We start from the raw sequence: 123371 nt of genomic DNA on the forward strand, positions 1-123371 counted from the left end.
TCTGGACGACATGTTTCTGTCCTGGTCGACAGGTTGGCGGTGTTGTGCCCTGGAAAAGAGACATGTCAATAAAGAGGCTCAGACGAGAAGCTTCCTCTCTGGCAGCTTCATTGAGAATGTATTTAGATAAGTCCAAGGGACTTTACGTTGCATGCGATGCAAGTCATTTTAGACCCATCTCCAGGCTGCCATAAGATTTTAGAAAAAAATGGTGTCCACTCAACTGATTTCTGTTAATGAAGTTAATGTATTAACTTCGGTTTGAAAGCAGGACCAGGCCTAAAACCACACCTACATTCACCTCCTTCTCTCATGTCTCTGTCCAACTCTAGGTACAGTCTGGGCCGAAACTGCTTGGGTAGATTATGCTGTGCTAATCAGCCGTGTGTTATGCTTGGAGATTCCTCATTCTCCTGTGCTCCTCTCACTTGTGGGGTCCCCCAGGGGTCTATTTTGGGTCCCCTCTTGTGCACTGTCTACATGCTACCCCTGGTTTCAAATAGCATCAGATGTTGTCACTTCCCTTTATTCTCACTTCTCACAGCTTGTCGTTCCTCCTGCCGCGATGAACCCCCCGACTTCCCCTTCACGGATCAATATCTTTAGCTTCAACTTTTGTTCCCCTACTGTGTACGGCTTGTGGATTTTTGATGGAGATATTTTATTTAGTTATATCAAAGCCAAATTATCGTATAGATGACATAGACACTTAGATTTCTATCAAACAGCTGTTCTACTGTTTCTGACAGGAGTTACTGATGTCAGCTGCTTCCTTTTAATCTTGAGTGATTTTTTTTGGCCTCTTTAACTTCTTACAACATATTTTCTCTTAACTGTCGATGCCAGGCAATGAGGAAGGAGTTATGAGGACCTAAAGAAAAGAGGAAGGATCGACAGGAGAGTGCGGGCGAGGGCTTTCAGATAACATTCAACAGACATTTAGGAAACACAACCCTTGAGCTCAGTCGGCTCAGAACAGATCAGAACATCCAAAACCACCACGATGAAGACGTTTGTCCTGCTCCTCCTCGCACTGATGACAGGTAAAACGTATCCCGATGACCTGCTTTGAGCTCATTGATTAGTGTTAATGTGTTTCACTTCAGCCTTTAAGAGAATATCAAGTACTGCAGCACTTCAGTGAACGGCTTCAGAAACTGCAGCAAAAATCAAACACTTGAATAAAAGTAAATCCACTTGAACAGACATGTTGTGCTGTTCGATTGTGAACACATGAGTAACGGACAGACAAAGGGAACACGTTTACTACTGTCTGTGATCATGTTTAACAGAGTTCCTTCACATTTTCCATTTTTAAAACTCAAACTTCTTCATAGACCATTCACATCTGACATCATTATCATATAAATAGATGATATTTAAATCCAATAGTTAAAATATTTTCACTGTCTGCTTTTATGCCGCCATGTTTTTTATCTCTAGTTGTGAGTCCTGTCGATACTCTGATACTTCCACTGTCAGACATCTCTGCCCAAACAGGAAGTGAATAAACCACTGCTGTCTGTATTAGCAGTTATTTTACTGCATAGATTAAATAAACAGAATTTTTATTCTACAATATTTTACACAAACAGCTCCGGAAAAGAAACCACTACAAAAATGTTTTTCTCTGGTTCTTCTATTTAAAGGTTTGTGTTTGTGTCAAATGAACTTTTCTTTTATTGTAACATTTCTTAAACCTCCAAATCAGATATTCTCGTTGAGGTTTTTTATCTGCAGAAAATGTCGGCTTGTTGAGAAAACCAAAAGATGCCAAGAAAACAAGTTCATGTTTAAACAACAGAATACGTAAGTTTGAACTCAGGACGAGTTCACAGATCTCTATCTGGTGGAATAATCTGGTTTTTAATCACAGCGTTCATGCATGCTCTCCACCTGTCTGTCACTGTGCTGCTGGGTGACGTTAGCAGCTCTCAATCTCTGATCTCATCATCCACACTCTGACGATGACAAAGCCTCTGGGGATGACGTCGAACACGCCGGGCGTGTAGTCGGCGGTTAGCGATAAACTACGACCGGTAAAGACTTCCTTTTCCGCGTGCTGCATGTTTACAGAAACAGAAACAGATTTTCTTGTGATCGACTTTAATTAACGGCTCTTCAGTTTGCTGAAAGAACAACATCATGATGCAGGTTAGGAACAACATGAAGCTTTGTCAGGTCTGTCCTCAAGAGGAGAAGGAGACTACTTTAACATGAGACGGAGGGCGGAGCCATCATTTAGGATGCATTCAGGGAAGTCAGGAAATCTAAACGCTGAACGGCTTTCGTGACACAGTGTCAGGAAATTTATTTGAAGTTGAATTTTAGATCCTGAACAGATTTTCGGCTGTTATCGCGCAGATTTCTGTTTAAAGAGATCAAGAAGAAGCTAAATCACTGATGGGAGTCGTCTGCTTGTGCTCTCCACATGGACTGTTTTTCCTGCATACGCCGCAGCCTGCCGATTGGTCAATATTACTCGAACTACAAACTGTAGTTCAAACGGAAATCAGAACACTTGCCTTCCTGGAAATCCACATCCCTGTCTACAGATTCTACATTTCTATGTAGAATCTGTGAATAGAGATTGGGCCGCTCTTGGAGCAGCTCGGCTTTGTTGGATGGCTTGTGACCGTCCATCTTCCATTTGATCACAGTCAGGAGGTTTTCAATGGGGGTCACATCTGGATTGGGCTGGCCATGACATGCAGAGAGAGATGCTGATTTAAGGAACATTTGGATTTGGATTTCTTTCTGATTTTGATTTTCTTTTCTATAATTTTCCATACTGTGTAGATTTAAAAAAAACTCTTAAGGTTTGTTGCAAAGTCACATTTTTTCCTGTTTTCATTCAGAATCTTGAATCGAAGACGATGACGATGGGGGTGATGATGACGCTTTCTTGTCACACTAACTGAGATTTTAGACAATCAGTGATTAATCCTGAGTTTGTTTCTTGAATGATCCAGATGGTATCCATGGTCTGATGGGTTGATTGAATCTGATATGAACTATCTCTCTGATCTACAGGCTGCGAAGCTTCATCTGAAGAGTCTGAAGTGAAGGGATGCATTGATGGATGGGTCGACTTCACCTGCAGATATCCAAAACCCACTAAAACATATAAAGCTGTTGAAGTAAAACTAAAGCCTAAACAAATAACCCTAGGAAGCAATGTCAAGAACAGTTGGGAAAATGATGGGAGATTTTCTCTGTACCATAATACCTCAAATAAAAATGTCAGAGTCATCATCAGACAACTTGAACATGAAGACTCTGGGGAGTACAAGTGTAAATTTTATCAAAACTCTGATGATAAAGATAAACTGAAGGGGGACTTGAAAGTTGGTAAGAAATGTTGTTTCTTTTTTATTACTGTCCCTCAATGTTTTTTGTTAAATTTGTAACTGTGCCAATCAGGCTTGCTAATGCTAATATCAGCTACAGTACAGTGTACGGTGTGTGAGAGGCACACAGAGCCAGTGATCTTTGTTACCAATATGTCCCTACGTGTCAGCCATATTGGAACACTCAAGATCTGCTAGTAAAAAACAAAGACTGTACGATCAGCCATAACATTATGACTACAACAGGTGAAGAGAATAACATTGCATATCTCGCCTGATATGTTAGGCAAGAAGTGAACATTTTATCCTCGATCGTGACGTGTTGAAAGCAGGAAAAATGTTTAAGGATGTGAGCGACTTTGACAAGGACCACACTATGACGGCCAGAGGACTGGGTCAGAGCATCTCCAAACCTGCAGCTCTTGCGGGGTGTTCACGGTCTGCTGCGGTCAGTACCTTCCAAAGTGTACCAAGGAAGGAAAACATGTGAACCAGCGACAGGGTCATGGGCGCCAAGGCTCATTGATGCTCGTGGGGAGTGAAGGCTGGCCCGTGTGGTCCGATCCAACAGAAGAGCTGCTGAAGCTCAAACTGCTGAAAGAGTTAAAGCTGGTTCTGATAGAAAGGTGTCAGAACACACAGAGCATCACAGTTTGTTGTGTATGAGGCTGTGTAGCTGCAGACCGCTCAGGGTGCTGGTGTGGGTGTGGGATGTGCTGGACAAACAAGTCCGATCCATGGAGGCCCCACCTCGCAGCTTACAGGACTTAAAGGATCTGCTGCTCACGTCTTGGTGCCAGATACCTCAGCACACCTTCAGAGGTCTGGTAGAGTCCATGCGACGGGTCAGGGCTGTTTTGGTGGCTAAAGGGGAGCTACACAATATTAGGCAGGTGGTCATAATGTTATGGCTGATCAGTGTATAAGAAGGGGACGTTTATGGACGACCCTCTGAAGCCTCGGGTTTGGCATTTTGGCCAGCACCACCTGGTTCTTTTGGAACCAGAAGTGACCGTATTTAACGACAGGGTGGATACGCATTGCTACTTTTCTATCAGGATTGAAAGGCAGCCGTTCAGTCACGCCTTAGTTTGAAGCTTTTCAAACTGAATCGAGAAACTGAACATCATGCTGTATTGAAGACGACTTGAAACTAGAGATTGAGACCATAAACGCATTAGGAAAATGTGTAATACATGCCATAACAAGTAAACAATATGGACAGGTTTCATGTTGAGCGTTTCTTTTTGTTTACAGATGATGAGTGCCAGAAATTTAACCAAACTGCGTACAAAACAGCTAAAACCACCATCGCATGTAAATACCCAGAGAACAGTTATGAGTCCAATGTCAAGTTCTTCTGCAAAGAGAGCGGTTCCATCTGTGAGGACATTTTATCAACACAATCGTCTCCACTGACAAACGGGACGTTCACTCTCACAGAAAGCTACAGAGGCTTCAACGTGTCCATCAGTAAAGTGTCCTCGCAGCATGAAGGTGTCTACTGGTGTGGACTGAAATCTACAGACGGAAGTTCCCGAGCTGGACTCAGACAAATACGGCTGACGGTTGAAGGTGAGTAAAAAAAAAAAATCTATTTGCTTACAGATTTAATGATGATGTATCAGAAAACATTTTAAACCCAAATCCATAAAAGCTATCTATGCGAGTTATAGTCTCATCAACATAATAGTAAACATCTAAGGGCCCTATTTGAACCATCTATAGCACATGGACTAAAGTGCATGGAGCAAAGGGGTTGAGGGCGTGTCTGAGCCCCCTTACGCTCGCCAAGAGGTGCACAAGTGGTGCACGGAGGTGCACGGTGGTGCAGTGATAAGCACTTTCACCTCACAGCTTGAAAGTTCCTGATCTCTCTGTGCAGACTTTTCATGTTCTCCTCGTGCATTCATGGCTTCCCTCCAGGTACTCCGGCGTCCTCCCACAGTCCAAAGACATGCTCGTTAGGTTCATCGGTGACTTAAGTTCAACAAAATAACGAAAAATTTAATTGTTAAAAACATTTTCGTTAACTGAAATAAAAATAAAAACGAGGCTTTACAAAACCAACTATAACGAAAATGTCTTCATCTTTGCCTATTCATTTTATACATATGCCCGTGATCTGCATGGATCACCCCCCAAGTTTAACATCACGGTGTAAAATACAGTTCTAACTAGGGCTGTCAAAGTTAACGCGTTTGTAACGTTAAAATAATAATTATTTTAACGCGCGATTAACGCACACGCATTCTATTATTATGACCCTCCGCCCGCCCCGTAGTTTGAGAAATCGGGAAGCGATGCAGTCGCAATGTTGCAGATAGCATGCAGAAACAAACCTCCGTCAGCAGAAATGGAAAAAGGAAAGGGTCTTTTAAATGAGCCTCAAAGCCCTGCTGGATGGTTCTCTGGACAAGACAAAAGTTATTTGTTTTTACTGTCGATGTCGATGAGTTACCACCAGCAGTGTTTCCGCTACAGACATTTTGCCGGTCGTTCGCCCGCTCTCCTTGATGAGGAAGAGTGCTGACACAGTGACAGGAGTCACAGGACATCAGGACGCTCTCTGTCCGCACACCATGCAGCTCTGTAACGCAATGTAAACATTCCTACTGTGTATCTCCATATGTCCCTGTTGTAAATGCATTGATTGTCGCTGTTTATAAAGCTTATAAAAGGTGCAGATGTCATTCGATAACGATCGATCGTTTCGATCGCTACGTCATTAATAACGTCCCTCGTGCACACGCGGCTCGCGTGCTGTGAGAACTGAATTGAGAGAGAAAATATTTAACTTTTGTGACTTAATGAAACAGACAGCTGATGAAGACAGTGAAACAGACAGAGACAGACAGAGAGAGGGGGCGGGGCCAGCAGCTGTGCAGAGAGCAGAGGTGCAGGTGTGTTGGGGGACTGAAGCAAAGTGATCAGATTAAAGTAGTTTGTGAATTAAAACATGAATTAAGGTGAAGCAGAGAGAACAATTAAACTGTGGAAGGAAGAAATGAGCATCTAGAAAGAGATGAATGCAGACTGAGGCAGTCTACATGTGACGGGCTTCTCACACAAATCATTGATATACGCGATGATTGCCATGCTCTGCTTTCAGCGTATGTTTTGAGCGTGCAGAAGCTTTGAGGTTATTCTGTAGAATATTCTGGACAGTATTTGTCATTGTTTTGGAATGTTGCAGTAATAATAAACATACATTTGCAGAAAGGAAGCATATTTGTCAGAGGTTTGTAAGAGGATTAAAAACTTTTAAAAAATATCTCTTTAAGGTTCATTTACAACAGGTAAAAAATGTGCGATTAATTTGAAATTAATCACGAGTTAACTAATATCGATTAAATATTTGAATCGATTGACAGCCCTAGTTCTAACCCTAACCCAGCGAGGAGAGGGACTGCTCGAAGCGTATCAGTCCATAGAGATCCAATCTGTGACTGTAAAACACGCCGGTCAAACACGAGGTGAGCATATTTCACTGCACATCGGCTCCTTCACATCGAACGGAGCTTCTTCTTTCAGTCTGACCGTGTTGGCCTTTGTTTTGAAACAAGCGATGACGATCGGTCGCTTTACGTTCTGACTGACGTTGCAGGCTGTGAATGTTAACTCATAATCCCAAAACAAAAGCTCGCCGCTCTTTAATAATATGGGAGTTCAACTCTACTTGATAACTGAAACAGTAGCAATGTGAAGTGATAAGACTATTGAGGATCGATTACACTGAGATGTACAGAGATACACCCTGAACTGTTGTGTAGTTAAGATTTACAGTGACGGGCTGGATGGCAGGCTGAAGAGGGAAAACGTTAATATAAATATTAACAATGATTGATGATGTTTTGAGTTCTTACTTCACAATACTTCTCCTGAACCTTTTGGGTCCTGCCCCTGACAAGTTTTCCTTTTTACCCAAAAACAAAAAAAACTAAACTAACAACCCAGAATGGAAAACTAATTAAAACTAAACTACAATTTGAAAACATAAAGTCAAAACGAAATAAAAATTCGACACTATTATAACTTTGCTCAAGTCGCCCAAAAGTGCAGAATAAAATGTATAATTCTCACCTCTCCACTTTCTACACGCAGTCCCTGCTCACCTGTTGAGGCGGCTGCTGTAACTGATGAGTTACAGACACAATAAATGATTTCCACAAATAAAAAAATGTAAATACTTTCCAGGTTTAGATTTCTCATACTTGTCCACTCTGTAACAGGAAAGCCAGTGAGAGAGGGAGAAGAACAGGAAGATCACCAACACTGTTTATATGTGTAGCTAGCTAGCGAGCTAAATATGAGGAAAGCGAGGAGCAAATTAAAGATGGTGTTGTTCTTAGTTCCCTGCACAATAAACATCAGTGAATTTTGTCACACTCTGTTTTTGAAAGAAATATCTAATGTCTTCCATCCTCTGAAATTTGGGGGGTTTGGACATTGCTAACGTTTCCGATACCATCGACCGGCAGAACCAGAGAGCCCCCCCAAGCCACCATTAGACGTACACATGCACGAGCCTCCTGCAGACTCACCCGCCGGCTGCTGTTTGAATCGGTTTGAATGAGAGCGAGGAGAAGGGAGGGGGAGCTGGAAGGGGGACTGGGAGCTAGAGCGGGCGCTGTTTCCGCGCGGTCCTAGCGCTGCAGTTTCTCCTGTTTTTCTATCGTTAGTTTTCAGACTGTAAAAAGTGGAGGGGTCCAATTCATGTGGCCCCTGCGTAAATTACGTTCCAGCCCTGCGTGAAAGGTTGTTTGCGCCCGCAAACTCACTCCCTTGATGTTTGAAATATTGATCCCCTGAGGTCTGCGATGTTATATAAACATCGGAGGACATTGTTTACTATTTCTTGAATATCTTTAAAACGCGACAGCAGTGCCGTTCTAGCGAGGCTTGGGTGTGATCGTCTCTCTTTCATGAGCTGCCTTTTATGGCCTCCTTCTAAAGGGTCTTTAAGGAGATTCTATAAGGTGACAAAATAATAACACTCGAGGTCTTCTTGGGATCATTTACTACGAGCCATGTCTTGTAGCCTTGATGTCTTGTGTTGAGACTCTTGACCAATCAGACCAAACTTTCCACCAACCAGAGGCTCTGTTGTGAATCTGTGCTGATCTCAAAGAGTTATTGTACTGAGAGAAAGTAACCCCCCCATCTCTTATGAATGCTTTAATACTGCTGCAGCACCTGAAATAAAGAGTAGAGCAGCCTAAATGTAATAAATATCACATGCAGTGAGAAATGATCACTTTTTACTTTAGTTTTATACAAATTTTATTTTGCATCAGAAATTGACCTGAACGTGATGTCAGAAGACAAACACAGGTAGTTTTATGAGAGGGTTTGTCCCGTCACTCACAGTGGTGATTTACACAGGAATAAAAAGCCAAAGAACATTGCAACTTGCACTGCAACGTTTTCAAAAAGCTGTGATGAAATCAGGCATTTTAGGTCACAACAATGGAAAAACAGCCCACAAAAACCCTGGACTCTTCAAGGGCACACAGTTGGGCTCCAGTACAATTGCTACTTAGACAAGATAGGCGCTGGGCATGAAAATGACACTGCATTGGTTGGAAATGAGCAATGACAATGCTTTGCCTACTTTGGTGAGACAGGCTAAAATTTTGTTTCCATTTCTGTAAGTCTTTCTGATATTATGGTTAAGCTCTGATATTTATTGAGTAAATTATACGTTATATAGATTTATAGAAATAATATGTATAGTCACACAGCAGTAATAAGGTTGTCCCAGCATAGCGTGTGTCGTATCGTTTTGTCTCGTTGTTTTGTGTCCTATCATTTTGTGTCGTATGGTTTTGTCTTATTGTTTTGTGTCGTATCGTTTTGTCTTATTGTTTTGTGTCGTATCATTTTGTCTTATTGTTTTGTGTCGTATCATTTTGTGTCGTACGGTTTTGTGTCGTATCATTTTGTGTCGTACGGTTTTGTGTCGTATGGTTTTGTCTCGTTGTTTTGTGTCGTATGGTTTTGTCTCATTGTTTTGTGTCGTATCGTTTTGTCTTATTGTTTTGTGTCGTATCATTTTGTGTCGTACGGTTTTGTGTCGTATCATTTTGTGTCGTACGGTTTTGTGTCGTATGGTTTTGTCTCGTTGTTTTGTGTCGCATCATTTTGTGTCATATGGTTTTGTCTCATTGTTTTGTGTCGTATGGTTTTGTCTCGTTGTTTTGTGTCGTATCATTTTGTGTCGTATGGTTTTGTCTCATTGTTTTGTGTCGTATGGTTTTGTCTTATTGTTTTGTGTCGTATCATTTTGTGTCGTATGGTTTTGTCTCATTGTTTTGTGTCGTATCGTTTTGTCTCATTGTTTTGTGTCGTATCATTTTGTGTCGTATCATTTTGTCTCATTGTTTTGTGTCGTATGGTTTTGTGTCGTATCATTTTGTGTCGTATCATTTTGTCTCATTGTGTTGTGTCGTATCGTTTTGTCTCATTGTTTTGTGTCGTATCGTTTTGTCTTATTGTTTTGTGTCGTATCATTTTGTCTCATTGTTTTGTGTCGTATGGTTTTGTCTCATTGTGTTGTGTCGTATCGTTTTGTCTCATTGTTTTGTGTCGCATCATTTTGTGTCGTATCATTTTGTCTCATTGTTTTGTGTCGTCTCGTTTTGTTTTATTGTTTGGTGTCGTATCATTTTGTGTCGTATGGTTTTGTCTCATTGTGTTGTGTCGTATCGTTTTGTCTCATTGTTTTGTGTCGCATCATTTTGTGTCATATGGTTTTGTCTCATTGTTTTGTGTCGTATCGTTTTGTCTTATTGTTTTGTGTCGCATCATTTTGTGTCATATGGTTTTGTCTCATTGTTTTGTGTCGTATCGTTTTGTCTTATTGTTTGGTGTCGTATCATTTTGTGTCGTATGGTTTTGTCTCATTGTGTTGTGTCGTATCGTTTTGTCTTATTGTTTTGTTTTGTAACATAATATAGCAGCAGGGGTGGATGCTCCCATCACTACAAAACATACTCTAAGTTGTTGACGAAGTTTAGTTTTGCAACGGCTCTGCACGGCGCTGCCGTGTGCCCATGAATAATTGTATCGCAATCCTTTAATTGACCCTAGCTGACCATCGGCGCGCTCATGCTTCTGTTATTTTGCTTGCGCAGGGCTCTAGTGCGTCAACAATCTGACACGAGTTTACACTTTCACTGGTCGCAACGGTGCGCCTCACGTGGTTAAAAACAGAGCTCTGTGAGAAAAGTGAACTAGTTGTTGGCACACAGCTTCCTCTGCTTAGTGCTGCTTAGTCCTTTGGACAGTCACACAGCCACACGGGGGCTGCAAGACGGGCGACTGACGCTACATTAGCAGTCCACACTGGATAATAAGTACTTGCTTGCTACAGCAGCTAACTATTTAGTTTCCATGTTGTGGAGACGCATTTCCAATTCACTTAGCCTTGCCATCACTGCATCTAAACTACAGTATTAACCTGTACCACTGTCACTACAGGAGACAGAGGAGAAGCTAAACACCTGAGACAACTAGCAGGAGGCAGCAGAGGCTGTCGCTAACAGCTGAGCTGTACGATCACTAGCACAACGGAGGAGCTTGTAAATGACTGTCGGATGAGCGAGGAAGGAGAGCTATGAGTGCTTGATCAGACCTACTGCAAGTTTCATTGTGCAGTGGATTAATGAGCTGCACTAATGAAAAGTTTTTTTTGTTGCAGTGATGAAATAAGTACTCAAGAAAAAGATTAATATCAGAGTGTACTAATACTCCATTACAAGCAAAAGCCCTGCAGTAGAAACTTCAGCAAGAGTTAAAATGAGTAGAATCAAAATATTCTGATATGACTTAAGGTAGCGCACTGTGCAGGAGGCCTATTTCAGAATGTTTAATATCAGTGGATTATTCTTAAAGCATTCCTGCATACACTACTTTTGTGGCCACAGGTGTTGAATGTTGACCACGTTTGTATGTTTTCAGCTGGAGGAGTTTAATGTGAACCGTTGATGATCTATTTTCAGTGGTGGGTGTTTCATGTCGCCAGGAGTTTAGTTCTGTAATGATGTGTCACTAACTGATGAAAACTCATAGGGGCATCCCAGCTAAGAGTTCAAACTCTAAAACTCGAATAAGTTTTTACTCAGATTCCTGTGGATGCTTATTGAGACTCGTTGACATCACATGTTCACTATTACTATTTGAAACAAAATGACCAGAGTCTTTAAATACGGTCAATGTTGTCTGTCTTTCTGTCTGTAGATATTACAACCTTCACAAGGTCTCCAACTGCTGGACATAATTTTACCTACTGGTGTGAGAATCCAAATGGTGCTTCGTATAAGAAGTTCATCTGCAAGGGAGACGATCCTTCTTTATGTCAACCTCTTATAAACACGCAATCGCCCAAAAACAACTCTGGAAAGTTTTCCATGAGGGAGAATGTAGTGGAGAGAAATATCACCATTACAGTGCGAAAACTAACACTCGACGACTCTGGGACATACTGGTGTGGAGCACAAAGCAGCTTCAAAACACGCAGCAACCAATTCTTCCTCAGATTTGTGATGACTGTAGGTGAGTATTTTTACTGTGTGCATTCTGTCAGCATGGTTTAGATAGTTGTCTCTTTTAAAAGATCTTCATGTAAATAAATGTCTGTTGAGTCTCTATCTATCGCTAAATGAGGTAACACAATGGTGACTGAGCCTATGGCCCACTGATGAAAGCCTTTGCATTTGCACTATATAGTATTATTACAGACTGGGTGTCTGTGGCTACTTTGAAGGAAAACATCACAAGCGGCGCCCAGTTAGTGACGCGTTATCCATCAGTCAGCAGGGGGCGATAGAGAGGGTTTGGCTTCACTTGAGGGGAACTGTCATGTCGGCCATCTTTTTATACAGTTGTTGAGGCATGTGAGACACTGTATCAAAACAAACAACTTCTGCTCCTCTTTAAAAATGTTTGCTGACTTCAAAATAAAAGCTCAAATAACTGATTACTCATCAGCTTTAATTACAACTTATGCATTCATTTTGAAGTTCCCTTTAAGTTTTTTAATCCCATATGTCTTCACTTTGATGTCACATAGATCCTAGTATCTATTAATAATCATTTTGTAAGTATTCTAAACGATATTTTGGAGTTTGTCACATAAGAAACTTTATTGATCCCTCATTGGGAGAGATTCTCTTGTTGCAGCAGCTCGAGGACAAAGATAAAAATAAAATCACACACATCCTAATAGAGTTAATAATGTTGTGTGTTGTTTATCTCAGATGCAGGCTGATACTATGTAGCCAGTGCATCCATTTAGAACACTTAACAGACTTCCAACTTCCAGCTAGATATATCAGGATGTAATGGACACCCTGCAGCCAATCAGAATCGAGTATCTCCCCTGATCATTGTATGAATCACCAGAAAGCCAGGATGTGTTTTGCACTGTACATTAGGACTCAGTTAGACTGCATGCATGGTCTCAGTGTCCTGTAATTTGTTTTCTGTATTTTCAGTGCCTCAAACTACATCGACACCCTCTTCTATCTCATCAACATCTACACCCTCTGTTTCCTCAACCCCGTCTGCTTCTACACCTGCTCAGAGAGAAGGTGAGAAAGAACCCTTTTGTGTCCTGGAGCCGAAGCACGAGGAAGATGAGGATGTTTGAATGATTGCTGAACATTTACGTGACATTTTAGCTCACGTCAGTCCCACAAAGTCCTGGATGAGCTTCATGTGTTAAAGGTTGTTTCGTCTCCTGCAGGTCCATCCATGTCCGCTGTGATCATTCCTGTGGTCATCTGTGTAGCCTTGCTGGTGCTTGTGCTCATTTTGGTTCTTGTCTACAAACGTAAGTTTTCGTCACCAGTTTGCACAACATGAAGACATTCACACACACACTCATGCGGGCACATTTCTTTCGAAGATTGTCTGGAAACTGGTGGTGGCATTATTTGATGAGTCAACTTTCCAGATTAGGAAAGTTGGATGAGATCGTTCTTTTACTCATTTAGGGATAAAACTATGATGAATACAAACGTGACGTACAGCAGATCCTGTGTGTGACTGAGTCTGATTTGTGTGCTGAATTTACACACCTCCTTCTCTCCTCCCTTTGTGACACTTCCTCTCCTTCTCTCTGTCAGGATTTGAGTGTTCAAAACTCAGGACAAATGGAGAAACACAGACACACAAAGAGGTAAGTGCATATATTTGTGTGGGGGGGGGATGGGGGATGTCCATGTTGCCAAATGTAATGGACAACAATGGACAGATAGAGGCCGCAGTATTTGGCTAACAGTGCTATTTGCATCCTGATATGTAACATGGCTCATTTACTGTTTTCCATGATTCCTGGGAACATTTAGAGGACAAAATAAAAACGCCTCTCAGTCGAGTTCGAGGGTCTGCGTTCCACAGCGTCCAGCACAATGGCAGAGGTCCTTACAGACAGTTTGACATCATCATAGTCTCTGTGTAATGTGATGGATCACACATATCCCTGTGTGCAGTTTGTCTGCTATGAAATTAGTCAACGAGTTGAGCTGCATGTCCTATAAAATATTCACATCCAGTTTGGGTTCATTTATCTTTGAGCTTTGAGCTTAACAGTTACCGACTGATTAACCAGGACTCGATGCTGTGGCATTCAGAGCTAACTAACGCTAGCAGGGCAACATGCTAACATTCAAATAAAGCTCTTGATCTTCTTCTTACTTCTGACAGCAAAGTGTCTCTTTCATGAATGAACAAAACCACTGCGGCTCTCTGCTTCAAACTACGACTTCATTAGGTACCCTTCTGCACAGCTTTGTTTTGAGCTAAATGCTAATGTAAGCATGCTAACGCGTCCGTTGTGGTATGCTGATAGCAGGTATAGTATTAACAAAACAAAGTACTGGACAAATTAAAAATGTCTGACCTGATGATGATGACAGAAGGAAGTCAGGATCACCAGTCATTAGGAAACACTATGTGGAAAACAAGAACACCTCTGTCCACTATTTGTGCCACTTTGTAGTGTAAACTGATGGTCGCGCTAGATGAATTTATATGTGGTCATCACCGCCGTAAAGTATACCCCCGCAGCCCCCGCAAGAAAAATAAGGTCTATCTATTGGGGCTATATCTATTGACCAATCACGTATCAGCAGGCTGAGGCAGGCAAAAGCAGGCGGAACGTAATGCCTCGTAACAACATCCCGGCTCCCATCGGCATCATCTGACGATGATTTAGCTTCTAATTAATCTCTATAAACAGACATCTGCATGCTAACAGCTAACAGCTAACAATCTGTTCTAGATCTAAAATTCAACTTAAATTCCCTGATGCAGTGTCACAAAAGCCGTTCAGCGTTTAGATTTCCCAGCTTCCTCAAATGCATCAGATCGATCCGACCTCCGTTCAACAAACTTCTCATTTTAAAAGTTTTCTTCTCCTCTTGAGGACAGACCTGACAACGCTTCATGTTGACTTGTTACAGATCTGCATCATGATGTTCCGGCGAAGGTAAGACCCGTTAATTAAAGCCAATCACAAGAGAAACGGTTTATTTATCTGTAAACAATGCAGCACGTGGAAAAGGAAGTCTTGACTGGAAGTCGTTCATCCCGCTCCAATGCTTTAAAATGTACTCGATACAGTTGACTCCATAATATGTCCAATGTTATAAAGTGGTCTGTGAAATATCGTTGGCACTTTGAAATGAGAAGTATCCTCACTATGAACGATGTCAAAATTCGCCTGCTGTGTGCTGCAGTAAATGGGCCCACTCAGGATCAGCTGCGGGGGGCCTCACGTGTTTGCGTTACAGTGCTGGTGGTCACCTAAGTCTTTACAGCTCATCCTGAGGAAGACATGAGCGTCTGTCCAAAACGTCCATGCAATATTAGACATGCCACTAAAAACCCCTCGAGGAAAAGTAGTGGGATTTATCCTCTGCAGACCAGGAATGTGCACACAAATGTCATGTCATTCCATTCAACAGATGTTTGATATTTTAGTCTGGACAAAGTGGGGGACTAAGCATCCACCGGCCTTGTTAGAAACGCAGCAACAGAAGTAGAAAACATCTTTGTGGATCACTGCATGCTGTCTGTAAGAACTGCTGTCATTAGCACAGTCAGTGCTTGTTTTAAGTATTGCATACAAACTTCTGATCCTGTGTTTCATTCTGCTCTGGAAGGATCGAGCCTATGCGGAGATCCAGGAGCGCCCCCAGAAGCCAGACTCAGGAACTGCTCTTCAAACTATTTATGTCACTGCCAACCTTCCCACGGACACCCCCGCCTCTCAGAGTTACTCCAACATCACCTTTAAAAAGTCTGCTGAAGCCAGTGATGACATATATTCTACTGTGATGGACAATGACCAATGTCCCGCCTACTCAACTGTCAATCATCCATCCAGATTGTCTGACGACCCTTTTTATTCGACTCTGAGTCCCCCTCAGCAGCAGTGAGGAGCATTTTTCAGTTCATTCATTTCTATGTTCACTTGGTTTGATTGAAGGTTTTCGTCTCACAGCTTCTGCACTGATTTAGACTGAGAGGCTAATTCACAAAAGGAATGCACGACTGTCACCGACATTTAATCTGTGCAAATGACACAGAAAGACTCCAATGATGCCTCATGCTCCAAGCACACGCGGAGGGTGAAATGCACCCCAAGCAGCGCTGCAGAGCAAACAGCGTCTCTGTGCTCCGGTGCTGTTTGCATTGAAATGAGTCATTATGCAAGATGGCTGCTGCTTGCAACAAAAGAGGAAGTCAACAAACCTTTTCACCTTTCAAAACATTTATGTGGCCAACACAGCAAAGTAACCCAACCAGAACAAACATGTAATGTCTGTATTATAGTGTGTAATGAGTGTATGGTTGAGTGAATCATGATGTGTGTGCAAAATAAGAGTAAACCTGAAAGTTCATTAGGTGAGCTGAAGTGTTCCTGGCTGTCACACGGTGAAGAATGAGAGCGGGAGCACAGTCTGCAGCCTTTCTTAATACAGGTGTGTTGAATCCGCCACCTGCAGTCAACCTGGACACAACACAGGATCAGAAACAACCACACCCACATTAGGAAGAAATGTTGCCCCTCTTTTATGCAAATGAGCCTCGTGGCAAAAAGTGTCTAATTCACAAACAGCAGCGCTGCGAGCACGGCGCGGTTAGAGAGAAGACGTCACCGCCTGCAGAGAGCTGGAGGGACCTGCAGCGCACTGTTTATAATGTTCCAGTTATCATGAAGACATTCCACGTTTGTGACTTAGAAAATAAAGAGTGTGTAAATACAGTCTATTAATATAACGTTTACACATCAGCCTCAGACTGATGATGTCATTTATTAACAGTGCCTGTGCAACATTTTATTTTACATACTGTGTTTATTTTGTCACTTTATTCCTTTTAAATAAAACAAAAAAAATTATATTATTTTATTTGCAGTGACAATAAAAGGTTTGACCTTTGCATGGAGTGTTTGTCATCAACTTAGCTTGTTATTACTTCCATTAAGTGTTTTATTTCACAAAACAATACTTATTAAAGAGCCGCTCCAGTCATGTTTTAACACGTACAAAATGCCCTGCCTGAAATCATAAATTGTGTCTGATATGTTTTTTTCTGTAAAACATGTTTAATTATCTTGTAACGATCCTCCCAAGGAATCTCCTCCTTCTCCCTCATTAAAAATGCCCGAATCTGCACAGGCCCCGCCCACTATGAAAACTAAACCCGTCCCTGCCATCGTTGAGTGGCGACTTGTTGAAACGTAGCTAGCTTGAAATGTAGTAATTAGCAGTAGTAACATTAACGTTAGCAGTCAGTAGTGAGTTTGCAAAAATGACAGTTACAGCTGGCTCACGCATCGCCAAAGTGGTTGCCATAGGTTACACATAATGATATGCATAGCGTCACCCTGTCCTTTAACGGGATTGGCTCCTTAAGTTTGTGACGTCTCAAACCTGCCAATGTGAAAACGTGTTGTTCAGCCTGTCCTTGGTACACTGCAGGTTAACAGCAGACAGGCCCAGCCATGGAGATGATGCTCATGTTGTCCCTGATTTGTCTCATAGCACATGAAGAACACCACATGGAGATGTTCACAAGGTTAAACTCTGGATTTTAAGCTGACGTTGTTGTTCTTCACACAGAGACAATAACACATTTTTAGTGTCACTTCCTGTTAGACAGAATAAGACATAGCAAAAAGCGAAGTGAACAACACCTGGTAATAACCACGGGGAACTTTCTTCATGATGCTCAGAGGTGATGAAATATAAAAAATGACAATGAGAACACGTTTTTTTATTTAAACAGTGCACGGTTCCACTGGAACTAAAAGGGTTAAAACTGTGTTACAGAAACTCCTTTGCAGTGAAGGAAGGTGGAGGAAGAGGATAAGCAGCAGCAACTTTCATGCCACCTAAAATATGACATCAGGAAACACGGCGCTGCAGACACACCAAGAAAGAAAAGAGGAACTAACAAGTGAAGCTGAATAATTCTACAGAGGATTCAACATGAGAAGCTTCCTCCTGCTCGTGCTCTCCCTGATGACAGGTAAGAAGCTTAAAACTGACCAAGACTTTAAATCAGAGTATAATTCAGAACATCCACTGGTCTGTTTCTAGAGCTACTTTTGTATTTGTACTCAAACACAGCAGCAGACTCACTTTACTACTGCTCCACTGAACTGCACTCTTTTCTGTATTTCTGGACTTTTCGTTTCACGTTTGATTATCAATTTTTAAAATCACCTAATTTTAATTCATCTTAACTGTTATTCTTTTTATATTGTGTTTAAAATATTCTAATGAAAGTCTTTGATGTCTCTAATGAGCGTCCTCTGTGCAGGAAATGTGATCTTTAAAGTTGCTTTTGCCAAAACCAATTCTGTCTGCTGCTATTCTGTCTTTTATGTCGTCTTTTTATTTTTATTCATTTATTTATTTATTTATTTATTAAAACCTTTTATGGTCTTTCATTGCTTTTATTTTCATTTAATTTTTTCATTTATTTTTCTCTTAATTTGCATTGCTTATTGCTCGAAATGCCTCTCTTCCTGTTTTCTCACTTTTCTTCTTTTGAATATCCTCGTTTTGGCCTCATCGTTGAAAGTTCCTTAAATCTGTTTTGTGTTCCGTGATCCTCCTGAGTCCCTGCCTTTGCTCTGTCTGTCAAAGCACTTTGTAAACATCCTGTTTTTAAAGGTGCTACATAAATAAAGTTATTATTATTATTATTATTATTATATAATCTGCTACATCCAATACTATTTAAATACATTTATTTTACAGTAGGTAGTTCATCAAACAGTGCCACCGCTTATTATACAGCAATCAGCCATAACATTATGGCCACTGCCTGGTATAGTGTAGGACGTGAGCAGCAGATCCTTTAAGCCCTGTAAGCTGCGAGGTGGGGCCTCCATGGATCAGACTTGTCCAGCACATCCCACAGATGCTCCATTGGATTGAGATCTGGGGAATCTGGAGGCCAAGTCAACACCTTGAACTCGTCGTCGTGTTCCTCAAACCATTCCTGAACCATGTCTGCAGTGTGTCAGGGCGCATTATCCTGCTGAGAGAGGCCACTGCCATTAGCTGGTGCTCACGTGCCCATTGTAGGAACTTTCTGTGGTGGACAGAGGTCAGCATGGGCTCCCTGACCGGTCTGCGGCTACTCTCACGGGCAGGCGGTCAAGCCTTCACTCCCCACGCGCATCAATGAGCGTTGGCCACCCATGACCCTGTCACCAGTCCACTGGTTTTCCTTCCTTGGACCTCTTTTGGTAGCTACTGACTACTGCAGACCGGGAACACCCCACAAGAGCTGCAGGTTTGGAGATGCTCTGACCCAGTCGTCCAGTCATCACAGTTTGGTCCTTGTCAAAGTCGCTCACATCCTCACGCAAACACTTGCTGTTTTTCCTGCTTCTAACACGCTTCGATTACAAAATGTTCACTTGCTGCCAAACATATCCCACCCACTGACAGGGGCCACTGTCACTGCCACTGGTCATAATGTTATGGCTGATGCCTGTTAATTAAAGCTTACTGCACAAGGAGCTGTCAGAACACATGTTTCTGCAGCCTGCTAACAAAAACATCCCTTTGAACGCAGGCCGCGATGCTTTTGAATACATTTGGGATACTTTTAAAATAATGAAATACCATTGAAACATGGGTAATGCTGAACAAAGATGCAATAATTATTGTGGTGTCTCGTCTAAAGTCTAGAAAAGAAGAAGTGAAAAGTCACGTTTTATTCAGGAAGGAAAAAGGCCCGTCATTTCAAAAAGGGGTCGAACAGGTGCCAAACCTGTTAGATTATTCAAACTGCCTCGAGGAGCCGGAAATGTAAAGTTCTGTTTGTTAATAAGAGATTCATGTGTCAGTATGATCCACATAAAAAGTGAATAAACAGCACCAGGTGTTTGTTGTGCTCGTGTGTGTGAAGCTGTCAGACCTGTGTAGTAAATTATGGTCTTGTCTGTCATGTGTTCTCAACATTTCCTGAGTGACATCCTGATGAACATCACATGAACAGACCGCACAGACCCACTGAAGTCTCGCACTATGCAGCTTAACAGACGACCTAAAGGCTTGTTTCCACACAGTGTTTCTTCCTGAGTGTCGGCGTCTTTTGTAAAATTGTTTCCAAAAGAGGAAAAGTGCAGCAGACAGCGTGCTGTTGAGTCTGAGGGCCACAACCTTTTCGTGCGGCTGCTGCAGGTTCCTGTAATTAAAAAATCTCGACGTGTTCCAGAAAGGTTTTGGTGTCGTCACCGCCGCTCTTTTTAAAACAACCATAGGGAGCAGGTCTTATCAGCCTAACCAAGAAAATGGAGGAGCGATGTTTGTCTGTCCCAACGCGTCCAACATATCAGACAAAATTCATCTAACAACAGCTCTTATGCTGCGTTCCAGACAACTGGGAACGCGAGAACTTCCCAGTAGGAATTTCCAACTTCCGAACTCAAAGTGCTTCAGGTGCACAACGCCAAACATAAATAAAAAACATAGCCGACCGTGACAAACTGACGTTTCTTTAGCAAGTCGTTAGACAATTTCACTTGTTTCTTTGCATTTTCAAAGTTTGTCATAGTTTTCGATAAAATGCAGGCAAATATAAATTATGTTGCAAGTCAGTTGATAGTTTGCGTTAACGATGTGCCTCTCCGTGGGTGCGGCCATTGTTGTGTGACATCAGAAATCTGATTCTCGTGAAGTCGGGTTGATGAAGCTGCCCCGAGTTAGAAAGTAGGATGTCCGACTTTGAATGGCGTTCCAGAGCAATTTTTCTAGTCGAAGGTCGGAAGAACTCGACTTCCGAGTTGTCTGGAACGCCCCATTAGACGAGGCGATGACAATCACCGTTTCGTTGTCCCCTACAGATTGTGTCATGCACACACATCCTTGACACACTACAACTAGTGAGCGCTAAGAAGCCACATCCTCCAGTACACACTCGTAGTGAAAATAAAAGCTTTTATTTCCACACTCAAGTGCTCGTTCCCAGCACTTAGACAGACCTAACACTGTGGAGACACAGGCCCTACATTCTAATCTAGATACAATATCAACATTTGGTTACTTTCCAGTCTCTTGACATTTTGCACAGGAACAGGGCTTTTATCCAGGCTTTGTTATAGCTGCTGCTAACAACGGCACTAAAAGCAGTGATTTAGCAAAGCAGTAAATTTGAGACGACAAGAGACTTTGACAAACATGTACTCACACACACACACACACACACACACAGGGAATTTGTTTTTTATTGCTCACAATGTACTTCTGTACACTTCTTCACGCTGTAGAGAAACAAGTGTAAATCTACGCTTGCGTACGTATTTAATGTATTTAAAGCACCACTGACCAACAACTAGAAAGAAAGTCTCCAGATAGTCGACTGCTGTAATGTCAGATATAGAGAGTGTAAAAAGTGCAAAGACACAGTATCTACAGCAGGACTTGTATAAACAGTGACGGTGCGTGATAACACTGTATGAACACGTAGAACACACAGGATGCATTTAAATATTTAAAGAGACACAAGCAGAAGTTCTGGGACTGTTTCAGTGTCTGACATGATGTGAACTGTTGTCTTTGTCTGATCTACAGGAGGTGAGGCCTCAGCTCAAGTGGAGGGATGTGCGGACGGATGGGTTGACTTCACCTGCCCATATCCAAAAAACAAAGATGGACAATATGAAAGTTTGTCTGTAGTGAATCCAACGAAAAAATCCCTTAAAATCACTAAAAAGGACGAGGATGAAATCCGTGACAGAGTTCACGTGGCCCGTGATACCGATAATAAAAAAGTGAGGGTGATCATCAAACAGCTCAGACAGGAGGACATTGACGAGTGGAAGTGTGAATTTGGTTCTTCTACTAACCAACACAAGGGCCTACAGGAACTGGAAACTGGTAAGAGAAAACTTTTCTTGTAATCTGATTGAAATAAACTCACATTTAAAACTAACTCTCACTTCTTCACATGAAAACAAGAACAGAATAAAAGATAACGTGAGATTTAGCAACAATACATAAACCACACATTCTACTGTGTAAAGGTAGGATGATATGCACATCCATACATGGCATCATATTAATTATGACATTATGACATTACGATGTAACATTTACTTTTCATTGTGGGCGACGGAAGTTAGAACGTAAGGTACGTTTGTGGTTTGCTCTGTTGCATACAGAGTGGAACGTACGACGTCTGTAGTTAGCCTGAAGCCTCGTGTTTATCACGGCGGCTCCCTCACCTCGCTCTGTAGGTCCTGGTGCACGTTCTACCTTCCTGGTCGAAGTACCTGCGCTTGCAGTTCTTCTTTCTCTTCTTTTTGAGGTTTTCCGGCCATTTAGGTTGTTACATTACTGTAACATTACATTACTGGCACATGGGCATTACGGCAGTGAAACATCTTCAGTTTTATACATGAATGTTTGATATTATATATATTTTGTATGAAACATTAACTGTATTGAACTTACGTCTTGGCTTAGACCACTGCAAAATGGTACAAAAAAACTTGTAGAAATGACATCACAATGATTAATTGTGTGAAAATGACAAAAAAAAAAACGACGCTCAGATGAAGCAAAGTCTAAAAAGACCGTCAGCCAGGAAAATCAAGAGTTACAACCGGTTATCTGGGAAGTGTGCTCCCTCAATTACTGTTCATTGCAAAGGTGCTGCCAAAGAGAACAAAACTGACATCTTCAGGATTAGATCTTTGACATGAACTCGAACAAATCATCACAACTAGTAAAAAAAATCCTGTTTTGTGACACGTTGATGTTCTGACCTCGTTTTAGACGATTGAAAAATGGGTCTAAGATGTTTTAGACCAGTGTTTCCCAAAGTGTGGGTCACAGCCCACTGGTGGGCCTCGAAGGTACTGCAGCAGAGGCCGGTTCCACATTTAAGAGTTTTTATTTGCCACAGGCCAACTTGTACATGATTTTTGATTGGGCCCTCCTGATCTGTTTGTGTTTGATTTCTCTGTGTTTGCAGACTCCCTGTTATCTTGCTGTACTTTGAGTGTTCTTGTTTCTGCATGTTAGTGAAGCACCTTCTCATTCCAGTTTTTAGATGTGTTTTAGAAAGTCTACTTACTGACACTTTACATGTTTTATTTCTGTTTTGTTTACAGATGAAGATGAGTGCCAGAAACCATTTCACCAAGCTGCGTACAAAACAGCTAAAACCACCATCGCATGTGAATACCCAGAGAACAGTTATGAGTCCAATGTCAAGTTCTTCTGCAAAGAGAGCGGTTCCATCTGTAAGGACATTTTAGCAACACAATCGTCTCCACTGAAAAACAGGATGTTCACTCTCACAGAAAGCTACAGAGGCTTCAACGTGTCCATCAGTAAAGTGTCCTCGCAGCATAAAGGTGTCTACTGGTGTGGAGTGAAATCTAAAGACGGAAGTTACCAAGCTGGACTCAGACAAATACGACTGACGGTTGAAGGTGAGTCACACACAGCTGACACTGTTTGATTCACTAACACCTTTAATGAAGGTTTCTTTTCAATATGTTGTCAAATACACTCAATGCTGTTTGTCTGTCTGTCTACAGATATTCAAGCTGACTTCAAAAGGTCTCCAACTGTTGGACATAATCTTACATACTGGTGTAAATACCAAGAAGAATCACACATTTTCATTTGTAAGGGAGAAGATCCTTCTATTTGTCCACCTCTACTAAACAACAGCGAGCAGACGAGCAATGAGAGGTTTTCCATGGAGGAGGATAAAACAAAGAAAAATATCACCATTACAGTGAGACATGTAACAATGCAAGACAATGGGACATACTGGTGTGGAGCAAGAAGCACTGACAACACTCGCAGCAACACATTCTTCCACAGATTGTCATTGATCGTAGGTGAGTGAGCTGATATTTTGTTTTGTTGATTTTAAGGAGTGTTACTGATGGATAGAAACCAGGATCAAAATGCTTCATAAATGTTTGATTATTGTTGGACTGTTATTTTGATAAATGTGTTTTTGGTCTGTAGAGTTTAGGGGCCGTTTTTAAGAAAGAATAATGAAAGATTCCATCCACTCCAAAATATGTATTCTCCGTGTCTGTTTGCTAAAATGTTTCCTGAAATGTTTCCTAAGAGATTTAGTGTTGCATCGTATCACAGATGCCATTTTACAACAACTTTTAAAGGATGTGGCCTTGGCCTGGGGAAGAGGTCATCCATCGGCTCTGGTCTGACGTTTCTGGGAGCAATAGCAAACTTTTTACTTAAAGTGGTAATCTTGAAGATCTGTTTCATTCTCTTTAACGGCACCTATGGCGATAAACAGTAATTGCAGGAGCACACTTCCCAGATATCCAGACAGTGCTGCATGTGTGACGTCCACGGTCGGCTCCGGTTGTAACTCTTGATTTTCCTGGCTGACGGTCGCTTTCCTTTTCAGACTGTTTGCTTCATCTGAGCGTCGAGTTTGTTTCTTCTTTGGATTTTCACTTCTTGTTGAAGTTGTATCTGTAGTCATCCATCTTTTCTTTGTTTGTTCAGCCATAGTAGATTACTGTTTACTCGCAACACTCGCAGAGAGCGGACAAGCAGCAGCTTAGCTCCGCCTACCCTCTCTGGCAGACCAACCACTGCTGGCTGATGGAAAACGCGTCACTAACTGGGCGCCGCTTGGGATTTTTTCCGTGAATGTCGCCACAGACACCCATAACAAAATGAACTGCTGAGATGATGACGCTTCAGAGCTGCACATGTTTTGACATAGTTTTTATGATTTTATAAATATATCCAGATATATCTTTGATTTGGAAAAGCCAATCACTTTCTAACACAACAACAACAACAACAAAAATGTCCTGAGCGCAGACGAGAGGGGACTTGTCAGTACAGAGAGAAAGATAGTGAGTGTTTCAGAGACAACATGTATGAGTGTTCACAGTTTGGATGTAAAGCAGGCCCTGGAACTTCCTCCACTATCTACCAAAACCACAACCCAACACTGTAACATTGTTGCAGATATTACTCATGTGTCATTAGCATACACTGTGACACGGCATTAGCAAAGATGCTAATAATAATGTGTCCAGGGGAGAACTTTAACCACCTCTGACCTGACTGACTCTCAAGTGGCAAACAGTTTTTTTATGTTCCGGACCAGGTGATTAGGGTGAGCTCAGTCACCTCTGATCATGTGAATCTTTACACCAGTCAAAGTTTTTTAAGACATATGGACTCAACAGCTTCTTGTCACTATATTGAAGCTGGTAGTAGGATGTGAAATGTTATTGAAATTGACCAAGAATACAGAGTCAGAGTTACAGTATGTTGTTTTCACAGTGACTGACTAAGAGTTAAAGTCGTCTCTGTCACATGCACAGAGTTTTCTGTAAAGTTCCTCCAAGATGTCTGCTGAAGTTAGAAGAAACAAAACCTTTCAAATGTGAAGAAGCAAATCGGTTTCGCAACTACAGGACGTGGTTTAGTATTGAAAGTGAGGCTGGATAAGACAAAAAGGTGTGAAGTGATTACACGAAACACAATCAACCCAAATACTTGGGGTGAAGTTACCAAACAAATGATGCATGAGCTTCGTGATTTTTCTCCCCAAACTTTTACTTTCTCCTGAGCCAAAGATCGTGATGTAAACATTTAGTAATTATGTCCAGAACGTATTTAAAACTTTATTCTAACAATGTCCACAGATGATGGGATGACATTTAACCTCCAGTGTAGGTTTCATAAGACTTTCTGACAGTGCTGAGGTTTGGATCTAGTTGTTGCATTCTCCCTGGGTTGCTTTTTAACACCTTGTTCGTGAGTTATAATCACCTTCATCATGTTGTCATCTTGTTCAGTTACTTTCACTTCCTGCCCGTGTTTCCTGCAGGTGTGATGGCCTGAAACACCCTGATTGCAAATACAGATTAAACGCAGATTAGTTTTTTTTAAGTCCTGATGGCAATTTTTTCTCAAATCAGATCAAAGCCAGATTTGGAGGTGATTTGAAATCTGATTTCTGCAGATACATCTTAGTTCAGACGCTATGGTCACTCAAAAGTCAAAGTCCTTTTTGAGTCGTCTGAAATCCAACACACAACGATGATGTCAAATCCAGTGCAATAGAAGTGCATCGAGCAGCCAGGAAGAACATGTAACGTGCCCAGTGCTCAAGTGTTTTCCAGTGTTTATATGTTGGGTGTTTTGATCACCTGCCTTCTTCCTAAAGTACTTTTTTGTCTTCTCTTGTTTCGTCCTTTGCCTGCCTCGCCATGTCAGAAGCCTTTTTTTGATCTTCCTTTTGAATTAAACTTTGCCTCTGTAGTCGGCACTCAGGTCCTAAATCCTGTATTCCTGTTTCATGCTTGCAGAACTGTACTTGCAAGTGTTTCACCGTTAGGGATGGGTATCAAGAACTGGTATTTTTTGGTTCCGGTATGCGATTGGTCAGTACTGAAAGAACTGATAAGCTCATGGACAAACAGTGTTCCTATTGTTACTTAACATGAACAGTCCCTCATGTTTGTTTGCTGTTTCATTCTGATGCAGCTGGCATCAGTGATGACCCCTAGTGATGACGAAGCTGCCCGGCGTCAGGCGGTGATGTTGCACTGTAGTGGTCTCATGCTGGAGGAAGTCTAGTAGGTCTATATGGTGGACAGAGCAAAGTGTTCAGTGTTCAGGGCTCAGATTACCAAATTTAACTCTGGTGCATCTTCCTGCCATTTATGTAAAAAGGTAAGGGGGGTAACACCAGCAAACTCACCAAACACTTGCAAGTTCATTCCATAAGTCTGAAGCAGTGCAGCGAGTTTGACTGCTTTAGCAAAGCGGCTAATGCTAACACTGTTGCTAGCGTTACTGCTAGTACATCTGAGTGCAGCCTCTGAGTCCAGGTGGCTCTGATAAGGTTAGCCAAACTCAAAATGCAGTTAAAACACATGGCTCTTATAAATGAGCCTGTCGTTGTTCAGTCACTTCTTATTTATGTTCCAAATGAATCCATAGACAGCGTCAGTCAAGCAGCAGCCCCAGCTTCATCTGCTGGGGGTAATGTTAGAAGTCAGACACCCAAGACACCTGTCGCCATGGTTACTGTAAAATTAACTTCAGAGTTGCCATGACAGCCAAAAACTGTTTGTATTGCTTGTGATTGAAACTGTTACTACATGTACCGTCAATGTTAACTGTTGTTACTGCAGGGAGACGACCACAGCCCTGAACCCCACTTACACCCCCCCTCCAGAGGCACATTGTCTTTATGTTTTGCGTCAATTAACCAGTAGACCAACCAGTAGTCTCAATAAAAGTATCGATAACCGTCGGTATCATTGAGCAGTAACGGTATCCATATGTATCGGTATTGGTACTGACTGTATTGGTAAAGTCCCAACGATACCCGTCCCTATTCATGACGATTTGTTAGTCTCAGTGTTGTGTGGAATCTAACCTCTGGCTTTGTTCTCACAGTTTGTTTCTTTATTTCTCTCAAAATAATCAATTCATCAATGATTTTGCATTTAGCAGGTTTTGCATTTTCCATTTATAATTTGATTTCACGTTTGCTCACTTTCAGTACCATTATCCACAACTGCTGTTTCTACAACCCAGTCGACTCCTGTAGCCTCTGGTGGTTCTGGTAAGAGAGCAGGTAAATGACTTCAACCTCCTGCAGGAGAGCAAGAGGAGTCAGAGGAGGACCATGTTCTACATGTTTTTAAATCATTTATGCAGTCACGTGTTGACGGATTTTTTTTTTTTTTTAAACTCTTTTTATTGGTTTTTCATTTTTATAAGCACAAACATTAGAAAAGAAACAAACCAGACAACAAAACACGTAACAAAACAAAAAAGTCCCAAACTAACGGTGAGCGCTGCGCTATATATTTCTACATATGCATAAAATAAATAAGTAAATAAAAAGACGACAGGAGACAGGTAAATGAAGAGCATATACATGAAATAAATGAAAAGGCAGACAGACCTCATCTTCCAGGGACAGATGATGAGTTACAGCTTCTGTAAAAAGGAATGCAATGTTTCCCAGATCCTCCAAAACTTGTCCGATTTGTGATTAAGGTCATGAGTCAACTTCTCGAGAGGAATAAGAGCAGAAATCTGTGATATCCACATGTCGACTGTAGGGATCCGAGGAGTTGACCACCGTAGCAAGATACATTTTGTAGCCAAAAACAAAAGAAGGGTCTACAGAGATTTGGTGTCCGTGTCCGAGAAATTGTCTGGAGCATGGTTAAGTAGGCAGAAAGAAGGAGTCAACAAAAACTGTTTGTATTGCTTGTGATTGAAACTGTTACTACATGTACCGTCAATGTTAACTGTTGTTACTGCAGGGAGACGACCACAGCCCTGAACCCCACTTACACCCCCCCTCCAGAGGCACATTGTCTTTATGTTTTGCGTCAATTAACCAGTAGACCAACCAGTAGTCTCAATAAAAGTATCGATAACCGTCGGTATCATTGAGCAGTATCGGTATCCAGATGTATCGGTATTGGTACTGACTGTATTGGTAAAGTCCCAACGATACCCGTCCCTATTCATGACGATTTGTTAGTCTCAGTGTTGTGTGGAATCTAACCTCTGGCTTTGTTCTCACAGTTTGTTTCTTTATTTCTCTCAAAATAATCAATTCATCAATGATTTTGCATTTAGCAGGTTTTGCATTTTCCATTTATAATTTGATTTCACGTTTGCTCACTTTCAGTACCATTATCCACAACTGCTGTTTCTACAACCCAGTCGACTCCTGTAGCCTCTGGTGGTTCTGGTAAGAGAGCAGGTAAATGACTTCAACCTCCTGCAGGAGAGCAAGAGGAGTCAGAGGAGGACCATGTTCTACATGTTTTTAAATCATTTATGCAGTCACGTGTTGACAGATTTTTTTTTTTTTTTAAACTCTTTTTATTGGTTTTTCATTTTTATAAGCACAAACATTAGAAAAGAAACAAACCAGACAACAAAACACGTAACAAAACAAAAAAGTCCCAAACTAACGGTGAGCGCTGCGCTATATATTTCTACATATGCATAAAATAAATAAGTAAATAAAAAGACGACAGGAGACAGGTAAATGAAGAGCATATACATGAAATAAATGAAAAGGCAGACAGACCTCATCTTCCAGGGACAGATGATGAGTTACAGCTTCTGTAAAAAGGAATGCAATGTTTCCCAGATCCTCCAAAACTTGTCCGATTTGTGATTAAGGTCATGAGTCAACTTCTCGAGAGGAATAAGAGCAGAAATCTGTGATATCCACATGTCGACTGTAGGGATCTGAGGAGTTGACCACCGTAGCAAGATACATTTGCAATACAATTGTCTGGAGCATGGTTAAGTAGGCAGAAAGAAGGAGTCAACAAAAACTGTTTACCAGTGGCCTCCTGGATTACAGAGTGAACCCCCTTCCAGAAAGTCTGGATGCGGTCACATGACCAAAACAAGTGAATGAATGTACCTTTGTGTATTTTACATTAGTGTTGACGGATTAAAACAATACTGCATATTTTCTTGCAGATGGCTTGGGGTTCATCATTGCTCTGATCATCTGTGCGGTTGTGCTGCTGCTGCTCTTCCTGCTAATTTTGATCCTTATCTCCAAACGTAAGAGAGTCATCACCAGTTTGCAGAACATGAAACACGTACATATTTCACAAACCACACTGACGACACCTCCTACCTGTGATGTTTATATGAGGTCAAAGCAGGCAGACTGACTACATGTGATATTAATCATGTCAGAAGGTTCCTCTGTCTTTCATCTTTTTCATCTCCAGTGATACACATTTGTAGATAAGTGCTAAAAGTTAAGTTAAGTGAAATACAAAATCACAAACAAGTGAAACTCTACAAGTGCAACAGTATTTGTAAATGAGGTGCATACTGAGGCAAACTCGCCAGATTTGCTTCAAGTGTTGAAATCAATTTACATCACAGAATTTACAGAATGCTGTCTTCCAGGTTTCTCACATTCGAGAAGGACAAGAAATGGAGCAGCAGCAGCACCGAACATCAAAGAGGTAAATGCATTAAATGTGAATGAATAATAATAGAGTTAGCAGTGGATTACTCATAACCATCTGTGCCAAACATTGAAGTATTTGTGTTGCAAATACAACAAAGAACTCGATGAGAATAAATGTTTCCAAATAATACCTTATTCATACTGCTCATTGTTAGGTGGAAACAAACTGTTTTGTCTTGGCAGGATTACATCTACACGGAGATTCAGGAGCGCGTCAGGAATCCAGACTCAGGAGATGCAATGAAAACGATTTATGCCACGGTCGACTTTCCCACAAACCCCTCTGCCTCGCTGCATTACTCTGTCGTCAACTTCCGAAAAAGCTCTGATAAAGCTGGTGGTGAGGCAGTGATCCTCAAACCCAGCTCCTCTGCCTGTGAATATTCTTCTGTCAAAAACAGCCAAAGTCAAGCCGACGGTGCTGTCAATCATCCGTCCACACCTTCAGAGGATCCTCTCTACTCAACGGTCAACAAGAAGCAGAAGCAGTGAGGAGACCGACTCTGTCAGGAGTCAGTGAAATGAAATTCATGTCCTCCACCGAGAGGATTATTTTAGTCTGTTTAAGATTTGTATCTAAATTGTTGGAATGCTGTAGTATGTATAGATGGCACGGTGGTTAGAATTGTCGTCTCACACTGTGTTCTAACTGAATGCGAGGCGAGCGAGCGTCACCGACAAAATCAGTTTAAATACATCGTTTTCTGTTGGAGTGTCCTGACTGGCCGCGAGCAGCTCGCCGTTTTGATCCCGACGCCCTGTTTCTATTTTATTCCTGTCGCTCGTGTGGACAAGGACGAGGAACTTTAAAAAGTTCAAACGAGCCGTTACCTGTATGACACCTTCTCATTCCACTTCAAAAATCTAAATAAGGTGGCAGCTGGCTGGAGGGAGATGGCCAAGGAGCTGAGGGCGTCCAGTAAGAAAATGTTTACTGATATTCTTTTACTTTTCTTGCTCAACAGAGCTCGTCAGCTTTCTTTACCAGGAGAAGCATCTCACATGACATTGCTGTCATCTAACATTTTCCTCAACAGTCCTGGCTTACCCTCTAATCTTGCTTCGTTGTAAACCCCTCCAGTCTCCAGTGCCAGCTAAGAGCAATGTGGTTTGTTTACGTGACGTAATGGAAGTTTGTACGGGGCCTTCTCGTGTGGAGTCTGCATGTTCTCCTCGTGCATGCGTGGGTTCCCTCCGGGTACTCCGGCTTCCTCCCACCGTCCATGACATGCTCGTTAGTTTCACTGGTGACTCTAAAGTTGCCCGTAGGTGTGAATGTGAGCATGAAAGGTCGTCTGTCTCAGTGTGTCAGCCCTGTGATTGACTGGTGACCTGTTCAGGTGTAACCCCGCCTCTCACCCAATGACAGCTGGGATAGGCTCCTGATCCGAGCCGCGAACAAGCAGTAATATTTGATCTAACTCATGGCCAACTAAAAAAAGTCTTCCTGTTATCATCCAGTGTTTTTGATAACAAGCTGCCATGTTAATGATGATATATAGTATTATATATAGCATAATCCATCCATCCATCCATCATCTATACCGCTTATCCTGTTCAGGGTCGGGGGGGGGCTGGAGCCTATCCCAGCTGTCATTGGGTAAGGCAGGGTACACCCTGGACAGACAACCTTTCGCACTCACACCCACACCTAAGGGCAATTTAGAGTCATATAGTATAATATTTGTACATAATTTTTAAGTGTGTTCTGCTTTTCATAAATGCATTATGTAAATGTATGAAAAATATTTCCAATTTAAAGGTACATAACAAAATGTACAGCTGAGCCTGTCATGCTTCAGAGCTGCACAGCCATATTTTGACATCATTTTATATAATTTTGTAAATATATGCAGATAAAGCTTTGATTCGTGTATTTGTGCCTCCTCCTGTGGCCACGAAGATTTTACCCAAAAGGGCAGCTTTCACCGGTGCACCGTTACTGTATCGCAGTATTTCCTCTGAACTCGTGGAGCAGTTGTGAACTCTCTCTTACAAAACAGACATAAAATCTTCTGCCGTTGTTGTGGTAACAAGCGAGTCACAGTAGGTCTCTCCCGGCTACCTTTGCTGGTATAAGCTCCAGAAATTGCACACTGGCTCAAATAATTTACATTCAAATACAAAAACAGCATTTGTACCTGTTAACAGCCGAAGCATAGGTCTGTCACAGGACCCATTTAAGCTCCAGAAATGGCTAAAACAAAGAAATAATTCAGCTCACTGTTGGTTAGTAAACTACACCAAGGAGATTAACGATGAAGCTACAATCAAGCTAGCAAAGCCTAATGACGTTGTTAGCTTAAATTCCTCTTTAATAAAACAGCATCCTCACAAAAGTGTTTGACATTTGATCCGGGGGTTCTCTTTAACACTCCACATGTACAAACAGCACAGAGGAAAACAAACTTCTTAAGGTGTTTTAGAAAAGCTTTAAATCGACCTACCACGGGGACAGCATGAGGAAGAGCAGCACAGTATACGGGGCTCCCCACTCAAGTCTGCAGGGGCCCATTACAGGGTGTCATGTTACACACAACAGTCAAGTGGTGTCATCAACTCCGCTGCACTAGCATAAATGTAGATTGTTGCTCTGGATCTTAAACTGCTGAAGCAACAAGAGCAGGTGTAACAGAAACAGGTGTTCAGTTACTTGAGTTGCTTTGGTGCTTCAAGAAGTGAAAACAAACAGAGTCATGTGCGCCACATTAACCTGCCCGGATTGGAGGAATTTATCAAATGTTTGCATTTTAAACATCGTTTTTTTGTTTATAATTTTAAGAATAATAATTATGTAACGTCTGCCGGGCACATCATCACATGAAGTTAAAATTAAAACCAATGTAATGTTTGTAAGGTTTTATTTGGAGCCAAAACTCAGGCACAGCTGGGGGCGAGTGTGAGAGAATGTAAGCACGAACCATATGTTAATAAATAATTATAAAAACACATTATTAGTCTGTGGATGTTTTTTGTTGTGGCTGTGTGCAGTTGTGTTAACGTGGTGTTAATGTGTTTAACATAACTTCACATTTGGCCACGAGGATGTACTCTGGCCACCAAATTAAGGGCTTTGGTGTCGCCACACATTTAATTATTCCATCCCTGAACACAATTCACTCATTCATCCATAGTGTTTGAGAAACACTGATTTTGTGACTGGACTTCATTCAAGGGATGGTTAGGTGATCTGTCACTTAAAGCTGCAGTAGGTAAGATGGAGAAGAGAGCGGACTTTCCCCCTCTCTCTCCGTGGTGCTCAGTCCTGCCTCCAAATCCCTCCCCGCAGAGGAGGATCATGCGCGCGCAGGCTAGTAACCACGGCAACTGAAGGAGCCAGATATACACTACACTATGTAAAAACGTGAAATGACTACCACCGCGGCCGTTGTAAAACACCACCAACACTATCGGAGCAGATACACATCAAACCAGCGGAGATCAGTTTTTTTGCTGTGAATGGTAATCTACAGCTAATTCTATTAATCAAAACCACCAGCACTTAGTTTGCTAACAGAGACTGTGGAAAAAACAGAGCCAACTAAGCAGTAACACACTGATGTTGTGAACATTTAGCCGTGAGAGCACAGGCACACAGAACTATCAGGAGACAGTCTGAAACGGTTACACTGCTTGGACAATTCACAAACATATTTTCAGCCAATCCGCCACGAAACAACACTGAACAGCAGCCGCAGCGGGAACAAGCTAACGTTAGCCTGACTGCAACACCAGCGTAACACAACGTCACAGTAACCGCAGACATCTTAGCAATGTGAAACAAATAGAGCAGAAATGAAGCTGGGGTAATTACCTGTCGAGCAGAACTGTCTAACTCACATCGCTTTTTAATCCTTTCAGGTCCGGTAGCTCTCTCCACCTCGGAAATGCTGCTCCAATGTTTACTCTCATTTCGTTTCTGTCTCGGTCCAACTCTTTCTTTTTAGCTTGCTTCTCCTCATTTCTCTTCTTCGGTTAAACGGTCCTGTAGTGTAAGCCGTAGCTGGCAGTGGAGGGACGGGCGCTTTGTTCATTCCTGGTGGTTGTTTTTCAGCCTTTGTGGACACAAACTGGCTGACGCTGCGCAAACTGAAGAAATTGAGCCTGACCGTGTGAGCATGCGCGGAGGAGTGGTGCTGCGCAGCGTGTGATTGACAGCAGCCTGAGAGACTGCTCGGCTCTGATTGGTTGTTGTGTTTCGGGGGCGTTGGATTCCATTAGGAGCAGTAGGAGGAGCCAGAGGAACAGGATTTTTTCACAGATTATGGCTCTAATGTACGACTGCATGTTTAAAGTGACAGTTTGAGCAAATATGACAAGATGAAAATGATAAACTCACTTCTTCTTTTCTTCAGTTTCCTGTGGTTTAGCGACGTCTGCGTTTATGAAGCTGCAATAACACAGCTGAAGAAAACAAGAAAGGGGGTGGGGTGATTTTGTAGTGACGTCAAATATGAACCCAAAAAATCATTAGAGATTATAATCTGAGGATGTTTCAGATTAGACTGATGACTGTGAGAGACTCACCTGTTCAATCGTAAGTAAATGTGTTCACACTGCCGGAACAGAAGTTTAAATACAAGTAAAACTGTATCGAACATTTCGACCTAAAAGTGCTTTCCAAAAATAATAAAACACACATAAAACAACACAACAGCAGTGGGCCTAATAAACAACTTTATAGCAAACAGCATACATTAATGTATATTAAAGATAAACACATTTTGTGTGTATAAAAAATGTCATCAAGTCTTGTTTCAACAGGCAGCAGGTCTGAATTACATTACACTCATTTTGTGTAACAATGTTAACATGCAAGGATGTGAGCGACTTTGACAAGGGGCAAACTATGATGGTTAGCCAACTGGGTCAGAGCATCTTCAAACCTGCAGCTCTTGTGGGATGTTCCCGGTCTGCAGTGGTCAGGACCTACCAAAAGGTCCAAGGACGGAAAACTGGTGAATCAGTGACAGGGTCATGGACAGCCAAGGCTCATTGATGCTCGTGGGGAGTGAAGGCTGGCCCGTGTGGTCCGATCCAACAGAAGAGCTACTGAAGCTCAAACTGCTGAAAGAGTTAAAGCTGGTTCTGATAGAAAGGTGTCAGAACACACAGAGCATCACAGTTTGTTGTGTATGAGGCTGTGTAGCTGCAGACCGCTCAGGGTGCCCATGCTGACCCCTGTCCACCACTGAAAGCTCCTACAATGGACACGTGAGCATCAGAACTGGACCACGGAGCGATGGAAGAAGGCGGCCTGGTCTGATGAATCACGTTACCTTTCACATCATGTGGGTGCGTGTGCGTCTCTTACCTGGGGAAGACATGGCACCAGGATGCACTATGGGAAGAAGGCGAGCCGGCGGAGGCAGTGTGATGCTTTGAGCAATGTTCTGCTGGGAAACCTTGGGTCCTGATTCATGTGGATGTTACTTTGACACGTACCACCTACCTGAACATTGATGCAGACCAAGTCCACCCCTTCATGGAAACAATATTCCCTAATGGCAGTGGCCTCTGTCAGCAGGATGATGCGCCCTGCCACACTGCAGACATGGTTCAGGAATGATTTGAGGAACACGACGAGTTCAAGGTGTTGACTCGGCCTCCAGATTCCCCAGATCTCAATCCAGTCGAGCGTCTGTGGGATGTGCTGGACAAACAAGTCCGATCCATGGAGGCCCCACCTCGAAACTTACAGGACTTAAAGGATCTGCTGCTCACGTCTTGGTGCCAGATACCTCAGCACACCTTCAGAGGTCTGGTGGAGTCCATGCCTCTACGGCTCAGGGCTGTTTTGGTGGCTTAAGGGAAGCTACACAATATCAGGCAGGTGGTCATGATGTTATGGCTGATGGGTGTACAACAGCCCACAGTACAAGTCTTCTAAGATTACAAATGTTTTGTCTAATTCTTCTTATATTAAGTCAATGAGAATTTGGTCATTACTATTATCACTACTGTTATAACATGAACATATTTCTGAGGAAAGCTTTCTAGATGAATAACTACCAACTGAATCATTAAAAGTAAAGCAAAGATCAATTTCAAATATTGTGATAAAGCAAACATGAAAACAAATTAAACACGATGACCTAGTTACTAATATAATAAGAGCTTTGTTTCCCCAGTAGCAGCAGTTTGTGGTTTTGAGCTGTGGGTGGAAACATGAACAGCCGTGTGGTTCACATCCTGTGGGTTTGAAAGTTCTTTTCTGGGTAAAGCTGAGGACAGTAACGCGGTGAAATAGAGCATTGACTAGAGAATAGACGATTGTGATTGGAAACTGTAATACAAAGCAGCTGTGATGAATGTTTTTAGAATGACTAATTATAAAATGTCAACGTAAAAAGGATGAACGTGAAGATCTGCATTGACGGGAGCATTTGCAGCTCCCGTCAGCTTTAACACATTCTATTTATTTATGTGCTTCTGTTTTGAAGTCTTGAGTTGGGCTTTTTAATTTCGCAAGCTGCAACCTGCAGAGATGAAAAATGAAGCCAATGCAGAAGTGCCAAAAGCTGCAGTTCCTCTGGTGTCCACTTGAGGCTGTCTCCAGCAGTGAGTCAGTCTCCATAGAGTTTTCTTCTCTTCTGTGTCATTGTTTTACTGTAAAGCTTTACGTCATGTCTGCTGTGGATCATGTTTCAATTCTTATTTGTATTGTATGTCAGCCTTAATATAAAACTAAATATAAACATATATCGTGTATGGCAGTTATTCTGTAACCACCCACGCGTTATATTGTCATTTATTACTAAGTGCATTTTTTCAAAAATCCCCAAAAACAAAAACTATAATTTGAGCACCTGGATTAAAGGTAGGAAGCTCATTTTCAACATTTTCTGTGATAAAAACGTCACAGCTCAAACTAAGAGGCCTCTTTTAAAAATATGCCTAACTTCATTTCCTTTTTTTTTACTTCACATTTGTATAAAAGCCACAAAATGATGTTCAAGTGGAAAACCTGTAAACATAACTGACCCTTTTAATGCTGTTGAGATCAGTTCAGATCAATGATTCACAACGAGACCGGACGCAGCTGCCAAAAGAATCCCTCGACATGTGATCGTTCTCGAACTGGGCCGTGCACATCAAAGCAACACAACGCACACTGACACAGCTGACTGTCTCCATAGCAACGACGCACACTGACATACCCCACTACTTCTGCGTTAATATTATATAACATTAGTATTAGGCCCAGGTTACATGAATTAACTAGCTGGATTTCTGTTATCCTTCTAAAAAGAAGTGGATGACAGCGACATGCTCACAATGTTACTGTAACACTGATTAATAAACGTTGAGGACGGAGAGTTAGCAAAGAAAGGATCTGGAGCCGTCTTTGGCTACTGCAGCGCCAGAGACAGGCTGCCTACGCCAATTTATGCTGTTTCCTGATTGGCTGAATGAATTGCGAATCATTGATCTGAACTGGGCCTTAAACACCTCTAACGAACTCTTCCTTTGGTATTCTGTCCTTCTGACAGGACGTTTAACCTCACCACCCACATTTCCTGTTTGTCGGTACCATTTAAATATGGTAAACATGCATATAGGTCACGACGTTTGAGGCACAATCCATGAAGCCCAAACTGCACTGTGGTTTTCAAAGTGTTGCTTCCACTTTATTTCATGATAACTAAATGAAAAACAAATGTTTCTGGGAAAAACACAAAAATGAATTCAGTGAAATTCACCAAATCATGAAATTTATTTTTGCCAGGGAGGAAATTTATTCTAAAAAACCCAGTTTACAAAACACAGCTGTGATGGTGCGACACATGTGGACATCCCTTTATAACATGTCATCTCCTGTTTTTTTACCCTGTGTCTTTAAAAAAAGATCAAAGTCAAACACGTCTTCCATCACCAGCGTCTAGCTCATGTCCATGCTCTCTGTGGGTGCTAAGCCCCCTCCCTCCCCGCCCTGGACGCTCTGGTAGATGGACGCCATGTCCGCGTTGGTTCTGATCTGGTTGGCGAAGTCGGCCATGCTGGGGCTCCTCTCCACCTCGGGGACGGCCAGCAGGGCGGCGACGGCACGCATGGCCGAGCGCCGCAGCTCCTCCTGCTTCTCAAACTCCTGCTTCACTGACCCCGCCTTCACCTGTGGGCGGGGGGAGAGGAGGGGGGGTCATTTCAGTGTCATCACAATGCACTTTCAAAACTACCTGCATTAAACACATCAAAATAAAAACACACAGTCCCGGTCTTCACTCTTATTACTTTATTTTTCCACATCACCCACCTTGTCGCTGCTTTGATCAAAGATCCTCTATAACAAAGATGACATATTACACAACAATGTTAAGAAATGCTGTACACGTTCTCTCTCCTTAATGGGTGTGGTCTTTTTTTTCCTCCCTCCAAAGAAAACTGTAAAATATGAACAAAATAAAAGCTTTTTTTGAAAAAGATGATTTTTCTGGCCTTTGTTTTTTTTATAGGACAGCTGAAGAGAGACAGGACATCTTGAGAGGAGAGGTGGTGTTACAGCCCTGACCGTAGTTCTGTAGTTTTTGGGGAGACTGTGTTTGTGTGCGAGTGTGTGCTCTGTTGTTTTGTGGATCTGTGTTTGTCCGTCACAGGTGGAGCGGTGAGGAGGGGAGAGCCTTTCAGCAAGTCTGGTTTTCTCACAGACGCTGGGCGATCCACTGGCAGCAGCAGAGCGCTCGGTCCTCAGCCTCCCAAACATTATTGACTTGTGAATTAATCACTTGGAATTGATTGTTCGGATTAGTTTTAGTTATATTTATTATTTATATATATTTAGAATCTATTCTTTTCCTGTTTTTGTTTAAGGTAGCGAGTTCGGTTTATCGAATGTAAATTGGTTTCATTTGTTTCATTTAGAATTAGAACGTAGACACTTTCTTTAGTTTTTGGGCCTTATGTTCACCCTAAGCTTTTTGCTGACGTTAGTGTTATTGCTTTGTGTTTTGTGACTTATAATAAATTGTTTGTATATATAGGAAATCCGTTGGTTTGGGGACCGGGGAGGGAACATTTCATGTACCTTAATGCTGCACATCTACTCCCCTAGACAGGAGCGTGACAGGTGGGGGTGACATGCAGCAGCATATAAATGCCATTTTAAATGTGTTTTTGTGGTTGGAGATGTCGGCAGCACAGCTACAGTTCAGAGCAAACAAAAGCCCCTGACAGTCGTGAGGATGTGGCTGTTGAGGCCCCTTCTCTGTCAGAGCTTCCTTTGCTGTCACACAGTGAGGTCGTGCAGGAGCAACGCAGCGATTCCTCTCTGAAGGAAGTGTCTGAACGTGTTGAATCTGCTTCTGAGGTTAGCGGTGCTGTGACTGCTTACTTTTTGCAAAATGCATTGCTGTTCAGAAAATGGGTCCCTGTGGGGGAGGATTGTGTGAAAGGGGATGTTCTGCAGAAGGTGGTACGAGTGAAGTTTCATCCTCCTGATGAGAGTGGACACGTTGGTGTTTGGAAAAGTACCTGAACATTGAAGCTTGATTCAAAAGGCAGCTGGACTTCTTCAGTTCTACACTGACTGATGGGCGGAGCTACAAATATAAGCCTCTTCAATCGATCCAAGATGGCTACTGTTAAAAAGCTCTTTAACAGCAGTGCTCCTACTGTCAGAAAAAACAGTATTTACAAACAAAACAAGACAAAACAATGCGCACTAAAACACAGAGGCAGCCGTCCAGTCAGTTAGAACTGAAGAAGCCTTTCAGATGAGAGGTGAAACATCTTCAACCAAGTCCAGCTGCCTTTTGGATTAAGCTTCCCTTACCACGACCATGACTGAGAACCTTCACAGACACAAACCTGAACATCCTTTAAGTTGTAATATCGAAGATCTCAGGTTCGTTCTCTTTGGCGGCACCTGTGGCGATAAACTGTAACTGCAGGAGCACACTTCCCAGATATCCAGACAGTGCTGCATGTGTGACGTCCACGGTCGGCTCCGGTTGCAACAGACCAACCACTGCTGGCTGGTGGAAAACGCGTCACTAACTGGGCGCCGCTACTGATTTGTTCTGTGAAAGTCGCACCAGACACCCAGTCCATAATAATACTATATACTGCAAATGCAAAGGCCTTCATCAGTGGGCCATAGGCTCAGTCACCATTGTGTTACCTCATTCAGTGATAGATAGTGACTTAACAGACATTTATTTACATGAAAATCTTTGAGATTATTAAAACATTTAAACATTTAAAAAATATGTCTCTGCGTATATTAAAACGTCACGTGTGCCAGCTAACTGGAAAACCTCATCAGACTATCAAACCTGAACCACTGCAGCCCAATCCAGCCGAGTGAGTCGAGAAAAGAGACAAAATATAACTTGAAAATTGTACTTCAGAAAAAAAGGCAAATTTGCGCGTTGAATTTTTTGGACTTAAACGTGACATTTGTGTGACGGCGTGCTTTGAGGTGCTGCTGGTGTCCTCAGGTTGCAGCAGAGATGGTAGATCCAAACTCCATCCAAAATAACGAGCGTTAGATAAGTTATCTTGTCTCGTGTGGCAGACACACGTGAGAGCGTTCTTTCTGCTTTTTACAAATCTGCATCATGATGTCGTTATTTCAGCTTCATCTTAACTTGTTTATTGTCATTACATCTCTGCAAACTCTGGGTCCATAGCGCTGCTCTAAGCCACATCTCAGCCGGCGTGTGACTTTGCAGGCCAAAAATGTGCGTGTCGTGTTCATCCATGGCCAATGGACAAAAATGATCCTGCGTTTAAACTTGTAGGAGTAAAGTAAACGTGTGAATTTGCTCCCCTCACCTTGGTGGTGCAGGTGGCCCTCAGTGGTTCTATCAGTCGGTCCAGTCTTTGGAGAACAGCAGCTGGACTCAAAGACGCCAGTCTGGCTAACATCAGGAACGTCAGCATCTAGAGCACACAGACACACAGACACACATGAAAAGAGTCAGAAGGTAGAAGAGACAGTTTGGAGTGTTTCAGAGGCCTTAAAGATAAAGAGGAGGAGAAAGGAGAGAACAGCTGAACATGAATCTGACTGGATCTTCTATCAGAGTATTTTCTCTGTGTTTTCCACCCACCCTGATGTCATAGTGATCTTTGAGTCCTTCCTCCACGTGATCCAGGAACTGCAGGACGTCCAGCCCGTCCAGGCAGCTGTCCAGCAGCGTGTACATACACTCGAACGCAGCTTTACGCACATCCAGACCGTCGTCCACCGTGTGTTTGAACGGACCCATCTCCACCTGCAGACACACACGCAGAGTCACACGTCTGCACGGAGGTTAAACATCCCGACAGGCTAACCCACCTCTCTGATGAGGTCCTTCCTGATCTGGGTCTCCTTGTAGAGGTGAGGCAGCACTGACGCGAGCAGACCACGGATCAGAGACGGCTTGTTGTGAGCTGCAGAGTTAAACATCACCAGAGCGACGCGGCGCACGTTGATGTCCCCGTCCTGCAGCGTCTTCAGGAAGTCACCTGCCGGACGGAGAGGTCATCACTGAAAACACAGACTTTTGTGTGTTCGTGTGTGCAAGTTAGAGGTTTTTTTCTTATGAGATTATGTTTTTTTCAGCCTTTTGTCTTTATGATAGGACAGTGGATTGAGTCAGAAATATGGGGCGAGAGAGCGGGGATGACATGCAGCAAAAGGCCCAGGGTCGGAGTCGAACGCGGGGCTGCTGCGTTGAGGACTTTGCCTCTGTACATGGGGCTCGCGTCTCCCCTGAGCTGAAGCGGTGAGCCTTAAATCTTCTGAAAGGTGGGGCGCTGGTTTCAACACGGGACAAGGTTTAGCTAGGTGAGCTAAAGTGAGGAGTTCAGGGCCGTTAGCCTGTTTATCCAGATTTATGACGGACAGTGAGGGCGACCACGCCAAGAAAAAGCAGAACACACACCATCTCCACGGGGGGGCGGGAACGTTTTTATTCACGAATGTGAAGGAGTGAAGTGTGTGTGCCTCATCTGTGGTACCAACGTTTCAGTGGACAAAAGAACCAACACGGGGCGCCACCAGCAGGTACAGCGAGGTGACGCAAGCAGCTCTTGGTCCCTTTCTTTTTTTCAAAGCAGCTCTCAGGTGAAAACATTTGGAGACCTCTGGCTTGAAAGCAGCACCAACCTGTGTGTGTGCCCTCTGATGAACTGACACGTGTTTACAAAGTTTGTTTCCGTTTCTTTTCTCTCTAAGGCGACCGCGGATACATTTCAGTGTACAGGGGATCTCTCCGGTCAGAATGGAAGCCCTCTGCTCATGCTGTACTGAAGCTACAGATAATAATAATTCACTTTATTTAAATGGCACTGCTCGTACAACAAACGCAGCTCAAATGTTTTACAATAAGGAAAGTAATGCACGTGAAAAGACCGACAGGATGGACTGCAAAACAAGAATAAAGACATAAAAAGGTGGAAATTAAACAATAAGATTAAAAAACAAATGAAAAAAGATAAAAACCGAGATGTAAACAAAGACCAAGATCAAAGAGATGGAATATATCACATAAAGAAAGCTGAAGTTTAAATGAAATAATAAATTAAAACACAACATTTAAAGTGCAGCAGTGCAAAGTTAATCAAAGCCTGTACGGGGACGGACGTTGTAGTGACAGACTTTATAAAACTAGTGATCAACCTGGCTCCCTGATATTTACAGGAAGTGTTCATAGCTTTGGGCCGTATTTGAGAGTATTGCAGTGTTGTTAGATAAGCTGGATCCTCGCTCATTAAAGGCTCTGTTCATGAGGAGGACCTTATAATAATCTTTAAATGTACACATGTCATAAACATACTGAATGAATGGTTCTGTTTTACAGTTTTAAAAGAGATGTGAGAGACGCTCTAACGTTTCCTTCAGTGAGACTTGAACAGTCTTAACAAAAGGAAACTGTCCTGTCTTCACTCAAACAGCCGCGTGTTTTCGCGCCTGTGTGTCTCACCGATGCTGTTTCTCAGCAGGGCGTCTATGGGAGCCGGCTGGTCAACGATAGTGAACTTGACGGCCGTCACCACCGTGCTGCGAGCCAGAGGAGAACCTGCGAGGAGGAGGAGTCGTGTTTAATAAGGTGTCGTCTCATGAATGAATCCTTAACAGTTACTCTAACACAACAACACAGAGTGACATGACGGGAAAGCAGCGCTGAGTCTCGTCACATCACAGCTTCGGCTTTACGACAAAAAGAAAACATGACAAAGATTCTTTTTTGCTTCATTAATAATTTAAGTGTTGCTGGTTGAACGTAACTGTCTGCATTTACTCAAGTGCTGTCTGTACTTTAGTACTTTTATTCATCATCACTTCCAGAAGAGTTCAGAGTTCACCTGTTTAACAGATCTCATTATTTTACACATCAAGATTTGACAAAGAAAACATATGAAGAACTTTTAAACATCTTTAAATGATTCATATAAAAATTGAGATAGGTCAACTCATAAATCTGTTAATAATATTAGCTTCTAATGTTTTTACTGACAATCAGAGAGGTAATAATTCTACTTCCTGTTTATTATAGACGTCAGAGTGGGAGGGGCTGTTGTACTAGAGAGCTTTTATTTTTAAAGGTATGTCTGATCCAGCGCATTGGATGGATGAGCAAACAAACAGACCAACCTGCCGCTCAGATCTCCGTCATCACATCATCACACACAGCAGCACCATCAAACACACACACACACACACACACACACACACACACACACACACACACACGCACACACACACAGACACACACACACACACTTCCCCCTCCTCGCACATCGCACCAGTTTTAAGCTGCTGTTTCAGTCGAGGTAACAGTTGGTCAGCGTTGACGAGCGTCAGTTTTCCCAGACATTCAGCCACCAGGTTCCTGGTCCCCTCCTCCTGACACTCACAGTTCTGAAACAGCAGGGACCAGATGGACTCGACGTGGGGCGAGAGACTGGAGGCTGGACAGGCGCTGAGCAGAGAGAGAGAGAGAGAGAGAGAGACAGAGAGAGAGGGAGAGGAGGAGAAACCAAACTTTAAAGAGAATCTGGTGAACGCTACAAAGAGTGTGATGATCAAAATACGTCTGTTCAACCAGCTTCAAGAAAAAGCTTTAAATTCAACTTTCTTTTTTTACATCTATCCTCTGATTGGCTCAAAAACCCGACTGGGCGCTGCACACTACGCAACAGAAATGTTTATGACTTGATTTCTGCATGATTTCTTTCTACAAAGTTTATACATTTTCTGTCACTGCCACTCGAGGGCGCCAAACTGACTTTCTCCTGTGCAGCACTGTCAGTGAATACATTCAGAAAGATACGAGGAGAACAAAAGCTCAGGTAGCGCTGACACAGAAACAGAACTCACCTGATGACCTCTTTGAGCGAGTGCAGCAGCAGGTATTGTCTGCGCGGCTGAGAGGAGATCTCCTTCAGCAGGAAGGGCAGGTAGTCGTTCAGGCTGCCGACCGCCATGCTGCCCAACGCGCAGGACGCCGCCGTCTTCACCTGGCGTCACAAAAACCCCGGACACGATTAATATTTAAAAAGAGGCAAATGTGTGAAGCTGTGTGCGATCATTTGAAACACCTTTATTCATTCTGTTGGGTGTTCTCACAGTGTTTGTCTCTGGGACATTTGGAAAGAGCGCCCCCTTCATATATCTCAACTTTTTGTCAACACGTCCCAATAAGGAAACTTTTCTCTGACGTTCAACAGATATTTTTGTAAGAAGAACCTACACATTGCACCATCCACAGAGATGACTGACTGCTGGGGTGCCGGTTTATCAGAATCCCCAGAAACACTTTATTTATCAACGTATCCATCCATCCATTATCCTGTTCAGGGTCGCGGGGGGGCTGGAGCCTATCCCAGCTGTCATGGAAAGGCGGGGTACACCCTGGACTGGTCGCCAGTCAATCACAGACATAGAGACAGACAAACTTTCGCACCCACACCCACACTCACACCTACAGGCAATTTTAGAGTCACCAATGAACCTAACGAGCATGTCTTTGAACGGTGGGAGGAAGCACAGAGAACCCACGCATGCACGGGGAGAACATGCAGACTCCACACAGAAAGAACCTGACCTTCTAGCTGTGAGGCAACAGCACTAACCACTGCACCACCGTGCAGCCCAAGGAAACACATGTTTGAAAAAATCACTCTAAACTGAGTTTAATCCAGAAGATTAAATTAAATGTTTCAAAGCTCAAAATGTCTTTTTTCTGGTTGATTTGAACTCTCACTTGTAGTTAATTGGAAAGTAGGATCCATTAACACTTCAGGGTGAGCTGCACATGTGGAGGTTGTGTTTGACTTCAGGGGTCTAAAACTAAAACACTGTAACGTATATTATCGTGATTGTTCTGTTCTGTGTAGAACAAGTTCATTTTGAACTGTGGAGTTAAGTCTTGTTTTCATGCTGCCCCCTCCTGGTCATTTTGAAGCACCAGCTTTGAGGAGAGGATTTCACTGAGGACCAGTTCAGAGCGGTAGAGGACGGGCTGCTTCTGCTGCTGCTGCTGCAGTTTGAGTTCTCCACTGTTGGCTTGGACACTATTTGTCTGTAAGTACGATGGTGTCGATTTCTTTGATGTAAATAAGATTCTTTGAGTTGGTTATCGTGAACGTAGTCATTTAGTAGCAGGCAGAGCTGTTAGCTAGCAGTGTGACTCAGCATGTCTAGCTCTAAAGATTTGTGGCCTTACATTGGGCCTTACTGATTGCAATCTTTACTTTTATTAATCAAGCTCTTTGTGTTTTGTTGCAGTTTTACAAAGTGTGAATTCTTCATTAAAATATGAAGAAAAGTTGCTTTGTGCTTGTTGGAGGACTCACAGCTGCTCGCCAACTGTCTCGCTTTGAACACCAGCACCTCAAACACGAGGACAGTTTAGTGACTTGTAACGAAGTATTTGGAACGCAGTAAAAGAAACATTTATTAAAAAAGTAAGTTTCAGTTATTCGCAGCCTTTGAAGCATGCTTGTCTCACCTCCTCATTGGTGGAGGAGATGGCCTCCAGGATGACCCCCTGCACCTCCTTACTTCCTCCCAGGCTGCCGCTCCTCCCCACCTCCCCCAAACACAACAGAGCCAGGACCCGAGCAGACTCCGGAGACCCGGGATTCTTCACCTGCGGAGAGGAGACGGGAGGAGTTACAGAAACACACAGGAAGAAATAATGAATATAACGAACGCTCGCTGACCTCCTGCAGGAGGCCGGACACGGTGCCTGGAGTCTCTTTGGGGCAGGAGGAGCACAGAGCGGCCACACAGCGAGCCACAGACAGGAAGGACTGTCTGTGGGGGGCGGAGCCGTCCACCGAGCACTGAGAGCTCCGAAAGGGATCCATGAGGGCCTTCAGCAGCTGACTGAGAGGAGGAGAGGGGAGAAGAAGAAGAAGGATAAAGCGGGTTGGATATGGAGAGAGGAGGAGAGAGAGGAGAGGAAAACAGAGAGTTAATGAGAGGCCATGAGAAAGGAGAGGATGGAGAAGAGTGGAGAGATGAGAGGAAGGATGGAGCAGGTTGGATAGGAGAGGGAGGAAAGCGTAGAGGGGAGGAGGAGAGCTGAGAGGAAGGATGGAGCAGGTTGGACGGGAGAGGGAGGAAAGCGTAGAGGGGAGGAGAAGAGACGAGATGAGGAGAGGGAAAGGGAGAGGTGGAAGACAGGTTCAAAGCAGTGTTGTTTCCATGACGAAGACGAGACGTTGACGAGCTAAAAACAGATTGTTGATCATAAAAACTGAACTGAACTCATGAGATGGGACGGACTGAAATGTCGTGGTGGCCGTCGGATGTTCAAAATCCATATTTCCCCGACCGTGCGTCTAATCTGTCAAAGCACTTTATCCCTGTAACTGGTTGATTGGTTGAGGGCCGTGCAGATCCCTGACATACAGGTGAGGATGTCCCAGCGCAGCAACATGACAACAACATGACGGCATCCACGCAAAGAACAGATGGACACACTTTATTTATTTAATGCCCTGTAGTAACGGGAGACGGAGAGACGCCCTGTGGCCTCGTAGGTGGAAGAATCAGTGGAAGAGTTGAAGCTAGTTTATTTGAGGTAAAGATTCAGGATATTACACAAGTACGAGCGTTCAGACAGTGAAATGTTGCCTCACAGATTCAAACACTTGGTACAACCTGTCACCTCTGATTCCTGTGTCAGGCTCATGAACTTAGTTTCAAGAGAGAAAACGTGTTGACTCAAAGTATGATAAAGGATCTGTGTCCTCTTGTGGTGTGTTTTGTTCTGCCGGTGCCCACAACCTCCATTTCTGAGCACTCCTCACCGGCGCTTACTGTTGCTAGGTGACGAAAGTTATGGCACTTCCGCTTCCCTCTGTAGTGAGAATAAAGTCTTAAATCGCTCTGTGCGCTTAATATTTGCTTTTGTTCGAGGACATTTTACAAAAAAACATGAAAACAACATAAAAAACATGAAAACAACATAAAAAACATGAAAACAACATAAATGAATCGTGTCCCGGCGTCTACACCTGGAAATGTACCCTCAGAAAAACAAAAGGATGAGCTTCTCCTCCGCCGTTGTTGTTGACTAAGTTGATATCTGAAGTCCCGCCCCTTCTTGATTTTGACTGGTCGGTGAGAGAGACTTGACATTGGGGACTTAAACAGCAGCGACAGTTGTTCAAAGTTCCACTTCCAGCTGTCTACTACGGGAGAAAGACAGGTTTGCTGTAGTCAGTACAACGTCAGAGTGAAAGCAGGTATGATATGTTTTTTATCGTGTTTGACAGTCATTTCGTTTATATTCGACTCTGCCTTTAGTAGTTTTATGGATTATTGGTATATTTGTTAAACACACCGGCTAATTCGACCATTTTTCCTGTTATTTCTGCGAGACACTCATCGTCCTCCATGTCTCCCAGATTCAAAGGTCAACAATTTAAAACGTTCTAAACCTTTGTGTCATAAATTAACGTAGCTGAAATAGTCGTAAGAGTTACAAAGTTACAAATCGTTGCTTAGTGACGTTAGATTTCTATCACTATGGCAACCCGTTGTTGAAATGTTTCACGGGCGCTGTAGCCGTCCTTCAGCCGTCGCTGCTTAAAGTCCCTGATGACGAGCGCGGCGGTGTTCCAAAGGCTGAACTATTTTCAACTGAGAGACAAACAGCTGACGCTGGGTGCGTTTTCATGCGGAGGTTGGAAAACACTAAACTGCAGTGGAGGTTGTTAGTGGACACAGCCCCAAAATGTGATGACCTTTTAGTGACTAAAACTGGACTCAAATGTTTTGAGATGTCGTCGACTAAAAAAGGGTAAAAACAACTAAACTATGACTAAAACTAATAAACGTTTCTGTCTAAAGACTGAGTCTAAAGAAGCTGCCAAAAACAACACTGGAAGAAAGAAGGGAGGACAGGAGAGGTAAAGAAGGGAGGACAGGAGAGTGAAAGGAGGGAGGACAGGAAAGGTAAAGGAGGGAGGACAGGAGAGTGAAAGGAGGGAGGACAGGAAAGGTAAAGGAGGGAGGACAGGAGAGGTAAAGAAGGGAGGACAGGAGAGTGAAAGGAGGGAGGACAGGATAGTGAAAGGAGGGAGGACAGGAGAGGTAAAGGAGGGAGGACAGGAGAGTGAAAGGAGGGAGGGCAGGAGAGGTGAAAGGAGGGAGGACAGGAGAGGTAAAGGAGGGAGGACAGGAGAGGTAAAGGAGGGAGGACAGGAGAGTGAAAGGAGGGAGGACAGGAGAGGTAAAGGAGGGAGAACAGGAAAGGTAAAGGAGGGAGGACAGGAGAGTGAAAGGAGGGAGGGCAGGAGAGGTGAAAGGAGGGAGGACAGGAGAGTGAAAGGAGGGAGAACAGGAAAGGTAAAGGAGGGAGGGCAGGAGAGGTGAAAGGAGGGAGGACAGGAGAGTGAAAGGAGGGAGAACAGGAAAGGTAAAGGAGGGAGGACAGGAGAGGTAAAGGAGGGAGGACAGGAGAGTGAAAGGAGGGAGGGCAGGAGAGGTGAAAGGAGGGAGGACAGGAGAGTGAAAGGAGGGAGGACAGGAGAGGTAAAGGAGGGAGGACAGGAGAGTGAAAGGAGGGAGGACAGGAGAGGTAAAGGAGGGAGGACAGGAGAGTGAAAGGAGGGAGGGCAGGAGAGGTGAAAGGAGGGAGGACAGGAGAGTGAAAGGAGGGAGGACAGGAGAGGTAAAGGAGGGAGGACAGGAGAGTGAAAGGAGGGAGGACAGGAGAGGTGAAAGGAGGGAGGACAGGAAAGGTAAAGGAGGGAGGACAGGAGAGGTAAAGGAGGGAGGACAGGAGAGTGAAAGGAGGGAGGACAGGAGAGTGAAAGGAGGGAGGGCAGGAGAGGTGAAAGGAGGGAGGACAGGAGAGTGAAAGGAGGGAGGACAGGAGAGGTAAAGGAGGGAGGACAGGAGAGGTAAAGGAGGGAGGACAGGAGAGTGAAAGGAGGGAGAACAGGAAAGGTAAAGGAGGGAGGACAGGAGAGGTAAAGGAGGGAGGACAGGAGAGTGAAAGGAGGGAGGGCAGGAGAGGTGAAAGGAGGGAGGACAGGAGAGTGAAAGGAGGGAGGACAGGAGAGGTAAAGGAGGGAGGACAGGAGAGTGAAAGGAGGGAGGACAGGAGGGAGGGCAGGAGAGGTAAAGGAGGGAGGACAGGAGGGAGGACAGGAGAGGTAAAGGAGGGAGGACAGGAGAGTGAAAGGAGGGAGGGCAGGAGAGGTAAAGGAGGGAGAACAGGAAAGGTAAAGGAGGGAGGACAGGAGAGGTAAAGGAGGGAGGACAGGAGAGTGAAAGGAGGGAGGGCAGGAGAGGTGAAAGGAGGGAGGACAGGAGAGTGAAAGGAGGGAGGGCAGGAGAGGTGAAAGGAGGGAGGACAGGAGAGTGAAAGGAGGGAGGACAGGAGAGGTAAAGGAGGGAGGACAGGAGAGTGAAAGGAGGGAGGACAGGAGGGAGGGCAGGAGAGGTAAAGGAGGGAGGACAGGAGGGAGGACAGGAGAGGTAAAGGAGGGAGGACAGGAGAGGTAAAGGAGGGAGGACAGGAGAGATAAAGGAGGGAGGACAGGAGAGGGAAAGGAGGGAGGGCAGGAGAGGTGAAAGGAGGGAGGACAGGAGAGTGAAAGGAGGGAGGACAGGAGAGGTAAAGGAGGGAGGACAGGAGAGTGAAAGGAGGGAGGACAGGAGAGTGAAAGGAGGGAGGGCAGGAGAGGTAAAGGAGGGAGGACAGGAGAGTGAAAGGAGGGAGGACAGGAGAGGTGAAAGGAGAGGTAAAGGAGGGAGGACAGGAGGGAGGACAGGAGAGGTAAAGGAGGGAGGACAGGAGGGAGGACAGGAGAGGTAAAGGAGGGAGGACAGGAGAGTGAAAGGAGGGAGGACAGGAGAGGTAAAGGAGGGAGGACAGGAGAGTGAAAGGAGGGAGGACAGGAGAGGTAAAGGAGGGAGGACAGGAGAGTGAAAGGAGGGAGGACAGGAAAGGTAAAGGAGGGAGGACAGGAGAGGTAAAGGAGGGAGGACAGGAGAGTGAAAGGAGGGAGGGCAGGAGAGGTGAAAGGAGGGAGGACAGGAGAGGTGAAAGGAGGGAGGACAGGAGAGTGAAAGGAGGGAGGACAGGAGGGAGGGCAGGAGAGGTAAAGGAGGGAGGACAGGAGAGGTGAAAGGAGGGAGGACAGGAGAGGTAAAGGAGGGAGGACAGGAGAGGTAAAGGAGGGAGGGCAGGAGAGGTGAAAGGAGGGAGGACAGGAGAGTGAAAGGAGGGAGGACAGGAGGGAGGGCAGGAGAGGTAAAGGAGGGAGGACAGGAGAGGTGAAAGGAGGGAGGACAGGAGAGGTAAAGGAGGGAGGACAGGAGAGATAAAGGAGGGAGGACAGGAGGGAGGACAGGAGAGGTAAAGGAGGGAGGACAGGAGAGGTGAAAGGAGGGAGGACAGGAGAGGTAAAGGAGGGAGGACAGGAGAGGTAAATGAGGGAGGACAGGAGAGGTGAAAGGAGGGAGGACAGGAGAGTGAAAGGAGGGAGGACAGGAGGGAGGGCAGTAGAGGTAAATGAGGGAGGACAGGAGGGAGGACAGGAGAGGGAAAGGAGGAAGGACAGGAGAGGTAAAGGAGGGAGGACAGGAGAGATAAAGGAGGGAGGACAGGAGAGGTGAAAGGAGGGAGGACAGAGGATAGGAGAGGTAAAGGATGGAGGACAGGAGAGGTGAAAGGAGGGAGGACAGGAGAGGTAAAGGACGGAGGACAGGCAATGTGAAAGGAGGGAGGACAGCAGAGGTAAAGGAGGGAGGACAGGAGAGGGAAAGGAGGGAGGACAGGAGAGGTAAAGGAGGGAAGACAGGAGAGTGAAAGGAGGGAGGACGAGGGAGGACAGGAGAGGTAAAGGAGGGAGGACAGGAGAGGTGAAGAAGGGAGGACAGGAGAGTGAAAGGAGGGAGGACAGGAGAGTGAAAGGAGGGAGGACAGGAGAGGTGAAAGGAGGGAGGATAGGAGAGTGAAAGGAGGGAGGACAGGAGAGATAAAGGAGGGAGGACAGGAGAGGTGAAAGGAGGGAGGACAGGAGAGTGAAAGGAGGGAGGACAGGAGGGAGGGCAGGAGAGGTAAAGGAGGGAGGACAGGAGAGGTAAAGGAGGGAGGACAGGAGAGATAAAGGAGGGAGGACAGGAGAGGTGAAAGGAGGGAGGACAGAGGATAGGAGAGGTAAAGGATGGAGGACAGGAGAGGTGAAAGGAGGGAGGACAGAGGATAGGAGAGGTAAAGGAGGGAGGACAGGAGAGGTAAAGGACGGAGGACAGGCAATGTGAAAGGAGGGAGGACAGGAGAGGTAAAGGAGGGAGGACAGGAGAGGGAAAGGAGGGAGGACAGGAGAGGTAAAGGAGGGAAGACAGGAGAGTGAAAGGAGGGAGGACGAGGGAGGACAGGAGAGGTAAAGGAGGGAGGACAGGAGAGGTGAAGAAGGGAGGACAGGAGAGTGAAAGGAGGGAGGACAGGAGAGGTGAAAGGAGGGAGGACAGGAGAGTGAAAGGAGGGAGGACAGGAGGGAGGGCAGGAGAGGTAAAGGAGGGAGGACAGGAGGGAGGACAGGAGAGGGAAAGGAGGGAGGACAGGAGAGGTAAAGGAGGGAGGACAGGAGAGATAAAGGAGGGAGGACAGGAGAGGTGAAAGGAGGGAGGACAGGAGAGGTAAAGGAGGGAGGACAGGAGAGTGAAAGGAGGAAGGACAGGAGGGAGGGCAGGAGAGGACAGGAGGGAGGACAGGAGGGAGGACAGGAGAGGGAAAGGAGGGAGGACAGGAGAGGTAAAGGAGGGAGGACAGGAAAGATAAAGGAGGGAGGACAGAGGACAGGAGAGGTGAAAGGAGGGAGGAGAGGAGAGGTAAAGGAGGGAGGGCAGGAGAGGTGAAAGGAGGGAGGACAGGAGAGGGAAAGGAGGGAGGACAGGAGAGGTAAAGGAGGGAGGGCAGGAGAGGTGAAAGGAGGGAGGACAGAGGACAGGAGAGGTAAAGGATGGAGGACAGGAGAGGTGAAAGGAGGGAGGACAGGAGAGGGAAAGGAGGGAGGACAGGAGAGGTGAAAGGAGGGAGGACAGAGGACAGGAGAGGTAAAGGAGGGAGGACAGGAGAGTGAAAGGAGGGAGGACAGGAGGGAGGGCAGGAGAGGTAAAGGAGGGAGGACAGGAGAGGGAAAGGAGGGAGGACAGGAGAGGTAAAGGAGGGAGGACAGGAAAGATAAAGGAGGGAGGACAGGAGAGGTGAAAGGAGGGAGGACAGAGGACAGGAGAGGTAAAGGATGGAGGACAGGAGAGGTGAAAGGAGGGAGGACAGGAGAGGTAAAGGAGGGAGGACAGGAAAGATAAAGGAGGGAGGACAGGAGAGGTGAAAGGAGGGAGGACAGAGGACAGGAGAGGTAAAGGATGGAGGACAGGAGAGGTGAAAGGAGGGAGGACAGGAGAGGGAAAGGAGGGAGGACAGGAGAGGTGAAAGGAGGGAGGACAGAGGACAGGAGAGGTAAAGGAGGGAGGACAGGAGAGTGAAAGGAAGGAGGACAGGAGGGAGGGCAGGAGAGGTAAAGGAGGGAGGACAGGAGAGTGAAAGGAGGGAGGACAGGAGAGGTAAAGGAGGGAGGACAGGAGAGTGAAAGGAGGGAGGACAGGAGGGAGGGCGGGAGAGGTAAAGGAGGGAGGACAGGAGGGAGGACAGGAGAGGGAAAGGAGGGAGGACAGGAAAGATAAAGGAGGGAGGACAGAGGACAGGAGAGGTAAAGGACAGAGGACAGGAGAGGTGAAAGGAGGGAGGACAGAGGACAGGAGAGGTAAAGGAGGGAGGACAGGAGAGGTAAAGGAGGGAGGACAGGAGAGTGAAAGGAGGGAGGACAGGAGGGAGGGCAGGAGAGGTAAAGGAGGGAGGACAGGAGGGAGGACAGGAGAGGGAAAGGAGGGAGGACAGGAGAGGTAAAGGAGGGAGGACAGGAGAGATAAAGGAGGGAGGACAGGAGAGGGAAAGGAGGGAGGACAGGAGAGGTAAAGGAGGGTGGACAGGAAAGATAAAGGAGGGAGGACAGGAGAGGTGAAAGGAGGGAGGACAGAGGACAGGAGAGGTAAAGGAGGGAGGACAGGAGAGTGAAAGGAGGGAGGACAGGAGGGAGGGCAGGAGAGGTAAAGGAGGGAGGACAGGAGAGGGAAAGGAGGGAGGACAGGAGAGGTAAAGGAGGGAGGACAGGAGAGATACAGGAGGGAGGACAGGAGAGGTGAAAGGAGGGAGGACAGGAGAGGTAAAAGGAGGGAGGACAGGAGAAGTAAAGGAGGGAGGACAGGAGAGGTAAAAGGAGGGAGGACAGGAGAGTGAAAGGAGGGAGGACAGGAGAGGTAAAGGAGGGAGGACAGGAGAGGGAAAGGAGGGAGGACAGGAGAGGTAAAGGAGGGAGGACAGAGGACAGGAGAGTGAAAGGAGGGAGGACAGGAGAGGTGAAAGGAGGGAGGACAGGAGAGGGGAAGGAGGGAGGACAGGAGAGGTAACAGGAGGGAGGACAGGAGAGGTAAAGGAGGGAGGACAGGAGAGGTAAAAGGAGGGAGGACAGGAGAGGGAAAGGAGGGAGGACAGGAGAGGTAAAAGGAGGGAGGACAGGAGAAGTAAAGGAGGGAGGACAGGAGAGGTGAAAGGAGGGAGGACAGGAGAGGGAAAGGAGGGAGGACAGGAGAGGTAAAGGAGGGAGGACAGGAGAGTGAAAGGAGGGAGGACAGGAGGGAGGGCAGGAGAGGTAAAGGAGGGAGGACAGGAGGGAGGACAGGAGAGGGAAAGGAGGGAGGACAGGAGAGGTAAAGGAGGGAGGACAGGAGAGATAAAGGAGGGAGGACAGGAGAGGTGAAAGGAGGGAGGACAGGAGAGTGAAAGGAGGGAGGACAGGAGAGGTAAAGGAGGGAGGACAGGAGAGGGAAAGGAGGGAGGACAGGAGAGGTGAAAGGAGGGAGGACAGAGGACAGGAGAGGTGAAAGGAGGAAGGACAGGAGAGGTAAAAGGAGGGAGGACAGGAGAAGTAAAGGAGGGAGGACAGGAGAGGTGAAAGGAGGGAGGACAGGAGAGTGAAAGGAGGGAGGACAGGAGAGGTAAAGGAGGGAGGACAGGAGAGGTGAAAGGAGGGAGGACAGAGGACAGGAGAGGTAAAGGACAGAGGACAGGAGAGGTGAAAGGAGGGAGGACAGGAGAGGGGAAGGAGGGAGGACAGGAGAGGTAAAAGGAGGGAGGACAGGAGAGGTAAAGGAGGGAGGACAGGAGAGGTAAAAGGAGGGAGGACAGGAGAGGGAAAGGAGGGAGGAGAGGAGAGGGAAAAGGAGGGAGGACAGGAGAAGTAAAGGAGGGAGGACAGGAAAGATAAAGGAGGGAGGACAGGAGAGGTGAAAGGAGGGAGGACAGGAGAAGTAAAAGGAGGGAGGACAGGAGAAGTAAAGGAGGGAGGACAGGAGAGGTAAAAGGAGGGAGGACAGGAGAGGGAAAGGAGGGAGGACAGGAGAGGTAAAAGGAGGGAGGACAGGAGAAGTAAAGGAGGGAGGACAGGAGAGGTGAAAGGAGGGAGGACAGGAGAAGTAAAAGGAGGGAGGACAGGAGAAGTTAAGGAGGGAGGACAGGAGAGGGAAAGGAGGGAGGACAGGAGAGGTAAAAGGAGGGAGGACAGGAGAAGTAAAGGAGGGAGGACAGGAGAGGTGAAAGGAGGGAGGACAGGAGAGGGAAAGGAGGGAGGACAGGAGAGGTAAAGGAGGGAGGACAGCAGAGGTGAAAGGAGGGAGGACAGAGGACAGGAGAGGTAAAGGACAGAGGACAGGAGAGGTGAAAGGAGGGAGGACAGGAGAGGGGAAGGAGGGAAGACAGGAGAGGTAAAAGGAGGGAGGACAGGAGAGGTAAAGGAGGGAGGACAGGAGAGCTAAAAGGAGGGAGGACAGGAGAGGGAAAGGAGGGAGGACAGGAGAGGTAAAAGGAGGGAGGACAGGAGAAGTAAAGGAGGGAGGACAGGAGAGGTAAAGGAGGGAGGACAGGAGAGGTAAAGGAGGGAGCATGGTTGAATTCCTTACTGATGTAAATAAATATCAAACTGATGCATGTGACTGACAAGGTTCCTCCTTGAGCTGTGAGCTGTGAGCGTTGAGCGTTGAGCGTTGGGCGTTGAGCTGTGAGCGTTGAGCTGTGAGCGTTGAGCGTTGAGCTGTGGGCCGTGAGCCGTGAGCCGTGAGCGTTGGGCGTTGGGCGTTGAGCTGTGAGCTGTGAGCTGTGAGCAGTGAGCTGTGAGCTGTGAGCTGTGAGCTGTGAGCGTTGAGCGTTGAGCGTTGAGCGTTGAGCGTTGGGCGTTGAGCGTTCAGCGTTCAGCGTTCAGCGTTGAGCTGTGAGCTGTGAGCTGTGAGCTGTGAGCGTTGAGCGTTGGGCGTTGAGCAGTGAGCTGTGAGCGTTGAGCTGTGAGCGTTGAGCGTTAAGCTGTGAGCTGTGAGCGTTGAGCTGTGAGCTGTTAGCGTTGAGCTGTGAGCGTTGAGCGTTGAGCCGTGAGCCGTGAGCCGTGAGCCGTGAGCCGTGAGCCGTGAGCTGTGAGCCGTGAGCGTTGGGCGTTGGGAGTTGAGCTGTGAGCTGTGAGCGTTGAGCTGTGAGCGTTGAGCGTTGAGCCGTGAGCCGTGAGCTGTGAGCGTTGAGCTGTGAGCGTTGAGCGTTGAGCCGTGAGCCGTGAGCCGTGAGCCGTGAGCTGTGAGCCGTGAGCGTTGGGCGTTGGGAGTTGAGCTGTGAGCTGTGAGCTGTGAGCTGTGAGCGTTGGGCGTTGAGCGTTGAGCGTTGAGCGTTGAGCTGTGAGCGTTGAGCGTTGAGCGTTGAGCTGTGAGCGTTGAGCGTTGGGCGTTGAGCTGTATTCTCGTGTAAATCTAGTTAAATTCCCTTCAAAAGGTCGTTCTGTAATCATTAGGAAATCAGTCTCTGAACACAGTCAGGACTTCCTTGTGAACATGGAGCCTCTCTGACTGTAAACAGCTTGAACATGCTGATGTATGACTGCAATGTGTTGTAAAAGCCTCCTTATCACCTGAAGGAATGCCAGCACTGTTGCTGTTGGACGTTTTCACGTCTCTTGATTAGATAAATTCTGTTTATGATCTCAAGGGAAACACAGGATTTATGAACTCTCGTTTTTTACGTCACATTTGAAAATTTGCAACAATATCTGTTAATCTGCAGCTTTCATCCAACAACAACACATTTCAATCACTATTACAACCTCATTACAAAGAAACACGGCAGTCATCTCAACACTCGACAGTTTTCCCACCAGAACACTTTTGGACTTTTGCTAGTTTGCACTCTTTGTGTTCGGGCCTCAATAGAACCAACACATCGCTCCCACACGCACTGTCTCACCTGTAGCTCGTGTTACTGGCTTTGGAGAGCACCAGAGCCTGCAGGAAGTCCAGTATGGCAGCCAGCGCTCCACCCTGCAGCAGCGGAGAATGGACGAGTCTGAAGACGCCCGACAGCACGGAGGAGCTGATCTTCGCCAGAGAGGAAGGACACGCTTTGGCCAAGCAGGTCAGCAGGGAGACGGACACCTGGACAGAGACAAGCGACAGGTGTACTGCTGCATGTGGCTTTAATGTAAGGCACTTTGTATTCAGGAAGGTTAACTCACAGATCAACAGGAAAATAATGATTATATCTGCCAAGGAGGTTGACTGCACAATCATGCACCCACACAGATTTACCCAATTTAATAATTCTTATTATTATAACTATATTTCATTGCTACATCTTCGCCTGACCAGATTAAACAAAAGATAAATAACTTAAATGTAAGATAAGTGTAACCCTCTCTCTGCTGGATGGAGCATGAACAACGTGTTGGTGTTAAACTGTGTCCCGTACCTGTGACACATGCATGTCGCTCTCGTCCACCAGAGCAGGAAGCTCACTCAGCACGGGCTCCAGGGCCGCAGCTTTGATGCTGGCAGCGTGATGAGAGACCAGCGCGGTCAGACACGCCAGCGTGCCCAGCTTCAGAGCTCGCTGGTTCTTCCTCAGGAAGGATCCCAGCACAGACAGAGCGTCCGACAGGATGGACGACAGGTCGATCTGGGGGAATAAAAGGCGGGAAGATAGAAACAGAGTCTTCTTTGGAAAAGTGTTTTTATGTCTACATGGAAAATGAAAGTGGAGTAACGGCTGTGATTTAAAACCTTTAATGGAGAAGCAGAGACGAGGGTGATGGTCCGCACTGCTGTCAGTCTCGTGATCTCATTCTTTAACCTCTCCAGGAAGATCGCCAAAACACCCTTCAGCTCCGCCCCCAGGTGATCGCCAAGGTGACACACCATGTGACCCATACAGGAAATAGCCCTCTCTTTCACTTCCTGGTCGATGTCTGTTGCTTTCAGCCTCTTCAGGGTCACAGAAAAAACCTGGAGAAACAAAATCTTGTGTTTTTTAAGTTTCAGAGATCGAACACTAAAAAAAGAGGACTCGTCGACTGTCTCTTTAAATCCACAGACAATGTGTGTTTAACTAATCCTTTACATTGGTCGACCTCACTCTGTCCAGAGCCTGTGACTTTCTAACTCACATGGTACAGATCAACTGAACACAGCAGGAGGCCTGTACTGAACATAGACGCATGCTGACTGTCCTCTGACAACAAGATGTCTGCTTGCTTTATGTCGCAGCATCACTTAATGCTAAAGTAATATGAATACAAAGTAAGAGGAAAAAATAAGCAGTAAACATGTCTGTGTCTGTGCTGCAGTAAAGTTATGACTGATATCACAGCTGTCTCAAGTTCTGTTTCCATACCTGAGTTATAACTAGAACAGGAATGTAAAAGAAGCTCTTCTGATCGCAGCCGTGACAGAAATTAGGTCACAAAACTTCTGACCAGTCAACGATTGATCAGGTGTTGTGACAAATGTATGTATATTAACTGGCTAATGTTTTTAGGCATATATTGTTGTAGCTTAATCCAACTACTTTCAAAAATGACGAGAAGAGACTCTGACCCTCAAAGACATTCTCTTTAGTGAAATAAAAAAGGTGGCAAACACGTTAGCTTGTGTTAACGACGAGTACTGCTTGCGGCTAACAATGACGTTTTTCCTAACTTCTCAACATTGCCCTTACGTTTTCCACCATGGCATTATGGGTAATGAAGTCCATGAACCATTACTTAAGGCATCTGGCCTCTGAATGATCTCCTGTACTTATCACTTCACCAAATCAAATATATAAAGAAATGAACTCTTGTTTTAACCCAATCCTTCTTAAATGTTTCACATGAACTACCAACTTAATAAACGTATTAACTTATAATAACTTAACTAACTCATTAGCCCAACCCTTGTTAATACACCACATAAAGTCACAACAGATATATTGGCAGTGGTGTATTTGTTTTGTAAACTTCACTTGGGTTGAGTCGGACGGGTGTCATCATGTTGTTCCAGAAGTGCATGCTCAGACTCCACGATGTTAGCAGCACCGCAGAGCATCACAGCAGCCGTCTGTGATGCTGGGACTGATTGACAGTGTGTAATATTATTAAATGATCTTATTAAAAGTATTGAGTGGACTCCCGACCAATATGGGACCGATATTAAGAAGCAACTTAAAGGTCCCCTATCATGCTCATTTTAGCTGTTTAAACCCTTTAAAACAAGAATAGAAAAGAGAGACGTGTTCACCCTCCCTCTTTCTGCCCTCATTAACTAAGCAGACATTTGAGGGGGCGGGGATGATATGATAATGAGGCACTGCTCTGATTGGCGGTCCCGGAGGGCGGTCTCAGAGTGAAAGTCAACATGGCTCGCGCTCCTGAACGACAACCGGCAGCTTTAAGTGTACGACCGTACATGTTCGAACCGGAATCCGACTCCGAACAGGAGGCAGCTGTAGAAGAGTTGCAGCCACGGTTACAGCACAGTGTCAGTGAGTGGTGAGTTGACTGTTGTCGCTATAGTTGAACAAATGAACCGTCTGCAGAGTAAAAACAGCCAACAACAGATCAGAGCAGAAACCAGCCCGGCCCTGCGTACCTCTCTGATGAACGGCTTGGGGTCGAACCCCCCCGCTGCCGCAGCGTTCTGTCCCTGCGGCCTCATCACTCGGACCAGCTGCTGCGCGACCAGCAGAGCCTCCGAGGTGATCTTATAGAAGGTGTCCTCCACACACGCCACCACCGGGGGCAGCAGCACCTGCAGGAAAGAAAAGAAGTCTCTATGAACGATTTCCCTCGTGAACTTTAACCTTTAATTTAGTCATAAACACAAACTCAAAAAGTTCAGAGGTTAAATACTGAACAAGGAGAAGAGTAAGGAGTACTTTGAATACTTTAATGCTAATTCTACTTTTACTTGAGCGTAAAGCTCTGAGCACTTCTTCCACTACAATCAAACATCTTTCTGAAGCGGTGACACACGTCAGTCTGCTGCTAAGTTCATCAGCATCCACGCAGACATTAAGAGCACCTGTTGTCAGTGTTTCTGTTATGAACTGTGATGAGTTCTGACCACTGCAGCTTTTACACAGAGACCTGAAAACCTCTTGTGTGAACAGACCAAACGAGCAGAAACAGATCAGTTACATTTAAACACAAGGCTGCAGGCTGCACGTCCCACATCATTCATATCAGCACGTCACTCTTCTAATAATATGCAGATTCCAAATCAGCCTGCAAATATCCCAAAGCAGCGTTTTAACAGACGTGTAGAGAACCTGCATGTGCGGCTGAAAGGCCTGAGGAGGGTGAGTGAGGAGGAGGACGTGGAAGAAGGACAGAGCATCGATCCTCATGGTGGACGACGTCGACTTGTCTGTCAGCGAGAAGACAATGCCTGGAGGACAGAGGGAGGAGGACGGAGGGAGGAGGGCATAGGGAGGACGGAGGGAGGAGGACAGAGGGAGGAGGACAGAGAGAGGAGGACAGAGGATGGAGGGAGGAGGACAGAGGGAGGAGGATGGAGGATGGAGGGAGGAGGACAGAGGACAGAGGGAGGAGGACAGAGGACAGAGGGAGGAGGACGGCGGGAGGAGGACAGAGGATGGAGGGAGGAGGATGGAGGGAGGAGAGAGGAGGACAGAAGATGGAGAGAGGAGCACGGAGGGAGGGAGGAGGACAGAGGATGGAGGGAGGAGGACAGAGGACGGAGGGAGGAGGACGGAGGGAGGAGGACAGAGAGATGAGGACGGAGAATGGAGGGAGGAGGACAGAGGAAGGAGGGAGGAGGACGGAGGGAGGAGAGAGGAGGACAGAGGACGGAGGGAGGAGGACGGAGGGAGGGAGGAGGACAGAGGATGGAGAGAGGAGATAAAGACAGATACATATAAAGAGACGAAGGAAAATGAGAGAAAATGAAGCAGGAAAAGGAAAAGAAAATATAGATGTTGGAAGGTTTGTAGTGCAAATGAGTGAGAAATAAAAGCATAAAAGAGAGATTTGAAATGCTGTGTGTGTGTGCGTGTGTGTGCGTGTGTGTGTGCGTGCGTGTGTGTACCTGGTATTAGGGCAGGTATGTGTGTTTCCAGGGCTCCAGGCACAGTGTGAGCGAGCTCTGTGAGGAGACAGAAGCAGCCCTGTCGAGATTTGGGGCTCTTCTCCTTCAGCTGTCTGTGAAGAACCTTCACTATCACAGGCACCTGCACACGCACACACACACACACACACACATACGCACACACACACACACACACACACACACACACACACACACGGTTTAATGATAAATCGGTGTGTTTCTCACCACATTACATTTTCATTTCTTCTCATGGCTGTGCAGAGAATCTTGATGTCTCTGGAACTGAAACAGAAGCTGCCAAACATTTTGCCCTGACAGTTTGCAGTGGATGTTTATCTCTGACATGTGGTGTGCAGATGTGTCCATGTTTGCGTCACCAACATTGCGTCACAAAGTACAGCTCCTGTCGCCTAGCAACAGCTAGTTAGCTGGCAAACTAGCTAGCATAACTAACGTCTCATAACTTCACCTATTATTTTAAAGAATTTGTTTTAAGGCCCCTCGTGTTCTTTTAATATTTGTGTCGCGAGCTATTCGATTGAGTTGAAACCAAAAACTTTGACATTTAAAGCGTCTTCCTCGGCCGCGTGAGAGTCGCCATCTCGTTGGAACTGGCGCGTAATGAATCTCAGGATACGTGGGGCCACAGAGGATGCACCTCGGGTCGGACATCCAAAATTAGAACAAATTTTAATCCATCCTAAACATATTTCACTCGGGCAGAGCCGCATAAATCATGGTCATAGGTTGTGTCTGTATTTATTCAGTAAGGAGACTGCATCTAAGTTTTTAATATGGGATGATCCAACAAGGGGGAGAGACGGCGGCTGTAATCATGCAGCGCAGTGAGGACACCGATCTGTGTTTCTCGTGCTCAATAACGATCTGTCTGTATTTCTGTGCACAGTTAGTATAAAGTATAAACTCCGTCTCCTCACGTTGTCATACGCCCATATGACATAAGAACACAGAGCTGCAGAGGAGCATCAGGCTTCATGATCAAACAAAGTTTCACTTCACGTCATCACTTCAGTCCGTACTCGCCCGCTCCCTCCCTCCCTCTGAGCGCCTGCGCAGCAGCTCCGCCCCTCTCTCTCTCTGAGCGTGTTGTATTGTATCATAGTGTGATGTGTTTTAAAGTCTTATTACGACGCATAATGGAACTGACCAACAGGAATTTAATCTCAGAATCAGAATCATGTCAACAACAGTCCGGATGCGAGGCCTGGTGGCCAGGTCCAAGGGTTTCCTGCAGAACTGGGCTACTTTGCAATGTTGCTGCGGACCCTGAGCGAGGCCCTTCAGAGGTGCGACCCTTTCAGAGGTGCGAGGCCCTGCACGTTTTTTTCTGCAAAAAAGCATGCGCAGGTTTTGACCCTGCCCTTCAAAGAATTATAATCGAGAATCGTTATGAATCATAAAACAGAATCGTTAAAATCCAATCGATATCCAACGCTAGATACACCTGATGGATCCTTCATAGCGCGGGAGAAGGAGGACGCATCATTTTGTCACATAAATAAAGTGAAGCTTTGAAGATAAGAACATTGAGAGTAAAACAGATTGGAAAGACACAGGAACATGATGTGCCTCATGGGCAGGCGGTGCATCATCTTCATGTGGAACTTTCCCTCCTGTCTGACCGGCTCGCTCGTGAGCATGATGAAGAATCGGCTCTGATAGGAGCTCAGGTGATGTCTGACACACTTTCAACAAATATAACACAAAGTGCTTCCAAATGAGGTTTTTGTTCTCGAGGACCACGTCTGAAACTTTGACATCCTGTGAGTCCCATCACTGCCTGTACATGTGGTACCTGTTTCTTCAGCATGGTGACCGCCGGCTCCTCCTCCCTGCTCACACCTGAGTCTGACCCGGCCGCGATGCTGACGTGGTGACTCGGTCGCGTTTGCCTCAGCAGAGCCGAGAAGGTGGCAAACACGTCGGCCCTCACGTTCTCCTCGCGCTCCTTGAAGCGGGCCAGCAGGGCGGGGCAGATGGAGGAGTAGAAGGAGAGGAGGAGGTCCCGGCGAGTGCTGATCAACGCCTCCAGACACTTGATGGAGGAGCGGCGCACCTTCCAGCTCATGTCGTCATCGTCGCTGTACTCTTCGTCTGACTCTGGAGTCATGAGAGAGGACAAGGAGGGATGTACTGAGTATCACTACAGTCTCTTTTATAAACAAGTTCCCTGTGCGATCCGCTGACGGACAGTTCTGTTCTCTCTGATTTAAGGTACACTGAGGGAACAACAGGAAGTCATTTTAAAGATTAAAATGGGCTCAAACTGAAGCTTATTTAAGATGTTTACTAAACAGAGCGACGCCTGCGAGCTAGTTCAGGCAGGCAACTCGAGCTGCACCGATTTCACACGCTCGATCACCTGACAAACACTTCCTCCCAACGTGGCGTCTATTTAAGCTGCAGGATCTCCGCTCCCTCCCTTTGCTCTGTCGTTCCCACCGCTGCCCTGCACCAGTGCTGCGCTCATACTTTCAGCCCCACCACCCAGCATCCACCTGCAGGCTCGGGGGGTTTCAGGTGTTATCTCATCACTGCTCAGATTTCTGCATGTAGAATAAATCTGTGAGGAGTGATGAGGGCGGAGCCTCGACGGCAAACACAAGCTGTGTTCTGCTGCTGCGATGAACATTTCAGACTCACAAAAGTGAGCTGTCAGACTGAAATACAAGTTGTGATTTTCACAATAAGATGCTGACTAATTCAGTTCTTTGTCTCTCTGTGGATCTTTTCTGTCGGATTTTAAAGTTAAAAGGCAAAAAGCACCAGGATCTTATGTTGTTTCTTCCCCTTTGTCTCCTGTCCCCTTTGGGGCCTCTGAGACCAAAAGGCCCCGAGCTGATGATGCTCTGTGTAAACCTGCGACGGCCTCAGGTGAGCTAACAGGAAACAAGGTTGTAAAGGGGAACAGAAAATATTCGAGGGCTCGACCGGACTCTAAAAGGAATCTGAGACTTGGCCACAAAAAAAATACTCTGCGCGAAAAGCAGGAACAGAATGTAACCGAGTTCACTTCACAGCTGCAAGTGAGCCGCGCGTGCAGGAGGCTCGTCGTTTCAGACGTTACCTGTCAAAGCGATCAAAACAGACTCATGAGACGACACTGCACAGAGGGACGTCTCAGAGGGCCTCTCCCAAACCGCTCCCTCCAGCCTCTCCCTACACGTCTTAAAGTTAACGTTATATTCAGGATCTGATAAACTTGTTTTCTAGAAACGATACAAGTGAAAAGTTTAAAGTGTTTCATATTAGAGGCTGTAAAAACTCAGCAGGTCATTAACATCAGATTAAATATATATCTACAGATAAGAAACGTCACAGAGGAAGCTCAAAGTTTACTTTCCTCATGATGTGAAGGGATTTCAGTGACTCTGCCTCACTGGTATTTATGTAGCTTTTATTTTCTGTGTGACATGAAACCATGGTGACACAAACTTCCTGTCTCTACCGGAGTGAGGCGAGTTCATCTCAAAGCTCGGTGCTGAATGTAATCCCTTCACCTAAACGAAGGGTGCTCCGTGAGTGTGACGTCAGACAGAACTCTCTCACAGAGTGTGGGTGAGGAGGGTCCGGTTTGGGAAAGGCCCTCTGTGTGTGTGTGTGTGTGTGTGTGTGTGTGTGTGTGTGTGTGTGTGTGTTTCTGTGACGAGCATGTGTGGAGACGCTGCACCGCGTTTGGGGAGAGCGATAATCGATCGTGGATGACGATCTTATTGACAGATGAAACAAGACACATGATAGAATAAGTCACCAAATATTGTTTCAGTGGTTCCCTGACTTAACTGACGACGATGCAGAAGAGCTAAAGGCTGTTTCAGTTTGGATCTCTTTGCCTTCATTTATTGGACAGCTGAAGAGAGAGAGAAAATGCAGGGAGCAGTGAGTGACATGCACCAGATGATCGGCAGAGCGGGACTCGAGCCAGCGATCAGCGCGTGGAGGACTTATTTTACAAACTAGCAATAAAACTCGGCTACAAACAGCTAAAATGGCATCCCAAGGTATGAGTGAGAGGATGTTATGGGCGAGGAGACAGTTAACAGAGTTTTGACTGACTGTATAAAGAGCCATATTTATTTAAATGAGAGCGTGTGACGTAGAAATGCTCGAGCTCTCCTGCTGAGGAACTCATGCTGCACTTGTCGTCACCGCTGATGTGAGATCTGTTTAACGTGGTCAAAGTGTCTCCAAGTGTTCCTTCATGTACTTACAAAGAACATGAAACACAATAACTAACCAATAACATTTAAAACAAACCTTCATCAAGGCCGTCCTCGATGTCCATGCTGTCCTCCTGCTCCTCCTCCTCGTCATCATAGTTGTAGTTGGGGTCAAAGGTCATGAACTTCAGACAGAGCTCTGTTATCGTGCCAACATGGGGAGACATCTCTTTTGGACACCTGTCAATCAAAGGACACCTGTCAATCAAAGGGCACGATAAATAAAAGTGTGTGTGTGTGTGTGTGTGTGTGTGTGTGTGTGTGTGTGTGTACCTGCGTATAAAAGCTTCAAAGGCCTGGAAACAATACTCTCTCAGCTCGTCGTCCTCCACACGGATGAACTTTACCACCATGGGGATCAGCTTCTCTAGATGCTCACCTGCACCACACACACACACACACACACACACACGCACACACACACACACACACACACACGTTTTTATCTAAATCTGCCCTGACTTTGAAAAGCTGCATCACGTGACCACAGCATCACATCTCACCGACTCGATGGCCGCCCTGACGGCTGATGGTAGCGAGGCACTGGATGTATGTCCTCGTCATCGAAGTGGGCGGAGCCTTGGATAACTCTGTCACCAGGTGTTCAGTCAGCTGGGAGAAGAGGGCGGGGCTACAGCAGGGGACCAGCTGACCGAGGGCCAGGATGGAGCGCTTCCTGACCGCCATCCTGGAGCTGGTTAACTTCAAAGTGCAAAAAACAACTACTGATACGACTGTTGTTTCTGCTACAGCGAGTAGAGAAGGGACTAAATAAAGCATTCACACTGGTCTTTGGTCTGTGTCGTACCTGAGGCAGCAGGCTGGAGAGCAGAGAGCTGTGAAAGCTGACCAGAGCTCCGCTCAGCCTGGAGGACGAATAAGAGCAGACATCACAACATCTCTCAGCACCGAATATTTCATCAACCTTTAAAGTGTCTCTACAGTTAATTGGATCATTCGGCACCGAGGCTGAACAGGTGAACAGGGATGGTTTGAGCTAAATGCTAATATCAGAATGCTACACATATGACGCTCACAGCAACAGTGCTAACATGCTGGTGTTTAGCAAGTGCATTGTTTAGCATGTTTTACAGCCAGACTGACACTGATTTGAGACGGGAACGTTACCAGTATGGCGGCCGATAGAGAATTTCCTCAAACTGGAATCAGAATAAATCTGTTCTTTGTGGATTGTGCAGATACGACTCTGCAAAAGACCGCTTTGTAATACAAAGGATTAAATTAAAGGACATTATTTTTATTATGCATCGTCAACTCATTCTGTTGCTCACCATCCTCTGCTCAGCTGTGATGCTCTGCTACATGTGCTGCAGACAGTGCTGAGAGGATTGTAAGCTATGGAGTCAGAGCGCCCTCTGCAGGACAAACTTATGATGACACCATTAATAAATCACCCCAAGCATTGTTTTCTGCTTTAAATCCATCCATCATCTACACCGCTTATCCTGTTCAGCGTCACACGGGCGGGCTGGAGCCTATCCCAGCTGTCATCGGAGAAAAGGCAGGGTTACACCTGGATTTGTCGCCTGTCAATCACAGGGCTGACACATAGAGAGACAGAGGACCTTTCATGCTCACACACACACCTACGAGCAATTTAGAGATTAGCCGGCTCTGGCATTTCCAATATGGCGACCCCCAGCTGCGGCGCGATTAGGGCTTCAAAACGCTGCTTCAGAAACCAATGGGTGTCGTCACTGAGACTACGTCCATTATTTATACAGTCTATGGTTTGTGGACATAAAAACAAAAGGTTGGACACATTTAAAATTTTGAAAAGTCAGAACGCCACCGAAGAACAAATCATCTCGAGAAAAGTATGAATATCTGAGGAATATGTAATGCCAATCCATCCAATAGATGTTGATACAGTTCAATCCAAACCTGAAATGTGAACCTCAAAATGATGCTTGAATATTTCCTTCAGTACATGTAGGAACATTCAAGACGAGAGTTGTTATAGATATTTCACTGTGAATGAAAACTGTAAAGCAGCTGGTGTTGGAGGATAACTCAGAGGATCCACCAACCAGACCACGAATGTCTGTAGAAAAACGCCGTCCATCAAACGGTGACGGGAATATTTCAGTGACATTTAAGTTTTGTGATGTTTTTGTTTTTACCTTCCCAACATGTCTGTCAGGATGTCCAGGGCCTCCAGCTGAACGGACACGTCTTCCTGTTTCCCCATGGCTCCGATCAGCTGGGAGGTAATCTTCTTACACACACTGACTGTCAGCGTCAAACCTGGCAACCCACAAGAATACAGAGGAATATATAAAAAGCAGCAGCTGCCTGGACTCAGAAACAACAGTTTCACATTAAGTAAGTTACACAAGAGTCACCAGTCAATGCACCGATCCCATACCTTAGTCAGGTCCCCCTAACATCTGAAACAAAGTGAAAGCTGACACTATCTTTACCTGACGCAGACAGCGGCAGCTCTGCGATCACCGTCTTCAGTCCCATACTGGAAATGTCCCTCAGCGGCTCTTTGTCCGACATCATGTTTGAACACAGCGTGTCCACCATCGTCTCCACCTGAGGCTCCTTCACTTTGCTCACCAGAGGAGCCAGGCTGAAAATCAAACACACCCACAGAGTAAAACGTTTAGTGCAACACCAAACTCACAATGAAGTCATCACAGAGAAGTGAAGCAGCTTCCTGCACAATATAAAAGATTTTTAAGAGTAAATTCAGCTGTTTTCTGTCTGTCTTGAGTTTTTGCTACATAACATAGTGTGATGTTCACTTAATTGAGATATATAATGAATCCTTTTAAAGAGTCTCTACCTCTAAATATATAAACATCAATAATAGTAAGTTACTGATTTAATATATTGATTGTGAAGCACCTGAAGCCAAAAGCTGCAGCAAAGGTTGATTTTCATGCATCAGCAAAATATGTTTCGATCGTCTTGTTCTTAAACTTTGTTACAGAAAGATTCATTACATAAAAATATGACAAGTCCTGTGTGGCTAAAGGTAAGCACAGTCCTCTGGTGGGAAGCTTAAAATTAAAGGAATAAATTAATGAATAAATGTTAGTTAGGGGGTGTGTGTGTGTGTGTGTGTGTGTGTGTTTTTACCATTTCACAGCCAGGTTCTGCACCTCCCCGTTCTTGTCCTCCAGCAGTTTGAGCAGCATGGTCACCACCTTCCTCTCGCTGTCCTCGTCCAGCTTGATGCTGTCCTTCTGCAGCTCCAGCATCAGGTCATTGGTGGCCATGAACCTGCACACACACACACACACACCGAGGGGGATACAGAGAAGGACGAAATGGGGAAATGAAATGTAACATAGAGAGTCAAGAGGCAATGACGTACAAACAACATTTAATGAATTGTGGACTTCAAATGAGAGCAAATGGAAAAGAAAGACAGGTGGTTTCTTATTCTTAGACTTTATATTGATTGTTGTAGAATTCCAGTAGTTTACCTGTTAATTTACCTAAAAGTCATCAAACACAGAAACAACCTCTCTACTTAATTGGCTAAAAGTACACAAGGTTATTGTACTAGTTTCTCTAGTTAAATAAAATCTAAAAGTCAAACATTGTTTTGAAAAAGGAACACAATGTGTCATGGGTTTAATGACACTCACATAATGAGTCAGAGTCAAAAAGTGTCATCTCACTGTCAGACTACAGGGACTGCTCACTGAACTTCACTCTGTCTTACCTAAAGTCTTTGTCTGTTGATGTCATTTTCTCCAACAGGTTGGAGATGTGGTAAGACACATTCGACATCTTGAAACTTTGACAGCTGTCACCGGCGCTTTGAATGTTTTTCTACGACAAAATCATAAACGTGGATCGACAGATTTAAACCAACAACATGGCGAGGCTGGAGGGGACAGAGAGAAGAGACACGGGATAGCTAACCGGGGGAACTTGACACTTGGTGGGTTCAGATAAAAATAGATGTCAGGAGAAAGTGTTTCGGGATAATGGCGCCACTTTGTGGACACACGGAGTCTTGCCACTTAGTAGTTCTTGTTCTGAAGTTTAAAGCCATTAAATATTCTATTTAGTCGTTCATTTAGCATAAACCGCCCACGGTTTGGTTAGAAACCCGTGACAACCGTTAGTCCTTCTCTTGACAGCGTGACATTTTGGAGTAACTGTCTTCATCTTGGTTTAAAGTTAATTTCTTCCTCGAATAGTTACTATATATTTGTCTTTTTATTATTATTATTTAACATTCACAAGGCTCTATTTCTTTATTTTATTTTATTTTTTATTTAATCGAATTTAATTTTCGTTGTGTGGAACCTTTGCTACTGTTTGTCGTTTCCGCCGGTAGAATTAGTCGCTGGACCCTGTGGGTGGGAAGCGGCTTCTGTACTTGTTGCCACGTCGGAATAGTTGGTGAATCTGGTTTATTCATTCAGTAACAAGGATTACTTTTCTAGATTGTTTCTGGTCGATCTGTAGTCATGGTGAGTGTTTAAACTTTTCCTAAACGCTGTAGTTTTAGCTTCCTGCTAACATTTGTGTTGTTAAACGTTGACCGTTAGCTGCTGACGTGCCATAGCAGCTAGCTTATTAGCAGACTGGCTAATGGCAGAGAGCTAATCCCTTAAGCAACATAGTGTATCTGTATTTCTGTGCCATTTTAATTCTGATGATTTGTTTGACAATTTCAGGTTTCTGTCATCAACACGGTGGACACCTCTCACGAGGACATGATTGTAAGTGTTTCCTCTTTACATTCAGCCCTAACGCTGGCTAATAGATGAAGCTAACGTTAGCATTTGCTAAAGAGACAGGATTTATGCAAAATAACAGTTGCAGCTAGCACAAATGTTCATGTGCCTTTACTAGTGAGCACAAAAGATGACATTTATCTGTTTACTTAATACATTTTATAGGATTGTCAGTCTGGGTCGGGGTTGAGTTCAGATGAAAGTAAGAGTCGACATTACATTAGCAGTGACAGCTGACTGCTTGTCATGTCAATATTAATACAGAACGTCAAATGTCTTTCAATATAATTACGCTAGTTTGGCTTTCAGAATAAAAGCTGGAATTTAGAAACCAATCTGAGAAAGTTCCGTATCAACACAGGGCACCAGAAGACTGTCTGATGTAGCTGTTGGTTTATAACATACTGTACAAACTATGAATTAAAGTAATCGGACTGATTATGCTCTTTGGAAAACGTATTGTACATAAACCCATCACAGCTCATTTTGCTATAAAACCTGAAGAAAACTATCAAACATCTATTTAAAATGTAATTAATACACAACACTAGTTTTCCCCCTGAAATAAAGTTTTTAGATTAAGAGCAAATCAGATTTGCTATGCATGAGTATATTAGCCGATACGCTTCGGTGTGGTGATATGGTGTCACAGACTTGGTTAACCAGTTTTAAATGTATTTATGTCCTGTCACTTCTGTTCAAATTGTGCATTTGTACGTGCAACCTCTTTTCTAACAGTCCATCTTACTTTACTTGAGGGTGTAGGACTCAGTGAAACTATGCAGAGGTGGAAGGTAGAGGGGGATACTCGTTCCTCATGTCGTGTCTTGATGTTCTTTATTGCAGCACGATGCCCAGATGGACTACTACGGCACCCGACTCGCCACCTGCTCCTCTGACCGCACCGTAAAGATCTTTGATGTCAGAAACGGAGGGCAGATACTCGTGGCAGACCTCAGGGGGTAAGATACTGTTATCCAACCAAACCATGGAGCTAAAGCTTCACATACATGAATGAAATGCAATAAAATGAAATGATGCTCATGGCACAGGTTAACTGCAGCCACACTAAAAGTAGTGGTACATTATGTTTCTTTGTAATGAGTTTGTCTTCATGTCTATCATCATTATAAAAAGAAGACATTAAATATATTTGTCTTTGTCATTGGTCTTTAATTTGAGCTGTCGCACAGATTACACGTTTGAGCTTGTCCTTCTATAATAGACATATCTGTATTATGTAATTAGATCTAAACTAAATCTGAGTCTGTGTATTTGTGCAGCCACGAGGGTCCCGTGTGGCAGGTAGCGTGGGCTCATCCGATGTTCGGCAACATTCTGGCTTCCTGTTCCTACGACCGTAAAGTCATCATCTGGAAGGAGGAGAACGGAGCCTGGGACAAGATGTATGAATACACGGGACACGAATCGTCAGGTGGGTAGCTGTGTGTGTTTCTTCTGCTTCTCCTCCCTGATAGATCTCGTGTAGGATAAGGTCAGTGAAGCCTTACACTGCTGATATAAAGAACGCAGTGTGTTAGTTCCTCTTCAGAGTTTGGTCTTGTTTGTAATTTTAGTGAACTGTTGATTTTCAGTGAACTCTGTCTGCTGGGGTCCCTATGACTTCGGTCTGATCCTGGCCTGCGGCAGCTCTGATGGGGCCATTTCTCTTCTCACATTTACTGGAGATCAGCAGTGGGACGTCAAGAAGATCAGCAACGCACACACTGTGAGTTAGAGCAACGCCCCCGAACTGTTGTTTTAAAGTTTACATTTCGTCAGAATAAATGTTTAGAATGTTTAAAATCTTTTCTTTAATCTGCTCTGCGTTCTGTTCTTCCTTTGTCTGTGTAATTGTTACCTGTGGCTGTGCTGGTGCTCTTTCAGATGAGTCTCCGTTTATTTATTTGTGTTGTTCCTTCAGATCGGCTGTAACGCAGTGAGTTGGGCTCCTGCTGTAGTTCCAGGCAGTCTGATCGATCAGCCGTCAGGACAGAAGCCAAACTACGTCAAACGCTTCGTCTCCGGCGGCTGCGACAACCTGGTCAAACTCTGGAAGTAGGTTTTTTTAAACAGACTTCAAAAGACATTTGTTGTTCTTCTGCGTAGTTTTATGGCTAAACTGTCTTTTCCCGTCTCCAGAGAGGAGGACGGTCAGTGGAAGGAGGACCAGAAGCTGGAGGCTCACAGCGATTGGGTGAGAGACGTTGGCTGGGCTCCTTCTATTGGTCTGCCCACCAGCACCATCGCCAGCTGCTCACAGGTGAGATTTTAAAGAATATAATGGATCAAGGATTTGACTTTTTGGACACAAAGCTGTAAAAATCATATTTGCTCATATGTGACTCGGACAGTGTGAAGAGCACAAATCTGTCTTTAAATTCTGCTGAAGCTGACAGATGACGTTTAAAGTCTGTTTTAACTTCCTGAATGAGATCTGTTTCTGAGAAGCTGTTCACGTCATGATCCCACCACTCCTTCCTTTGACTCCACGTCAGTCATAACATTTGTCTCCCTCTCTCCTCGTCCTGGTTGTCGTCTGTTCTCGTGTTTGCGAGCCTCCACTGCTCTTAAAGTTGAAGATGAGACTGTAAACACTGACTTCAGTGGCCTCCATGTTTAATTCAGCAGCTTATTTAGAAAAACTAAATTAAGCGTTTCATACTCAGGCATCAATCCGAACCACAAGGTGGAGCCAGAGATCACATACAGTTCACTTATTTCCCACAAAAGGCTGCCCCCTGAAAGTCAGCGATCCAAATCATCTGTGGAGTCGACTCATTGTGTCTGAAGAATCTGCATCATTGTACGCAGAGCGATGCAGGAGCAAAGCCACGGCAGCCTGAAAACAAACTGAGTCTAAGTACCTTTCAGCGTTCAAGAGGTTTTTACTGAAAGCAAAATATCCACAGAGATCTCCTCCTCTCAAACGCAAGAACCAGTAAAAGATAAAATGAAGCAGGTGCACACTAAAAACCTGTGGCTCTGCAAAGCTCGGAGGATGTCAGTCTGCTCGTTTAAATACTTAAATGCTGCTAGCTTGTTTATAGGAGCTCAGCTTGTTTTTAGGTTTGGATCCCTTCAGTGTTCATTGGTTACAAGATTTTGGAGCAAAAAAACAGACCTGGTGATCAAAACCAGTGAAAACACTGAATGAATTAGTTTCACGTTAAAAAGCCCTTCCAGGGCTGCAAGCCTCTCTCGTGCTAACGTTAGCTCACTCACTGCCTTCAATCACAGAATAACACTAAGACAGTGATGTCATTTAGATTTAAAAATCAGAGTAGATAAAGTTTTATTGGCAGCTACATAAAATCTTTGATGAATACAAACCGACTGTGTTTCTTTTGCCCCTTCTTTAGGACGGCCGTGTGTACATCTGGACGTGTGACGACCCCGCGGGCAACACCTGGACGGCCAAACTGCTCCACAAGTTCAACGACGTTGTTTGGCACGTGAGCTGGTCCATCACCGGAAACATCCTGGCTGTTTCAGGAGGAGACAACAAGGTAGAGAGGACACTTCTCATATCCGTCAGTTACACCTGCATATTTGATTTCCTGATGTTTATTGTTTATTTTTCAAAATTAGAGCCAGAAAATTCAATGTGGTCTCATTCACAGTAATACAGACAGTAATATTATACTATGTTTTTATTTTCTCGAGTAAAATGAAACTCTTGATGTCTGAGACGCACGTTCTTCGTTTGTGTGATTGTCGTGCAGGTGACGCTGTGGAAGGAGTCGATGGACGGTCAGTGGGCGTGTATCAGCGACGTCAGCAAGGGACAGGGAGCCGTCTCCTCCATCACAGACACACAGCAGAGCGAGCAGTGACACACACACGCACACACACACACACACACACACACACACACACACACACACACACACACACACACACACACACACAGAAAAGACCCCTGACTCCTTAATGATGACCCTGATCTGCAAAGATGATGAAATAAGCGTTAATAAACACGCCGGACATTTGACCCAGCAGCACATCATCCACACTGATCGAGCTACTTCTGTCCTGTGTCTTGGTTCTGTTTGGTAACAACAGTCTGAGTTACCGTGAGTCCAGCTGTCGGACACGTGTTAAGCCTGCTGTGCAGTTTGTCCAGGATTCATTTTCCCAAATGATATCAGAAGAAAACGAAACCTTCACAGTTCAAAGATGGAGAATCTCCTCAATGGAAACATGATTTCTTTCTTTAGATGCACTCCACTGTTTCTTGTTACTATCAGTGTCCACGTGTACAGTAACGCTGCTCAAACATAATTTAATACAAAGCTTTACACCTGCCCTCCATCCGTCTCCCATGATGCTTTGCTCCTGAAACATTCCAGCTCCACCATCGGAGAACCAAACTCAGTGGATGATCGCAGCAGCCCCAGTTTTCCTTTAAACTCTTGTTTTATTTTCAGGTTAAACCAACCTAACCCCCCCCCCCCCCCCCCATCCCTGTTCAACTATAACCAGCTTCATTAAGTCATTGATTATTCAGTATGTTCTGTATCTAATGCAAAAGCCATGTCCTAACAGTGAGACAAATCAGCGCTAATGAAAGATCTCATAACGTGCTAACCATGATAAATAAATAAATGATGGATGATAAAGTATTGATGAGAAGTTTGTTGTCAGAAACATAAACAGGCGTGTGTTAACTCAGAATTCATCAGCCACTACACTGCTTTTACAAAAGGGAGCAAATCAACCAACGACTTTCCAACACACCATGAATGAAGCATAACTGCTTTTGTTTTCTTTCAGTCGTAACATCAGAAACTTGGACATGTTTTTCATATTTGATGTAATTAAATAATTGTAATGTTTAAACAACAAACTGGTTCTTTTTTTGGAGTCTTATTGTCCTGTAGTTTCAGTGTTCCTCTGCGGCACAGTCGAGATAAGAGACACAGCTGCAGCAGAAGTGTTCCTCAGCAGCCTCAAAAATGCACCGAGTCTGTCTGTCACACATTATCGGTGTTTACGTCTGCAGGGGAAATCACTTGGGCCGATCAGACAGAGCGCGCTTCAGCAGCTGGGGCGGCTTTTTGGTACTTGTTTTCAGTCAGAGGCACTTTTGGCTTTTTGCGAGCTGGTTTGGCCTCGTGTTTTTGAGGAAACCCTCTGAGTGCTTAGAGTGGAAAAAAACTTCACTTCAAAACAAAGTTTTTTCTCATTGTCCAATCGGATGAAAGGAGAGGCGGGCCTTCTGTCAGTTCACAAAGTAACGGTAAGTTAATGACAGCTAATGAGTCGGTGGTTGCCTGTTGGTTCACTGTTGTTAAACAGTAAAGAAAAAAACAAGACGCAGCAAGCTGCTCGGTTTTTGGTGTTTTTTTTACAGTAAGCTTCAACAGGAGAGGCAGTGCAGTGTGCCTCGTGTCTTACAGCCTGCAAAACGCATTATGTCTGATCGGGCCCTAAAACTGCTCTTTATGAAGACAGTTCTCCACATACAAACAAGACTAGGTCCAAACCAAGCATGTGGCTGACCGCATCAGGTCAGTGTGTGCTTTAGTGGGCAATGAGTTACAAGGACTGTCCTCATGAGGCCGACGACCACGTGTTTGAAAGCAGGTGAGGACAGCGGAGGAGCAGCCCCGCCCACTCCCTGAACAAGGTATCCAGAGCTGTGAAAGCACCGTCACTCACTCAGTCTCTCACTTAGTTACACAGTCACTCATTCGCTCACTCACTCACTCACTCACTCGCTCAGTTACACAGTCACTCACTCACTCGCTCGCTCACTCACTCAGTTACACAGTCACTCGCTCGCTCACTCACTCAGTTACACAGTCACTCACTCACTCACTCACTCGCTCACTCACTCAGTTACACAGTCACTCACTCGCTCACTCACTCACTCAGTTACACAGTCGGTCACATACAGACCCGTGTGCGGGGTTGACCCCGGCGGTCAGCCAACAATGAGACTGTGACCCTGATCAAAGCGTGTGTAGGCAACTTAAAAAATGAACAGAGTGAGCTTTTAAAAGAATCCAACCAGAGGAACATGAACTCCTCTCCCCTCAAACACCTGAACGCGCCCTGCGTCCACTGGGGGGCAGGATTCCAGCTCTTCAGTGAGTCGGCACATTCGGCTCACAAACTGAGCCTCGTTTACTCAGCATTTTCTTTACACCCATCCATCCATCATCTACACCTCTTATTCTGTTCAGGGTCGCAAGAGGGCTGGAGCCTATCCCAGCTGTCACTGGGCGAGAGGTGGGGTTACACCTGGACAGGTCACCTGTCAATCACAGGGCTGACACACAGAGACTCATAACCTTTCACGCTCACATTCACACCTACGAGCAATTCAACATCACCAGTGAACCTAACGAGCATGTCTGTGGACTGTGGGAGAAAGCCGGAGTACCCGGAGGGAACCCACGCATGCACGGGGAGAACATGCAGACTCCACACAGAAAGACCCGCTACGTCTGAACCGGGACTCGAACCAGGAACCTTCCTGCTTCCAGCCTCTACTTTATATCATTAATATTTTTAAATTGTCAGTTTATACAGCAGAAATGTTTTTGTTTGTTTGGAGAGTTACACTTTCTTCATCAGTTATTAAACAATAACAGGAAGTGAGGCGGCGCTGTGAGTCACTCGTGTGTGTTTCTGTGGTTTAATTGAAACATGATAGGAAGGAACTCCCTGCATGGTTGTCACCACACCGCCTCAAATCAAGTGTTGGTGCCTGCAGGAGGTTCAGCTTCCTGAGAGATCATGGAAATATGCAGTAACCTTAATATGTGTGTGTGTGTGTGTGTGTGCGTGTGTGTGTGTGTGTGTGTGTGTGTGTGGACAGTAAGGAGGGAAAAAAGATTTCAAATACTGGTAATGTTGGTCAGTTTTCTCCCGCCTTTTTCCCTGCCGTTTTAAAAAAAAATGATGAATCACTTTTCCACCCGACGCTCTGACTGAATGTTATCACAGTTAAAATCTCATAATTAGTTTTGTTTTAATAACTTATCTTTTATTTAGACGTATTTATCTTTTATTTATTATCTTTCATTTATTATTAGGAACATTTCCCCGCTAACACACTTTCCAGTATCGTTAGGACTTGGATGAACCGTCACGAGAAAGCAGTCGTCCTCGCCGTCGCCATCTTGTTTTTTTTGTCACCAGAACTGACCATTTTTTGACGAAAGAATTGCCTCTATCCTCCTTCGCCCCGCCTAAACCCTCCCCTGTTTCTGGTCTGTGTGACTCTACATGAGAGCATCGCTCACTAAATGAACATCATGCTGTGTTGAAGAAGACTTGACGCTAGAGACTGAGACCATAAACTCATTAGGAACATGTTTACTGAGGGAATAAATCGCTTCTTCTTACAACCTCACTCTGCTGGCCTTTGGGAACAGTGATGTTCATGGCACATCTGCACTGGCTTCACTTTCAAAGTCAAGAGGCTATATCCACATATTTTATACATCCATCCATTTTCTGTGCCGCTTATCCTGTTCAGCGTCACACGGGGGGCTGGAGCATATCCCAGCTGTCATTGGCTTAGAGGCGGGGTTACACATGGACAGGTCACCTGTCAATCACAGGGCTGACACACAGAGACAACCTTTCACGCTCACACTCACAGCTCGGGTCATTCAGAGTCACCAGTGAACCTAACGAGCATGTCTTTGGACTGTGGGAGGAAGCCGGAGTACCCGGAGGGAACCCACGCATGCACGAGGAGAACATGCAGACTCCACACAGAAAGGCCCACTATGCGTCTGAACCGGGACTCGAACCAGGAACCTTCTAGCTGTGAAGCTGCTGGTGGGAGAGTCTGACGGCAGGCACAACAAGCAGAAGGCATGCAGAGTTGGGTTGTTCCTGATGTGTAATTAAGTGGCCGCTGCTTGCACAAGTTTCTTGTTTCTGAGATTTTTGTATTTGTTTTATTTTGGCACTTCTTGTAAATAACAGAACTTGTTTGTAGTTGTTTTCTTTATTTAAGGCATTGCTCATTTTTGTGTGAATCTTGCCAGACACAGACAGACAGAACATGCAGACTCCAAACAGAAGGCCCACTACGTCTGAACCGGGATTCAAACCAGGAACCTTCTAACTGTGAGGCGACAGCACTAACCACTGCACTACCAGGGGGCCACTTATTTTATACAGCCTTTGGCAAATAGGAATGCAGATGAATTCAGTGGGTGATGAGCAAGAAGACAAAGGTGAAAAACACTGAAGAGAAAGACAAAGACGGGACAAGAAATAAAAGACAATGAAAACATTAAAAAAATAAATATGAAATATAGGAAAAAGAAACAAAAAGACTTTAGTCACAACCTCGTCTGTGTCTGACCGCAGCAGGTCAATGTGCGCTTTTGTGGGCGATGTGTTACAAGGACTGTTCTTATGAGGGCGATGACGACGTGTTTGAAAGCAGGTGCGCGCTGCAGACGTAGGTGAGGACAGCTGGCGGAGCAGCGGAGGAGCAGCCCCGCCTACTCCCCGAACAAAGTATCCAGAGCCGTATAGACAGAAAGTCGCGTCAGTGGAGGTCCAATATGCTCCATGATCCGCCATTGCAATGTCGCAACTCTCTCTCTCTACGGCTCTGAAAGTACCGTCACTCACTCACTCACTCACTCACTCACTCACTCACTCAGTCACTCACTCAGTCACATACAGACCCGTGTGGTCAGCCAGAAAAGGTTTGAAGGAAAAGGAGTCACATTTTTCCCTGACGGCCATCCTTAACTCAACTCGGCTCAACTTCATTGATACGCCACCTTTCATACATACAAGCATGCGACCCAAAGTGCATCACAAAGGAACAAACAGAAACTAATCACTGTGACTCATTTCATATTGTGTGTTTGGGCGCCAACTTCTTGGCGGGCAGGGAAACTTCCTGTATCTCTCTGACTCAGTGGGACTGTTTTTCTGCAGAAAGAGTCAGATACAAACACCCCTGGTAACTGAAACAACCTGCTCTGAACCTCTGATTTTGCTCGTGTCCTCCAGGCCGGTAAGTTTGTTCTCTGTTTGATCGGTGCCAAAGAAACGTGCAGCAGTCAAAGTTTAATAAAAGCAGAAATTCTGTTAATTTTAGTTTATGTGCTTCTGCATCGTTTCCCAGTGATGGGATGTCTGGGTTATAATATAGTTTTCCATGTTTTTAATGCTTTTTATCCAGTGATGTACTTCTTCTGTTCTTCTTTATATCCTGGTATTTATTCATGTTTTACTTCTGTGTCCTCATTCTTTACCTGCCTGTGTTAAAGGTGCACGCGTGATGAGAAAACTTTCACATCAGGCGTTTTGTATTTTCTTCATGTGGACAAACTTAATATGTCAGTGGTATTTCTGTATGTTTGTATTAGTGAGAAGACACACGTCGATATTAACAATAATGATAAAAACAAAGTTAACTGTCAGAGTGATTGAAAGTGATTTATAAGGAGGATAATCAGTCATGTAAAACTTTGATTATATGGTAACAGAACAAACACATGACTTCATTACGTACACGATCAAATCTCCAGATCAAATAAAGTTTGATAGACATTTTTTTTTTGTCAGAATTGATTTAAGAAAGAGATGCTGATTTCTAAATCAGCGTTTGAAACATGGAGAAGTCAAGTGAAGTTTCACACGCCATGTGATTTTATTTATCTGCTAAACGGTTGTTGCAAAAACTCTTTGCTGCACGTTTATGTTGAAGGACATGGGTTTCCTTTGACGTGCGTGCAGTAGTAGTGTAGTTTAGTTACGCTCCATGTATCCACTGATTGGGTAATCCCAGTTACAACCTTGACACTCGATGAGCGCGTCAGTAGTTGCATTTATGTTGCAGTTTTTAGCATTTATAAGTAAAGGGAGTATTTTCCCGTTCTGCACTGCCACCAGTTTGGTTGACTATGTTGTCATTTGTGATGCTGACTCAGGTCTCCGGTCCAAACTGCACCTTTTTTCATTAAATATATTTGAGTGGTTGAGATGTGTCATTAAGGAGGCAGAGTCGGGCCCTTAAAACCTTTTAAGAGAAATTGCAGCTAATTTAAGTCGGTTTCTGAAAAAGAAGCAGGAATAAAAGTTACAACGCTGCTGACAGATGTTCCATTTCTTCAGCTAAGGGAACTTGTTTTAACCACAGACTGTTAAAAAAGATGGCCGACATGACAGCTCCCTTAAAGTGAAGCCAAACCCTCTCTGTCGCCCCCTGCTGCCTGGCTGCAGTATAGCTCATAAAGCCCGCCTCCTCCATGTTAACAGATGGGACATGAGTCAAACTATAAAATCAAAATACACGTCAAATCCATTTTTCTGTTATTAAAATCAGTCTGTCAGACTCTGGCTCCAAATGACGTCACCAGAGCAGGATTTCAGCGATATCTGGCTTCATTTGAGAGGAAGCGACGCAGACCTATTCTACTCTTCTCTACTGGTAATCATGGTCACTATAGTCTGAATCTCAGAGGCTTCAGTAATCTCCTGACTTCTCCTGCAGCGCCCCCAGCAGGTCGAAGCCTTAAGAAACACCCGGTCTACACTTGATCTGACTTTTCCTCCAGCGACATCTTTAGGCCAAACTTTTGTCTTCCACATCTGCTGTAGCTGTATTTTGTGTTAAGCTCTTGTTCGCAAATGTTAGCATGCTCCCACGTTGGGCTAAGATGGTTAACACTATCAACAATATTAGCTGTGTCTCAATCCAGGTGCCGCAGCCTTCGAAGGAGGTCGTCTACTCAGGATGAGCCAGTCATAGCCTGCGTAGACCGTTAATGCTGAACTGAAATAAGACGTCTGGTCTACTGAGGATTTCCTGTTTGCGTCCAGCTGTTCTTGCCTTTACCCTTGTGTCAACAAACGTCGCTCTTGTCGCCTAGCAACAGGTAGCTAGCGGGCTAACTAGCTGATGTAACTAACATCTCGTAACTTAACCTATTCTTTTAAAGATAATTCGTTTCAACGCCGTTTTTTTCAACATGTGTAATGCAAGCTTTTTAATTGAGTTGAAACAAAAAACTTTTAAACATTTAAAGTGTACTCCTCGGCCGTGTAAGAGTTCGCCATCTCGTTTGAATTGATGCGCAATGCATCCCGGGATACGTTGGGCTGCGAAGGATGCACCCAATGGATCCTTCGTTGCCCAGGAAAAGGGGACGCATTTGTCGGCCGCATCTGAAGGAGCCTTCGAAATGGGACAGCCTTTGACGCACCGCTGTGACGCAATCGGCCTTCAAATACATCCTTCCAAGGATGCACCCCCTGGGTTTGGGACACTGCTAGAGTTCGTATGCTAGAGTTAGCATTTAGCTCAAAGCACTGCTCTGTGCAGCCTCAAAGAGCTGCTGGCATGGCTGCAGACTCTCAGTCTCTTTCAAACCTCTGGTGGTTTGTTGATATAATGTGTTTTATTTTTATAGACAACATGAAGATCGCTGCCTTCAACGCCAAGAGGCTGGGTTTGAGGAAAATCCACGATGAAGTTGTACGGCGCAATCTAATCAAGGTGACTTAATGTGCTCGACCTCACTGTGATTATAAAACACTGATGTGAAGTTTAACGACGTCTTTGTATTTCTCTGTGTTTCTGTGATGCTCACACAGTGAAACATGATGACTGACTAACACATTTATTAAGAGTTTAACTGACATTAGGTCACATTTGGTTGTAAAACGTTACTCCCACATGTTGCACTGGTTCTTTACGTCAAATATAGATATTTATGTTGGACACTTTTTCACTCAACATTTTGACATTCAGTCAGATGAGTTTAAATAACGATGGCTGAGTTCCATTTAGTTTCTCCAGCTTCAGGGTCCTGCTGTTCAGTGCTGCTCACTGTCACAGCTCACATCTACTGTCTTTAAACTCTAAACGTGTGTTTTGAATATATTTTTTATTCCTTTCGTTGAGTTTGTGTCGGCTGTGTGTGTTGCAGATTGTGTCTCGGTACAGTGTGGTGGTGTTGCTGGAGGTCATGGGTCACGGCGGCCGGGCCATGGACCTTTTCCTCAAAGAGCTCAACGAGACTACGTAAGTTCTCTGCACATGGACAAATACACAGCGCAGACATCTTTACAGACACACACCCAGCGGGGCTGATTCTCTGTGCCGTTCAAACACTGAAGAAGAAGACAACAACATGATGACCAATGGAAAAATGTTTGTTTCACGTGTTCATATGTGGAAGGTTTCAGCCTCGTCACACAGATCTAATACGTCACATTGCAGGAATCAGTATCAGAATCAGCTTTATGTGAACAAACACAAGGAATTTGTCTCCTGTTTTATGTCGCTCTCAGTTTACATCAGCATAAAGTCGTTTACTGGTCCACACATACTGTAGGTCTACTTTAATAAGATGAACACATGAGCCAATCCCGCAGTCTTAGGGCCTGTGATCAATAACGGGGTTTTTTGCTCCAAACCAAACGACGCCCTCAGTGTCAGCTGATTTTCGTCGCTGCTCGCTCAGTTAAAAATAGTTCAACCTTTTGGAACACACACACGATTGACCAATCAAAATCAAGAAGGGGCGGGTGTTCAGATATCAACTTTGTCAAAAACAATGGCGGAGGAGAAGCTAATCCTCGTTGTTTTCGTGGGTACAGTTTCCAGCCAGGACACGATTCATTTCCATCGTTTTTATGTTTTGTTTGGAAAATTTCCTTAAATAAATGAAATTATGAAGCAAACAGAGCGATTTAAAACTTAACGGTCACTACTGAGAGAATCAGAAGTGCCGCCAGACAACTTTTGCAACCTAGCAACAGTAAGCACCGAAGAGAAACGCTCTGAAATTGAGGTCGTGGGCGCTGCCAGTGCAAAAAACGTCGTTAGTGGACACAGGACCAGAAGTTACTCGTCTCCTTCGTACTTTGGTACTGCGCTCTCAGGTATTAGGAAATGCCTAACCAGTGTCTCCTGCTGCCTGGCGGGGCTTTTGCTCCACACGTTACTGTGTGTTAAAGGTGTTACGGAGCGAGTAAAGAAAGGAAGAGTTTTTCAGAAGCAGTAACCTGATGGAAATCATCAGCAATGAGAACGTGGTCGGTCTTTCTGTTTCTCCTGAGCCTGATTAAAGAGCAGGACTCGAGTCCTGATACAAAAAGCCCGGACGTCGGCTGCGTTCAGATTTTATGCGACTGAGAGTTTTTGTTTTGCACTCCAATTTAAACGTTCGTGTAAACGTTTTCTAACAGGAGCTGAGCGATTTTCTCAGACTCTCCTTGTGGTCTTAATTTACACAGAATTTATAGCAACTAGTCCTTCAGATAATTAGACAATTTGAGCAACACTTGACTCCTACATGAACTCTTCCTATTAATTAGATCTAAACCCCAGACAGTCTTTGTGTAAACCAGCTCCTGCTGTGACAGCTCTATTCAACTATTAAAATGTGTGTAAATGTTTGAATAATCAGTCAGAAGCTGCTTTTAAGCTCATGTTGTTATGTTCTGTTTGCGTCAGAGCGAACAGACATCGTCCGTACGACATTGTGAACAGTGGATCTCTGGGCCGACGTTCCTACATGGAGCAGTTTGTCTTCTTCTACAGGTACGAAGTGAATGACTCACTCCTATGACAGCTCAGGAGCACACCTGGGCGCAAGCAGTGGTGGGTAGTAACGCGTTACACTTACTCCGTTACATGTACTTGAGTCATTTTAGGGCCCGAGCACCAACCCGAGCACCAACCTTTAGACTTTCAACAAGGGGTCCCCAAAAAGGTTACTTTCACCTAGGTGTATGAAATTTGGTACACATATTAAGCATGTCCATACCTACAAAATAGTCCCTCACAGCCATACCGAAAAGCCAACAGGAAGTCCACAATTTCATGATGAATATGAAAAAATTGTGAATTTTGGCCATTTTCAGGGCTCAAACTTGGATTAACTCCTCCTACACCGTTCACCCGATCCACTTCAAATCGGTGTACAGGTAGAGGAGACTTGGGCGATGAAAAGTTATCAAAAACGTACAAAACTCCAAGGGCGTGGCCGTGGCGGGTGCTCAAACTTACATGAGTCGCTATGAACAGGAAGTGAACAGGAAGTGGTCTGTAGCTCGGCCGTACATGTTTGATAAGGCTCCCGGCCTGAACATGTTGATATGGCATTATTCAGTGATACTCCTTCCTCTCCAGGAAATGTTTTACGCTACGAGCTACTACTCCAGGACAGTACAATATATCCTCCTCAAATGTGGGTCAGTAAGGTCCCGAGACATTGATTAAGTTTTGGGGAAAAATCCTGTGACTGTACCTCAGGAGGCGTGGTCGAGGCGTGTCCTTCGCCATAAGATTTGTACATCATCATCTGCCCCCAATTTCATGTGCTTAATAAGAGTCCCGGCCTGAACACATCTGTATTGGACATCTGCATAACAGGCACAGCGCCACCTACTGGCGACAGGAAGTCACTCTTTCTACCCGCACATGTCCTGTTCCTATCAGGTTGGTAGTAGCCCCTTCAGATTTGGTCAGCAGGATCCACAGACCTTTGCCATGCTCCATTTTGAAACTCATAAGCTCACGTCTCTTTCTGTTGCCATGGCGCCGTGTTGTTCTCCATGAACAGGAAGTTGTTTTTTCAGGGGCTTAAAATACTTGTACAGCCATGAAACTGAGTACACATGTCCTCAGTGTGGACGGGGGAAGATTTATGTAGGTTGTGTTAGTGGGTGTGGCTAAACGACTCAGTGGCGCCCCCTACAATTTTTCAAAAATTCTTACTCAAGTAGTTATTTCTATATCTACTGTTACTCCTACTTGAGTAAATATAATTATAAAGTAAGAGTGCTTTTACTTGAGTACTGTTTTTGGTTACTCTACCCACCACTGCCCGTCACAGCTGCTCACGTTATGATCCACAAATGTCCTGTCCAAGCCAAAACTCATTAGATAAAACATATAACTGTCTTTCTATCTGTAAATAAAGTTTGTTTGTATGCATGCGTGTGTGTGTGTGTGTGTGCGCGTGTGTGCGTGTCTCAGAATGGATGAGGTCAGTGTGATCGACAAATATCAGTATGAAGAAGAAGATGAGGACGTGCTCGCCAGAGAGCCCTATATCGTGAAGTTTGACTGTCCAAACACAGGTACAGTGTGTTCGTGTGTGTGTGTGTGCGTGTGTGTATGTGTGTGTTGTTGAAGCACTTATTGAGACGTATCTATCTGGGCCTGTTTGTGTTTCCAGAAGTTGAGGAGCTGGTGCTGATCCCCGTCCACACCAAACCAGAGGACGCGGAGATCGAGATGGGCGCCCTGCATGACGTGGTGGAAGCAGCGAGGACGAGGTGGGGGTCTGATGTAGGTGGAAATTACCAAACTATGTTCACATTTATAATACTTATTAATATTTGACAGGTTTGAGTGAATGATTTGTTACATTTTGCAAATAACAAATATGATTTCTCTCCTGACATTTTACCCTCAAATCCTTTAAAGTAACAATCTCGAACTTTTTCCTGTAAATAAACGTCTGTTAAGTCTCTAATGCCGAATGAGGTCACACAGTGGTGACTGAATCGGGCTTTTCTGTGTTGACGTCCAGCAGACAGCCAGCAGGATCCACCTGTCAATCAAGTGATCCGGCCCCTATAATTTAAGGCTTAATATAATTAAAACGGTTATAACCCCCCCCCGTACAGTTATCTTGAACAATAAAATTAGCTATCCATAACAAAACTTTTTCTTGTACCAGGCTGTAAACATGTTTATTTCTGCTGTAATGTTATTTCTTGTTTTCTGGAGCCTCAAGTGGCCACTCGAGGAACTGCAGTTTTTTGCACTTCCGCATTGGCTTCATTTTTCAACACCGGAGGTTGCCGCTCGGTCCCCATGCTGTGTAGCGAGATGAGCCTCCTGTCAAAGCTTGTATATGTGTATAATTTCCACCTCAGCCTCCATAATTCTCGACAGGGAAAGAGGCGGGAAAGACGCACGGAGGTAACAAAATCATTGCAGAAAAAAAATATTCAACGCTAAATTACAGAGATACCGATTCACCTATTATCAGATGACCTCTGTGTTTGCCAAAATATGGTAGGTAATTTTTACTTTACAAATTACGGACATGGCCGATTTGCACGCGATTAGGATGACAGACGACCTCCGTAATTATTACAAATTCCTACAGGTCCCCAGCTGATACTAGTCCCGTGCTAAGAGGACTTAGGTTCAGACCTGAATTCACCCTTTTTATTCCAAAAGTCCCGGGTGGTGCTCACTGGGCAACGTCATGAATCTCATGTAGGCTGCAAGTACATGAAATTAAATCTAAGAATAACATCTGGTTATGGGCGATATTTCTTCTTCTCTCTCTCTCTCTCTCTCTCCCTCTCTCTCTCTCTCTCTCTCTCTCTCTCTCTGCTTATACAGCTGTTTCTGTAACTGTATGTAAATCAAGGTCCTGTTTTTAATGTTAACTCAAACATCATTTTCTGATAAGCCCTACCCCCGAAACCTGTATAACAGACACCTGAATGTCCGTCTGAAAGAGCCCTGCTATCTACGACAAACTACCTCTGTGTTGATAATGTACTTCACTTAACACCCAGCGCATTTCCTGTCTTAATATCTGTGCGGCTCAGGATTTAAACACAGCTGGTTGTTAAACCTGCTTATTGTCCTGATGATGTTAATGATGATAAATTCTGTCTTTCTGCAGAACATCATGATTTTGGGGGACTTTAATGCGGACGGACGTTACTTTAACAGAAGAGGAAGGGAAAATGTTCGAATCGGCTACCCTCCCTACCATTGGCTGATAGATGATGATGTCGACACCACGACGAGTGATACTACCGACCACACCTACGACAGGTGTCCTGACATCTTGTTCTGTAGTTTTATGTAGACTTAGTCAGCTGCAGTACAATAGACGTGCAATGGGTTCAGAGTGAGAACATATGAGGTTTTGTGTTTTGGTTGATTTGACAGTTTACTCGACAAACTTCCACAAAGAAAGAGTCCCAGCTGCGTGTTTGTTTAAAGCTGTTACAGAGTGACAGTCTCCTGACAGTGACATGTTCTGCTGACAGGATCGTGGTGTTTGGAGACAATATGTATCACGCGGTTGTGCCAGACTCAGCCAAGCCTTTCGACTTCCAGAGAGCCTACCGCCTGTCTGATGCCACTGTGAGACTCAGATGAGATCAAACACTTTCATACTTCCAATTTTGTCCACCATGTTGGTCTTAAAAAACACTTGTTTTCTTCCAGACTCAAGCAATCAGTGACCACTACCCCGTGGAGGTGGAGCTTTTATGAGCCCTGAAGACACCAACGAAGAAGAAAGGTAAACAGTAGTTCTATGTCTGTTTGTGTTTTTTATATATATTTAAAATAAACTGTGATTGCATTTTTTGTGAACAATGAAACAATTCTAAATGGGAACTATTTCCAATCTGTTAAAAGTTTACTTTTAATTAGTTATTTGATGCTATAAAAGGGGGTGTGGCCTCATGAGTGACAGCTCTGTTGACAAATACGGCTCCTGCAGCAGATCAGTTCTGGATTAGCAGAGTGGAGGACGAACGGTGAGAGGAGACGTAACTAAAACAATCACTGCAGTCATTAAAGTTTCCATACCTGTGAACGTTAACCTCAGACCAACACAAAGAGGCTGTTCTGCTGTTAAACACGCCGGCGTGCCGGATCCTTGCTGTTTTCAGTAAGTGAAGTGTGTGTTTTGGTTAGCGGAAGCGGCTCCACCCGCCGATCTCTACTGCGCAGTCTCTGGCTCCAAATGACGTCACCATCACAAATAGCAGCGCCCGCCTCTGGGGTTATTTTGGCATCAATTATGTACAATGAGAGCAGATGGAGACGTGTCGTCCATCTTTATATACAGACATTGTTTCAGACCAACACAAGAAGCTGTTCTGCTGCAGACTGAGCCCACCTGAGGGCTCCAACACGTCAAGGCCACAAGGTAAAGGTGTGTTTTGGGGAGAGGACGTCAAAACTGTGCCTCCGCCAAATGAGCCAGATGGCAGCGCCCGCTCAGGGAGGGTTTGGCCTCACTTTCGTACAACAAGAGCAGGTGGAGACGCGTCGTCCATCTTTATATTCTGTTCTTGCTAGCAGCAGACACGGGTAAGAGAAGGACTCAGGGAGGAACAGCACAACTAAGGAAATACTCAGTCTCAAGTAAAAGTTTGACCTCGACTCAAGTCAAAGTACAAAGTATAAGAGCAGGAGACTTTAAAGGTTTTACGTGTCTCAACTCTTTCCTGTTGTGTTTGTGTCCTTTCAGCAGGAGCTCAGAAGAGGAAGGATGTCCCGAGGGCAGCAACAACAGGCATCATATCGCAGCATTAGACTATATATGCATGGCACAGCACGTATTATATCACGGCTTATATACTTATACTGCTTAAAGCTTTGACCAATCTGAAATAAACTAACCATGAAACTGTCATTGTTGTGCTTTTTTGTCACTTAAAGGTGCTTTTGTCTGAAATGAAACATAACCTCATCAGTGTTTTTATATCTGACAAAAAGTTACACATTATATTTTACACATTTTAAATCCCACATCATTACATATTGATGCTTTATCAAACCCCCTCTTGAGCCTCTCACACAGTAGCAACAGGTAGCCTCTGTTACAACATGTTTCACCCTCTGGTGTCGGTTTCAAAGTACCCTTATGTTTCCAAGTATCTCTCTGCCTCGGTTTCAGACCCTCTAGTTGCTCTCTCAGGGCAGCCTTGAGCAAATGTTCCAAGGTAGTCTTTAGCAGCTGATCCAATGAATTGTTTATCTCCTGTTTTACTTCAAGGAATCTTTGGTTTGACACACAACTGAGGGGTTTTCCGTGTGACGAAGCTGGTTCTCTTTTAACCTGGCTAGATCGCCATGGTAACTTACTCTGCAAAGCTAACCTGGTCGGGCCAGGTTATGTTCAGAGTCTCGGCTTAAAATCGTCTGTAAAGCGTTGCCCTTTCATTAATCATATCCTGATGGTGTTCTCCACTGGTCACATAGATCCTCAGCTGAGGTTGTGTGTATACGGAAACTTCTGGAAGTAAAGTTGCACATGTAAAGACCAGAGACTGTATGAATAAGGTAAAGACAGAACGAAGCTGTGCAGTTACATTAGCACACGCTGCTTGCATCGCATCACAGAGCCTGTGCATTCAGTTAGTGATGAAGATGATATGACCCCCCTCCAGTCTCCCTCTTCTCTGACCTGTTTGCTTCAGGTAAAATAAACACTTTGAATTTCAGCCGATCATCCAGTAAAAGACCGATGACGACACAGCATCTAAAGACGCTGGATTTTATGCTTGGTTCTCATTTCCTGCCATGTCCGTTTTACACGGCTGGTTTTGCAGCTGAAACGCAGCTCACAAAATTGATGAGTCTGTTTATCACAGATTAAATCTAATCAATAAATTAACTGAAAAACTTCCAGTGGTATTATTGGGCCGCGCAGTTGCGCACTATAATGTATTACTTCTCCTCAGAGTCAGCCCCAGCATGGGTAGACATCTAATCATTTTCACTTACACCTAAACTAACACTTAACGCATACATGTACTCTGCAAGTATTTAAAAGCTTAGGGAACAAACAACTAACCCATTTGTGTTGAATATGATCAATGTTTGGTACAATGTTAGAGATCTCTTTAAACCAGGTAAAGCGGACCAAGGCTTTCGTCTGTGGGCCACAAAAGGTCTTACTAAAATAGGAGATATGTTTCAAGACGAAAATTTGATGTCATTTGAACAGCTACGCACTCAATATGATCTTTTGAATAACCACTTTTTCAAATATTTGCAGGTAAGAAGCTTTATAACCGCTTCCCATAATCAGTTATTAACTCCTCCACCTCTTTCTGAAATGGAACGTTTGATCTCTGGGAATTGTCATAGCAAAGGGCGTATTTCAATGTTGTATGATATGTTGGTTTCTAACTCACCTGAATCCTCTACTGACCGGCTTGAAGCCTGGAAGAAAGATATTCAGGAGGATATCTCCTTGGATGACTGGGGTGTGATATGTACTAACGCACATAGACAAACGGCAAACACAAGATTAAGATTACTACAATATAATTGGCTGATGCGATCCTACTTAACTCCTGCCAAATTACTTCAGTTCAATAATAATATTCCAGATATTTGTGTTAAGTGCGAACAGTTTAAAGGCACACTATTTCACTGCATGTGGGAACTTCTTGGTGTGAGATTTCACAAATAATACATAAAATGTTAGCTGTAAAGCTACCCCTTGATCCTAACATGTTTATTTTAGGGCTGTATCCTCCCACCCTAGTCATTTCAAGAAATAAACTCATTCTTATGAATACGTGTTTTCTCCAAGCAAAACCTTCAATTGCCTTATCCTGGAAGAATACTCAAAGGCCACAGGTGGGCCAGTGGCTTAGAGAAATGAGTCATTGTTACGCTATGGAGAAGATAACTTATATCCTGAAAAGGAAAGGTGAAACCTTTGAAAAAATGTGGGGCCCTTTCACCCATCTACTGGGGAATGTTAGTGTGTCAGGTCTGCTACAAAGGAATGTCACTGTGAAGATGAGAGATGAGGTGATCTGGTCAACAGCTGTGGGGGACTGCACATGATCATTGACTTTTCGTTCCCTTTGCTCTCCCCCAGATATGGCAAAGAATTTGAATTTTTGATAAACAATGAACAATAGGAGGGGACTTCCGGGTGGTGGACCAGAATGGCGGCTTGATTTGATAGCTCCACACAGCTTTGCAGAATTTAATATAAACCCCCCAGTTATATTTACTAGTTCAGCAGTAAACATGTCAAAAACGGCGTCGAACAGGGAGAGTGACATTTTCACACGTGCAAAAGGTCCGCAAAAGCAGAAAACTGAGCCAACAACCGTGAACGAGCGGCAGACTAGCATGGACCAAGCTAGCATAGCCGCCGTGCTAACAGAGCTAAAGACACTTCGTGCGGAGTTTAGCGGCTTCGGTTCCAAACTGGACGGAATAGACGGACGTCTCTGTAAGATGGCCAACTCTGTGGAGGCTCTAGAAAACAACATGAATGAGGTGAAGCGGGACGTAGCATCCAATATAGCACGGATGGAGGAGGCCGAAACACGCATTATGTTGACAGAAGAGAAGTCGGAGACACACACGGCGGACCTGAGTAAAGCTTCACAACGGATCACATACCTTGAGTCCAAAGTAGAAGATTTGGAAAATCGCAGCCGCAGGAAAAATCTACGAATGTTTGGACTCAGAGAGGGAGAAGAGGGAAGCCGACAACTGTTGGATTACATGCAAGAGATGTTACCGGGCTGGCTGGGTACTGATAAATCCATCGCACTGGAAAGGGTTCACCGTACACTGGGTCCAGCAAAACCGAACCAAGACAGAGCAGTCCTCATACGATTTCTGAAGTTCCAGGACCGGGAATTTGTTTTCCGCTGCTCTAAAGTGCGTGACATCAAACATAATGGAAACAAACTGTCCTTCGCCCAAGACTTCTCCGCTGAGACAATGAGACAGAGATGGGAATTCAACACTGTCAAGAAGCTGTTAATGGACGCCGGCTCCTTCCGAGGGTTTCAACAAAATCCATGCAGAATAAGAGTACTCCATAACGGCAAGATTCACCTCTTCTCGTCGCCGGAGGATGCGGAGAAATTTCATCGCGGACTTTGAAGAGACGGCATGGGTTTGTTTACAAACAGAGAATCGGCTGATTCCCTTTGACAGTGACTAAATAAGGTCGGTAGTTATCCGCCCTGACTCTTATTTTCAACAGGATGTCAAACCGACTATTTTCTTTTAGAGATACAGTACACAAGGGTACTTTAATTTAACTGTTATTTCCAAGACTCTTTACTTTAAACTTTATGGACGCTAACGTAAACGGATCACGTGGGTTTGTTTACATGCCGAGTTAATCAGCTGATGCCGGTTGAAAGGTCATTACCGTAAATATTGTAGAAAAAGGCTAGCGAAGTCTGGACTGTATTTCCCGTCCAAGGTTACCGTAAATATGGTATAAAAGACCCAGAAGTTTTATGTTTATTGTTACTGGTTTGATGCCCACCATATAGGTGACAACTTATTATAATTTTTAGGCACAGCGCTCGAAAGGAAAACACGTTTTCTTTAAAATCCAATTATTTTGTTTCTATTCTTATTTTACAAGGAAAAGGGAAACGTTTTGGTTAATCTAATTTGACTACAGGACATAACATTTTTGATTCATGTTGTTAATATTATCATTACTAAGCTATTCTACTCTCTTTGTTAGACATGTTTAGTTGCAAAAATCATCCAGCTAGGGGTATTGTTTGTAATTCTTTAACTGCATAGTTTGTGGACGTCGTTGATGGTTTGCCAGGTATAGGTTTACCAGTGGAGCTGCTCCTCAGTTATGAGGATCAGCATGAAGTCCCTCAAATTTTACAGATTTTGGAGGGAGATGAAGGAGGAGAGGGGACTAGAAGAGTTCCAAGTTCATATTGTTGCGGGAGGATGCTGTTCAAGCCTCCCCAGACATGTGTGTATGTTTTTGTTTGTTTGTTTATTTTTGTTTTTCCTTTTGCAGCAGCCTTTTATTTATTTTATTTTACATAGATGAGTATGTATCATAACTGTAATTCCTCTAACATAAAAATAACCAGCTGGAATGTAAGGGGGCTTCGGAAAATAACAAAATTAAAACAGGTTATGAGTAGGATTAGACATCTTAAATCTAAAATCATATTTTTACAGGAAACCCACCTAACAACTGCAGACTTAAAGCGTGTACAGAGCAGATGGCCTGGCCAAGTAATATATGCATGTTATAATAATTATGCAAGGGGAGTGCTTATCCTTATCCACCGGACAATACCATTGCAGATTGTCAAAACTATCCGAGACCCAGGTGGAAGATATGTTATTGTCCAATGCAATATCCTATCAATGACATGGAACCTAGTGAGCATTTATGGGCCCAATGAAGATAACCCCAGTTTCTTTAGGAATATTTTGCTTGACTTGTCTACCATGAATGGATTTTTTATTTTAGGAGGGGACTTCAATTGTGCTTTAAATCCAACAATAGATCGTTCAACGGGCCGCGACACGGGTAAAACTCAAACTAGAGAAACATTGAAGCAGGTGATGGAGGACCTAAATCTAGTTGATGTCTGGAGAGAACGTAATCCTGATAAAAATCATTACTCCTGTTATTCAAGTACATATAAATCACATTCCCGTATTGATTATTTCATTATTTCCAGGGAACTCTTATCCAAGGTTAGTGAATGTTGGTATAATGGTATCGTGATAAGTGACCATGCTGCTGTATCACTCAAAATACAAGTTGACAAAATTATCCATAACCCACCTAATTGGAGGTTACAGGCGAGATGGCTGCAAGATCAAGCTTTTGTTGACACTATTGGCTCTAAAATTAACAACTACTTTGAACTGAATTCTGACGAAACTAGTGCTTGTATCAGATGGGAAGCATTTAAAGCATTCATCAGGGGAGAGATAATTAGTTACACCAGCTATAAAACAAAACACTATAAAATGGAAATGGAAAATTTGGAAAATCAAATCAAAATATTGGAAAATGACCTGTATGCAAAAGATGATAATTTAAAACAAAAAGAAATTATTATATTGAGAGCTAAATACAATAAAATGTCCACAGATAAAACCGCCAAAAGCTTAATGTGGTTGAAACAGGCCTATCATGATCAAGGAGAAAAGGCTGGCAAACTTTTAGCCTGGAGAATCAAAAAACAACAAACTGACCGAGCAATAAATAGTATTAGGACACCGCAAGGGAATCTAACAATAGACCCGCAAGAAATAAATACATGCTTCAAGGATTTTTATGAATCCTTATATAGATCAGAATGCAACCAAGACTCGGATGCGCAGAAAACATTTCTTGATCACCTTCAATTTCAGTCACTATCTGATGACATAAAAAATGAATTGGATAGGAACATAACAACCGAAGAGATGTCGGAAGCGATCCAAAATATGAATAGTGGTAAGGCACCTGGGCCTGATGGGTTGCCTATAGAATTTTATAAAACATTTAAAACTAAATTAATGGAGCCACTTCTTAACATGTTTCAAGAATGCTTTCAGGAAGGAACTCTTCCACCCACTATGAGACTCGCTATGATAACCCTCATTCAAAAACCAGGCAAACCACCCACAGAATGTACGTCGTTCAGGCCAATCAGCCTGATGTGCTCTGACACTAAAATACTTTGTAAAATGCTAGCAAGAAGATTAGATCCACACCTCCCTAAACTTATACATAATGATCAAAATGGGTTTGTACGAAATCGTCAAGGTTTTCATAATATCAGAAGAGTCCTTAATATATTACATGAAAAAGCTGGTACTAAAGATGCAGCGATACTGTCATTGGATGCCCAACAGGCATTTGACAGAATAGAGTGGCACTACCTTTTTAAATTGCTACCACGATTTGGATTTGGAGAGAGATTCCTTAGATGGATTCATGTTCTCTATAAAAACCCAGTAGCAGAGATTCTGACCAATAGTGTTGTCTCAAAACCATTCAACTTGCAGCGTTCAACCCGACAAGGCTGTCCATTATCACCGATGCTATTCACTTTAGCTATCGAACCTCTCGCTCTGGCTGTCAGGGCCCATGATGGCCTCACGGGCATCCAGATAGGTGAACAAGAGCATAGGATATCTTTGTATGCCGACGACGTCATCCTGTTTCTGACCAGGCTTAAGGATAGTATTCCAAATTTAACCACATTAATTCAACAATTTGGAGAGTTCTCTGGATATAAAATTAATTTCTCTAAATCATCACTATTGTTTTTAAACAAAAATGAACGCCTGACGCCAACTATAAAAACACAGTTTACAAATGCAAAAAATGGTTTTACATATTTAGGCGTTAAAATTACTCCTGAAATCAAAACTGTTGTATCTTCAAATTATGACTCGCTAACAGAAAAAATAACAAAAACATTAGACCGCTTGACAGTAATGCCAATTTCAATGATTGGCCGTATTAATATAATTAAAATGGATATACTGCCAAAGTTCCTGTACCTTTTTCAATCAATCCCACTCCCACTTCCCAAGTGCTTTTTTAACAAAATTAATAGCACTCTTACTAGATTCATTTGGAACAATAAAAAAGCTAGGCTGCGCTTGAAGTTGCTTTACTTGCCGTATGAAAGAGGTGGCCTTCGTCTTCCAAATCTGCTGTGGTATTATTGGTCTGCTCAATTGCACTCTGCTTCATTTTATTTCAGCTCCAATTTTCTTCCAGCTTGGGTAAATATCGAGCAAACAACTACATCAGAGCTACCCCTCAGTTTGTATCTACATTCAGCAGATTTGAAAACACTGAGAAAAAAGACAAAGAATCCCTTTCTTAGAAATGTTATTGACATTTGGTATCGTGTACACCAGCATATTGGAGGCCTCCCTGGCTTATCTCGTTTTTCTCCTATATGGGGAAACAGCGATTTTACACCAGGTAGATGTGATGGTGGTTTCAAGCTTTGGGCAACCAAAGGTGTGCAATGTGTAGGGAATCTGTACAGAAACGGGAAACTACTTACTTTTGAGCAATTATGCAATGAGTATGATATACCAATAAATAATTTTTTCAAATATCTACAATTGAAACATTTCATATCATCAAAAAATAAAGACCTAATGTCTGAGCCACCTTTGACAAACATTGAAAACATAATAGTCAATAATCAGAATAAAAGGGGACTAGTATCTTTGTTTTATGGGACTTTGGTGTTTCATGGAAAGGAATCATCTAAAGACAGATTAGAAGCTTGGAAAGTCGATATTGGAGAGGATATATTAGAAGAAGACTGGGAAATTGCATGCTTAAAGGCACAACAAAATACAATTAATACAAAATTAAAATTGCTCCAATATAAATGGCTAATGCGAACTTATATCACTCCAGTGAAATTGAATAAAATCTATCCTAATATTCCAGATATATGTTGTAAGTGTTTAGAAGAAAAAGGAACATTATTCCATTGTGTTTGGGAGTGCTCAAAGGTGCAGTCGTTCTGGCAGGCAGTGACTGGGACCATTTCCCAGATTGTGAATAAAAATGTTCCCCTGCAAGCCAAACTTTGTATCCTGGGTATATACCCTGAACATTTTGCTGTAAATTCTAAACAATCAGTATTGATTGATTTTGGGCTACTCCAAGCTAGAAGACTAATTGCTCTTTTCTGGAAAAATACGCAAGTGCCCTCAGTAAAGATATGGTTGAAGGAAATTGCAACACACCTTGCATTGGAGAGACTTACATATATTGTTAGAGGGAAAAGAAAACAGTTTCTCAAAGTATGGAAACCTTTTTTGGAATATTTGGAAGATGAGAATGTTACAGTAACTTGAACACCATCACTGCTGCTTTTTCTGTTATTTCTGTTATTTATTTATTTTGTTTTTATTTACTTCTGTTACCACTGTATTATTTGTATTATTATTTTCATTTCCCCCTTTTTGTTTTTCTCTTTTTTTCACGTTTGTTTTGTTGCCTAGTACACTGATGCATTATTTATAATTGCTTTGGTCATTGTTATTTGTAAGTGTCCTATATGTAAAAAACGCAATAAAATATTGTTTAAAAAAAAACAAAACAATGAACAATAAGCAAATAAATTTACATTTAAAAATGAATAACTGGAACAGATCCATTCTGCCGGTGATCGTCTGTGGTCCGTTTTAAAGTACCTCTAGTGATGTGATTATGTGCGTTGTCTGGGAAATTGTTGTCCATGCCCCAAAGTTGTTGTTTTTTTGGTTTTTAATTTAATTTGATTTATTTTTGTCTGTTTGTTTCTTCATCTTCATTTCCAGTTTTTATGTTTTTGTCGTTATTATTATTCTTATTTGTTGTTTTGTCCTTTCTATGCCTATTATTTACGCTGTTGATATTAAGTTTGTGTAAGGTATATATTATGTATAGGATATGTCTTATAACTATGTTGTTAAAAGGAAATAAACATATTGTTTAAAAAAAATAAAAAATAAATTTGAATTCTATTTGTCCAAATACTAAAGTTATTTCCATTTGTCATGAAGTGAAAGTATCCGACCCAACAGTTCCTGACTATACTACTGAAATCATGTGTATCACTGTTACACTTTAAAGAGTGGTGTCATGCTGTTTCACATTTAAAGACACATATATAATGTTACAGTGTTGGATGTTCTCACTAAACGTGGGTGAAGCTTCAGATCTGTAGGTAAAAGTATGTTGGAGTCATCCCCAGGCTGCTCAGCTCAGTCTGCAGGCTGCTGTGAACGCCAGGTGTGTGACGTCACAAAGTGCAGCCTCAGCAGGCTTCGGAGAGCTGGCCAATCAGAAGAAAGCAGGCTTGTAGGGGCGGGGTTTCTTAAAGGGACAGAGCTAACTGAGTGGTTTCAGGCAGAGGCCGTACGAGGGCCTGCAGAGAGCTCCAGTGTGAGAAACATGAGGAGGTTTTTAAACTGTGAATTATGCTAAGCTACTCCAAGCTTGAAATTAGCATAAAACCCCTCCTTTACGAGTTGTACTATGTTGTTAGATTAGAAATAAACGGGAGGCACTGAGAATAAATACATGAATTGCTCTCTTGCCTTTTTGCAGCAGCAGCTTTTACTGTGATAACTTTTATATATTCATCATCTCATTAAACAATCTGAAGCAGACGGACGATCAGACAGAGAAAGTTCATAACCACCTTAATGACACCTGTTCTCTCTCTCAGTGGGCCTTCAGGCTTTGTAAACTCAGCTTACTTATATAAAGCCGGGGTATGTTAAACTTCCTGACAGCGCTCTGTACTCAGCACACAGACTTGATGTCAGTCGAGATCTTCTCATGTAACTCCTAGAAAGACACTTGTTTGTGAAGGAGTAGATGTAAATGTGTGATATGTAATCTCTGTACAAATGACTGAGCTGTGGGACGTCTGTGGTCTGTGACACAGCAGCTCTTACAGACAGGAAGCATTTAATGGCCCTGATAATACGGAGACTGTTGGTTAGGTTTGCATGCGCTTGCTGTGTGTGTGTGTGTGTGTGTGTGTGTGTGTGTGTGTGTGTGTGTGTGTGTGTGTGAGAATAGGCTTTGTGGTGATTAGAGACACTTCCTGACTCTCAGAGGTTTGACAGTTGTTCCGTTTTCTGCGGAGCTCATCTCAGTCTGTCTGCTGGTACAGTACAAACTGCTTCCACTTGCCTGCTTGTTTTTGTTTGCTGATTTCAGCCTGAGAGGTGAGTGATCGTTCTGTTTGTTTCACTTTCCTACATTACTGAACTTAAGAACTCCTCTAAAGTCCTGAAACATAACTTTCTACTTTTAGAGGACAGAAAATGTTTTTGTTTGAGACTGCAAAATGAAACTAAAGGACTTTAATGTCGATGCAGAATGGTGCAAACCAAATATCCACAACTACATTTTATGACATCACTGGTTGTCATGCAAGTCGCAACAATAAAAAAACATTTGTGATATTGGGATAGGTCAAAATGAAGGTAGCAGCGTTTAATGCCAAAAACCTGGGATGGAAGAAAGTCACAGATAAGACTGTCGTCCACTACCTCACCAAGGTAACTCCTTTATAATGACTTTATCATAGATCACAAATAACAGCACTGCATATAAACAGATGTGAAGCATTACAAGCATGTTGTGTTGGCTGTGTCTCTTACAGATCATGTCTCAGTACAGTGTGGTGGTGATACTGGAGGTGATGGATAAGAGCGGCAAGGCCATGGAGAAGCTACTTCGAGAACTCAACAGCACTGTGTGAGTTCTCTGCACTACAAAAACATGTTATTAAGACAATTCTGAAAGAGGGGGAAACTCTTTTATAGCATGTTCAACTTTTAAATATTGTCCCCAATTTAAAACTCAACTCATGCTGCCTTTTTTCCTGGTGAGAACGGGTTAAAATATTGGCCTTTAGTTTTCTAGATGCCTTGCTTTAGCACCACCACCTTCCACGACTGCATGTATGAAGCTCAACCTGACTACGCCCCTAATGCTGCATCACTTTAAGACCCAAACAGTTTTTTGTACCAGGCTGTAAACATGTTTATTTCTGCTGTAAAGTTTAACATGGGGCTCTATGGGGACTGACTCACTGCTGGAGACAGCCTCGAGTGGACACCAGAGGAACTGCAGCTGTTGGTACTCACTGCCATGGCTTCATTTTTAAACAGTAAAGGTTGCCGCTTGGGTTTTAGCCATGTTAAAGGAATGAGACGCATCTCAACAACTACAGGATGGTTTAAGCGTTGGGAGTGCAGGCTGCAGGGGAAGGACCCAAATGCAGGCGGAAACAGGCAAACAGTTGCAAGAAAGGCAGGTCCAGGTTCAAGTGAACAAAAAAGGCAAAACACAAAGCAAGACAACAACGATGCACAGAAACAAAGATGAACTGACAAACAAACAAAGGAGATAATCCAGTTTATATCAGGCTCATGAGGGAAGTGGAAGCGAGCCGGTAAGGTCAGACAACAGCAGGACTGAGGACTGATGCAGCCATAATATTTTGTTCAGACATTCATGCTCCTGAGAGGCTGTATTACTTTGAACATCCTCTGACGGTTCATGTGGTTTTGGCTAAAATGTCTCAACGTCTGTTGGATGGACAGACACAAGATTCGGTACAAACAGTCGTGTTCCCCTAAGAATGAATTGTAAAAATGCTGTTGTTCCTCTTCAGCCCCATGATCACTTCAGAATTAAAACTTTCACAAGATTTCGGTTTATGACTAAATGAGTACAAAACTATTGATTTTCCAGTTGCCTCATTTACTCCGGACAGCTAGCATTGCTGTTTGAGCTGTTCTTTGGCTCAGCTGCTTGTTGCAAAAAAATGATTACACAACTAAAAAACTTTTCTGTCTCCTTCAGCTCCAACCAGAAACGTCCCTTCTCCATGACCGCCAGTGCCCAGCTGGGACGAAACACCTACAAGGAGCAGTTTGTCTGTTTCTACAGGTAGGGAGACCTTGTCTAACGGGGTCAGTAAGTCATTAAAGTTTATTAGGTATGCAACCTTTTACAGAGCAAGGTCACAAAGTGCACAAATTGGTAAAAACAAAATAAAGAACACAACAGAATTTTACAGTACAAAGAAAAACAAACCATTCTCTGTCGACCTGAAAGCAAACAAACTCAGTGACAGCAAAAGGTCAAAGCCAGTTTGCATGAATCCAGCTGCTTTTTAAAGGCTTCCACAGAGACCGCAGAGCGTACATGAAGGAGGCGTTGGAGCTGCCATCGCAAAGGCATGATCGGCTTTTGTTCTGATTTGGGTGTGAGAGACAACATGTAGATGAGACCTCTCTAGTAATGTAAGGATAGACCGGGTCAGACACAAACACAGGTGCCCGATAATGAAACCTTAATTTGATGGACAGCCAGGGCAAGGAAGATTAGAGGTCAACAGCCTCACGGCAGCGTTCTGGACCGATTGTTGACCTTCCAGAGACGTCTGACTCGGGCAGGTGGAAAGGGATTTGCTGTCGGCTGAGGTCTGCACTCATATTAAAGGAGTCGCTCACTGTCAGGTTGAATTGTTGTGATGTCCATGTGTCGGTTCTGCGTGCAGTTTGAGGCAGTGTTGTAGTACTTGTGACTCGACTTGGACTCGAGCAGTGATGACTCGGACTTGGACTCTGACTCGAGCATTGACACATTCAGACTCGGAAGACGGAGAGGAGGACTCGGAGTTATTTATTGATAAGGACTGTTTTATTGTTTTGAATCATTGATTGAGTTTGGAGTGAGGGCTGTGGATTACTCGCCGTCTTTGTGAGTGCACAAGAAGAATATCTGCATTCTTGGATGATGTGTGATGTTAATAAAACCAAAGGTTAATGTACTGCTGTTACTGTCACACTGTAAAATGTGTCGTAGCGCGGACTGCAGGCATGTCACTGTGGATTGGACTAACAGGGTCTTTAAAATGAAAGCTTCTGTTGATAGCAGGTGGGTTGCAGGTGTATTTGTAACACCTGCAGTGATCACACCGCAGCTGAAACGAGGAGTGCGTCTCCCCGGCGTGGTGCGCATTCACACACGACACACAGCGCTATGACTTTATTGATTATTTAAATCTCTAGACACGCAGACCGATCAGTCAGTATCTAATTATAATTACATGAAATGTGTTTTCTAACATCCTAAAGGTCGCACAGTCAGTCGAGGTCACAGTGAAACAGTTTGGAGTGAAGCGACGGTCCTCCGTATAAATCCTGAGCTCCATCGGAGCCGTCTTCAGAATGTTATGTTAGATGCTCAAAGTTGATCCAGTTCTCTCTGACTTTCTGTCCCGCCAGTTTATAACAGTTGAATCAGTTTTTCGTTCTGCTGCTTAAATGTCTCAGATATTTGCAGCACACATGGAAACAATTATAACTGCTGTAAACAGCTTCTCTTTGAAAGTAAATAGTTGAAGAAGACATTCGTACATCAATACAATAAAGAAATCACCTGAAAGCTGCTCAACATCATTTATAATCATTCATTGCTCATCTGGCTCCGTGTTCAACAACACCTCCCCCTCTAAGACCCGAGTACAGTGTAAACACGAGGGTCACAGGTGATAGAGCGTCAGAGCTCAGCTTAGTTTGATCACAGTTAAACTTAAAAGACTCAGACTCGATTAATGGGGACTCGACTTGGACTCAAGGTTTGGTGACTCGACTACAACTCTGGTTTGAGGCATATGCAGTGGATTCAGCAAGAGAGTTCACACCACAGACTACGTCCTGGTTGTTGAGAAGATGACTGAACTGTAAGCTTTTATCTCCATAGATCAACCTAACTTGGTCTCTTCATGTAGCATTCATTCAAACACATGAACTTCTTATTAAACCAGTGTGTTTGTGTCTCAGGGAGGACGAGGTGGCGCTAGAAGCCTGTCACCAGTATGAAGATAACCAAGCTGGAGATGTTGATGCCTTCGCTAGAGAGCCGTTCATCCTGCGCTTCAGCTGTCCAACTACAGGTAGGTGCTGTGTACTGTAGTTTTCTATCAGTATTATTATTATTTATTTAGCATAAACAATGTTTCTGCATTTGATGTGATGATGAGAGCCAGCAGCTCAAAGCCTGAGGCCATGCTCCAATGATGCTCCAATGATGCTCCAATGATGCTTCAATGCTGGAAACAGTGGATCGCTCTCCCTCCTGCTTGGTGCGTTGCTGTCCAAAGCTAAGGAGTCCAGCAGTCGGGATCTTGTTATGATTATTGGGAAAATGGAGCCTGAGATGAATAGATGGATTGGTGTAATGACAGCAGTAATGCGGGCATTGTACTGGACAATTGTGGTTAAGAGTGTACTGAACTACAAGCCAAAGCTCTCAATTTACCGGTTACTCTACGTTCCAGTCCTCACTTACAGTCCCGAGCTTTCTGTAGAAACCCAAAACGGATACAAGGACACAAGTGGCTGATTGTGTTTACTTGTGAGGGTTGTTGAGCTCAGCGTTAAAGTGATGATCTCAAAGTTCTAAGTTTCGTTCTACTTGGCTGCAGCTAATACATGAAAACGTCCCACATAACCAGACATCCACAGTTGGCTCCCTTAGTCACGGTTGTAACTCTTGATTTTCCTCGCTGACGGACACTTTCCACGTGAGTGTGATCTACGTTCAAGTCCTCATCTATGATCATGAGCTTTGGGTAGTGACCTACGAATTTAGAGGGTACAATCGACCAAAAGTAGTAAGTTCTGCAGGGAGGCTGCGTTCAGGCTAAGAGATAAGATGAGGAGCTGTGACTTCAGTGAAAGCTCTGATCAGATGCACTGCTCTTTCAGGTCTTAAGGTGTCAGCTGAGACGGTTCTAGCATCAGATTTGGAGGTTTTTCTGGGCGTATCCAAGTAGAATGAGTAAACACAGAACTCACTGGATAGATTATTTACGTCATCTATCCTACGAACACTTCAGGGTCCCTCAGGAGGAGCTGGCACTGTCCAGGGGAGAGAGATGACAGGAGTTCCTTGCTCAGCAAACAAGCATGAGCGAAAGAGAGTGAGTGGACAGATGGATGGATGGATGGATGAATGGATGGATGCACATGTTTATGTTTCTGTACCTGTGTATTCCAGTTGTGAAAGACCTGGTTCTGGTCCCAGTCCACACCAAGCCAAAGGACTCACAGAAGGAGCTGGACGAGCTGCACGACGTGGTCAATGCTGTCAGGAGGAAGTGGAGAACTAATGTAGGTTTGACGGTGAAGGTTTTTTTTCCCCTGAAATTCAAATCAGTTTTGTCTCATTTTATTGACAATGAAAAGATTTTTATCCTGGTGTTTGAAAATGTTGAAGGTATTTTAACATAAAAAACGTTCTCAAATAAAATGTTGGGAATTTGATTTTATGAATCAAAACTGAACTCAATGAAAGTTGGCATTTTTTACTCTGTATTCATGAATTGCCAATTTGTCGAATTCCTGGGAAGCTCACATGGCAAACCTTTGGTGCACCTGGAGATGGATGAGTTGGATGAATTGAGAAAGAACTTTAATTGAAGGTCTCCTGGAGGCTTTGTGAGCGACCACTTACTTTTCTCCAAAGGACCATGGGTTCATTTGTAATCTGCTGTTACTGAAAAAGGGAACACCAGGTCACACAGCTTTGTTCTGCTGCCCTCTGTGGTTTAAAAGGTTAAGTCTATTTCACCTCTGACCACAACCAGCAGCAGAACATCTCCACCAAAAAATTATTGTATAGGTTACCTGTGTAACAGCTGCTTACCACCAAGCAGGAACCTCCGGTGTTGAAAAATGAAGCCAATGTGGAAGTGCAAAAAACTGCAGTTCCTCAAGTGGCCACTTGAGGCTCCAGAAAACAAGAAATAACATTACAGCAGAAATAAACATGTTTACAGCCTGGTACAAAAAACAGTTTTGTTTGTAGCTAATTTTATTGTTCAAGATAACTGTACGGGGGGGGAATTTTTTTATAACACACCCGTTTAATTTATATTAAGCCTTAAATTATAGGGGCCGGCTCACTTGATTGACAGGTGGATCCTGCTGGCTGTCTGCTGGACGTCAACACAGACACAGACACTGAGCTTAACTTCACCTGTTTGTGTTGTTGGAGACTTTTGGGGATTTTTTCATTCAAAGTTTGGACAAATAATCTCTCTGTGGGATTTATGGAACTTTATCAAAAGGGCCTTTTAGTAAAAGCTTGCCTGTTTGTGAAGCACTTAGGTCCCCTCTTGTTTCAAAGGTCCCCTATTGTGGAAAACATGTTTCTCCTTGCCCAGACATATACTGTATACTTTAGTCATCCTGCAGCCTAGCTAACCTAAGACTGTGGAAAGCGAAAGCCTCTGGGTTGTTTCCATAGCCCGCCTAGTGGACTTTGCTCCTGTTGTTCTGTAATAACAGGAGGCATTTGCATAATGCACACATCCACGGTGGATAACTCCCACTCCCCTGACAGCCGCCATTGTTGTACTTCGCTACTGTAGACTCGGAGATGTCGAAGATTTGTCCTATACGTCTAGCCACATTATGCGTCTACGTCTTGCCGCTAGGCGAGATATTACGAACACATTGAAATTTCCACCTACCACTCATTAACACTGACCAGCTGCTTCCTCCTGGTCGGGGTCAGCTTCAGGATCAAACATGTACGCTCTTACTACATTTGATCCCGCGAGTGGTTCTCCTGGAGTGGCTGCCACGTTTGTGTTATGGTTTTCTGCAGCTGCAATCTCCACCGGAACCCAAGCGATCAGGCAGCCAATCAGAGCAGTGCCTCACTAACATAGCATTAACACACTCAAAACAGTGCACAGTTAATGCAGGCAGACACTGGGAGGAGGGAGAGGTCTCTGAGAGCCAGGATGCGTGTTTTTTAGAACAGAATTCATAACCTTGTTTTAAAGACCCACTGGACGTGTTTTAAACAGCTAAAAGTAGCATAACATGGGACCTTTAAATATAGATATACATTATAAACCACGAGGTCAGCAAAAACGACATTTTTCAGAGGGTGTGAAGTAACTATTTTATAGTTATTTAGTTTAGTTTTTGCTCAGATTGTTACAGTAACTGTTTTTATATCTTTTGCAGAAAATAATGATTTTAGGGGACTTTAATGCAGACGGACGTTATCTCTCCAAGAAGAAGAAGAAGAAGATCAGAATCTGCTCGGCTCCCTACCATTGGCTCATAGATGATGATGTTGACACTACTTCTAGTAACTGCAACGACCACACCTACGACAGGTACAACACATCTAAAGAACTGGCTCTTTGTCTTGTTTAATTATCTCATTACTTTAAGACACCATGGCTTATTTGAATGTTAACAGGATCGTGGTGTTCGGACAGACGGTGCTGAATGCCATCGTTCCCGGCTCTGCCAAGTCTTTCAACTTCCAGAGAGAGTTTAACCTGACTGATGAAGAAGTAAGACAGACGCATGTTTGAGTTCATCAGCAGCGTTTCAAACCTTCTCATCACTGACATGTTACTGTATCTTAAACAGGAACACCTGGGTCATTTAAAATATGACTTTATTTCTTTCAAAGGCTCTCAGTATCAGCGATCACTACCCTGTGGAGGTGGAGCTGAAGACCAAGCAGAAACACAAAGGAGTGACGGCTCAGCGCCGAACAACAAAGACGACGCCCACCAAGGGACGAAACCAAAAGAAAGGTAGCTTTAATTTAACGACATCAGCGGTGCAAGTCCACGTTAAACAGAAGCTACATTTTAGCTTTAGTAAACTGGTTTACATTCATAACAGCTCGCTAAGGAAACACTGTGTACTTAAAAGCTTGTTTAGAAACGTATTGGTTTGAACCTGTCCTATACAATGTACTTCTCTGGGTCAAACACACATTTCAGTTTGGTTCTGCTGATGTGAACTGAACACTTACAGAACCCATGATGAAGAGAAAGAAGGCAGAGCCGGCTGGAATACAGAAGAAGAAGAAGACAACAAAAAGGAAGAGAGGACCGTCATCTCAGACACCTGCAAAGAGGAGACGTTTGGACAAATGATGAACAGAAAGACTTGTTGTATTCTATTCAATGATTCTTAATGTTGGAATTGCAGCCTGAATTGCCTTAACATAATGTTATGTGGATGGAGTTGAAGCTTGCTGGTTAATTAAATCTCCATCGCTGTGTTGCGAAAGTACTTCATATTTAGCTGTCCTAAAAAATGTGAAAAAAATTTTTTTCCCCACAAACAGCACAATAACAGTCAGTGGGTCTTATTCTTTGTCCTCACAATGCTTTGGGCAGTTATCTTCAGGTCCGGCTCTCAGACCAATAATTTAAGTCTTTTCTTCCGGCTCATCTCACCGTTTTAATTGACTGGATTTAACAAGATTAAAGTAAATAAAATGTCTATATTTTTATGTTATTATTAGAGTGTGTGCAACATGTAGAGATTTAGTTATTGTGGTAAACATTTATCAAATATGATTTTGAGCCCCACACTGGGCTTTAGTGGAAGTGAAAACAGCATGTGCTTTTAGATGGGCGAGTAGATTCCTCACATTAATACAAAAATAAATAATGACTTTGTTCACTATAACTAAGTTGTTGATGCGATGTTTCTTTTATTTGGGATTTAGAGCAGAATTTAATAAATTCATCGGCTCATTCCAGAATTATGGGTCCATTTCAAGCCAAGAAAATGTAAAATGTAAAAAAGGATTGACTTCAGTTAAACTGTTATTATTCTCATAGATTACACTTTAAATGTAACTGTTCATATGTAAGGGATAATATATAGTGAGCAGGTTGAGAATGTCAGTAATTAAATTGTTCCTTGATTGTAACTTGAAATTTTGTAATTGTACTTTTTGTTTTACCTGCAAGGGTCTTCAAGAAAAGAAGGATTTGCAAGATATTCCTGAGCCACATGGCATTTCTGACCTTCAGTCGGCCAGTCGGAAATTTCTGGTCCACGTACAACGGCTGGCCAGTGAGTGGCAGTGTATGGGATGACTTACTAACGTCCACTGAAGAGGCCGATGTGAGACCATGGGTCTTTGTCATGACGGGAATTTGTGCATCCTGCGTCCCTCACTTGTGTCGTTTCCTCGCCTCGTGTCTTAGCTCCTCCCCGCGAACAATTAAATGACAGATGTGAGGAAGAGACGTGAGGACACAGGAGGCAAATTTGCCAAATGACAAATCCTTGGGTCAATAGTGTCACCGTTAGGCGACGTATTTTACTGATGACGTGCTGCTCAGCTGTATCAGCTGTCTAACCGATCTTTAGGAACGTTCACACTCACCTACTCCGTCAATCTCGGAGCCATCGGCTTTCATCGGATATATCCTCTGGAGCTCCGGTTCAGCTTGCATTTAGCGATAAGGACCTCCAGCCAAGACCTCCTTTTCCACGTGCTGCATTGTTTACAGTCCAGTCAGCAGCTTGAGAAGCGACCGTGTGTTCAGATCAAAGTGAAATTCTCCCCTCCAGATACGTCTGCAAAATAAACGCTTCATCTCTCAGTTCGTCCCATCCAGGGCCGGCCCAAACCTTTTGGGGGCCCTAAGCAGAATTTGATTTGGGGGCCCCCCTCCCACCACCGCGGAGTCACCTGCGCTTGACAATTATTGACACAAATGTCACACTATAACTTTACATTATAAATTGTATTACTACAGTGACGGATTATGAACTACTGTCCCCCTGGGCACAGATGCATAAGGACCCCCCCACCGCCCCCATGTTTTGGGGCTCCTGGCCCCTCTAGACCTCTGGCCCCCTGGGCTTGGTAGACCCCTGTATTAATATAGTTGTTATTTACACCAAACCAGTCACCTTTTAACCTTAGAGGGTACTAAAATCACAAATTTATTTTAAACTTTCATATTCAAAGTGAAGTACTAAGTGTGGTTTACTGAACTCGAATTGAAAAATGACAAAATACAACAGCAGAGATTGCATTTGTTGTAAACAAGTAAACCAGTTTAATGACTTGTTTTTCAAATTACAATGAATTAAATTAGCAATCTTCAAGTACAAAATAAAACCAAAACAGACAAACATTAATATAATCAAAAATAAAATGTTCCAAAAAGAATAGATACTTAAATAATAAAAGTGCCTCAGTATTCCACTTTTGCTTTTAAAACTTTTAACTTTGACTTTACTCTTTTATCAACTAAAAACAAACTGTCACAAAACATATAAATTATTTGCTAAAATAATGACAAAACTGAGAAATCAGAAACATAATAACATCAAGGGTTCAACAATGACAATTATTGTTGAAAACAGTTGAGAAATAATCATATTTTCACAGTCTCAATACAGTGTAACTGTCCTCAAAATCTTTCCTTCCTAGCTTTTCTGGAGGCAAAGTCACTGATGACATCATTGTATGGTATTGCTTGGCCAACTTTGTTATTAATGCTAATAACAGCAAGTCCACTTAGTCTTTCCTGGGCAATTGAGGATCTCAGGTATGTTTTGATCAATTTGAGCTTGGAAAAGCTCCTCTCTGCTGGGGCAACTGTCACAGGCAGAGTGCAGGCTATCCTGAGAGCTACCCAAAGATTTGGGTAAAGCTCACACATCTCATTGTGTGAGAGGTATGTGTCTCTAATAAGACGCTTGAAGTTGACGCAGTGTCTATGCGCGCAAATTGTCTACGCACGCAAGGTGTCTAGTTCATGCTCATGACTCAAACGCTGGCAGACACAGCGGTTGTAGGCAGGTATATTGATCATGAAATCAGAATCATCTTGTCTTGAATTATTAATTCATTCATTCATTTATGTCACTTGTTTAATTTATTTAATATGTAAAAAAAAAAAAAAGGGCCCCAAGCAGCCGCTTAGTTCGCTTATGCCTCGGGCCGGCTCTGGTCCCATCCCCCGGAGGAGCGCCCGTTCATCTGTCTGTGCTGAGTCTCAGTCTCACTGTAAACAGTAAGTTACACAGAGGCTGCACTCTGGCTTATTTCAGAGGGATGAAGCCCAAACAGAAACAGATTTTCTTGTGATCGACTTTAATTAACGGCTTAACAGTGTTTATTTTACTGCGTTGCTTTACGGATATTTAAAAAATACCGCTTTGCAACTTGAACCAGCCAAGAAGTAGGAGAGAAACACAAACAGCGCTTCAGGGATGTTCGTCTTTTTGTGGTGACAAACAGATAAGGGAAATACAGCTTTTTTCCCGGAGTAACGGATTACTTGAATTGCAAAAGTAGCGCGTTACGTAACTCGTTACAACAAAAAAGTAATCTCGCATGGACTACTTTGTGTTACTTCAATCTACCATATTCACACAGCAGCCATTTTCCTCTGACGCCATGATCAGGGTCAAACGCTAAGATGCTGTTATATTGTCACATGGCTGTGTTTCATGTTCGTAAATCATATATACTGTACGTATAGAGGAATCTGACTAATTATTATTTACTGCTTTTCAACTGATCAGCAATGAAAAGACTAGAGACAGTCAAGTGAATATCTGTAGGGACACGTGAGCACATCCTCGCTAACATCACAGTTACAGAAAACAAAAGTCGCACTTGTAACATTTGAATAAATATCTTGTAAGTCTTCAGCTTCATTTTCCACACCTTCTGCTTCTTCTTCACTTTGAGCTTCATTTTCCTCACATTCTGCTTCTTCTTCACTTTCAGCTTCATTTTCCACACCTTCTGCTTCTTCTTCATTTTGAGCTTCATTTTCCACACCTTCTGCTTCTTCTTCACTTTCAGCTTCATTTTCCACACCTTCTGCTTCTTCTTCATTTTGAGCTTCATTTTCCTCACATTCTGCCTAATCTTCCTCACCTTTTGAATCTTTTCAACAGCTTTCAGCAGTTCATTTCACATTTCTGCATTTTCAACAGTGTTTTGCATTTTCAGCAGCGTTAAGCAATTGCTTTTCAGCCTTCAGCTCTCAGCATTCCCACGCATTTTCTGCAAGGAAATCCAATTTGTCTAGTTATAGACAAAAATCACAAGCAGTGCCCAGCTAGTGACACGTTTTACATAAACCAGCAGTGGTTGGTCTGTCAGAGAGGGGAGGAGCTAAGAGGCTGCACTTCCGGTTTCTGTAAGCATTGCGAGTAAACAGTAATCTACTATGGCTGAACAAACAGGGAAAAGATGGATGACTACAGATACAACTTCAACAAGAAGTGAAAATCCAAAGAAGAAGAAAATATGATATATGATTATGATAGGAAAATCAAGAATTGGGAAGTGTGCTCCTGTAATTCTGATTATCACCATTGAGTGGCGCTCAAGAGCACGAAAAAATTGAAATATTCGAGACTGTAACTTTAAGAAAGGAACGGCCGGCAGCACCACACAACTGGGCTAAAACAAACAGCTTCCTACAGTCTCCTCTGCTGACATGACATTACTAGCTAATGTTTTTAGCTCGTTAAAGGTAATCTTAGGCCCCGTGTCCACATAGCACCTTTTTTCAATTGTTCCCAATGAGGACAGAGCATATGCAGCCGCCTAGAGAAACAGCGCTGCACCCAGTGTCTTTTTTTAGAGCGCTCTGCCTTTTTTGTGCGGCCGCTCCGAGCGCTTCGAGTTGAACATCTCTGAACTTCTCAGAAAGGCGCCAATGTCGTCACCGCAGCTTTTTTCAGGCAACCAATCAGATGGGGTGCCACTTGTCACCCTGGTTACCAACAAACATGGAGGAGCAACCTTTTCTGTCTACCCGGAGCTGTACGATACGACAAACAAACAGTATCACAAAAGAGACTGAAAAGCCCATTTGTGGGAGCAGACAGCCGGACACTAAATGTTGCTGGTACTTGTTGTGCTTTTACCGGCCTACGCGTTGTTAGCTTGTTGTTAGCTGTGTAAGTTAAACTTATTGTTGTCATAGAAACAAAACCAGCGCGCAGCGTTTCTTCTCTCACCACATAAGCGCTTCATCCCAGCGCTCCCGGCTAATGTTAGCATTCAACCAATTCCCAGCTAGCAGGTAATGTTAGCTAGGAAGTGCTTAAATAGGCTACTTATGTTAGCTGTAAGAGTTGCTAATGGTTATCTAATATGTGGGAAAGGACTGAATTATCAAAGATGGTTCAGTTGAATTTCTGCAAGTGTTTATTTTTTTGCTCACAGAAAACCAATGGAAAATCCCGACCCATAAAATGTCCAGGCTGGAGTCACCATCGACTGAACTGGACGCTTCAAGCGGCGCTCTCACCCCGCTGACGAGTCTCTCCTGGAACTGGTTTGAAACATCTTGCTGTCCTCAGAGTGTTCAGAACTTTTAGACAAAGTTGTCCTACAAAGGACTTCAACATGTGTTTGACTCCTGTAAACGGTAGCAAGGTAGTTCAGAAAAATAGCTTTAAATGTCCCTGTTACAAAACCCACACATGCAGTTCCTGTTCTTGGAAAGGGGGATAATATGATTCATATAATAATAATAATAATAATAACCAATATAATGTAACGTTCACTAAGATCATTTAGAGATGTAGTTTGGGCCCAAAGCAGCAGCTTAAACCGGGTTTCTGTTTCACTTTGTTTTCACATGATTTTTACATTATTGTAGTTTGGGCCTTTTTTAGGCCACCAATCTGCTGTTTTTATCAGGTTTATAACATATACAGGCCTACTTGTAACATTTCAACATACATGTAACACCTTTTAAGTTGAACTAGTTTAGTACAGTTAACCAGACCTTCAAGTGAGAAGCAGTTTAATTGAGTTAACCAGACCGTCAAGTTAGAGTTAGCTCAGTTCAGTTAACCTGACCGTCAACAGTGAAGCAGTTAGCTGCCAAACTTCATCAGGTTTAACTTTACCAACGATCACAAAGATGTTTCGACTCTTTTGTGGAAAGGTGTGTTTTCTAGATCCATCCAAATAGACATCGTCTTTCATGTCTCCACTGTTAATATGACATTTATAGTATTTAGTAGAAACCTTGTGTGAAGCCAGTTTAAATCCACTGTGTAGAAACATTAAATATTAAACATTTTCATCTTTTCTGTTTTCTGTACAGAATTCAGTTCCTGTTGTAAGTGTGGTGGCGGAGAGCAGACCAATCGAAAGCTCTCAGAGGAGGTAAGTACATATATCCTAACAGTGTATTTCACTTCATGGACCTGGTTATAGTTTCCTTGTTAAGTTTGATGAATGATTTTATACAAACACATGAGAGATTTCCATGTTTGTGTCCAAGGTCAGGGAACACAGAGCTTAGTCCGGGCCCTTTGAGTAGCACAGCTGTAGACCTGAGACTGGACAGCTGACCTGGACATGTCTCCTGTCAGATATATTTCAGTTGTCAGCTGATATTTGAAAACAAGCAATTTGCCTTGTATTTTGAAAAACAATTTTTGGTGGAGGATCATAAATGTTTTATGTATAATTATATGTATATGTGTATAAATATATATATATGTATGTAAGTGTTGTATGAATGTCTGTATGTGTGTATGTATGTATATATTTAATGTTTGCATGACTCCAAACCCAACCCACGTTATGTCTCTTTATTACCAGTGTCACTCAACATGACGCTCCAGCTGCCACAACCAACAAGGAACCAAAGACAGCTTGGTGGCATCGACTCTTCGGACGACCTTTGGTATGTTTGATGAAGGTTCAAGCCTTCATATTAAGCAGACTTTTGTTTGTACGAACTCTACTTGGACCTTTATTTTGTAAATGTCTACAGAAGTATTTGAGACAGGTGATTCTGAATCCCGAGCTTTTGTTTTCAGAGTCGACAAAACAAACAAAACAACAAAACCACCAACAAACAAACAACCGACAACCAAACCACCAAGAAAAAGCCCAACAAGCCTTGGTGGTTCAGCAAGGTATGTATTTTGGCATAAAGTCAAGAACTTAACACAAACTAGATAATTATTAGTTGATTCATGTGTCTGTACATTAGTCAAACAAAGTATGTCTTTGCTCCAACAGAAAAGATGTCGGGTGGCACCATTGGAGGAGGAACAGTGCCAGAGGAAGCAGTGCTGGACCGCTCCTCACCAAGACGAGGTGGTGGAGCTCAAACCACCGACAGAAGAAGAGCTCTGCCAGAAGGAGAAGCGCCTGCCCACCCATCACCAGGACGAGGTGGAGAAGAAACAGCAGGAGGAAACCAGAGAAGATCCAACTGTTCTCAGAATTGACGTCAGTGAAGGCCCCTCCACCATCGTCACCAAGCTCTGCAGGAAGGAGCGATTCAAGTGTCTTGGGTAAGTACATCTACACATGCAGGAAGCACAAATTCATCCATTCAAAGTTTTAAAAAGTTGTTTTTTATTAAAGAATTATCATATTGATGCGTTTTATTTCTCCTTTTGGTATTTCAGGTTCCCCAACCCAATAATAATAATAATAAGACTTTATTAAGGACACAACGTGTGGTCCATAGCACTAAAAAAAAAATATTAGAAGAATACAAGACACAACTGCTACATGAACTCCTGCCTGCAGAGCCTCCTGACACTGGAGGACTTCATCAGCACCATCACTCGTCAGGAGCAGTTTTGGGGTTCTGTGCCAGATGCAGAACTCCTCAGGTACAGCACCTATCAGATGCAATCACGACATTTATTCCTCAAGTTGTATCATGATTTCCAAACTTTAATGCAAAGACAATGCCTCTAAACCTTTTTCCGATCTTTGCAGGTCATTGATGGAAATCAAAAAGGCGCACTTCTCGACGGACTCCCGCCAAAAACTCCAGCTCCTCACTGCCTTCAAGAGTGTAGTCTCCAGCTACACTCCAGAGTTCAGTGATCACAAACAGAAAGTAAGTAAAGTGGTTTCATGCTTTGTTGTTTCACCACTTCCTCATAGAGTCATCTCTTCTCAAACTCCTCTGTGTTATTTTCATTGTGTATCTGCAGGACGCGCACGAGGTCCTGAGCGCTGTGTTTGAGCACATGAGGACTTTGGGCCCACTGCTGCACAAGAGGGCCAGCAGCATGGGACAAAGCTTCATGTGTCCCATTGAACATCACATGGTGTTCAAGATGAAGAACACCAGGGGTCCGTTTCACAAAGCAGGTTCAACAAACTCTGAGTCTAACAATGAACTCTGAGTTGATCTACTCTGAGGTAGGAAACTCTGAGTTTTCGGTTCCAGAACAGCTGATCAGAGTTAGTTCAATCAACTCTGAGTAGGTTCAGCCGGAGTTAAGTGCGTGCACGCTGACTGTAAAAAGCCAGCATTAATGGAGCCCCGACACCACGATTCACCATGGCAACGGTACACAAAAAGAGGTCCTCCTACGTCACACCAGTGGAGCTCGAAATCCTCACGCGGACGTTCAGCGAATACGAGCATGTTTTTAGAAAAATAAAGTAACACGGCTGCAGCTGCAAAAGAGAGAGAAGCGGCGTGGGAAGAAACTGCTGCTCGAGTAAATGCGGAAGTTTGAACCGGTCTATTTATTTAATACTTAATCACGACCAGAAGCTAAAATGTATATTAATTTAGGAGCAATCCAGCAGGAGAAAAAACATACATGGAAGCACTTCAATCATATTTTCAATATTAAACAGATTAAATATCATTCAGTGGCTGTTTTAATGTGCATCAGCTTTATCCCTAACATGATGCTGACTTCACATACATTATAATTCATGTTGATTAAACTGAATGTGTTAGTTAAAAAAAAAAAAATCCAATAACTTAAGGTGTCTTATTTGAGTGCTCTCGGCAGTGGTGGTGGAAAATCTAAAAATGATGACTTTGACACAGATTTGTCTTTTGATTTTTTTATCATAATTATAAAAGACTTCTGCAAAGGGATCAGAGCAGCACAGAGACGCAACGTTTCTTCTTTTAGTTCGGTAACCGCTTAAACACACGCGTGAGACGGGCTGAATGAATGAGGAAGTCGAATTGATAGAATATAACAGAATATAAGAGAATATAAAACCGAATCGGTTTTATATTCTAGAGGGAGGAGACGGAGCGAAACTCTGAGTTTCCTGAAGAAAACCTGCTCACGACCAGGTTAGGTTCATAGAGTCTGTTTCTACGGTAACTGACCGAGAGCTTAAGTTACCTCCCTTTGTGAAACAGGCTAGAGTTACCCCTCTTTCTCTGGTTTGAGTTACCTCCCTTTGTGAAACGGAAAACTCAGAGTTTCCCTCATTTCAGGGTTAACAGACTCAGAGTTTTCAATAAACCTGCTTTGTGAAACGGACCCCTGGACCTGCAGAAGGTATGACAACACAGTTTCACCCATAATACTAAGTCTGAAGAGACTCCAATTCAGACTATGATATGAATGCACACTAGACTCTTCTATTGTCTGTACACTGCGTTATTTTTATTTTTAACTTAACTTTATACTGTAAGCTTTTGCACTCACTAATATCCTGCACATCTGAACAGTTTGTAATCACACCTGTTGTACATATGTTGTATTATACGTATAGTTTTTTTATATATATAAGTCTTTTACTTCTTTTTATTCTAGTTCTGTTAATTGTCACCAAAACAAATTCCTTGTCTGTGTCAGCCTACTTGGCGATAAACCTGATTCTGAAATGATATGAAGGAGGGGAAATATTTACACTGATGACAAATGCCTGACATCGAATCACTTTGACAGTAATTTAAATTAATTGTGGTGAAATGCTTCATTCAATTAGATCATCACATAGAATTGTTGAGGTGAATCTTCTATAGTAGAACTTGTTGTAACCTGTATTATAAGTGTATTGTCTTTTGAATGTGCAGCTGTGGAGCAGGATCCAGAAGACAGGAAGAATTCACCAACCTGTCCCTCGACCTGGTCCCTGGATGTGAGACGGTGGACCAGATGCTCGAGAACTACCTGAAGGTATGAAACATGTCCATGTGTATAATTGTTTGGTTTGTGTAAATGCAGCATCAAATTAAAACATGTTCTTTGCTGTTTTGCAGGAGACTGATTTGGAGTACCGATGCCAGTGTGGTTCCACCGTTTCAGGCCAGCAGTCCTCTTTCGAAACCTTTCCAAGGTGTGCAACATCACATCCATCACAAATCCTGTGCAAATGATGATACCTGTTAACCCAGTGGTGTCAAACTTGGCTCCACTCTTCCTGCGTTTGACCTCATTTTAACCAAGTTTTGCCACTTTTCTTTCTGTGTATCTACAGAGTGCTGGTCTTACACCTGAAACGCTTCAGGTTCACGCCATCATACAAGCTGAAGAAGGTCTGTGATCCCATCCACCTGAACAGCGAACTGGTGGTTTCATCAAACCAGGTAAGTAAAAACTAAATGATGTGACTACAAACAATATAATCAGACTATTGCCTTTAGAAGTCACTGTGTGGACTGGGTGTACTAACTCTCATTTTTGCTTTACCTTTTCAGGATGGTTGCTGCTACAGCCTGGTCAGCGTGATCAATCACTTGGGCTCCAAACCAGGATCTGGTAAGATAATCCATCCATGTCTTCTATATCACACCAAATATCAGACAAATTGTTTTTCTGTCACAACATCCTATTTAGTCATTGTTTTGTTTTTACTTTATATGGACTGAATCACTGTTAGCATCCACTAAGTCTTAAGACAGCCTATCTAACCATTTTTCTTCACCTGTAGGACACTACATGTGTGACGGCGTGGACCCAGGCGGGAAAATGGAAGACCCAACCGACTGCTGGTTCACCTACGACGATGCAAGGGTCAGAAAAACCAGCTTGTCCTTTATCACGAAACTTCGACAAAAAAGTGCCTACATCCTGTTCTACAAAAGACTGGTGAGATAAAAACACCATCACATGTGCACTGAAGGGAAACATTTTTTGCGAAGGGTAGGGTAGATGGGAAGACCGTTTAGGAGAACAATACTCTAACACCTGTATGTGTTGTGTTGATATTCACAGGACTCGGCATCGTTGCAACTTTGGATGACAGCAGGAGGGACGGAGGAGGAACTTATCCAGCGAAGGGACGTTCATACACGGGACGATGGACAAACACTACCTATGATGGTAAATGCTAAGTGGTAAATGGACTGTACTTATATCGGGCTTTCCACCACTCAGAGCTGCTTTTACACTACATGTCACATTCACCCATTCACACACTCATTCACACACTGATGGCAGAGGCTTAAGTGGCTTAAGTGTCAGTCTATGCCCATTCATCCTCGATGGCTATGCCACCGGGAGCAATTTGAGGTCTTGCCCAAGGACACTTCGACATGTGACTGTAGCAGTCAGGGATCGAACCCCCAACAATCTGACTGAGAGACGACCAACTCTACCACTGAGCAACAGCCGCCCCAAGACGACTAGACAATTGACAAAGACTACACAAACTAGACGACTGACGAAAACTACACACAGTAGACGACACGCAGTAGACGACTGACAAAAAATAGACGACTGATGAAAACTACACACATTAGACGACTGACGAAAAACTACACACAGTAGAGGACTGACAAAAATGACACATCGTAGACGACTGACAGAAAATACACACAAACGGCAGTTTAATTGTCTTCAGAATGAGCAATGCCCAACACAACAAACAAAAAGCCGCTCACTTCGCCCTAACCGTGCCTCACAGAAAACAAAAGGGAAAACAAAACAACAAGTTGCTTTTATGAACTCCTAAAGTAAAAACATGAGAAAAAGGGAACAAACAAAAAGGGCTTCTCACTCCGACATTAACAGCTTAAAAAAACTATTTTTCAGTGACCAGCTACCAAATGTTCACAGGCTTCAGCAAATCTTAATCCATCAAAAACACAACCTAGTATACAGGAAGTAATGCTGGCAGTTGAGAGTGGAAAGGAGAAGAGGACTGAGCAGGCTGCAGTCAGCTGGGATTTAAAAGCTGGGACTCCACTGGTTGTCCAATCGAGTAGCAGCAGCCTCCATCAGCAGCAGCCTCCATCAGCAGCAGTCTCTTGACCAATGAAAGTCAGCACCTGCCTTAGCATCCCACCTACACACGCCCACAGACACACCCTCACATACACACACCCACACACTGCATGAGGAGGAGACACAGAGGCTGCTTCTCATGTCTCTTAAATTGCATCCATGCTTCCTCCTCTTGCGTCTTTCACTTGCGTCTTAGTCCCTCCCACCAGAGATGCACGGAGAGACGCGAGGAAACCAAGAGAGGAGAGAGGAAACGAGGAAATGTTTTTTAGGAGACATGAGACGTCCTTTCCGATGAAGCATCACGTGCTGCGACGTCCGTTTGTGATGATCGCGTCATCTGATCACAGCTGGATCAGCTGTCAGTCTGCTTTAACAGCTGTTTGTGTCTGCACACATGTGCTCTGTATTCATTCTAATGAAACACACAGTAACAGTGTTTTCTCTCTGTAACCTGTTACCTGTGTAACAAACACCTGCACATGAAGAACAGGCTGCAGTCTGTGTTCCTGCTGCAGAGCCAGACGGACATTTCCTACAGCACTGTGTCTTTATATTATTTGTTCATTATTTACATTTTTGATCACTGATCATCTGATCTGAATTAATTATTTAATAAGCCCAAATACTGTCTGTTCATGAACTATGAACATTATTGATTAGGCTCAAAGTTTCAGGATAAATAGAAATCACGTCACGCTGATCAAACCCGACCTCACTGATGATCACGCTCACACGTAGTGTTACCTGCTGACAGAGAGACTCTCCTGCTCCCTCTGAATTCATTCATTCATCTGTGATAAAAGTTAGCAGGGAAATAACTGATCATGACGAGAGGTATTTCTTTAGATTACATTTAATAGAAATTAATCTGTTTTTGCTGCTTTTGATTTTTAGACAACTTATTTTTACTCAGATGTTGACCCAGAAAACAAATCAAATCTGCAGTTATTCACTGCATTTTATATATTTTACGACAAGTTATGATCAATATTTCGCTCTAAACGATCTCAGCTTGTCAAATACCGACTCATTATACCGACGTTGTTTATAGTCGGTTTCAAGGCGCCCTGTAAAGTCTGTTTTAAGGTCCGCTTCTTCCTCTCTGCGGTATGAAACTCCGGTGATGTTGTGAAGTTTCACATCAGTCCGATCTGCTGCAGCGTCCAATCACTAACTGATCTGTAATAAGGGGGCGCGTCGGCCAGTGAAAGACTTCCGTGGAGGCTGCTCTCCTGTATCCTCGCTTATCGCTCCTCGGAACTGCCTCCTCTCTCCTTGATCCTCCGAGCAGCGATAAGAGCTTTGAGACGGTCCTCAGTATGGCGGCTCCGGAACTACTTCCGGTTCGAGCGAGGAGCGAGGAGATGTCAAATAAGAGACTTGGGAAGCAGCCAGAGTTGCACTTTACAGGGTTACAGAAACCACATTTAACAATTATGAGGGTCATAACACCTCCCAAACATTTTCCCCTAAAAAAAAACGTTTGATTAATCATTTACGCTCTGGAGAGAGCATCAGCCGTGACGTTATCTACTCCCTTTTTGTATTGAATATCAAGACTGAAATCCTGAAGTAACAAAGACCAAAGTGCTGTTCTGCATCTGAGTCAAAAACACAAGCGGATTATGGTCAGAGAAAATGATTGTTGGCACAGAACTGGAACCAATGTACACTCCAAAATGTTGCAACGCTAAAAGTAAGTTCAATCGTGCTGTAGTTGAGCTGGTGCTTTTTAAACGTTTTGGAGAAATAACAGATTGGATGATCAACGCCACGTGCATCTTCCTGCAGGAGCACCGCACCCACACCAGAGGCACTGGCATCAACTTCAATCTTGAAAGGGCGCGTAAACTCGGGGGCAGCGAGCACAGGAGCACTGCAGAGGGGGGGGACACAGAGTTGCACATTACAGGGTTACGGAAACCACATGTAAAGTCGAGCTGAAACAGCATTTCGAGAGTATCTAGCTTCCGATGTATTTCCGAGTGAAACAGGACGTGCAGGCGGGACATATAGAGGGATTTGATTTGATCGCTGAGAAGTGGGCGTAGACAGACGTTCTCCACAGAGCAGTAGCTAGCTAACTGGCCGAGCGTTCTTGGTGCCCTGCGGCTAAATGTTGCAGATTGATTGGTTGAAATTGTTTGAATGCGAACAGGAGAGGGTCCCACATGGACGCCTCCTTGGCCCTCACAGCCCATTTCACCCCTAAAAACAACACAAGAAGAAGAACCTTTTCAAAATGGACACTGGGCTCTTGCACTGTCAGTCCTGTCCAGTCCCAAAGACAGAGATCAGAAAGGTAGAGGTAAGAAGCTAAGGTAAGGCATTCATGGTCCATAACAAATTATGGGCTCAGGTCAAAGGGCAAACGTCTCATTCATGAAGTGAAGGAGGGCAATGCAGTGGTCAATTCCTGTTCTCACCTTTTCTGTTCCACAACTGGATGTCTGCATTCAGTCAAGCGTGTAAGCAACTCATGCATGTGCAGCAATATAATCCATCTGAGTGGCCTGGCTTAAACTCTCACATGTATTAATCCCTCGTAACCCGGGACTAATGATTCCAACCATCTCTTTATTCAACAGGTCACTTCATTCTGTAGGTTTTGTGGGCATAATTACAGATGTGTTAACACGGCGTTCAAAGGGGGTACACTTTCACATTTTACAACCTTACACTAACCTAGCTGTTACTACTCACATTAAAATGAGCAAACCTAGCTGTTACTACTCACATTAAAATGAGCAAACCTAGCTGTTACTACTCACATTAAAATGAGCTAACCTAGCTGTTACTGAGTCTGTTGACGTTTTCTTTTCTTGTCTTTAAACTCCGCCGTTTCCCGTACTGTGTTCTGTTTAATGTACTCCATGTGCCGTCCTCAGTTTTGTCATCTGTCTGTCGTAGCCTTCAGTTTCAGTCCATACATCCATTGATTCAACTTTTAATCAACAGGATACAAACTTTTTGTTTTAGAGTAAAAATGATCACAACTTTTAATCGCACTGCTGCCAGGAGAGGGCCCATTTTCTCTGAACGTGTCTTTAATAAGGAAGGAAATACTTTGACATTTCATGGAGTAAAAATGTCAGCTACGACACTGCTTCTGACAATTTTGGTAATAAAACACAGCTAAAGATCATTTTCAAATAAAAAACTTAGTTGACATTGATGAGGTGGACAGTAACCAGGTATATTTACTTGAGTACTGTGCTGACGTACATCTTGTGAGTATCTGTACTGTATGATTTTTGGGGGAAACGCATTACGTTTACTCCACTACATTTGCAAGACAAATCCGGTACTTTTTACTTCACTACATTTCTATGAATGTCCTCGTTACTTTTGCTCTGAAGTCAGCTGACGAGTTTTCTTTTGTAGACAAACTGTTTGTGTAGTTCTGCGTTTTGTTTGTCTAAGTGGTGTTGCCGTACCTGTACCTCGCGCGTCTCCGTGTTTGACCGTAGAGCAAACGCAGCGCAAACGTCGGTTAGATCAGGCGGTTCATTTAGTGGTGGTTACGGTCTACGGCAGAGAAGGAGAGCGACTCCCCACCTGAGCACCCATGGCCATATCTGCAGCCCATGTTGATGTTTTTGAAATGAAAGAATCGTATCGTTTCAATACGTTTACAGCACACAAACTTCACCGTCTATTGTTTTAGAGCCGCAAATCTAGAAATCTGTAGCATGTGAGTGTAAATAATGTTTTCTTAATTAACATAACGTAGCAGGATGTACACAGTACTTTTAAAAGCAAGTACTCCAGGACTTTAACTCAAGGAATAATTTGACTGAACAACTTTCACTTGTATTGGAATAATATTTGACCAGGAGTATCTGTACTTTGACTCAAGTAATGAAGTTGTGTACTTTGTCCACCACTGATGGCAACAGTTGATATGAATAACAGAGTTGATCAACTGTAGTTAAAAGACTAAAATAAACGACATTGTCTGCCCGACTCACAGTTTTAAAACCCTTTTTAAAAAGTAAAAACAACCATTTGTCAAGGTTCAAGTTTAAACAAAAAGACCCAGATGCAGACTCGTGATTTATTTTAACAGTAACTGAAAGGCAAACAAAAGGCAGAACAAAAGCTTAGTCCACAGAGCTCGGCAGAATTTAAAAAAAATCAGGCGGCAAGGTCCAAAACACAGTGAAACTCAAGAAATCCACACGGAGCAAGGACCAGACGAAAGACAAGCGACGGACTGACTCTGAGACAGGGGAACACAAAGACTAAATAAACTCGGGAAGTCAGGCTAATCTGACACAGGTGAGAAACTCAAGGGGCAGGTGAAAACAATAAGTGCAGGGCACATAATCAAACAAGAGGGAAACTTCAGTCTGATAGTCCTTCAGTCTGATAAGTAAACACCTGCAGTCAGTCATCACCCCAAACAGAATCTCCTCTGTGGGAAACATGAAGTTAAACTAGCTCATTCACTAATGGATCAGACACAGACTGCTTTGATAACTTTGATAAGAGCCACTCTCTTTTCTGCAGCTCCACCCTCTCATCCAAATTTGGCCACTTCAGGCTCCAGTAAACCAATGACTGTATATATAGATGGACGACGCGTCTCCATCTGCTCCCATTGTACGAAATTGATGCCAAAATAGCCCCTGTGATAGGCGCTGCCATCTTGCGATGGTGACGTCATACGGAGCCAGAGACTGCGCAGTAGAGATCAGCGAGTGAAGCGGCCGTAGCCACTTCCGCTAACCCAAACACACACTTAACTTACCAAACAAACAGCAAGGATCCCGCACACCGCCGTGTTTAACAGCAGAACAGCTTCTTGTGTTGGTCTGAGGTTAAAGTTCACAGGTATGGAAACTTCAATGACTGCAGCAATTGTTTTAGTTACGTTTCCACTCGTGGATCGTCCTCCGCTCTGCTCACCTGGAACTGATCGGCTGCAGGAGCCGAATTTGTCAACAGAGCTGTCAATCATCATTTTGACAGCATCAAATAACTAATTAAAAATAAACTTGTCAGAAAAATGAACACTTTAACACTATAATGACAGAAACCATGTTTGAGAAAAATGAGTTTGACGTGTATTTTGATTTTATAGTTTGACTCATGTCCCATCTGTTAACATGGAGGAGGCGGGCTTTATGAGCTATACTGCAGCCAGTCAGCAGGGGGCGCTCTGAATGTTTTGGCTTCACTTTTAGGGAGCTGTCATGTCGTCCATCTTTTCATACAGCTTACTGGCAAAGATTTAAACATAAACTATTAAACCTATTAAAAGATCAACAGATTCCTGTTTGTAAAATAAACAGATAAAATCCTCTGATTAAGGTAGAATGGACATTCAGCGCTCCGAACGAGCTGTGCTGTGACAGGTATATTTATTAAAACATAAACATGTCTTTAAAACAAATACCTGTCTGTTATGCTGCGGGTGAGAACCTCTCTCCCTCTCCGGCCCCATGGGATTTAAATTCTCCGCCATCATTAGCACACGCCACATGGTTGTTGTATTGGCTCGTTTCAGCTAGAATAAAGTTCATTATTAACATGTCATAGTATAACGTGACGTGTGTCGCAGATGTGTGCTTGGAAATAAAAAGGTGGCAAAAAGTCCATGCTGCGCTTTTATTTTGAAGGACATGGGTTTTCTATGACGTGCCTGCAGTAGTACTGTAGTTTAGTCACACTGTTTTCACTGATTGGGTAATCCCAGCTAAATGTACATTTTTGAAACTTGGTGAGTCCTACAGT

General features: G+C 43.7%; 5 protein-coding genes and 1 long non-coding RNA gene across 7 annotated transcripts; 5 read left to right on the top strand and 1 right to left on the bottom strand.

The window, feature by feature from the left end:
* The first annotated feature begins 17808 nt into the window (after window positions 1-17808).
* Window positions 17809-27502, top strand: LOC138605288 (polymeric immunoglobulin receptor-like). Its single transcript, XM_069677434.1, has 5 exons — window positions 17809-17894; window positions 21458-21763; window positions 23002-23325; window positions 23434-23742; window positions 27420-27502. The coding sequence occupies exons 1-5, from the start codon at window positions 17855-17857 to the stop codon at window positions 27500-27502; spliced, it is 1062 nt and encodes a 353-aa protein (XP_069533535.1). The 5' UTR covers window positions 17809-17854.
* An 879-nt stretch (window positions 27503-28381) lies between these two features.
* Window positions 28382-30100, top strand: LOC138605908 (uncharacterized). The gene is made up of 4 exons (XR_011309341.1): window positions 28382-28643; window positions 29381-29467; window positions 29825-29883; window positions 30072-30100. It is a non-coding gene; the product is annotated as an uncharacterized lncRNA (long non-coding RNA).
* A 7519-nt stretch (window positions 30101-37619) lies between these two features.
* Window positions 37620-68831, bottom strand: cand2 (cullin-associated and neddylation-dissociated 2 (putative)). The gene is made up of 24 exons (XM_069678298.1): window positions 68764-68831; window positions 68172-68315; window positions 67505-67659; window positions 67205-67328; window positions 65869-65926; window positions 65564-65762; window positions 65334-65439; window positions 65098-65240; window positions 62636-62940; window positions 60799-60940; window positions 60020-60138; window positions 59341-59499; window positions 57496-57717; window positions 57185-57391; window positions 56684-56871; window positions 46044-46209; window positions 45830-45970; window positions 44197-44336; window positions 43623-43798; window positions 42800-42895; window positions 41170-41339; window positions 40940-41104; window positions 40662-40769; window positions 37620-38001 (listed from the first exon to the last, which is right to left on the bottom strand). The coding sequence occupies exons 1-24, from the start codon at window positions 68829-68831 to the stop codon at window positions 37771-37773; spliced, it is 3732 nt and encodes a 1243-aa protein (XP_069534399.1). The 3' UTR covers window positions 37620-37770.
* Window positions 68832-69413: 582 nt separating this feature from the next.
* Window positions 69414-74627, top strand: sec13 (SEC13 homolog, nuclear pore and COPII coat complex component). Its single transcript, XM_069678074.1, has 9 exons — window positions 69414-69523; window positions 69731-69775; window positions 70637-70752; window positions 71074-71225; window positions 71386-71519; window positions 71715-71848; window positions 71933-72053; window positions 73153-73299; window positions 73516-74627. The coding sequence occupies exons 1-9, from the start codon at window positions 69521-69523 to the stop codon at window positions 73624-73626; spliced, it is 963 nt and encodes a 320-aa protein (XP_069534175.1). The 5' UTR covers window positions 69414-69520; the 3' UTR covers window positions 73627-74627.
* A 4117-nt stretch (window positions 74628-78744) lies between these two features.
* LOC138606404 (deoxyribonuclease-1-like) lies at window positions 78745-88180 on the top strand. Its single transcript, XM_069678873.1, has 10 exons — window positions 78745-78794; window positions 81196-81281; window positions 81715-81809; window positions 83247-83333; window positions 84774-84877; window positions 84976-85088; window positions 86449-86603; window positions 86822-86918; window positions 87003-87078; window positions 88039-88180. The coding sequence occupies exons 2-9, from the start codon at window positions 81201-81203 to the stop codon at window positions 87048-87050; spliced, it is 780 nt and encodes a 259-aa protein (XP_069534974.1). The 5' UTR covers window positions 78745-78794; window positions 81196-81200; the 3' UTR covers window positions 87051-87078; window positions 88039-88180.
* A 9772-nt stretch (window positions 88181-97952) lies between these two features.
* Window positions 97953-106545, top strand: LOC138605925 (deoxyribonuclease-1-like). Of its 2 annotated transcripts, none has more exons than XM_069678384.1 (10): window positions 97953-98030; window positions 98280-98366; window positions 98471-98565; window positions 99679-99765; window positions 101667-101779; window positions 102886-102998; window positions 104868-105022; window positions 105109-105205; window positions 105328-105454; window positions 105681-106545. In XM_069678384.1, the coding sequence occupies exons 2-10, from the start codon at window positions 98286-98288 to the stop codon at window positions 105800-105802; spliced, it is 990 nt and encodes a 329-aa protein (XP_069534485.1). In that variant the 5' UTR covers window positions 97953-98030; window positions 98280-98285; the 3' UTR covers window positions 105803-106545. The 2 variants fall into 2 exon arrangements, with proteins under 2 accessions (XP_069534485.1, XP_069534486.1); XM_069678385.1 differs by having other exon boundaries at window positions 105647-105698.
* Window positions 106546-123371: the final 16826 nt, after the last annotated feature.

The sequence above is a fragment of the Semicossyphus pulcher genome, unplaced genomic scaffold (genome assembly GCF_022749685.1).
Source record: "Semicossyphus pulcher isolate SPU_LCO1_2020_fin unplaced genomic scaffold, fSemPul1.0.p SCAF_3, whole genome shotgun sequence".
Taxonomy (NCBI): domain Eukaryota; kingdom Metazoa; phylum Chordata; class Actinopteri; order Labriformes; family Labridae; genus Semicossyphus; species Semicossyphus pulcher.

What these genes read in the sequence shown, in the direction of transcription:
- LOC138605288 (XM_069677434.1), top strand. Translation starts at nt 17,855, where the DNA reads ATGAGAAGCTTCCTCCTGCTCGTGCTCTCCCTGATGACAG. An exon ending in AATACGACTGACGGTTGAAG is followed by an intron (nt 23,326 to 23,433) that starts GTGAGTCACACA and finishes GTCTGTCTACAG; the next exon opens with ATATTCAAGCTGACTTCAAA. An exon ending in CAGATTGTCATTGATCGTAG is followed by an intron (nt 23,743 to 27,419) that starts GTGAGTGAGCTG and finishes GCTCACTTTCAG; the next exon opens with TACCATTATCCACAACTGCT.
- cand2 (XM_069678298.1), bottom strand. Translation starts at nt 68,831, where the DNA reads ATGTCGAATGTGTCTTACCACATCTCCAACCTGTTGGAGAAAATGACA. An exon ending in CTGACAGACATGTTGGGAAG is followed by an intron (nt 65,927 to 67,204) that starts GTAAAAACAAAA and finishes TTCGTCCTCCAG; the next exon opens with GCTGAGCGGAGCTCTGGTCA. An exon ending in TCGCTCAAAGAGGTCATCAG is followed by an intron (nt 43,799 to 44,196) that starts GTGAGTTCTGTT and finishes CTCTCTGCTCAG; the next exon opens with CGCCTGTCCAGCCTCCAGTC.
- sec13 (XM_069678074.1), top strand. An exon ending in CCTCTCACGAGGACATGATT is followed by an intron (nt 69,776 to 70,636) that starts GTAAGTGTTTCC and finishes TCTTTATTGCAG; the next exon opens with CACGATGCCCAGATGGACTA. An exon ending in AGATCAGCAACGCACACACT is followed by an intron (nt 71,520 to 71,714) that starts GTGAGTTAGAGC and finishes TTGTTCCTTCAG; the next exon opens with ATCGGCTGTAACGCAGTGAG.
- LOC138606404 (XM_069678873.1), top strand. Translation starts at nt 81,201, where the DNA reads ATGAAGATCGCTGCCTTCAACGCCAAGAGGCTGGGTTTGAGGAAAATC. An exon ending in GTTTGACTGTCCAAACACAG is followed by an intron (nt 84,878 to 84,975) that starts GTACAGTGTGTT and finishes TTGTGTTTCCAG; the next exon opens with AAGTTGAGGAGCTGGTGCTG. An exon ending in ACCGACCACACCTACGACAG is followed by an intron (nt 86,604 to 86,821) that starts GTGTCCTGACAT and finishes TTCTGCTGACAG; the next exon opens with GATCGTGGTGTTTGGAGACA.
- LOC138605925 (XM_069678384.1), top strand. Translation starts at nt 98,286, where the DNA reads ATGAAGGTAGCAGCGTTTAATGCCAAAAACCTGGGATGGAAGAAAGTC. An exon ending in TTAACCTGACTGATGAAGAA is followed by an intron (nt 105,206 to 105,327) that starts GTAAGACAGACG and finishes TTTCTTTCAAAG; the next exon opens with GCTCTCAGTATCAGCGATCA. An exon ending in GGGACGAAACCAAAAGAAAG is followed by an intron (nt 105,455 to 105,680) that starts GTAGCTTTAATT and finishes GAACACTTACAG; the next exon opens with AACCCATGATGAAGAGAAAG.